Source organism: Pseudopipra pipra, chromosome 4 (assembly GCF_036250125.1).
Source record: "Pseudopipra pipra isolate bDixPip1 chromosome 4, bDixPip1.hap1, whole genome shotgun sequence".
NCBI lineage: Eukaryota > Metazoa > Chordata > Aves > Passeriformes > Pipridae > Pseudopipra > Pseudopipra pipra.
Genome location: NC_087552.1, coordinates 67,399,583 through 67,524,035, shown reverse-complemented (window position 1 = coordinate 67,524,035; position 124,453 = coordinate 67,399,583). Strand labels below are relative to the sequence as shown.

Here is a 124,453-nt window from a genome sequence, read left to right as displayed (position 1 = left end):
CACTGCTCTCCACCACAAGCCCACTGCTCTCCTGGACAGCTCCTTGCTGCAGGCTGGCTTTTGTTTGTCAGGCTGAGCAAAGGGTGCTGTGGCAAGATCTGGGGGACTCTGGCTTTCCCCCACTCTCCCCTGTGTCCCCACAGCTGCAGGGGTTGGGGTTATTTCATATCTAGGCTTCACCAGGAGTCATAAACTGGACCTCCCCTTGCTTATCTGAGCAGCAAGGGCTGACCAGCAGCAAGGAGGATTATGTGACCCTGTGCCTTATGATTGTGTCTTTTAGTTCAGGCTTAGGTGACTCTGAGTTTATCAGGTAGGGTATATTTGGGTAGTGATGCACTTGTAGCAGTGCAAGCGGTGAGTGTGGTCCCCACAGTGGGACACGTGGTCTGGCCCTGTGGCTGGACACCCAGTCCTGCTGCTCCAGGCTGCATTTCTACTCCAGCAATCACTCCCCTTTACAAGCAATCCCACCACCACCTGCCAGTCTGACAGAAAGCTCTCACTTGTCTACTTAGTTACTGCCAGAGTCTCCTTGGAGTGCTCCTGAGGACATGCAGGAGTCACCCAGAAGTTTCCTTCACCTCTCTGGAGTCTTTCTGCTACATTTCTCTCTCTACTCCCTTAAGCATCTCTCTGGTTCACAACACTCCCTCTGCCCCCCCGCCACCTCTGTTACACAAATGTTAGATACCATAATTACCATCTCTTCCATTTTAACAAATAGAAAAAACTCATGAGGGTGAAGGTGTCCTGTCCCAAAGATTATTTTTTATTGCAGCTCTTCACAACACTACTGGCCAAAGAAGCAAAGCAAACCAGCTTCTTTTTACTGCCCCATCATCTCAAGGTATGATTACACTCCCCTGGGAAGCAAACACCTCAAGGAGAGCTTCTTTTTGGAATGGACTCCTCATCAAGGAGGGTGAGGCACCACAGGAGGTTTGCTTATCTCCCCAAAGTCCTGACAACCCCTGGTTTGGCACAGTGCTTCTGTGTAATTGCCAGGATGCATTCAGGCCCTGGCAGTTCTTGCCACCAAAGCTTTCCAGGTTGATATTCCTACAAGATGAAATCTGTAGACTTATCAGCTCTGCCAACAGCAATTGCATATAAAATGTTGGAATATGAACTATCAGTATGGGGAGAAAATGGCCATATTTATGGTCATTTGTGATAATACAATTTCTTATGAAATTTGTCAGGAAATTAACTTATTAATTTCTTTGTGGTAGATTTTCATTATTTTCTGTGCTTGACTGCATTTGCAAAGTCAATAAAGTAAAATTTAGCACCTGATGTCAGTTACAACAGAAGAGGGATGAGCTTTGTAGAGAGAGAAATCTTCTCATCTGGGTGTCAAAGGCAGGGTCAGATGAATCACACTCCAGAAGTGTTCATTTCTCTCCATTAATGACCAGTCCAAGGTGTGTCTAGACTGGCCCAGCAGTAGATGTCTATCCTAGAAATACCTAAGGTGAGATAAATCCTAACATGATGCCTCTGTAGAGAAGCTTAATTGTACCAGAGAACTCAGGGAAGCTGAAGGACAAATTATCGTTTTTTTCAGCAAAAATTCATTGGGGCTTTAAAGGTAAGTGGTTTTATTCAATCCCCAAAGCTTAAAGACTTAACAGGGAACTCTGTTCCTGGTTGTTAAAGAATCAAAGGTTTGATGCTATGGTAAAAACAAATTACTTGCAAAAGCTCAGGTGGTCATTAGTCAGGTCCAGCTGCATTGGTTAGCTGCACTGTGGTTCCATCTACTAGAGAGAAGTGTGAAAATCAATTATTCACCCCCAGTACTTATATTACATTTATATTACTTAGATTTTTTTTTAACCTAAACAGGAAAGAACTGATAGAGTAGGAAAAGAATAAACAGCTGCTCTGTGTTTCTCTGCAGAGAGGTAAGTGGGATGGAAGAAAGGAACACTACAGCAAATTGAATTATCTTTCGTTTCTCTTTATTTGTTTTATGTTGTCATACATATTTTATCTCACAGCAACACTGAATAATAGCCATTAAAAATCAAGATAATTCTTTCAATTCCATTGTTTAGGGACCACTTTGGTTTACATCTGGTGGATTTCTCAGTAAAAACAGAAGCTCCTACAGCCTTCTAAGCTGAAGAGATCTTGTTTCTCAAGAACAGGGAAGAATGGTCTGTATGATGAGACAGGTTTCCATTAATAACTTTTTTGTGGTTTTTTTTTCTTTGTGGAAAGGTAAAGAAAACAAAGAAAAAAGTAGATACTTAAGTCTTACAGGTTGTGACTTCTTTAGGAACATGTTAAGGAACAGAAGAAAATCTAGAAGTCAGTGGACCATTTAAAACCCTATAAGTAATGTGCACTAGGAAGACATTTGGGCAGAGCATCAAGGGGAGGAGGATTCAGTATTGGACCAGGACCCACGAAGTGGAAGGATGGATCCTACCCCCACCTGGGAAAGTATGTTCTCACCAAAGCATCAAAAGAGTGTTTGAAGGAGGGATGAGTAACCAGTTACAAATGCTTGTTCTTGGCCTTTTCCAAGCATGATGTCCCTCAGTGATGATCCTCTCCACCCGCTTTTAAAGCAAGGGGGGTCTCAAAGCTATTAGAGAGTCATTAGAGAGGGAAGGTCAAGCCTTCAAACCCAAAAAGATCACACTAGAAAATGAATTTAGGATTGGATGCCCTCTTCAGATACTGATTTTCTTTTTCTTTTTATTTTATTTTTCATGGATATAGAGGAGCTGAGCAATCCAAGAGGTGTTTGTAGGGTTTAGGCTGCTTTGGTCTGACAAAAGCCCTGTGCCTTGTATAGTGACCTCATGCTGCATGTGAAAACTGCACAAATAGCTAAATTTTTACTCCATCTCCGAAGGTGGGTGAGAGGCTCCAAAACCAGGAGACTTTGTGCCAAGGCTCTGAGAGCTGAACCCATGGTGTGTGTGAGGGGAGCAGGGTCAGGTCTGCCACTGTGGATGCCCTGAGGCAAACAGTCTCCAGCTGACACTGTGGGCATATCCCATGGTGAATATACACAGAGACAACTGCATGATAGAGAAGCAGCTCTTCCTTTCGTTTTAGTGCAGTATAGCCAGCAAAACATCACCTGAAATAACTTTGAGGTTAACACAGGGAAAAAAAAAAACAGACTGTGATTCTACTTCACATTGCAAAGATTAGCTTTCTGTTCAAAATATTCTCTTAATGCAAGAAAAGCATTATTGCCTGCATGTATGTCAGTTCATATCAAAACTCATAAATACATATGTATTTCTCTAATGCAGCTAACTTTTTTTTCTCTTATGAATGTACAGATGTTTATTATACACCTACCTCTTCCACTGAGTCCACTGTAAGAAATAACCCAACTGGAGATACATCTTTTGCACTGCCAAATGTGATGAATGGGGTTCAAATGGCAGGGAAAATTATACTGACCTACCCCTACCTCCATTCCCATTAAGTTTTGTAGATGTTATACACAGAAGAAAAAAAGTAGCTCTGTTCATCAGATTCTGTTTCAGATAATGTTAGGTGGGATGTCAGTGTCCTGGGAAGGGTAGGAGCTGAAAATAGGGTGAGAAAATGAAAAAAAAAAAAAAAGAAAAAAAAAAAAAGGAAAGGAGAAACACACACCCCACCCCCCCACTGACAACTAGTTTCTACAAATACAGTAGTGTGAAAACTTTCCAGTAGCTGTTCTGTAACTTTGGTTCTCAGACAGCAAAAATTTGTATGGCTGGCACTTGGGCACATTAAACTGCAGCAAAAATGTCCTTGATAGCCTATTAAATTTTCACAAGGCTGAGGTGTTTCTCACTGACACTAGGTTTGAACTTTTTATCATTGCAGTTTTAGTCTCCTAAATCTGAATTAACATGCCTATGATTATCACACACCATCTCCTTCAGCCTGGCCCTGGGGAGGAGGACTGCAATTCCCCCTTGTGCTTGAGGTCTGCTGCAGTGTTTAGAACCGTTATTTGAGATTTTGGGCATTCTGGCAAGACTCCCTCCCTGTGACTTGCAGAAATACTGCATTTAGTGAAGGCAGATGCTGGTTTTTCACGCTCTTTTTAACAGAAACACAGTAGATTTTGATATGAATAGTAATGCTCTCTAGAAATACAAAGGACATGATTCAGCTGGCTAAACATGAGGATGTAGTATCATTTGAGACACCTGTGTTTAGATGACTTGAAGTGAGCCCAGCCAGGCTGTGAGCATTACTTTGGGAGACCTGACAAGCTGGAGAGGCAAACAGTATTGTTGTCTTCTCCCTTACTCTCATGATGAGTCATTTAGGTTTATTATATGCTCTGTTTGCGTGGCAAATGTGAACAAGTCACATAGATAACTTGAGCACTTGCAAGTTATGTAGGCTACAAAAATAAATATTTTTTCCCCCTCTGGGACTGTTTGTCTTCCTAGACTCTGAACATCTGAGAAGCACAGCTCAATCACATGACTATCCAGTATTTCTATAGTAGCCTTTTAATTAACATCAGTGTCATGACACCTCTAGTCCTAGGAATGTGCCATGCCTGTGCCTAATTTAAAAAAAAAAAAGAAAAAAAGATAGCTTTCAATAGGACAAATAATAGTGAAATGAGCAGGGTACATGATAAAACAGTTCCTTTGTCATTCACTTAAGCAAAAGTAATCAAAACACTTCACTGTGCTAATAAACTGCAAAATTATTCATTGAGATGGCTTGTTCCTTCATCATGTCATAGCCTCAAAGGATTTGTCACCAGAGCTTCCGCACAGATTTTCAGTACTTTTTGCATATGTAAAGAAGTCTTAAGGGAAAACAGCACAGAAGCTCAGGCCCTACAAAAGGCCATGTCAGATGCATAAGAGCTGTGAACTTAATATACTTCGAGCATGCTAATATAGAATAATGTATCTGTGTGTCTTGTTTTCCTTCCTGTACTAAAAAACTCGTTCTTAGGAAACTATTTTTAAAAGTTGTGTGTTTAAACTAAAGACATATTTTTTCACTGATGTGCAATAGCCGAATACTCCCTGTATGTAAACAGCTACATGTAGAATTGGAGGCTGCAAAGCTCATTCTTTAAGCATTTGGGTGGCAGGCCAGAGGCTGCAGAGCTTTGCTTGCGGTGTTGTATGTTATGGTATAAAATCTATGTTAGGTGAAACATGAGGTTGACATAAGGGACAATGTTCAAGATTGTTTCTTTGTTCCCCTTCCTCTAAATTAAAGAATGTTACATCTGTTTACATTCACTCTGTCACTAATGAGTTCAATAAAGGTTGTGTGATTTCCATGCTGCAGAGCTGATGAAGTCAAGTTCAAGCCACTGACACTGGTGAATCTTGCTCTGAACAAGATGCTCTAAACCACAGTGGTTGTAGCTGCAACGTGGCCTTCAGTGTGCAGGTCTCAAACACAGAGTGGGGTTACCTCTGCCCATTGCATGCATTTTAAGAGATGGATCAGAGTATCTTTGCCCCTCTTCCCCCTTTTCCTTCAGGAATACCCACTGAGTGAGACTTTAAATGAATTCCCCCGGGGTCCATGAATCCGCAGGAGATGTTCCTGCAGAGAAGTAACATGGTGCAGAGCTTCCCACAGGACCTTTACTGGAGTAGTGGCTTCTGCAGCCCACGCTGTGCTCCCTGCTGTTCCAACACCACTGAGCTACCCAAAGTGTACTAAGAGGGAATCCTTGTTATGGACATGGAAGCATTTGCTGAAATTTAATATAGTAACTTTTTGGTCAGTTTATTGGGACATGAAGTTCTTGGAAGTGAAGTACCTATCAGTGTTATTTTCCTGGCAAAATGTTTTAATCAAGGAAAGCCATTTATATCCTACTTAATTATTATTTCTGGGAGTGCTGCTAGAGTTAGACATTTAACTTGTAAATGTCAAGCATTTTGTCTATTCTGCTCAGTTTAATAAAACTTATAATGACTTCTACCCACAAACCATCCCAATTATTACAAGCCCAGGTCTTCAAATGGATTGGTTCAATTTAGTTTATGAACAGATAAAGAACCTGTGTGGCTCTGGCACTAGAGTCCTTTAGGGTGGATCATCAAAGGCCACATTCAGAGCAGGTGACTCAAAACCAGTCTCTACAGATAAGGCATGTCAGAGTCTGAGGAAAACAGGATAGGAAATATTTTCCTATGAAATCTGTTTAATACAGCCTGCCTTGGTAATGGCTTCTTGCTTGTGTCCTCACTGCCATCACTGCCAGATGCTGCTCATACACAGCCCTGTACCACACCCTAATGGAACAAGAGGACCACTGATCATTCCACATGGAATTGATCTGAAAACCTTGGTTCTCTGTAAGCAAAAATTGAGATCTATCCCAGCCCACACTGTGAAGAGGAATGGCCTTTAAGCAATAAGTTTTCTGGAAGGGTAGTGGTATGACCTGATGGCTCAGATGAAATTTTAAACAACCTTAGGCGAGAAATCATGATGGACTTCAGGATACACACTGGGAGGGCTGCTCTGAATTGTGGTTCTTCTCTAAATCTCTTGCAGGTGCTAAAACTACAAAGCAGGCTTGAGACTTTGGATCCCTGCAGTGATGTCTAAGTTCAGTTATCAGTAGCAAAGGGTTCAAAACTTTCCTGCTGCTTAACTGTAGGAAGCAGAAAGACAGAGGCTTCTTCATAGCATCTCCATGCTTTTTGAGTTGAGTCTTTTCCATGCAGGTTTCCTTTAGGCTCTGTTTTATCCATTGAATTCTGTCATATCACTAGTCTTTGGGGAAGGGAACCCACATTTTTCAACTGCATATCAAGAAGGGTTTTCAAAACTGACTTTTAGTCCAATAGTTATATGAACTGGGCAATATGATGGTTTGCTTCCCCATTTCTGCAAGGCAGGAAAAGGAAATATCTGAAGATTAAACACTTGACCTACAATGTGAGGTTCATGTAGGCAGTAAAAGAATTTCAATTCCTCAATTTCCTCCCTATGACTAATGTGTTTAACTGCACCACAAACAGGACAATGCTTTAAGCTGCCAGACTGAGAAATAAAAAAAGCAACACAAGTATAAAAAGAGACTTTGCTGTTCCTGAGAAATGAATGTCCTTGGACTAAGAAGTAAAAAATGTCTTTGGCAACTGTTAGGTACAGAAGTATCAATGAGGAAAAAAAAAAAAAAAGCAGGAGGTAGAGTAATATGGGGAGTGAATAACACCTGCTGCTAAGATAATTTATTGAAATAATTGAAATATAAGTAAACTAGAAAAGAATTTTGAGGCCAAGAGATCCCACAAAAATAGCTTAAGTGCTCATTCTTAAGTCAGATGATGGAGGGGAAGCAGGGACAAGAAAGTACACTCCTGTCTCTGTACCATTAGTGTGGAGCATGAAGAAGGACATGGAGGATCCATAATGCAGGAATGATGAAAAAAGTGAAAAGCCTTCCAGCCCAAGGGCAAAAGGTGGGCATTTCACTGGAATGTACCTATGGGCAATGGCACAACACAGAGCTCGTTCTACTTTGTTCTGGTTTACACACAAAGACATGTTTAGAACCATGAATCATTTCCCAGATTGGAGACTGGCTGCAGAGTCCAGGCTTTTCTGTGGGATGCAGTAACTTGGACAGTTATGCACAGTTGTGTTCTTTTCTGTTTTTTTTTTTTTCTTTTGTCTCTCTATCTCTGGCAGAGCAAATATTGATTAGTTCATACGCAGTGGCCAAGCCCATGAGGGAGCACAGAAAGCTCCTCAGCAGAACATCCTGTAATCAGGTGATTCATGCATTCCTGTGAGTGATGGATGTTGAAAGCCTTTCAGCGAGAAAGGTTTCCTACACTTTGTAGATAAAAGGACAGGAGCAGCAGCAACAACCATTGCTCTGACTGCCTTTTGAAGGAAGAAACTGCCTTGTCAGTGTTAGAAGGAAAAGCCACAGATATCAGTCGCAAGGACGTGAATCCCCAAAGTTGGCACTTAAATCCCAGAGGGGCAGAATCAATCACTTCCCTGTATACAGTTTTTTTTGAGCAGGCTACTTGGATATTCAGAGGGCTGGAAAACAAGGGATAGATCCTGGGCGTTTTATGGAGTGATGAGTGTATATCTGATCCTAAAAACGCTGTGTGACACTAACAGTCTGCCAGTTCCTGCTGCTTCTGTCAGTAATCCTGATACTAACAGCTGATAAAATGAGGGGTCAGTAGTTCATTTGACCCAAGCTGGACTTCTAAATAAGCAAAGATAAATTGCCCAGCTCAGTAGGTCATTTCTCCCTGCGTGGCAAGGATGGACACGCCAAATGCATGAGCAGGAAATGGAGCGCTGGGGCTGGGGTGGGCTGGGATACACAGACACACTGTATGGCCAACCCCAGAGGTGTGAGATGCACTGTATTGCACACAAAAGCTAATGCATTCCAGATTGTGCCTGTCAAGTGCTGATGGCTTTCAAAGGATCCATCCCCATACTCACCTTTGAGTAAGTCACAGATGTGTGGTTTTGCTCTTTCCATGCTCCCAAATGAACTGATAGCAATAGTTAGAATAGAGTCTTCAGACAGGAAAAAAAAAAATAATCAGTGTTTCTGGCTAAAAAAAAAAATAAATCAACATGTAGATGTCTCACAGTGATGAGTTCTGCTAGGTGCACCACAAGAAGTATTTGGTATTATGAGCCTTTTGGCTCATTTTGTGATTTGAGCTTGCAGGTTGCAGAGGCATGTTTTCCTCAAAACTGAAGCAGAGGGAAAAGTAATTGCTCAAGTCAAAACTGTGTACCTTAATCATAGTAGGATACATGGAAATTATATTTTAAGAAATTCAACTGTTGCCCAACATCAAAACCCAGCAATTTCTATTGGAAGGCTGATGACCACAGATTTTACTCCCTGCCCAGTCTTAAGGAGTTGCCTGCAAATCAACCTGGGAATAGTGTTTTCTGTCTTTATGACTTACTGATCTTGTAACTTGTTTCAGGGAAAAGACCCTTATTTGTATGTTACTGTGTTTAAGCAATGGTGGAGTTATGTGTATGTTATATACAATACATTCATGTGTTACATATAAAAAGGGTGACATGGGTAAGAGAATGTGTCAAAACCTCCACCAGTTGAACAGCAAATGATGTGCAAAGATACAGATAAACATTTCCAGAGCCAATGTACCTGGGAGTTTCACCTCACCCAGCTGAAGGTGCCTCCTTGAGACTTGTGGAGGGGACTCTTGTCACCAGTCCTCAGGCAGTGATCACCCACCCTGTCCAAGAGCTTTTTCATCAAGATGTGCCCCATTTCAAAGTTCCTAATAAAGCTTGCTGAGCAACACACTGATGCAGTCATTTCTGTAACACGTTATCCATAAGGAATTGGCAGTGAACAGCCATTGGCACATAAGGAGATGCGTGGGGAGGAAGGAAATCAACAAAGAGAAGTCTGGAGAGATTGAACACTACTACTTTTTGCTTGACCAAACGATCAAGATCCTTTAAAGAGCAAGGGTGGATCAGAAGAAAACTCTTAACTGGTTTTTTTCAGTATGAAGAAAAATCCATCTGCACTAGTTGAGACAGACTCCATCAGAAAACTCCAGTTTCTCCATCCTAGTAAAACTCTAGTGATTAAAAAACGTCATTATGGACTCTTTTCCCTAAGGCAAGTTAGAACGTGGCACTGTCATCCAGGCCAACTGCAGAATTGGACCGGGTGGGATTCTAGCTAGGAATGACTCGGGAGGAAAGCAGGGTGCTTCATGTCTGTTATTGGCAGCTCCTAAGACTCCCAGGATAATTCAGGTTGGTAAGGATCTCTGGCAGTCTTCTATCCCCAGCTGAAAGCAAGGCCTTCAAGGAGATGTATGGCCGGGATCTTTATTTCTTCTCGCACAGAGTCTGTCCAGAACGAGCAGCACACGCTGTACTGGAACCACCGTCATTCTGCATTAGGGATGTAAACTGAGGGCCTGATTTGCTGCCATCGTTGCAGAGACAATGCACCTTTTCTGTTTCTGTATGTACTGTGCTCAAGGCCTTGACTCCAGGACTAGGGCTGGAGTGGATCCCAATGGGCTGCTCAGCCTGTGTCCCTGGCCTGAAGCAGGATCAATGAAGCAAAAGTATATTGTGACACGTGTTTGTCAGTCCTGATCTAGAAATGCGTAGTAGTAAACATCTGAAAGCTCTGTTCAAGTCCATTCAAATGCTTCACTATCACTAGCATCCTTTTGAAAGACTTGCTTAACAACTTCCCTAGTTATACCTTGCTGAAATGTCATCATCATCATGGCTGGGCTTTGCAAACGAAGATTTGGGAAGGGCTCTACCCACGTTTGTTACAAGTGCGCTGGTGGCTAAAAAGGCCAATATGAGACAGGCATCTCCAGTTGCAAAAGGCACAGCAGAAAGACTCTTGCTGAAATGTAAGCCTCTCTTTTCTCTTCTACCTCCAGAGGACCTGTAGAGCAGTTCACTGCCATCTTTATGATAGCCCATCTCATACTGGATGACTGCGTTTAGATCTCCTGTCTTCTCCAGGTCAAATGACTTAAACTCTTGCAGCCTTTCCTCACAGGTGATATTGTCTGTAGCTCTGATCATTCTTGTTGCTCTCCTATGGCTTCCTGTTGCTCCACCTACTTTCTGAAATGCAGTTCTGAAAATTGGGCAGAGCATTCAACCGAGCCCTTGCTGGGGCTGAAGTGAGTGGAGGGATTGGTTATACCCCTCTTGATCACTATACAAACACCTAGAAATCCCCTGGTCTTTCCCTGAAATTGATACCTAACAAGCTGTTCCCTACATTTTGGGAAATATGTTGCCTACATTTGAATAGCTAACTGGTTTTGCTTTTGCATGAAGCCGAATCACTTCTTTTTATTAATCTTATACTATTATTCCACCATGTTAAAATCCTTTTGAATTATAAACCTGTTGGCCAGGAGGATTTAATGCAAGATTTCAATTCTACAAAAGCAGTATAAACAGGAATCAAGAGCTTCTAGGAAAGAAAGATCTGACTAATTATCAGAAAAATATTTGGTTTATTGGGCAATTATAGATGTCTGCCCAGACTGGAGGGGTAGGATGAATTAAAGAGGTGATTACCAACCTGATTACCAGGGAATGGAAGGCATTAAGGGATATGGATAATGCCAGGAGAAGGTTAAAGTTTAGGTCACATATGAGAAGTGAAAGGACTAGAAAAAAATTCAACTCCAAAAGAAAAATCAAATGCATAACAAACCGTAGTATCAGAAGCAGGAAACACAGCCAGAGAATTTGACTAAAGCCCAACATTTACAACACTTTTTTAACCTCATCTGTGACCCACAGAGGCCCCAAGGGAAAATGTTGACTTCTCCCAGCTCATGTGTTACAAAAGCTCATTATATTTAAAGGAAAACCTCCCTGGGAAGCTTATTTAATTTAACATCACGGTTCAAGTGAATGGATGGGAAGATAAACAGAGATGGGGATTGCTGGCAGGCAAGTAGGGTGGCCCAGCTTTCAAACTGCTGCAGAATTTATTCACTGTTAAAAAATTAAGTTCTTATAGGTGTCCTTCACATGCAGTTTGGAGTCAATCATCAGTCTCAGCTGGCTTTGGGACATAACTTGGAGTTAAAAAGAGAAGGAAAAAAAATTCTGGCAGAAGTCCTGAGGACACTTGTCTTCTTCACCTAACCAGATACCAATAAGGCTTTTAGGATAAATCAGCAATTAACTAATTTCTGGACTCAGCTGGATGTGGACTAATGGATCAGTGCAAAGAGGCCAAGGTAACCCAGGGAGATATTTAATTTTGTCTCAGTCAATTCTGTGCAGAAAGGCAGTGTAGCAGGCAGCAGCCACTCGTGGGGAGGATGGAGGTTGATTCTCAGGAGTCTCTAAGTACAGTTCTCTGCTTAACACACAAATTGGGAAATGGGATTGTAATCTGATGCATGACACTTTTGAATAATTAGATGTGAGAAATTCAGCATGCACAACAGATGAAGCTGCCAAAAAATGAAGGGGGGAAAAAAACTCAGAGAATTTCCACAGTCCATTTTTGATAACATGGAAAAATGGATCATGAGATGAACTACAGTAAAAATATAGTTAGCCAGAAAACAGTCTCCAAAATGCCATAAATGCCAGATTTCATGCCACATGGTAGAAGGAAGTGAACAGAGGGCACAAAGGTTAGAGGTAGAAAGACAAGCAGTTCTTTTTCTTTAACTTGTGGACAATTAATAGTGAGAGTTCTACTACCAATAATAACATTATCTATGAAGTGCAGGGGAAAGGTTGAGAGTGGATTAAATTATCAGTGCAGACAGAAAAAGCTGAGGAAGAAAGAAGCTAAAATTTGTCCAACTAATTAGCCTTGAATGGAGAAGGTGACATGGAAAAATGCACCAAAAGTGTGTGAATGCTGGCTGGAAGCTGGATGTCCAAAACACAAGCAGAGAGGATAACAAATTGCCTGGACTTAAGGTAAATAATAAAGACACACTTGGTAACACAAGAGGGTCTTACAAAAACGGGTGGCAGACGTGCACTGGTCTCAAGAGAACCAGCTGACAGTGGCTGTTGTTTCCAGTAGAGATGAGCTGACCAGGCTGGGGACGTTTCCCAGGAAGGCAAAGAACAGGACATGATTGAAATTTATTTTAAACCCCAGAAATGCACTCTCTACTAAAACTACTGCAGAATGGCAGAAAGAACGGATTCCATTCCACTCCCTGAATGTTTCTGACAACCTGCTAATACCAAAAGGAAGTATGCCAGCCAAAAGTGAGCCTGTGAGCCAGGGAACATAGTAAATGCTGGCACGGAATGAGGCAATACAGGTGGGAAGGAGGAATGAAATCCCAAAACATTTCTGGGGCTTCTTCTGGTATAGCACTATATACTTCAATGTGGTGCAGCAGAATATTTGAAGGGAATGTCTGGTTTGTCTTCCATCCAGATGACTGCTGATACGCCTTGTCCAACTGAGGAATGACATAAGACAAAACTTCAGGTTAGATGAGACTTCAGGAGGTCTCTAGTCCAACTTCCTGCTCAAAGTAGAGTGAGTTGTGAGGTCAAAACCAGGTTACTCAGGGATTTGTCCAGACTGGTCTTCTAATGGTGAAGTGAGAGAAGATGTTTTAGGCCATTGAGAAAATATATCAGGAAGCTACAATACAACCTTGAACCCATTCTGTGGCCTCCTTTTCAAATCAGATTAAACAGGAAATGAGAAGAACAGGTTTTGACTCCCAAAACATGAAAAAAGTTTACTTTTAAGGGCCCTTTCTCAATCATTACCATGAAGAGATGATGTCCTGGATGCTCTAGCAGATTCAATCTCTTAATCTAGTCTCAGGTTTGAAAAACAGACATTTTTCCCTCCTCATGTGTAAAATGTCTTGCTCACATAAAATCTGAGACCAGTGCTTGAGGTGTGGTTATTATCAAGTAGGACCAACATTCAAGATCAGTCATGCCATCCCACAGTGGTGTGTGGACACTGGAAGATTTGCAAGCAGGTAAGTATTGGCCATGTCATCCATGCAAACACCAGCAAAGAGCTGTGCTGTTCCATTTCCCCCAGACACTGAGTTAAAGTATGTTCAAATAGCCCTCCTTCTCCACTACTCCACGTGGCAGATGAAGAGATTTACAGATGATCTAAGGGAACATTCAGGCCACAAAAGACACACCTGAAATTAAACCCAAAGACACAAATCAGTTCAAAAGGGGTTATTATTGTGTTCAGAGAATCAATTAATGAAATTTCTGCTCACAAAGGATATCTGAACCTCAGTACAACCAGTTATTTCCCTCTCCCCATCTAGTCTGAGATTTTCCATGTTCATTGATTAGTACTTTTGCAGGGTTTTGCAATTCAAACAGAAGTTTTGTTTCTTGCTCTCCCAGTACTTCCAGGGTTGTGAGAAAAAGGGAATCATTCTAGAGATCAAGAGTTTTAAGGATGGAAAAGGGCTCTTACGGTTGTTCCTGTTCAAGTCTAACCATGTTTTAAAGTCCCTTTCAGGGAGAACCAAAATAACCTGAAAAGGTGGTCTTTTATTATAATAAGGGTCTTGAGTTCTCTGGTGTGAAATTATTGTGCTGCCCAAAGGAATTCCTGGCAGTCATCACATACTGAGCTGTTTCACCTGCATTTATTTGGGAGGAAATCTGTGGTCAAGACTGGCCTTGCTTCCCTACAATAGCTCTTTAGATTCAGACCTTGCCTAAGGTTTGGAAAAACTGCTCTGCCCAGATTTTATAGTTACACATAGATCAGCACACAAGTGTGATAAAAGTGATGCCTTGTGCAGAGGACCTTGCTGGGAAATGACTGCAAACATTACTCTTTTCTCAAGAGGAGAAAGTTTCTCAGTTTCTTTACTGGAGAATCAGGAACACTGGAAAGATAGTTCACAGTATGCATCCCGCAAGTTGTGGTGACACAAACTGCACCAAGTCTTGAGATCTTGGTCAGCAGCCATCCTCCAAAATTATGCCAGTTTGCCTTTTGTTCTCACACCAGTGCACACAGAATGACCCCTTGGACACGTGTGAAAAAGTGGTGCCTTATTTCTTGGTCCTCCTCCTTTTGTTAGCTGACTCTTTGGAAATTTAAAACCATGAAGAAACTGTGACACAAGGAGAATAAAATATTAACTTTGCCTGCTGTATGACAACCTCTACAAAGTGCACACGTCTGGGGAACTGTGACTGACAGTCTTTTGTGAAAGGTTGTGTTTGAAAATTTGTTCTGTATGGTGACCTCTGCATTTCTGTAGCTTCATATTTGAACAGATGTCAATTCACACAAGTGGATCGAGGTTCTTTTTGTTCTTAAGCATGTTTTTGTTATTTGTTAGGCTGAAGAGTGTTCCTAGTGTTGTTCAGGACTTGAAAAAATACAACATCTAGTTTAAAAGTAGGCATCCTAAGAAAAATACACAAGGTGGAAATCAGCTGGGAATGTAGAAAAAAATGATGACTTCCTCCATGTAGTGGGAAGGTCAGCAATGTAGCCTTAGAGGAACTGGGCTTAATTAGTACAGGCCTTCCGAAAACAGTAGGTCTTCAAGAGGAGTGGAACACATGAGACAGCAGAACAATTCACACTTGTTCAATGCCACTGCAAACACAGAAGGCTTGAAAATAGCAAAAAGCATAAGAAAATTAGTGCAGCCTCTTCTCTGTTGGAAAGGTGGAATCAGGCCCTCTGCTCACACAACCTGGCAAAGTGTCACAGCCACCCAGGCTGGACCCCCCAGCCAAGGAGCTGCCTCCCATTAATATGCAGAAGGTTCTGACTTCACTTACATGATCACTGCCAATCTTATAAGAATCCATTTTTAGAAATGACTGATTCACTTCAGCTGACAGGTTATGTATGATTAATAAGCAACATAAGAAAACAATGTTTAATAGTTTAATGGCTTAAAGTACAATGCAAAATTTTTTAATTGTACAAATTAAAAATGCTGCAAAGTCTTTGTAACCATACATTTCTAAAATTTAAATTGTGTTACTTTGATAATTTGATGTCTAATGCTGAAACATACTGAACACCTCTTAAAAGTTTTGTGCTGGACCTCAACTTCTGAATAATTAGCAGTAGACTTTGAGGACAGCTTCATATTCCACAAGCATGTAGACAGAATTTGTAAAACAGTAATGTTATGAAACAAGCTCATTTAAAGAATAAACTCTACTGAAAACCAAATTATCAATAAAAAATCCAAACATTAGAGTAAAAGCCTGAATCCTTAGATGCACAAGGCTAAATCCTAAAATTTATCTAGACAATATTTAGTATTACATAAGTAATAAAAGTAATAAATTAGGCAAAACTGTAATACTTCCTCTAAAGTATGCTGAGATTACAGTGTGCAAATTGAGTTTGAAATTAACTCAATTGACAGCAATCTGGTTATTTTTATTGCATTTAGGCTTCTAGTTTTGTTTACTTGCTTTGCTCCAAAATTCTAGATAAAAATCAAGTTCATTTCCAAAGAACTCTTTTTCTAACTCTGGGGAACAGGACATTTAATATGTGATGAACACCAAGCATCTGCATTCTGCTCACAAAATACAAAATAAGCTGAATACAACAGTTAAGCATTTGCTGATACAGTTCAAATAGTGCCAGTGTAAAAGTATTTTTACACAAGCACCTCACAAAATATTTAACATTAAAGTCTAAACATCCCTCTAACTCAAATATATTTGTGATGTTCCCAAAGGGTTAATATTGTCTTATTTCATTTCTTACATGTAGTAATTTAGCTCTGAACAAAAGCAGCTCCCCGCTGGTTACCTTGGCTAAAGGAAACACAATGAACTGGTAAAAACCAGTTTTATCTCACTGCTGTTGCCTAGGGCTACAGACAAAATGAAGTAAAAAAATTCACATGCAGAGTATTAGGTGCTTATGAAAGATCCAGCAGCGCTGTTGCCTAGTGATTCAGTGAGGAATCAGCACAGGCCAATGAGGTGTTCGGGTACTGAATAACATCCCTGATGGCTGCTTTACATCTCCTGCAATTCTGTCATACACCCCCATGATTTCCCAGTGGTGAGAATCACTTTCAAGGGAACCTGTCAGAATAAAAAAAACAATAAACATTTAAACAAACAAACACATCACAAATAGCAAGATTACTATTTTTGCTTTTCCCTTTGGATGTTGATACTGCTCTAGATTACATACCTATCCATCATGCAATGTTCTTCATTTCTATTAATACTCAATCATTGCAACAATTTTGATTAAAATACCTTAACAATTAAGACTAACCTTTAGTTTTGAAACTGCAAATACATGTTACTGAATTGCAAGGAATATGCTAACGCAAAACTCATCTGATCATGCTTTTTAAAAGAGCTACAAAATCATCATGATGATTTTGATGTTTATCATCAGCAACTTTGTCAGTAATGCATAAAGATACTACGGTGGTTTTTTTTTTACCACCTACTTTTCAAATTCTGGGGTATTTTTATTGTTGCTTTGGTTTAATTTCAGTTTGTTTTGCAGTTCGTGGTGCTCTGGTACACAGTAAATTTGCTGACATGAAAGCTGCCTCATTAGCAAGGACTGTTTTGGAAAAAAAGCTACTTCAAAGATAAAGCATTCTTTACCTCAAAGAAGAAAAAGAGCTCTCTCCCCATTAAGACTGTATGTGTGCTCTACTTTAGTGACATTTTGTCTCCATATTAAAAAATAATATTCATATTAACAGAGCACATAACACATATTAAGTTAAAGTAAGTCTGCTGAAGGAAAGCAGGAGCATTTCACAAAAACCTTTTCATCTTCAGCATCTCTAATCCTTAAAGACATATTCTTACTGTATAGAAGGGTAAACAACATGAATAAAAATACAGACTTCTTTTTAAAAGATCACTCCCAATTTCTTCTCTGAGATCAAGCTGTTGGTATGTTATGTTATCTATCTGGCCTTTGTCATTGATCTCTTTGTATGCTTCAGAGGAAGATGAGGTATCTTCATGATGCATGTAGTCTAGCGTGCTGTAGGAGTAAAAGTATGTCAGGACTCCTACAGTAATTTGCTCAGGAAAAGAAGACCAAACAAGGATAATGAAATGTATCCCCCCGAATACTTCTCCTGTCTACTAAAAAGTCCTGATCTTTGAAACCCCCAGAGAGCTGCCTATTGTCCAAGAATGTTTCCTTTCACCTATTAAAACATAGTTGGGGTTTTAATTTAAACAGAGAATTATTGTTCTGATAGGAATGGCATACTGAATCCATTTGCTAATGCATCAGGATGAATTTGTCAGTGTGTGACAGTAAAACACCTCAGACAGAGGGGAATAAGACTGTTTGTCCCATTTTGTCCACAGGACACCGAAACCTTCTGCCAGCTAATGGTTAGTCTGAAACATGTAACACGAAAATTATAGTCTGCACATGTAATTTTGAACATTCTGAGTAACCATGTAAACATTTGTCTTTCTTAGAAACCTATTAAAGTGTTCATATTTATTTCATGGCCATGATTTCCTCAGGCAAAGTATGCATGTTGTTGCCTGTCAAAAAGCTACCAAAAAGTCTTCTAAGGAAGAACTATAGTGTTGCTATTAAATTTATATGTCACCAATATTACCATATTTATTTTTATGAACTTCATACCAGTGTGAGTGTAAATACATGCTTTTAATTACAATTAAAAATATTTAAATGTAGTATAGCTTGAAATTAAAGGTAATTAAAATATTTATGTGTAGTATACCTTGAAAAACACTCTTGCTTCTCTTTTTCTTTTGAGGAATTTGTAACAAAAGAAGCTAGGCAAACACAGGTGTACAATGTAATCAACCTATAGAAATGCAGTTTGTAAAGCTTGGGAGTGTTTTCTATCAAGCAACAAAAGCTGAGCAGTAGGCAATGGTGAAGGGTACCAGTAGAGAGAGAAATGTAATTATTTTATAAAATAATTACAATTATGTTCAATACACAGAGAGATAAAATAGCTATTTACTCAGCTATTTACTCAGTTTTTACAGATGTTGGTCTGATAGATGATGTCCTCTACTTTGACCAGTGACCAAGGATTTTGTCTGCTTTGTCTGTTAGGCACCCACATGGAAATGTTAATAGACCCCTTTTCTAAGTGAAAATTACTGAAGAAAGATCTTTTGCAATATTTTTTCAACAGTAACAAATGCCTGGCACATCTAGAAAGCCTATCAAAGGGACATATTTTTCACTCTACCACACCCAACAGAAGTTTCACGGCAATGAATGAAATAGATTTTGAAATTACCATACTGCATTGCTAAGACAATCTCACTTTCCAAAAGGGAGGTTGACTTTCTTTCAGTTATTTTCCCTTAGAATTGTTATAGTAATTTTAAAAAGCAATTACCCACAAATATGAAAATGAAACAATTGAAGTGGAAGGCAAAATAGTTTTTGCTAGATTCTTGATATGATGACGATAATATACAAGGCTAAGCATGCCTGAGACAGTAATGGAAATTCAAAATTATCCCTACCTTTAGTGGCACTTCCAAGGCTGTTGTTTGCTGCAGGGACTCCATTGTTCTTTTTACCAGTGCTGTAAGGTTAATTTGAAAACCTACAGCTTTATTTTCCATGTTAGCATTGTTATGTGTATATATATATATATTAAAAAAAATCACATGCTTTATATTTTCCTATTAGTACTTGCATTTCTGTGTAAAAAAAATTACCATTTACAACTTTGTCAGATTATTTTTAAGTTATATTTTATCTCTTATGGAAGCTTCAATTTCTTATTTTAAAATGAATTTTACAGTAAAATTTGCAGAATTATTTAACTTCTATATCCCATATATAAATAAGTACAGCATTAATATATTTCATATAGAGTACATACAGCATGTATGAGTGCTGAATTTCTCAGCTTTTAAGTTCAGTACTCATAACTATATGTTTGGCTACATTTTATACATTTTAATTTTTTTGTGCGGCCATAAAACTCAATTAAAAAGAAAAGAAAAAGCTAGGGAAAAAAACCACTAGAAGTCTGAACTTTTTAAAATATCTTATTCTTCAAAGTAAAAAGATCAGAGCCAAATTTTAAAAAAATCTTCCCTGTGGGATAGTGGAGCTCTCAAGCATCTAAACAATTAAACTTCAGTATAATTCATGTAACTTAACAACTCATCATGCCATAACACTATGCTCACTATTACTGTGCAAATGCATCTATAATTATTCCAAATCAATCACTTGGGATCAGATTTGTCATCACTGGTCCTGCTAATTAGTGTTTTGCTTGACAAAGATTGCTGCTGCAACACATATTGTTCTAATAAAAATCAAAGAGAGATTGAGTGGATAAACAGTTTTTTAAAAAAAAAAGTAATTTGTGGCTAGTGAAAGGAAAATAGGAATACCAGGCGGCCCCAGAACACAAGATATGGAGCAACCTCCACCGCTCTGACAGGATGGATGACTGAATAGTGGATGTGGTCATGTGCCTCACAGAAGTGAGGGATAGCAGGGAATGGGATACGAGGTGCTGGAGCGAAACCCACGTGATTACTGAGAAGCTTCCTTTGAAGTTATCCCCTGATGCACATCATGGCTCTTTGGCAGCTGAGGTTAGAGGCAAAGGAGCAACAAGAACTCTAAGAAGCTGTGTATGGTTGTTGCTCTGGCTGCTGCCAAAACCTCTCCTAATGATGCCAGCAATGAAGAGCAGCATGTAATGTTTGGTGTCACATGGGTGACACTGAGGATGGCTTGCTAATAAGGATGAGGATAACTAGCTTCTGCCTGAACAGAAGTGCAGGGCTCAGGCCGTGTTGGCTCACTCAGACTTGCGTGCTAATGAGCTGTCATGAGCTTTTCCATCAAGTCCAAATTATGCAGTAACTCAAAGGATCAGTGGCTCAAATGCCAAAGCTGAGGAAACCAAGACATTTGTTGACACATCTATGTACAGTTACACCTATATATTTGCTTCATCTTAGATTTGAGGTAGTTCATGGTCCAGTGTAGGACACAGCATCATTTTTGGAGTGCAGAAACAAACATTGCAACCGCAGATTGTGAAGGGAGAAGTGCTGGCCTAAATAATTACCCATTTGAAATCCAGTCCAAGTCAACATGGCTATTAATAGAAGAGTGTTGGACTGAGAAGTCCACTCTGAATTTCAACAAGCTGTCGGCTCCAGGAGGTCAGCAACGCAGCAGATGCTGGGGCACCCCAGCCAGGTGGGATGCCTTCAGAAGGCTAAGTGGGTGGCCAGTAAGTCCTGGATAAACATTTTTTCCATCAGTAAGCTCCCTACCAGGCTGCATGAGAAGTGCAGAACCCAGGTGTTATCCTCTCATAGCCTGCATATGCACTGAGTTAGACCACTTTTCCCCTAGTTCTCTAGACCTCTGAAGCTGACTACTTCTCTCCCATTTAACTGTTATCCCCAAAAGGGGATTCATGATGGCAGCAATGATTGCAACAGCTTTCTCTGTTGGTTGACAGACTTTTCGCTCTAAGGCATCTGGCACAGTCAGAATTCTGCTGCATTCTTAACTGCTCTTAATTTTAAAAAGCACAGATTAAAATGGCCACATCAGTGAACAAACCCAATGGTTCCTCATTCACTTTGACAACCATTAAAAACCTCTCCACGGGTTTGCTCCATTTTCTTCATTCCTTTTTTCTGTGTCAGTTTGGTTCCCTGTTCTCTTTCTCATGTCACACTGACTTCTTCTCAACCCAGAGTTTAGTGGGTGGCATAGTAAAGCCATTCATTTCAAGCAATCTGAGTTGTTGTGCCTGCATTTCAGCCTTCTGAAATCACACCTTTGCAAATATACAAAAGATGTACCTACATCTACTTTACCACAGATTTTGAATGAAATAATAAGTATATAATAACAGAAATATCAAGAAAAGGCAGCTGGATTGCCATTCATGTTCAGTCGTCTGCTACAACAGTAAACAGGGAAGAAGGAAGCATTTAAACTAAATTACAGTCTTTGCACAAAAATAAATAGGTATAGTGGCTGAATACATTTAGACTGGAAATTTAAAGTTCTAGATTTTAGAGAGATGAAATTCTGGAATAGTCCCTAGTGGGAGTAATTTTTCATATGGAGATGAAAATTTATAAAGGAGACCATATGGCATGGGGGTATGTAATCGCAGGATAGGTCCCCTTTAGTCCTATGTACATAAAATCTGAATCTCATGCTACTTTCTCAAATCTCCTTGAAACTCTCCTCTTTCTCAAAGCTCAAAATAAACAACCAGACGTACACAACTCTATCTTCTTTATCTCATATACATTTAAGAGTGTGGTCACTAAAAAAGGAACTGCAGTGTTTAAATAGATGTCTCTACCACTTTTAATTTTTTGTTTCTTTTCTAAGATTTAGATTAGAGGCTTTGGGAATAATAATTATTTCTGTTCAGTCGAGAATCTAGTATATCTGGGGCACATAAATTATTAATTTTAAAATGTTCCTTTACAGTCAGCCATATACTGCAATGGCATCTGTAAAATGCTGCTCTCTCAATCCTTGTAATTTATCTCTCAAAACCTAGAGTCAGCAATTAGGAAAGTTGTTGATTATACTCATCCTGAAATGCTTTGTAAGTGCTAAGTATGCACACTAAAATATTATGTATAAAAAAAACCAGTGACAGCAAAGTTAAAAGATTATAAGGGAACTGAAATTTTAATGTATGTCTTAATGTATATTAGATTTTCTTGATACTGGCCAGGATAAACATGGTTATTGAAAGTGCTGTGAATAGGAACAAAGGAAAGACACGCATGCCTGCTGTGGAACAAAAGCTTATTTGTCCCTATCGAACTGGAGACATTTTTCAAGCGCACTCACCTATGAAATTATGACTCCAGAAACATGTCAAAGCTGGCCAGACATATGATCTATGGAACAGGGATTTTTGCACATTGAAAGCTATCTGGAGGCATCTTTAGTTTATGCACCAGTGTTTTTCAAGTTAGGAAAAGGCAGCTCAGAGGACAGAAAATGTCACTAACTTGTGATGACCAGTTCATTCTTTTGTTCTTCTGTTACTTGAGTCCCCTTTTGAACATGTGCACATTTTTATGCAGCTGCCTCAGTGCACATTAAGTGGGAAATTGTAGCAAAATAAAATGAAATTACATGGAATTTGTGTACAAGCCAAAAATTTGTACTGGCAGATGATTAAAAAAACCTAAGATACTGTTCTTTAGGTAGTAAGATTCTGAATTTATAGAATAGCAAAATAAATAGGCTTAGTTTATCTTTTTTTTTTTCCTTAAACTGGTCCTTTTGGTGTTCTTAGAGTAAGTATTTCAGCTGAAATATTTTATACCTGGCAAAATATTAGAAGAATTGTTTAAAACTATGTTTTACATGCCTGAAATATAAGAACAGATGCAGAAAACCTTTAATTCTATCAATAATGTATAATTATGAGTTCTAAAAAAACCATCTTTAAAAATTACTCTAATGCACTGTGATATTGAACACAAAGTACTGAAATACATATATTTCTACAAAAAGATGTTACTTCAAAGTATCAAGTGTCTTTCATTTAATTATCACTAATGGATGCAATTAAGCAGGCAGAAAGACATGGAAGAATCCACGGTAATCACCACTGGCAAAGTTCACCTTTCAAATCCACCAGGTATTTATAGAACACACATCAGAAGCCAGATTTTACAGCTGTAACTAGAGGTATCTCTTTACTTTAAAAAAAAAATTGTTCTGCATTTCTCCACCCCAAAGTGTATTTCCCCCTTTGACCAGTAATGTATTCAGAACAATCCAAGGGCAAAGAGGCATTTCAAGCACAGCATGGAGTGGCAGTGCCAGAAACAGTCCCCACAAAATGAAAAACTGGGTTCTGCAGTTCCTGAATACTCTTCCAGAGTCCCTAGACAGACTCACTGCCTGATCTGGGGACAGTCTGTCTACCTGATTACACAGACTTCAGAATTAGAGATGCTGAGGCTTCTCAGATCCAAGAGCCCAGTTTTTGGCATTCCCAAAATATCATCTGCCTTTCTGCTTCCTGGGCTGCTGGAGAACTCAGGATGTGAGGAAGCCAGACAGGCAAGCTGGCTAGAAACCAGGCAGATTATTGACAGTAAAGCTGAGAGTCTTCTGCCCAAACCAAAAGAGTTTCTGCCAAATGTTTTGATTTGAACATCCCAAGCACCCTCTAATAGGAAATTAGGATTGTAAAAAGCTCTTTTGCTGTCATGTTCTTGCCCTAACCAGAGAACTGAGGGAAATAATATGCCATATCTTTGCTGAAAATTACACAATTCACAGTAGTAGGTGCTTCATTGTATTTCAAACTGTGTCAAAGCTTGGACACAGTTATAAATAAATAATGTTTTGCCTTGTCCATTCAGAGTGAACCATATGCATAATATAAAACTGTGGGTGACATTCTGTTGGAAAAAGGTATTCTTGCAAAATATAGATAACACCTAACTTATTACATGCAGTGCTTTGTGCAGAAGCAGATATTAGAGAAAAAGAACACCTTATTGCATACCTCTTGTTTATCATATTTAAAAGATTCAAAATCATCTGTGTGTTATTAGATGCACTATAAATTGGATTTCTGTATACTGAAAAGTACTGACAATTCTTACTGGGGCCTATAAAGTCCTAACCACAACTAAAGAAAGCACCAGCATTACAATTCCTTGTGGCAGTTCTCAGCCTCCATTCACGAGAGTCTTAGAAGCAAATAGACATTTTAATCTTGTATAACAATACAAAGGAGACACTTCTATGAGGGAAATGCTGCTGAGAAGGCTTATGTTCTGCACTATGAACTAATGAAATAATACTATTTACCTATATGTTCTCCATTTATAAATCTTAAAAATATTTAAAGATTTCATATCCATTCTGCAAATAAGAAAACAGAGACATATATTTGTAGTTGCTTTCTTGGAAAAGTAGATCAGAAGCATGACTGGAATCAGAATGCAAACACACTGAATAGTAGGCCAGTGCTTCTTGGATTACACTAAATGCAGGAGAATAACACAGCATTGAACTGTAGTCCATTAAAGCCCTCAAACACTGCCCTTTAGCTTTAAGTCCACGTCTTTCCCTTTACTGAGCTTTGTGACTGTACAACTGAGATTTCTCTCTGGATCATTAAACTCCTGGCTGGAAACTGCAAGTCAGCAGATTCTGTAATTTAAAGTTTCTGAATGGACAAAAGCTCATTAGATATGTAAAGACAAAGCTGACAGCTAAAGAATATTGGCAAATAAAAGTAAGAAGAGTAAGGGTGAAAGAACTTTGGGTAAAGAGATGAAAACCATATTTTGACTTTCAAAGCACTAAAGCGAATTAGGAGCGGGCACCCTAGTGACACTTTTTTGCTTTAAAATTCATATACCTAATCTGTTACCTCAGTTAGCAGCTCCTGAAATAATTGGAAAAGATTAGGAGAAAAGAGTGTTCCTATTTAGTTTCATCTGAAAGGAATCTAGGTCAACTGCTCTCTGCTCTGTGATGTGAACCAAAACTGTTCACACCGCAGACTGGGACAACAGGCAGATCTGCTTCAGCATGTACTTCTGACTGGAAGCTGGATGCTAGTGCAGATGCACCCTTTCTCTGCCTATTCAGATCAAGCAAAATCCTCATTAATGACATTGGAGAAGAGCCAGCTTTGGACCCTTTTAAGACAACTGGGATTAGTTCTTTCACCAGTACTAGCACTATACACAAAACACAGTCAGGGAGGTTGGAAGGAACCTTTGGAGGTTACCTGGTCCAGCCCATCTGTTCATAGGGGCTACGTAGGGTTGGTTGGTAGGCCCAGGAGTGTGTCCAGAAGGTCTTTGAACACATCCAAGGATGGAGAGTCCACAGCCTCTCAGGGCAACCTTTGCCAGTGCTCAGTCAACCTCACAGTAAAACACTGTTTCCTAATCTTCAAAGGGGACCTTCTGTGTTTCAGTTTGTGGCCACTGGCTCTGGTCCTGTCACTGGGCACCACTGGAAAGAGCCTGGCTCCCTCCTCTATGCCCCTCCCTTCAGATATGGATATACTTTAATAAGATCCCATGAGCCTTCTCTTTTCCAGGCTGAACTGCCCCAGCTCTCCCAGCCTGTCTTCATATGAGAAATGCTCCAGACCCTTCATCATCTTTGTGACCCTTCGTTGTACTTTCTCCAGTCTGTCCCTGCCTTGTACTGGGGAGCTCAGACCCCAGTGACGAATAAAGAGGAAGGAAATGAACGAATCACGAGATGAAGAAGGAAATTAATGTCTTACGTTGGTCTTTTGTGTTAAGAATAAGACATTCTTCTGTTCTGACATAAGTGAGTATATCTGAAAGTTCCTGTAATGTAGAATTTTCTCTTTTTCTTTGCCTCTTAGGGCAAAGTAGAGACAAATCAAAAAATCAATCTTCAATCAGCAGAATGAAACAAACTCCCACGTTGAACACTCAAGCTTGGCAGCCTATGTTAAGTGCAATGACAATTTCCAAGGTATCTCACACCTCTAGAACTGCCCGGGTCCATTTTCTAAAGGTCATCTTAGCAACTTCAATTACAGGGTGCTAACTCTGAAGCACGACAAGGAATTTACAGATGTGTTTGTTCTGCACGCTGCAGCTGCACCTGGAGAAACATGAACTGGTTGCTGTGTGGTGTGCACTCCAGTCTTGAGTATTTGAACCAGACTTGGTGTTTTCAGAAAAAAGCCCCCCAGTCATCACGTTTCTGTAGTGGGATAACGTATTACTGGTGTCCATACAATAACTAGAGCTTTTTCTGTTATACTTGAAAAGTATTGATTTTTCCTGAATTTGCTACAGATTCATACTAGTAATACAGGTCAGAATTTGACCCAATGAGGGAAGAATCTCAGATTTTCTAGATGTATAAGCAACCATGAATAATTTTCATCTTTTGGGTATAATATTAGCTCTATACTTAATGCAAATTGATGCAAAATAAGATAATAAAAATTGTTCTATGATCTCTTACAGATTTCTTACAATATGCTACACTTTCTAATTCTGAAAGTATGTCCCTTTTAGACATTGCCTTTTCTGAGTAGATACTGCAAACTCAAATAAATTGTATGGTGTTTTTTTAATTTAAATCAGATTTGAACTCCTCTATTTAGAGGTCAAATGTTAATATATTAACCTAATTCATTACAATGCCTCTAATATATTGAATTGAAATATTTCCCAGGTAGTTTGTTTAGATTAGGTGGAGGTTTAATGTTCTCATTTTGAACTAATACTCACAAGAGGGATCGATGATGAAATGAGACTAATATAGCAAATTGCACTGTTCAAATGAACACAGCACAGGAAGGTGAAAATTAATTTTTTATTAGATGCTTAGGTTATAATGAAAGATATTTCTTGTATGGTTCATTGAAAATATTTGTGACATTATGCTAATTGTTTCAGCCAAACATGTTGTTGAGCTTCAAACAAGACCAAAGTTTGTGAATAAACATTTGGTGCCTACATGAATAAATCCACTACTTATTGGAGAAGAGACCAAACAGCCTCGTATGTGGCCTCTCTTGTGAACTAAATTTGTACCAGATGCTGAGATAAACTCTGGCTTAGGAAATAATGTCTGGAAGTAAGCCAGACAAGAGGATAAAAATGTAGGCTGGAACTTTTCCTAACCTTAACCTTGAGAGTGCCATCATAATGATTTCTTAATATTAAAAAAAGCAGTAAACTAACTTAGAAATTACAGTACATTACATAGTTACATTAAGAATTTCATATTTCTTTATGTAACAGGGCCCAATCTAAAGTATTTAGGAAGTTACTTTCCAAACCATACTTTTTTAAGCTGGTCTATTTCCTTCTAAAACCCTTTAAAACCTTGGAGAAAATATTATTCTTTAGTTTTACAGGATTCACACACCAGATGATGGAATATTGATAAGAAAACTAAACACAAATAAGCATGGTGATGAATTCCAGATGATAAGTATATCACGTTTTATCTACATAAGAGCCAAGGGTGGAAAACATTCAGAAAAATCTGCTTGGTATACATTTTCCTAATTGTGAGAATCAATGTGCTGCTTCTTGCTACATTAGCTCTTTGTTCTCTGAGAAATCACAGGATATAGGGAGTAAAAATGAGGTGGGAGGGAAAGAGCAAGATAGATTGTATTTACCTGAAAATTCCTGGATTTGAGAATCTTCTACTTCAAACAACAATTCATCATGGATCTGGGCAATTAACCTGAAAAATTTCAGAGACTTTAGATAACATATGCAAAAAATTCTTTCCATTCGTATCATCAACTACTTGTCACACACACAGTGATAAGTTAAAGTGAAAATAAACACCCAAGAAAATTAAAATATCGTGAATGGATTTAAAAGAATTGCCAGTCCACATATTCTGGAAACATAAAGGCCATGGTTGTAAACCCAGACTGTGCTTGCTAACTTATAAAAGTCATACAGGGATTTGATGACGTGACAAGGTAATACTTAAAACCAATGTAATTTGCAGAAAAATGCAAGAAATTATGGAGACAGGTTATGGTTTGTTAACATACCTTGTTTTTTTCAAGTTGAGCTGGAATAAATGTAGTTGCAAATGGGTGATTTTACTAATGAAAATGTGGTCAAAATTAAAAGTATTTGGTTCACTGATATACCAATATTAACTCCTAGCTGTTCAGTGACTTGAGTCCTTTCCAGGAAATAATGTTTTCACTTATGTGCAAAGTGGGTGTCCTCATGCTGACAAACAAGTGGGTTGAAGAATGAAACTGCAGGCACATACACACAACCTGATCCAGTGCCTGTGCTATCAGGACAGTCGCCTTCCTAAGGACAGAGTGTACAGCTGAAAGCAGTAACCCCGTGAAAGCTCAGCAGCTACAAGTACCTGAGCTCTTCAGCTGGAGCTCTTTTGTAAGGAAATGTAACTACTGCTTTGTTTTTCTCTTTGTCTGCCATATTGATAGGTCTCTTGCATATGCACTGTGACTTATTTGTAGAGTGCTTACAGGAGAAGCATCCTAAATTGTTGGTTTGAACATAAATGAACATTCACAATGGAAATAATAAATGTATTTGATTGAATTAAGTCCACAGCAGAATAGATGCAATATAGCACATATAATCCCTGAGTGTAGTAGTAGTAAAAATACAGTATACCTGATTAGATTTTATTCCTATTAGATCTATTTTATTACTTCTTTAAGTACTGTAGCTGGGAGTGTAAGTCATAAAACTGTAACATCCATTTCCAAATTTCTTTGCAATTAGTATATAACATAAGAAAGACCTGCACCTGCTAGAGCAGCTCCAGAGGAGGCTATGAAGATGCTCAGAGGGCTGGAGCACCTTCCCATGGGGACAGGCTGAGACAGTTGGGGTTGTTCAGCCTGGAGGAGAGAAGGCTCCAAGAAGACCTTACAGAACCTTCCAGTACCTAAAGGGGCTACAAGAGAGATGCAGAGGGATTTTGCCAAGGGCCTGGAGAGACAGGACAAGGGTAACAGCTTCAAAATGACAGAGGGCAGGGTTATAGATTAGATATAAAGAAGAAATTCTTCTTTATGAGTATGGTGAGGCACTGGAGAACAGTTGCCCAGAGAAGTTATGGATGCCTCATCCCTGGAAGTGTTCAAGGCCAGGTTGGATGGGGCTCTGAGCAACTTGGTTGTGTGGAAGGTGCCCCTGCCCATGGCAGGGGGTATGGAACTAAATGGCCTTTAAGGTCCTTTCCAATCCAAACCAAACCATTCTGTGATCCCATGATTTAAATTAAATGCCCATTGTAGACTTTTCTTAATACCTAGCAGTTATTTAAGTAAATACTTCTTTACAAATGGCTGAAACATCAATATGGTTACTAGTAATAACTTTTCACAGTTTCTTAAGATAGTTTCACGCTGCCTTAAATTACAATGTGACATTGACTAACAGTGTGGTGAGCTCTAATAATAGCTCTTAAATTATTAGTCACTTACAACACAGTCAGAAGCAGAGGGAAACAGATTAACATATTTCTAATAGGAAATTGGGACACAGGATACAAAAAAGAAATAGATGAAAAGACCAGGATCATCTGTAGCAAGAGAATACAGTTACATGAAAAGTTATAATTTCTAATGCAAGTAAATTAATTAAAGCAAGAGTGTCCTCATAATCATTGAAATGACATGTAAAAGATATAAATCAGAACAGGGAATATTAAAGATGAATAAACTGTGAATCAATGGAATAAGTGAAAATAATTGCATTGATTAAACCAGTGCAATAAAAACATGATAGACTGGTTATTGTATGTACCAGAGTAGTGTCTCATGCCTTCAGTCAGGATAAGAGCACCATATATTCTGAATACTTAGTAAGGAAAAGTCCTTTCTTAGAAGAATTTACAATATACATAAAAATTTCATCATAAATTTATCAGAACTTAGGAATGGAGGAAAAGGATTTTCAAGACAACTCAGCAAAGTTTCTACTGATCACCTCATCTCTAAAGGAAAAACCGCATTCGGAAGGAGCAAGGTTGGACCAAAATTAAGTGTTACCTTCATGCGTGCCCAAAAACCTGTGGAAGCAACGTAAATTAACTCACAATTTCTGTGTGGACGGCAAAATAAACTTGACACTACTCTACATACTCCAGTTCATGTACTGAAAACAGCACAGGTCTTTTAGCTTGGTACTCCATCTGGGTTGGAGGATCCTGTTTCTTACCCTTATCATCCTGAACAGCACAGCCCACAGCTTGGTGACATTGCCAGTTAACTCAGGAACTGCTTAGAGATGCAGAGTTACATCTACCCCATCTTAAACATCTAGTGATTAAGTCAAAGTTCAGGACGGTATTTTGTCTGCTAAACACAGAACTAGAAATTCACATTTGATGGTTCCCTGTGTAGCTCTGCTACTTCCCTAAGCAATGCAAATTCAGTTAGAAAATGGGGGTAATATTTGAGAGATCTAAGAAATAAGTATTTCTAATACACTTCTATTCAAATGAAAGGTATTACATAAGATTTAATTAACGCTAAATGTGATTTCCTAGATTGATGCAAAGAAGCAAAATAGTATACACTATTTCCTCCTTAGCGTTCATCAATCAAGTTAGATATTTTCTTGATGATCTCTTATCTCTTTTTCTTATCCATTTCACATCAAATTAATGGGTTCTGCTCTTACAATCTTACAGTACAAGGCCACCTGTATTTTTTCAGGCTTGTTAAAGTAATAATACTTGCATGCAATGTGCTGCTCCACAGAAGGAAGCATTCAATTTGACAGCAATACACATGAAAGAAAAAAATCAAAGCAATTTATACATTCAAAATTCACAGCTTTCACCATTCCAGTGCATGCACCCACCCAACCGTTGCACACCTTGAGTGAAAGAAGTTTAAAAAAACCCCTACACTTTTCCTTAATAGCTTAATTGAATCCTCTTCACTTTGAAGGAATATTGAAATAGCAAGCTCCTCTCATTAACTGTTGCTAAGAGGTATGGCCAGCTGGATTACAAACTGCAAACCAGGCAGAGACTAGTATTTTCTTTGTTGTTGTTCTACAGATGATAAGAATGCCTTTGATTTACAAACTAATATTTTATTAACTATTTTCTGGATTGCCTGAAAATTAGGCAAGATTGCCATAGTACCCTTTATCAGAGGCTGGTTTTTAACAGCCACATGTAGTGTTTTGGGACATTACAATGTGCCAAGAGTTCCTCAAACTAATTAAATTCATGCTCCTTTTATAGACAAGGGATTAAGGTTGGTTCTGACTTAGATGTTCTGAACTGACATCTGGAAAAGTCCAACTCTATGCATTGACTCTGTGGGGGTAAAATCAGTCATTTTCTACTCAGACAAGGTTTTTGTCATTTAAAAAAACACCATGTCCCTGATCATTGAAATTGTGAACATTTTCTGAAACAACAGTATTAGATTTTATATCCCAATTATTAATATCCTTGTAATCCCTTGTAATCCTATGCAATCCCTTTTTTTGACATAATCAAATCAATGATCAATAAATAATAATCCAACTAGTAATATCACATTTTTCATTTTGAATCTGAAACCTCTAAATGCCTAATGGGAGACTTCAAAGCTGCAGACACAGGAGTACATGGTTAGAAGTTTTGTATATAAAAATAAGTTCAAAAAAATCCCCAAAAAGCATAAAAGCTTTTAAGTGGCTAGGAAATAAAAAAAAAAAAAGATAAAAACAGTAACGTATTTTGAAATCAGACAAATAGGGATATATGAAAAAAACCCCAAAACCAAACACCAAAAAACCAATGAAAATAAGTTTTATGTTTTGTAACTGAAAAGAAGAATTTAATGACTTGAAAATCTGAGACATTCACACTCAATAAATAAATATTTAATAAAATAAAATATTGGTTTAAAAGGCATATAATGAAAGACATTGTCAGAAAAAGTCAGAATGGCTGCTCATGTAACAAACACTTGCATGGATTTCAAGAACATTTAGAAATGACAACATACAATGAATTTGTGGGAAGACTTTTAAATCTTATGTTTCAGAACTTAGACTCGTCCCCACAAGTAGAGGAAGATGAAACTCTGCAGACAGACAGGCTACCCTACTACAGATCTTACACCTCCCTCCTGAAGCATCTGCTACTGGCCACACTCAGCAATAATGGGCCAGATGGATGTTGGATCTGATCCTTCTTAGAAATATCCATGTTCCCTGCACTAAAACACTATTCTTTTTTTTTCTGATACTACTAATACTACATGTTATTTAGCTTTGCCACAGTTTCCCCACAGATTCCAGTGGACAAAATGTCTATTAAGTTGTCACGTAAGTAAGGAACAAGGTTATGATAATTCTATAATATTTTGTAGAGTTTCCCTGTTTTTTTTTTTTTTTTTTTTGAAGCTGCATCTATCAGGATTTCTAATGTGGTACTATAAAAGTTATAGCTCAAGATACATCATGCCTGCATAAATGTCACTTGCATTAACTTTAAGCTACCTCTTCCAGTGTTTCCATGATAAAGACCAAGATATTTTAACATTTTAACCATAAAAATCCAGCTAATTTATGAAATTGGTTTTCTCAGCAGCTACATCATGAAGAGAAGGAAACTGAACAGATGGTTAATTAAAGATAATAGAATTTTTGCATGTATCCAAAGTGTTTGAAAACATACCAATCTAAAAGGTGACCTACAAAAGGGTTTTATAAATGAAATACATTTATTTGCATCCAACGACTCACATAAAGGAACCCTGAAAAACCTGCTACATCATGAATGTCCTTTTTGGCTGTGATATTTAAGCATATTAAATATATTTCGTTCTTTCTATAAAGAGTAACTGACTTGCTCTGCTTACTGTGCATGAAGTGTTCAGGTAACAGTTCACCATCTTGTGGATGCATGCAAAATACTGCTTTGAATGCTCAAGGCAAGTGATGATTTTCCTAAGTTACAGCCTGCCTAGAAATTCAATGTTACTTGGCCACTTTGGGAGGCGAAGAGCTACATATTGGTCTGGGACAGCAGCTATGGAGAGTTCCCAGTCATTTCTGACATAGCAATACAATCTGGGAACTTCTGCTACTGAAACAAAAGCACTTGTGTATGAAACAACAATCTTATTCTCCTCTCAAGCAGAATCCAAAACTTTTATCTTTTCCTTGTGATTCTATTTCTCCAGTATTAGGCTATAGGTAAAAGTTGACCATCTTGCTAGAGTTAATCCATATCCTGGGTGGGAACTGTGGGCAGAGTACCAGAGCAATAAGCATTTACTTGAAAATCCTGGTTAACTAGTAGAGAAGAAACATGATTAAAAACAATTATTTAATTCCTGAAGAAACAGATAAAGGGAAGTAAGATTTATGCTCAGAGTTAAAGAAAATCAACACACATAGCAGCAGCTCTAAGCATTTTACTGAATGTATTTGGTTGAAACTATGATGTAATCATGAAGTTGGGTTTATTAGTATGCCTTCTTGTATGAATCTGAGAAATGATAAGAAGTTCATAAAGTAATAATGATTGAATCTCTATACACCTTATAAAAATGCCTCTGGATTCTTGTGTCATACTAAAACTGAAGCCACTTCCAACAAATGAATCGTGTGATTTATCACATGACTTATATCTGAAAAAAATCCATGTCACATAACAAAATGCTTGTTCCTGGGATGATAGGGGCTGTTTCTAACTAATTTACCTGTCTGCAGAAGTGAGCTGCATTTACAGCTCACCAGCTCAGAAAATCATTAGGTTGATTAAGGAGTTTGTTCATTGAGGAAGACATACAAACCCTCCAGCATCCACTGCTATTGAAAAGCAGTTGGGACCAAGAAAACATACCTTTTCCTTTTATTTGCTGGTGGCTTTTCCTTTTCAGATCACTCATTTAGATCTGGCCTGTGGCTGAACCTCTCTCTTTAACTAGGCTCCGGACATGCTAAGAAGTAAAGCTGTGTGTTCGTGGCACAGGTCCAGTGCTGAAGGAACAATAAATTGGTGAGAAAGCAGAATTTCTGGATTCACACCAAATTACTCAATAGTTCTGTAGACTTGTTAAAATTAATTTGCATGTTGTTGGGACATTATCATCTTTAATGACTTCCTCAGAAGTTCATGTAGCATTAGGTAGACTTCGGGTAACCATCAGTGCAGCTTCAGCTTGCAAAATGATAATATGTACAATCATTGCTATAGGCAGCAATTCTTCCACAATTTGCCAGCATCCTTCTTTCTCACCAAGCTTCCATGTGTCTGCCACTGCAGTGATGTTTTGAACACTGAAAAGAACTACAACTGTCCATCTGAGTTCATCGAGTACCTTTACCCTCTCATCAGTTCCATAAATCTTTCTTTCAGCTGCTACTGCATGCCTTGATCTCACTTCAGAAGTTTCTTTGCTATCATCTGCCTGCAGGAAACATCATGTGGAGGTTCTGTGGATTGCATCAGACAGGTAAAAGCTGGCACTTGAATAATTTATGTCAGCAGCACATTTTCAGCAAGCAACTTGGCCAGCAGCAGCAGAACAGCATCTTAAGAAAGATCTAGGTAATATGGAAGAAGTCTGAAGAAATTGTGATTACTTGTCAGTGCCACACAAAATGCAGAGATACCAGTAGCCAACTCATACTAATATCAGATCCATATCATATGTGTTGCATTTAATGCTACTTTTCCTGGTTTCTGTAAAATTATTTCCAAGTAACTGATTGACTTTTTACTGTCAAAGCATAACCTGATAGGCTGGCATTTGAATTAAAAGATGAAGGAACACAAAGAGAAAAATGAGACTGCTAGCTGATAAAACAGAATTGATCAGTCACAGTGGAATATCCTGTTTCATCAAGAAGGCCTCACTGATGAAGCCTCATGAAAATGTAACTTGATTACCTTTCCCTGACTTCCAAATGCAGTATCATATGTGCAACAATAAATGAAAATCTACGAGCTGCTAGTCAGACGAAAATAAAGTTTCACACTGTTGGGTCAGAGCTTGCTCACAGCTGAACAGCTTACAGTGCAGAACAATGAAAGCAGTGCTGTGAGTGAAGACTGCAAACTAACATTAAAAACTGTAAGACCTTACCCAGAATTATTTTTTCTTTATTTCCAAGGTAAGGAAGACAAAATGTTGAGCATTAGCCAAAACTTAGCTATGCTTAACAGGATACTGTCTCCCAGTGTAAATGCTCATAAACACTTCTAAAGCCTGTAAAAATTATATTTCCCTTTGATATGCTGTTCAAAGTGAAAATTCTGTTTCCAAAATTAGAAATTCTAAAAGGGAAATAAAGATACTTACAAGGGGCTGAAGATAGAAGAAAAGATAGTAGTGTGCTATCTTTGGAATGAATATGATCTGATGGGATGATAATAGGAGATTGATTATATTCTCATTTTGGAAGAGCTACTCTGCATTCCCACTGTTACAACAAGAGCACCGATTATGTACACACTTCCTTTTAACAATATTTTTCAAAGGGCTTCATAAAGGATGTTAGGATCATTATCCCAACTTGACTGATAAGAAAATCAAGAAACAGACTACTGAAAAAATAACTAACTGAATGTCACCTGGCAGGCAAGTGGAAACACAATATTTCAAGTTTCAGTCCCATACTCTTTTGGCAATACCCCAACTGATGCTTTCAAATGCCACTGTCCAAACTGGTGAGTGTTCACGGAATTTATAAAGGCATTGATTGTGCTTTTCTGACAAGTCTGGCCATAAGTACCTACTAAATATTACAGCAAGGAGCCATTATTGACTATTAAAACACTCTCCTCTAGCAAAGCCATCCAGTTGTTAATGGCTGGCAGGAGTTCAAAATTCTTGTTTAAACTAGTCTATCTCTTTGACATGTCCTTGCAGTTTTGATCTTTCCCAGCTGTGACATTTATGATAAGAATAAGCAGGATAGGCAGTGATACTTTGCTGTTGTCTGGTGTAGCCATTCCCCCTATGCTTTCACAAGGAATTTCAACATGTAAAACTCCAATATTTCCCCATATCTGTTACCTCCTCAGCCATTTGGTGACACTACTTCTTTAAAATAAATAGTTTTGAGAAATAAAAACCCAAGCAAAATTTTCTGCTGAGAGAGAAGAAAACATTCATGAGCTTTATCAGACATGACATTTGGCTTTCTCAGACAACAAACAGCCAGTTACTGAACCTAAAGATCTGTGTGCCAGGTAGGAATTGCAGAAGGGAGTATGTTCTTTGCCCTCTCATCACCTCCACTTGCCTCCCCTACTAAACACTGTTGGCTACTCCTCTATCACTAATCTAACTCGAAGTTTTGCTTGCTACGGATACAGAAATTTTCATCCATGCCACAGCCATCAGATTCTGGTCTCTTCATTCAACTCGGGTATCAAAAAGAATTATAATCAGTGCAGAGAATCTGCCTGAAAATGTAGAATGCAATATGTGATAGTGCATCATCCAACCTTCAACACAGAAATGTACCATTATCTGAATGCAGGCAGGATCTCCACCAAAGAATCATTTCCCATTTCAGATCTGTACTACCAAGAACACTCAACAGTTTTATTTTTGGCATAGGAACGACTCTAACTTTGAATTCAAAAAGTGGAATTTATATTTGTAATTAAAAATTACATTTTCAAACATGGATCAAATAAGACAACACCACTGTGTGTAAATGATACACACACACACACACACACACACACACAGAGTATTTATAGGTTGGATATAACACCTAATTGCCAAGTATATTTGGAAGGTCAAACCCTGTTCCTCTGTAACCTAAATACCCACTGAAGTCCTTAACACATGATTGCTACAGCTAAGTTGTTATTACTCCTTCTAGATGACAGAAACACTGATGTTCTGCACTATCTGCTATCTCTGCTTTTATTTGAACTTCTACTGCACAAATTCATGTGACATTGGATTGTTTACTACAGCATTACACAAGATGAGAAGCCATTTGTTTGGGGGTTTTTTGTGCCTGTTTGACTTCAAAGTATCTTTCTATTTCAGCAAATAATAATGCTCCCTGGCTCTCTGCACCATCCCCTCCATCCTTTTTACAGGAAAAGTAGACTTCATTATTTCTGCTAGTGGTGTAAAACTCTTGAGGATGTTCTGTGATCTCTTGCCCAACTCTCAGCAGTCACAGCAGAAGAGAATCATGATGACCAAGCTTTTCTTTAGCAAAGGAAAGCCATCTATACAAGAATAAAAAATGTTCATTTATTTTGCTTGAGTACTGGTTTCCTGATTCCTGTTTTTTTTCCCAGCCCATTGAATGTTCAATTCCCACTGTACAATACCCTCAAAATACAGGAAGGATATGATCAGTGGGCTTGATTTCAAAGATGCAGAACTACCACTGAACTGGATCTGACTGAGTTTAAATGGCCCTGGGGCATTTTATTGCCTTGGGATGGATTTACAGATCCAACCACTAAAGTACAAAGATGTAACTTTAAATGTATAAAACCATCTCACAAGTCTTTGCTTGTTAAAAGATTCAGAGGCATACATGACATTTCTACAGCTGCTTAAAATGCCAGAAATATATTCATTTCAACCAATTTTGTTTTAAGAACAAACAGTTTTGCAGTCATTCATTACTAACCTGGCTGTTAAAGTGGGAGAAACGACAACAGAGGTAAAAATCTTCACCATAGCCATTTTACAAAGATCAGCTGCAGAGCCTATGAAAGAAAGTGATCTGCTTTTAATTTAAAGCATGCAAAAGGAAAACATTCTTCTTGGAACTATGGCATAGGAATGGAAAACATCTGAAGATTCTGAATAATAAGAATTTTCAAAACTAGCAGATCCAATTAATGTAATATGTGATACAGATTATAAGATTAATAAATAACAAACAAAATAATTACATGTTAATTAAAACTAGAAAATAACAATATGAAATTATGTGTAAATTAAAGGTGAATTTGTCAGTCATAGCTATAGGTTGAAAAATTCCTTTTTATAAAAAAAGTCTGAAATTATCTAAGTTTGAATTAAAATTTATCTAAAAATCAATTAAAATTTATTGTCACAAAAGGTCAGAACATTGTTTCAGTGCTGCATTTCAATTTGGAACCTTAATTTTGTACTTTTCCATATTTCCATGTGTATATTCATATATTCATTACATTACAGTGTTAAGAGCAGTGGTGCATAAAACAGTGTCATGGTACATAATAGACAACACATTTCTGGTGATTCTCCAGGCCTGCAGTTTGGTGAAAGGCTCTGTTCTGAACCATACATTTGACATAAAAGATTTATCAGATAAAATACAGAAACAATCCTTTAGGTAAGGATTGGAAGCCATAATCTTCTTCGTCCCATCAGATATCCTAAATGTCCAAGACCACAGACGTTGCCCTTCTCGCACTCTGTAACTCAACAAATTTTGAATTCTTTCTTCCAAATGGTTCAACTTTCAGAGTAGGGATAAGGAACAACCAGGTAGGCAAATCGTAAGGGTACTGTGCTGGGAGATAATCATAGAATCATAGGATACCCCCAGTCAGAAGGGACCTATAAGGATCATCAAGTCCAACTCCCTGCTCATTGCAGGACACTAAATCTGAACGATATGTCCAAGAGCACCATCCAGACACTTCTTGAACTCTGTCAGGTTTGGTGCCATGACCACTTCCCTGGAGTTGGCCCTTCTGGCTAAGGGAGAATGTCTAAGAGAACGAGGACTCAGACTTAACAGCTCTTCTTCCTCCACAGTTTTCTGTGACAAACTGTCTCCTCTGAATCCCATGCTGAGACTGTTTTGGTCATTGACTGTATCAAGTGCAGACCTACGGCTGAGAGATGGCAATGTCTGACTGCGAGTTCAGCCTCAAATACTTGTCTTGTTTTCCTGTTCAAATGATGTGTCAAATTGATTCAACACATCACAAAAAGGGACACATTGGTATAAAAGGTAGGAAAGGATGTTTCAGCAAAGGTCAGGTAACTTAATGATCACGAGAATAAAACTATGTAATTGAGCGTTTAGTCCATCACAATACATATGTTCTGTATATATTCTTCATGAAAAAAAGTAAAGTAATAAAATATAAAAGAATTCTCAAAATAATTTTTTCTGAGATATGATCTTTAGAGATAAGCTACTTTAAATTTTTAAAAAGAAAATAATTATATATCCTTCTGGTTGATTTTGTCACAACTATAAATAAATAATAAAAGATAAAATGAATGGTTTGCTCTGTGTGGATAGGTAGAGCTGAATTATAACTGAAGAATATATGCTGTACATTGGTGAAAACTACTGAACTGGGAAATATCCAAAAAGAGAAAAAATGAACAAAGTGTGAGAAACCCAGTTGCAGGAAGTAAAAGCTGAAACTCTACATTCCTCTCAATATTGTCATGCATCAGAAGAAGTCTTCTGCTACCAATTGTTGCTACCATAACCAAAATGCAAACTACTTAAATTAATTAGACTATTAGGTATAACTATAGAACACATAAATTAAATGTAGTTTAGTTCACTAACCATGATAAAAGGTTTTAATATAATTTATTAAGTTTTTACATTCCTAAAGTATTATCTCATGGCTGAAATCCTGAAATTAAAAAATCATTGTAGTCTAGAATAAAATTTTTTATAAAATTTGGGAATACCAAGTGTTTTAGAGTTTTTCATCCTTGTTTTATTGCACCTTATAATATCAAATGTTTTGAGTAACAACTACATTATTTTTCATCAGATTTGTCCAACAATAAACTATGATAATATTATTGTAGGTACTTAGGAATGAGTGTTTGGTAGACAGTCCTGTGATAGCTTTGCCTCAGCTCCAGCTCTTGGGACAGATGGACAGAGCAAGTGCTGCTCAGAGGGCCGTGTTTCTTTATTAATGGTGCACTGTAAGCTCAGCAGGACTCGCTGTGTTGGCTCAAGCATCCTGCCTTCACCTGGAGGGGCTCCATCCAGCTGGATGGGAGCCAGCTAAACTGAGCACAAGGCTCTGGAGAAGGCTGGACAGGGATGCCCATAAACCTTTGCTGCAGATCTTACAAGGATATTTTAAAATTCTACAAGTGGGGGCCTCCTACAGAAAGGCACCGTCACTCAAGCACAACTATTACTCAAGCAAAAGGGTATATATTAGAATTCTAGATCTGTAGGTGTCCTTGCAGAGACAGTACTTAAAGTCAGTTACAAATTATAAGGAGTGTCAAACACGACATAAATACTTATGTCATTTTAAAGATGAAACATTAAAATGAATAACATTTGGAGAGAGAAAAAAAAACCCCAGCACACAATCCTTTCAAAAGGAAAATCCAAATCACTTTATAAGGAGCACTCCATCACCATGTCTAGAAAGCACTTTTCACTTGCCTGTAAATTGTACACTTCCAGTATAACTTAAGGAAAACCCCGTCAGCATCATCCAATTAAAAAGTAATTCTTCCAAGGGATAGCTTGTTAGGAAGCATCTCAGTCTGCGACTGGCAGCTCAGGTTGTTTTTTTCCCTTGGGTAGCTAAACTCTGTACACAACTGAACCCCAACTGATTTAAACAGAGTATATTAATGCATCAGATTAACTAGCATGTAAGCACTTACTGCTGATTTCTACATTTTCAATCTATATGGTAAATTGGCAATGTTTTTCTCTGAAAAAATATCTTTTTTCTTGCCCTTCACAGAATTAAGTTTGAATGAGTTGGGTTTCAAAACAAATACTAACAACACACGACCCTTGTAATGTTTTATATTTCTTAAACTAAAGCTATCTGGTAAAATAAAAGCTAGAATCTGTAAGCAGCATAATTACAGAAACCCTTCTGGAATAACAAACTATGAAAACTAGAAAGGAAAATGTTTAAATACAGCAGTGCATCAGAAGAACTGAATTCCAGATATTCTCTCTATACACAGTATGTATTATTTAACCACCACAGAGCACTCCAATGTATCAAAACATTTATACTGTTGTTGTTATTATTATTGTTGTTGTTGTTTACTAGCAATTTCCAAGATAGTCAGATTACATCATTTTAACTTCTCTTTCATAGTAAAACCTCACACTTCCTCCAGTAGACTACTAAATGTTCATTCTTCTGAGATTACCAGAATTGTTGCCCACTAAAGCCAAGCAGAGATAAAGAGACAGGTAGATAAGCAGGAAGGTAGGTGGGCAGCTCTTTACCTTGAACTACAAAATTGACAGCCTGCCTCTCTGCTTGAGTGCGCAGTTTGTAATCCTGGGCATTGATGTTGGCCAGGGGTCTTTTACGTCCCATTATGGAAACCACATAACCTGGTAGGATTTAAATAGAAATTAGTATTCTCAGAGTGATTAAATTTCAAATATTCTCTTTGAAGATAATATAGATATTTGTAATTATGTGCTGTCTGAGTCAATTTAATATTTTGTACTCTGAAAACAGACCTTATTTAAACTTTAAATGCTTATTGTATTTTGGATTTAATAATTATTTCACTCAGATTATTGGTACATGTTATACAAGGAAAACTTCTGTTCATTAAAGCTGTGTTTTCATTAGGAATGTCTACTGATAAACCACCAAACTCTCTCTGTGGGAGATGAAACTATAAATACCTAGCAGAATTAGCTATCTATTAGCAGGCATAATTAGAGCTTTCCATGCAATGAGTAGTTTACTTGGGAATAGTAAAGAAAAATCAATTTGTAAAGTAATTAAATCAGTAATGAATATATTCCAAAAATATAAAATAGTTTTGGGGAAAAAAAAACCAAATTATATCTTTTTTTTTCAATTTTCTTTATGTGGCATTTCTGTGTTTCTTTCACAGCCAAACTGTCTTAACTTTTAGTTTAAAAGAAATATATGAAAACACAGTTAAAGTTTTACGTTAGGACTAATGATGTACTGTGCTAAAAAAACTACTTGGGAGGGCAAGAGAGAAGAGTCGAGAGGGAAAAGAGACGTGAGGATGCTCTTGTCAAAAGGACACATACAAAAACTTAGCTTATCTTCAAAACTAAACTTCTTATTTTAAGAAAAATTAAAAGATCATCCATGTTAAAAATAAATCTTTAAAAAAATATTCTGTTATAGTTCTGATCCCCTTGATTACCCAAGAATTGTCATTATATGGAAGTTCAGTCTGCCACGGCTTCATTTCCTCTGTGGCAACCAAGCCATGCAAGCACAAGTGGTAAGGAGACCTCTTCAAAGAAAAAGTTATAACCTTACCATGAACAACACATACTCAGGCTTATGTGAAGAGGAAGAAGATGGTTCTGTTGAATTAATACTGCTTTCTGTGAATTAGTATATGCTGATACCAAAAGTACCAGTTTTGGAGCAAGAAACTGAATTATCTGGGGGTTAGGATATTCTTTGGCAAATCAGTCCTTCCAGTTTAACTAAGATTTTCCACAAAGAACAGTATTTAAAGAAGGAACTGTTGAAATATTATATTCTCAGGTAAAAATAGATTTGCTGTAATCTCCTTATTCCCATGAGGTGTGACTCCACAACAGAATTGCCCTTGCAATACTCATAACTGATCAGCATCCCCAGAAAAATACCATCATTCATGGAACAGTGGCAGAGGATGTGTCTGGGGCCAATGATTAATCTGCAAATACATATCTGAATGAGGTCTTAAAGTAGTCTTTTTAATATTTCATTAAAAAACAACAGCAATATAGTAATAAATACAATAACAAATATCTTCATCAAAAATAATTATTTATAAGCTTATCATATCTATATGGAATATCAGACATTCATAACACCTAAATAATATTAGTGGGGTGGATGCTGCTCACCTTTGAACTGCAGATAAAGAAAAATTACCTTAATATGACCTCACTAGGTTGGAATGTTTTTGTTGGAAAGCTAGAATCTGAGGTGGATTAACAAGAAAAATATTAAATAATGCTGATCTGCTGCAGATTTTTAGAGGTTGTACAACCTAAATAGATTGCTCTTCTACCATTAATGGTTAAAAAAATGGTTCATAGACAGCAGTGCAAGGAGGAGTAAGAAGTAATTAAACAAGTGTGCCTTGACATTAGAACATTAGTCATGACACTCTTGTCTACTGAACTTACAAATCAGATTTTTTACCACAGAAGTTTGTTTATTGAAATGCATTCATTTTTAAGAAAAGAATGCTGCTATTTTAAATAGATCATAAATATATAATAAACGTGTAATACTGTGTAATATTTTACTAGGTACATTATGTTGGGCTCAATTCTAGTTGAAAACATATTGTTCAGTAGCTTCACTTTTCTTGACTAACACTAATGAATGAAGGAACGCAACTGCATGACACAATGACAGCTCATGCTACCAGCAGATTTTTAGGCCCTACAAAGTACAAAAAAGGAATACTACCCATTTTCATGACTAGAAATCAATTACATGTTTCTATCGTGACATACAATGATGGGTAACATTATATTGTACATTTACTATTTCTTTCTACAAAATGTCTTAGTACTGCGTGCCCTATTAAGAAACAAAAGAACTCAATTTTGACAGTTCTGCTAATTAGCTTTTAAAAGACAATATTTCAAGCAGCTATGTTTTCTCTCCTCAAATTACTGCACTCCTAGGATTCACTAAATATAAATGAATATGTAGACTAACAACAAATTTGATGCAAGAAGAGTTTGCAGCTGCTGGCTCCAAGAAGCACTCTGCACACATCTGTCATCACAGCTACCACCTGAACTTCAAGCACATAAATTCTGACTGATGCAAATAAAAAATAAGTTTTAAAAAATTGGCTGTGTAATTGGCTGAGCTTCCACAGTCCAGCAGCCATGTAGCCTGTTATTAAGTAAAAGATTCCCTGGGCTTCTTTGTGTTGGAGTACATCATATGTCAAAATGACACAGTGTAACTTGACATTAAGTAGGGTTCACTCTGAGAACAGATGTCTTACTCTGTTAGCATCTTTCTGAGAAAAGGCAGACAGGCTTAAGCACCTCCTTTTAGGGTTAAAAAAAGAAACAAAACCCCAAACCTGATTCACCAAGAAATGATCTTCCATCTTTTTTATTGTATTATAACTATCAGAATTTGGGTTGAGCTGAATGTTTGTCTTCACCACTGTCAAACAGTGCTGAACAGTACATTAAATGTGGTCACAGACTTTGGAGTACCTTTATTTCGGCATTGCTCAATGGTTTTCTTTGTAAATTCATGCACTTTCTTGTATTTTTGCATAAAACTTTCTATAAATTGACTGGCTTGAAGAGGAGTAATTCCCAAGCAGTCAGCAAGACGTTCTTTACCTGGTAGTAGAGAAATTATCTTTATTATGCAATAAAGCAGAACAGAAATCCACTATATACAATAGCACTGTTACATGCACAATTACTGGAATTAACTTTACTTAGCTCTCTCTGTGAAAGAGGATGGATCTGATATACTACAATCACATTTCAACAATATAAATGTTTAACTCTCAGCTTGAATGTTTTACTGAAGTTACTGGACTAAGTATATAATTAATAAGAAGTATACCAGAATTATGTAATTAAGAAATTCCTAGTTAAAATTTATACCTATAATGTGGTTGAAATCTTTTGTTCACAGAATAACTCTGTGAAGCTTTAAGTATCATTTTATTAATTCAGAGTAGAAATCTGAAAACTTTGAAGAGCAGATAAAGACATGAAATCAATTTTAAACAAACACAAATATTAATGAAGATCTAAAAAGGGATTGAGATGTGTGAGACTGAGTTTAGCTAGAAGCTTTAGAGTTGATGTCAAAATCACAAAAACTTAACTGCTGAAGCAATCAGGTCAAATAGCCTGAATTTAGAAAGGCCATTAGGAGACTGAGTCCCATGGATTTCAAACAGGCTTCTCAATGTCTGTAAAAATCTGTGTCCAAGTTTGGAGATAAAAGGGTAGAAAAAAGAAAAAAAAATCAGAAAAAAGTGTTTCAACAGAGAGAGAAAGGAATAATAGCTTTTGGACAGAATATAGGTACAGAAGATGTATTACGTTGGACCTAAAAGCACTTATAAAAATGTGGAAAAAACCCGAAGACAGTTTTTCAGAGTGTGAAAATATAAACTAAGAGCTACAGTTGAAACACATTTATAAACCAAATAGTTCCAGCAAAAATAAAACATACATCAACATTAGTCATATGAAGTTTGAAAGACAGATATATTTGTGTCAGCTGCACAGCAACACAGAACTAGCCCTGTGTCTGCAAAGAACATAAGCTGAGAGGAGACATCTCAAGGCATGAAAGGCACAGAATAGTCCTTGTCACGGTAATACTGTCAAGAAAAATTTTCTAGCACTTTTAAAGGAGAGAGGATTTCAGCCACCTAAATGTCATCACTGTCAGTCTGATGTGCATTTCAGAATAATTCTGTAGCATTTTGTTCTCAGTCATGCCAGGATCTGCACTGAGCTGCAGGAACACCAGTCTGGACAAGGGACTAGAGGAAGACATTCACAAGACATCCAGGATGACACTTGCTGAGCTATTATAGGTCTGTACTTTTTTTTTTTTTTTGACATCTAACTAATTTGGGTTTTCTTCCTGGGTCAGCAAATGATAAATTTATCTGCTAAAGCATATATTGTTAACAGCTAGAAGACTTCTGTAGCTTCCTTAGAGAACTGTAACATCTAAGTTTGTCCATGTTATCCATTTAAAGAACTATTAATATAGAGAACAAAGTATTGCATAAAATACTAGGAAAATTAAGGCACAAAATTAGCAAGGACATCTGAAAGGTCCCAGGGAAATACAGTTCCTGGGAAGCAAAAAGAGGTGAAGGCACAGCCACATAATTGTGTCAGATCATGTTCCACAACACAGGAGCATAGACCATGCCAAGTAAAGCCCAGGAGTGGACTAAAGCTTCCCTGAGCACTCTCCTTGAGTTATCTATGCCAGGGGAATTATTAGTAGCAGCCTGTGATTTAGTGTTCTCCATTCTGTAATACTATCTTTCAAAATTGAAAATAGCATTAGTTTTCATTTAAACACTTTGACATCCCTCTGTGTCAATTTAGGGCACTGAATTGAATTAATTCCTTATTTTACAGATGTTTAAGTTCTCCATGTTTTAGTTTTACAAGATGACTGAGGCAGAAGCAGGTGAATTGAACTGCTCCAAATCAAGCAAAAGTATTCATAGAATCATAGAATATCCTAAGTTGGAAGGGACCCACAAGGATCATCAAGACCAATTCCTGGCCCAACACAGGACACTCCAAGAATTGCATCATGTGCCTGAGAGTATAATCCAAACAATTCTTGAACTCTGTCAGGCTTGGTGCTGTGACCACTGTTCTGGGGAGCCTGTTCCCACACCCACCCACCCACCCTCTGGGGGAAGAACCTTTTCCTAATAACAAACTTTCTTTCTTTATTATCCTCCGGAATTATAGAAAAGACCTTGAAAACATAAACCAAGGATAACCTAAAGCTAAGAAAACAAAGAGAAAAAACACACACTATTTACTACATGACAAGTTTTCATTAACTCCTGTAAGCATAATAGAGGCAAGCTCCTCGGGGAATGTTTATGTAGTTTTTAATCCTAAAAGAAGTATTATTCACACTCTTCGGTTGTATCAAAATGTCTTCTTAATGCAAAGTGAGCCATCTTTTGAAGGGAGACAAACTGTGAATGGAATTCAGTCCATCAGTTTCAGGTATCTAACAATTACTTTTTGTCAGCCCAGTTTCCATCTAAGTAGTTTAATGATATCATTTCATGTCTTAATTAGGAACTGATCACACAGCTAATGAACTGGAAACATCTTATCATCTTTGAGGTGCTTCAACTGTCCTCGTTTGAGAGAGAGGGACACAAACCAAGTGAGTAAAGGAGATACTTAAATCAAGTGCTGCTGCACCAAAATGTTCAGTGGCTGTTTCAGAGCAAGTGAGGGAGTGCCAATACTGTGCTTAAATCTAATCGTGGAAGTTCTCTATAGCATGAGTAGAAAGACAAAGGCTTCACTGAAAGAGGCTCTAGCCCCAGGAACTGAGGCATTTCTGACTATATACAGAACTACAGGGCATTCAACTGGTGGTGATTCAGTCTGATTACATCTGGTATCTGCTGTTCCACCCACAGTGAAGGGGATAGGAAATGTGCAGCATGTGCATGGAACAAGGGGCAGGAGTGCTATTGCTTGCATTTTGTAAAATAACCCTGTGATGAAACCATTCAAGCTGGAAATGGGAGTCTGAACTTGCATTGCAGGGAACAAGTGCTGGGCTTTTTTTAATGCAGATTTTAAACACAGATGTTTAAAATTAAATACAGCTTAATGTAAAAATGCAGGTGTGTGCATATATATGTATTTACTCTTATATGTGTGTATATAACCCACACACCCCTCTATACACAAAAGACATATTCTGGAGAGCTGAATTTGAAGTGTTTTTCTTCCCTTCCCAGTTGAATGCCATAAACAATAAATTGAATGCCCTGGCCAATTCTGCCTTTGGTTCAAGGACTATTGGTGACTCAGTGCAAAAGATGGTTTAGAAAGCATCTCAGGAACCCAAGATGCAGCATTAAGTGTTTACAAGTTACATACAGCCTGCAGCCCAGGACTCTCATTTACTAAATGAGTTTTTCAAGCACTCATCTTCTGTAAAGCTTTTGGATTTCTCCAGAAGACCTACATAAAGTTTAGTCAGCTGTTCATTAAATACAATTCACAACAGCTTGTAGGCTCATGATATACAAACATCTGTCTCCCCAGAAAAGGTAATTCTAACCATGTGTGAAGCATTTGGAGAGTTGGGCAAAATTTAAGAAATGGGAGGCAGTTTTGGAAAGTACATCGAACATCTTGACTTAACTGGGACCTGGGCTGGACTTAGGCAGGATGGGGAACAGTGGTTTTGGCAAGTTTTCTGGGTGGTAAAGAAATGGCAGAAAACATTAAGACTCAAAGTAGGGAAACACTTTTACACTGTGAGGATAACCAAGCACTGGCATAGGTTGTCCAGGGAGGCCTTTCTCCAGTGCTGAAGACATTGAAAAGCCATCTGGACACAATCCTGGGCAACCAGCTCAAGGTGTCCCTGCTTGGACATGAGGGCTGGATCTGATGACCTCCAGAGGTCCCTTCCAACTGCTGTCATTCTGTGATTCTATAAATGTGCTTTGAGACAATATTGGAATTCTTTTAATTTCATTGCAGTTATTCTCATCTCTACCTATATACTGAGAGAATGCAAAGTACACTCAAAATTAAACTCATTTTAGATAAAGCAAATGCTTCAATTACATCAGCAGCAAATAAATACAAAATCAGATAATCTTTGTATATGGCAATTTGATAATTTTGCTACTGGGTAGATAATTTAATAATCCTTGATAAAAATAAAAATGTAATACCCTGACAAACTTTTATTTACCTTTAGCAATTCAGTCCACTTATATAAATTATGTATAAAGTATAAACTTACTGCAGCTGGGGTTTTTTTGCTATAAAATGCCTACCTGCTCCATAAACCACTGAGTAAACTATACGCTTTGCTTGCTCTCTATCAGCATGTTTCACTTGTTCACTTGGAATACCTTTCCTAAACAAACAAACAAAAATCACACATTTTCAATTAAAAGTAATTTGTTATCCACGCAGAAAATGTATTTAAAGTCAATAATCATTTAATAACTACAAAATAGTAAGATGTGAACAGAAGCACTTAAAGGCTTTTGTTGTCAGCCAGGAATGCACAACTTCTTTACAAATTTTAGTGGTGATAGTCCATAGTAAATGAAAATATTATTTTAATCTTAATCTTCTCCTTTCCTTTTCAATCAAATTCTTGGCTAGCAAAAATCCTACTACTATATTATTAGTTCTTTAGATTGAGGAGAATTTAATATTGACCCATAAGAAAAATTAGATATTTCCAGCAACAGCATTTCTTTAAGATGTGAGAGTCTAGAGACTCAAAGCATAAGTCTGACCTAAAGCTGGTTTTAAAAAGGCTATTATTAGGGCTTCACTAACAGGAATATCCAACCTCTTATCAAGAAATGACTGATAGAAGCATGCACTGAATCTCTCCATATGCCTTACAGAGCTCCACAATAGCAGGGGCTTCACAGAACAGCAGCACTGACTGTTTCTGAACCAGAGAGTGTAGTTACATCACTCCCAGCAAAGCATCATCCTGCCCAGTTCCCATTCACTGATGTAAACAGTCCTATAAAGGGCTAATGGATTTAGCAATGTGAAAAATAAAAAGCTGTGACTCTGCAATCAAGTGTGTGCCACCTTATCCAAATGCAGCTTCAGAAAGGCTGCTGACATTACTGACAACTGAAAGCACTGAAGAATATTGATCACTTGGTTTAAAGGGAAGTGTATTGAGGGAAATCTCAATCATCTACTCACACTCTGAAAACAAATACCTACACAAATTGTATTTGGAACATGGGAGATGAATTGTTATCAGAGATATTTGATGACATTTGTACCCTTTGGGAATAAGTTTCCTCATGAGTCTGTTCATTACAATTTGGTTGCATTTTTAAAACCAAAGTTTGCTGTGGTTTATTATGAGGGGTTTTTGCCATGACATGCTTTGTTGTGAAACTTTTGGCTAAAGTGCTTTGAGAAAATGTAGGTGTATTCTTGTGTATCTTCTTGAAGGAGAGTCTTTCACCATTATTATGATACTCAAACACCTAGAAAATCAGCAAAGCCACCAATTTTTGCTTACTTGGCCCATATACTGATTTTAGTCTGTGCTTAGTGCTGGTATAATCAGGCATTCTGAATGTTAAACAGGCAGGCTTTGAGTGCACTCAGATTTAAGAAAGTCCTTAGGGCAGTACAGATGTTTTTGAAGAAGAAAACTAAAATTGAACATAGTTTCAAACCTTCATCAGGCAAATAGTCTTCAGTTTTGTAGAAGCTCACGTCGCTCCTTTGAATGCTACTAATTGCTCAAAGGTAAAATGGACTTTTCTCTGCTCAGTTTAGCTGAGAAACACGAGCAATTGGATAATTTAATACAGTGTTTTCCATATGTAATGAAGATTATTCCCACTCAAGTCAATCATTCTGCTAGTTTGAGATTCTTATAATTTATTTTCTTAGTTATGCCAGGTCAAAAGTTCATGGATCTTCTGAACAAAGTAGGTTGAGATTCCCAATTGTACCTGAGTAAGAGGACAAAGTGGCAATTGGAACTAATAAGTGCAGAATTAGGAAACTAGACATCATTAAGGATTTCCTGAAACAATCTCCAGCAGAAAGACTTCAGGAATTAAAGAACCTGGCAGAAAACTATATAGACACTTGAGAAAGCATTTATCCAGAACCAGGAGAGAAAAAAGAATCTGGTAAGAGAGCTAATCTTACCTAAGGACCTTTCTGAGACGCAGAACCAAGACTGAAGAATGCTGAAACCAGGGAAACCATGCAAAATGTAATACTGCTTTCCTAGTACTGCATAATTTGATTTGCCTGGAAAAGGCAAGAAATAGGAAAACAGTAACAGAATTTACTTGCAGATTTACTGAAGTCAGAGGCTAGAGACAACTGAGAGGCACTGAATATGTCAGCTGCTCACTTCTCTGAAAAAGAAGGGCTACAACAGGAAGAACACAGTGGGTAAGAAGTCATGTAGAGAAACAAGTTTCTGTAGAGAAACAAACAAAATTCTCAGATCATGGTACTGAGGAAGACACAAGGTGAGACTTGCTGAGAGGGACTGGTGGTACTAGAGAAATTTTAACAGTGAAAGATGACACTAGAACTCAATTATGTGCACAATGAGAACTGCTGCCAGGATTTTGAGGATGATTATGCATTATCCAAACTTCAGCTTGAAAGGGCTGACTGGGAAAAACAGAAATAGTCTTATTGCTATAATCATGATTGGCAGTGTCAGCAATAACAATAAAACCTTGCCTAACATAATTATCAGTGCAGATGTACATGCATCATGTACTCATGGCAACCCAACAGTCACTTTGCATTTCCTGGTCTGTGGTTAATCATGAAACACTGGGAAGAAATTAAAATTTTAGAGCTTTGTGTCAAATATTTCTTTTAATATAATGTTAAAACCAAAATGGTCAGTCAACACCTCCTAGTGTGTCAGTGGGAAATGTGAGCACTGGGCAGAGAGGCATCACATCTATCAAACTGAGTATTTGCAAATTCATGTACCACATGCAAGAACACATAATAATAAAGTAGGAAATTGCTATATAAATCAAAACTGCTTGAGCAAACAGAAGTCATTAATCAAAACTATTCATTCTTTTTCCTAATAAATGCTTTTTTTCTGCTTGTATTGACAATGATTGGTTTCTACTCAAATGTTTGATTCCTTCTGTAATAGAGAGCAGCATACCTGCAGTTTGAGTTAAAGGATATTTATTCCTTTGAAAAACAAAATTAAAGGAGAGGTGTGTAATTTCTCAGAATTGCAGCAGCCATGTTAGAAATCCCCAGTGGGCTTTCTGCTTCATCCTGTTTCCTCAACAAAATAATTTATGTTTGTTACAATTAATTTGTTTTAAATGGGTACTGTGAGAACCTATTTAAACATAAAACTTTTCTTTTGTCTTTGGATTCATGGAACACCATAATGTTGAAAAGAAGACATTGCTACCTGCTTATTTGTATAAGAAATTTTTAAGCAAGCCATCCAATGCATGAAAATACTCAGTGCTGAATTAAGGTAGGATGTAAAATAGATCTTTAGTGGAGATGTATTTTTTTTTAATAAATTTGAATCTGGAAAAGGAAGGTGAATGGGCATAAAGCAGTCTCAGATGCTGGGCAGTGGCACTGAGGCAGTGACTGTGTGTGGGCACCTGGAGAAAGAGGAAGAATGTTATTGCAGTGTTATAGAAACTGCTGCAGGAAAAAAGCTCAAGCGTAAAAAGAATTTGCTTCAGATTTTGTTGTGGAAATAGCACAATTTCTGAAGCCGTGCAAGAAATAAATATACAGTTACCAGTTCTAGCATGAAGTGTATTTTTCCATTTTATGACATCGTTCTCATTACTCATTCCCACATATGCTGGGAAAAGTTCAAGACCATAATCAATATTTTCACCATCTTCAAATCTCCAAATGTGCAGTACTTCACCTCCTACATTTCTGTCCTTGCCTGCCTACTTGTTTCAGGTTATTTCCACATCTCTGACTTGTTTGTCCTTTACCTTGCTTTGTTTAGCACTGCTCTGCAAGTACTTTGCTTCATAGTACTTTATTTGATAGACATCTACTAGGTAGAAAAAAGAGCAGATTTCAGTGCCAGAAGACACGTTCAGGGTAGCAGATCTCATTATCCTGGGAAGGAATTAGCAGAGCTAAACAATCTGGAAAGGTCTGTGAGGACAGAAAAACAACTTAAAGCCACAAATTGCAGAAAATCTAATAAACATTGAGAGAGTAGAAATGTACCAAGTCTTTTAAAAGGTGGTTCTACTAAGCACTGGGCTGTATGCCTAAAAGGGAATAGCTGTCTTATTTGGAGAGTGAAAAAGATGGAGAAAAATTTTCTAGCAAACAGTATAGAAGGATATAATCAAATTGTTACTAAGAAACTAAGTGCAGATATGAAACAAAAAGAGGCATATATAATTTATTACTTTTTCAAAGAAAATATCTTGAATATTTTCATAATTCCTCCAAAATTCACTGTTTTCATATATTAATGGGGTCTAATGGACATCTCAAAGAGTTTCTACTGCATTAAGTCTTTAAAACACATGAATAACAAGTTTCTTTATGCCCAAGAAAAAAAATTAGCAATCATATTTGTAATTTTAAAAAAGCTTAAGTGGAATAACACATTTAATACAGAGTAGAGATCTCAATGGATTTATTTTTACCTGTACTGAATATTTTAAAAAAATTAAAACAAATGTTAGGTTATGGAAACGAGCTCACACATCATAAAGTATATGAACACATAAAAAAAAAAATAAAAAATCAAAGAAGCCACAGGGCATAAAGTTTGAGCAATGCCAAAATAAAACTTTGAGAACAGGTAGAAATAGGAGGAAATAAGTCTTAAAAGAATGCGATAAGACATTCCAGAATTTCTGAGAAACGCTGTATGGTGACGGAAGTCGACTGTTTATGCACAGGAAAAGGCAGAACAAACTTCTCAAACACAATATCTGGCAGACATGCATTGCCTTGATCTGCATTACATTCCAGCCAAGCTAAGCTCAGTCATAATAGCCACAAACTCTTGGCTGCTCTCTTGCATCTGCCAATTAATCCAAGTCCTAGCTGTGAGTTGTTGATGTGGGAAACGAGATGGAGTGCCATTAAATTCATTTTATATGTGGTCATTAATGTCCAATAAATGAGTGAATGTATGGGTGAATACACATTCGTTCATCTGACTGCTTTTACAGCTTTTTTTATTTTCATCAGTGAACTATATAAATCTCTCATTTTCAATCACCTGTTGCTGTTTAATAGCAGATGGGGGGTTTATATTTTCTAAGTTTGTGCCTGGAACTTTGTGTTGGCATACGAAACAGGTACAGAAAATTTATGTTATTAGTGACAACTACCAGCTTCAGAAGAGCTCTGTTTTACAGCAGCATCACCATTGGGTGGATCATGTAGGAGGTCAATTCTGAAAGCTCACTTGTTTCACAGGCCTTATTATACCTAGGGCAAGCAGAATATCTACCACAATGTATGTGAGTATCCTAAAATTATGGAAAAGACTGGCCACACATAACCTAGTCCACTCACTGCTAATGCAACAGGCAAGAATAAACAATTTTTTTAAAGCTGTTATTCCATGGCTCATGGAAAATGCTGACAAGGCTCAGGCATAGGCTGTCTCAGACAGTTGTAAGGTAATATGCAGAACTGAGCTTGGAATTACTTTTGCATGGCTAATCTCTGTTACAAAATACAGAAAAGGAAGAGGTTGGGAAACAGTTTCCCTGAAGACACTGTCATATCAAAATAGATCACTACTTTTGCCTCATGTGTCGATCAAAGTCAGACTTAAGATACATCTAATGAGCCCATCTGAATGTTTTTATCATACAGAGATGTAACCTGTAGGGTTTGACACAGAATGTCCAGTGAAAACCACACACACAACCCTATGTACGTGCCTTGTATAACTATGAGGCATTTACATGACTATGTTCAAAACAAAAAGTAGGGAGATTGTCTTCCTTATATGAGCATAGAGACAGCAGGATGAAAAATGAAATTTGTCCAGTCTGCCCAGAAGAATGGAAATACAGTTAAGATACTTTTCAGAAATTAGGAAAGAAACTTCTCTGTTGCCCAGAGAAGCTGTGGACTCCTCATTCCTGTAGGTGTTCAAGGCCAGGCTGGATGGAGCTCTGAGAAACTTGGTCTTAGTGAAGGTGTCCCTGCCCATAGTGAGGGGTTGGAACTACATAGTCCCTTCCAACCCAAACTATTCCAGAATTCTCTGATTCAATGATATCTACAAAGACAAAAATGCAGACTAACCTTCTGTCAGAAGCAGAACAGCAGGTCCACAGCTAACAAGAAGAGAAACCTTTCTGATGTAACCCACGTATATATTAGTCTTTTATTTCATTGTTCTATCTATGTCACTTCTAAACACTTATGTCTGATTCAGATGTTATGTCAAATGCTTGCATTTGCATTTTTGTCATGACCTGGTTTGCATAAGTGAGATACAAGGTCACAGAATAACACAAAGAATCTCCTCACCCAAGTATATGCAGCAATAAATGAATCACCACATTATGGCATTAGGATACATTATCTAAAGGGTAATACAAAGGGTCCCCATCCAATATATATTTATTCCCACCCTGGCACTGAAAGAGGCAGAGCTTCCTTCCAGTGTCCACTGCTCATGTTGAAGAACCTCTGGCATGGATCTCTCATGTAAATATAGGGATCATGTACTTATAAACAGAAGGGAGAAGGTAACTCCCATTCAGGAGTTTAACTTTATGTTTTATTTAGTTTAGAGGTTTTTATAAAAGCTTTTAGTTGTGTTCAACTTATCTGAATGAAAGACTACAGCACTCTCTGCTTGATGTCATCCTTCACAGACTACAGCCAGCTCTGACACATTTTTTAATCATTGACACTTTTCCTTTTTTGTATGCCACCCTTCCAAACTGTGGTTTTATTTATTTTACATGTGTTCAGCACCAGAAAAAGCTTTACAACCCCTATAAAACACTTTTGCAAGAATCCAGAAGCTCTTTAAGAGTTTAAAACTTCTTCCAGTAGGTAATCATAAAATAATTTATTTTGGTCTGATAGCCTCTACAGCTCATTGCATGAAGATTTATTTCATTAGTCCTCAACCTCCTCCTAAAGAGCATGATATCTAGTTTTCATGTATTTTACAGAAGATAAAGACATGTCTTTGCAGTTTGCTCTGAGGGTCAGAAGTCTTCTGTTGTTACATTTTAAAGTAGCAGGGAACCAGATAAAGAAATCACAACAAGGTCATGTCATAAATTATATCTATCATGAGTAACAATTTGTGGAAAGATTAATTTGGGAGTAAAGTGATCCATAATCTTTATTAAGATATTTACCTTGCATGTTGCTGTCATAGATATCGGGTATTAAAGAGACAAATTAGATAGCACTTAATTTTCAGTGCTCTTGACAAAAAAGGTCACTTACAGATTTTTCTTGAAACGTGCACAATTCTGGACATCTGTCAGCTGGAACAGAAAGTCCCTGACATTGATAAGGGTGCTTGAAAAAGCACATCCCACCCTGCAACCTTCACCTTTTCTCTCCCTCACTCCTGCAGGAACAAACAACAAAAAGGGTTTTCTTCTCACATCCATACTCTCTCTTACATAGTGAATTACATGGACAAGTGATATTTATTTCTGAGTCATGTGATTGCTGAAGGAATTTATCAACTAGAGGGCAGTCTTACTTTAGGATATTTGGGTCTACAAGTACAGAAGAGAAAAAGTCAGGTAACTAAATCCCATCTTCAGGTGTGAGCATCAACAGTGATCCCATCACTGAATGATCAAATAAATGTAAATGGATTAAGAGGCCCATGCAAACTGGGATGGCATAAAATTTGTCAGAGGTCATTTGTGTAACACAATAATGTCAGGGATTGAATGCAAATCAATGGTCTTAGAGTCCTTTCTTCACTTATCACATACACTTTTCACACTTTTCTTGAAGACGCTTCAAATAGTTAAGAAGGAACAGAAGCCATTTTGGGAGATGATACAGGCAGCTACAGTAGGGTATCAAACAATTACACATCTTGGACCTGTTAGAAGTCTCATTAAGAAACAGACAGGCCTTCAGAGAAGTCTTTAGACAAATATCAGAAAAGTGAAACAGAAAGAACAGAGTTCTCAATATATAATCAAAAGATGAAGTAATGTCATCTCAGACATTAAACAGAACAAAACATGGAGCTATAATATTGTTTGCTCGAGAAAAGGAAGTAGGGGAAAAAGAGAGGAGGTGTCATACTACATCAAACTGCACCCACACAGTTCAGAAAAAAACCAAGAAACAAACACTGAAATATCTTGGAACGGCAATCAAAAAAGGAAGAAATCAGTCATGTTATATATAAGGGTCTTGAACAAAGGGGTTCTATAGAGGGAGATACTTCATATCCCATCTCTTTCAATCTTTACTCTTGCAGCTTAAGTTTGCATTATGTCAATGATCAACATTGAATTAAAGGCAAACATAAACGTGAAGAATGAATTGCCTTGGCATTTTCCATTTCTTCAAGATTTATCTCTACACTAAAGTTGAAGTTGAGTTAAATGAAATAAAAGGAAACATTTTACTGAGCTCTGGAGTGTGCATTTTATCAAAGTCACTCTAGGAGGAGAAGACTATTTGGAGACAAAGTTTCATGCACAAGAAAGCTTCTCTATGAAATTAGCAAAGCCAAACGTTATCAGACACCATGGAAAAACTGAGGACTGTCCAGCCTCCTCAGAGCTTGCTTTCTCACTAGCTTCCACGTTAATTGTGGTGGTGGCAATTCTAAAACTTTATTTTTCATTTATTCTAGAAGGCTAAGAAAGCATTTAATGGCAATGATAATACGCCACCAATGTGACATAAAATTAAGCTGTCTGGTTAAACTTCTAGTTAATTACCTAGTTTATTTAAAGCTACTGTTTAGCTATTCTAAAGACAAAAGCCATTATGCTTCCTGAAGACTTTATTCCCTCTGCCTTATTATCTGCCAGTCTAAACTAATGTCACAGCTGCCCTTCTCCAAGAAACTGTAAACAACAAGGTGAAATTTCCATAAGCTGCCATACAGACAGTCTGTCAGAGTGCAAAGTAAGACAAGTGTTAAATTTCATTAATATCAACCATAGCAAGTGAGCTTCCAAAACAGACAGAAATTGCTTTGCTGCAAAACTAACACTGTTAAAATATTCCACACCAACACCCATGAGTGTTGAACTTGGAGCTTAAAGTGTTTTCAAACTCTGATTCTGAGGAGGCAAACTGAACATCCTACCTTTTTACCAAATTTCAGCATTTTCATAGTTATTTTCACAGTTATTTTCATAGAATCACAGAATGGTTTGGTTTGGAAAGGACCTTAAAGTCCACCTTGTTCCAACCCCTCATCATGAACAGGGACATCTTCCACTTAACCAGGTTGCTCAGAGCCCCATCCAACCTGGCCTTGAACACTTCCAGGGATGGGGCATCCACAACTTCTCTGGGCAACCTGTGCCAGTGCCTCACCACCCCTTGAGTAAAGAACCTCTTCCTAACATTTAATCTTAATCTCCCCTCTTGTAGTTTAAAACCATTCCCTCTTGTTCCATCACTATCTGTCTGTGCAAAAAGTTGCTCTCCCTCTTTTTTATAAGCTCCCATCACATACTGGAAGGACACAATGAGGACTCCTCAAATCCTCTTTTCCAGGCTGAACACCACTAGCAAAAAAGCTCTTTCACAGAGTCTAAAGAATAATAAATATTACTGCTTTCTGTAACCTATTTCATTTGGAAATAAGAATTATTATAGAGTAGAATTTTTGTATAAAATAGGGTATTAAGAATTAGAAACAGAGAAAAGATATAATAATTGATCACAGAACAATTAGGAAACAGTGTGGTTTGACTGCAGAAAAACAAACGCAACTTCAGGAATTGTTTGGTCCAGAGCCACAACCATAACTGGGGCAAATTAACCACCCCAGATTTTGACTGTCAGCAACCAGAGACATCCCTGGCATTCATTTTATTAAAATACAGGTAGTCTGTCTAGTCAATACTTTGCTTTTTATTCATAATTCTGCTAGTTCAGTTTCACGGCTGTTCCACAATTTAGTTGCATTTCTGAATACAAGTATTCCTGAGACTCTGCTCTGGTGCAGAGATCTCAGAGCCATCCAGCAAAGCTGACCTTGGGAACTAAAGCAGTTTAGTGAAAACAGCCACTGAGGCTCGTTTTCCTTGCCAAGAAGAAACAGAGATCAACATACATGGAATTCCATGTATGGAACTCCATGGAATTCCACTAGCTGCTCCTAACACTAGTTTATTAAGGTATTTTGATGACAAATACCCTAACAAAGCCTGTCTTGTCTCCTGAAAGAATGAGGGTTGAGAACACTGTTGACAGCCTTCCTAAAGTAATTCTACAAAGCGCACACTGGGGGGCAAAGAGAGTGAATAAAGCTAATGGGCAACACTGGCAAGAATAATTTGGGTGTATAAACTGTAGGAATAAATATCAGGTAGAAAGTAAAAGGTGTTTTTCTAGACAGAAGAGAAATAGGTTATTCAACATCTCTGCAATAGCATTATGTAGGTTAAAACTTCTTCTGAGACCCTATCAGTCTATGAAAGGAAGTTTATGACACTGTCACCTGCAACAATATTATGACCAAAAAGGTTTTTCTGGTCTTCTACTGCTATGTAAGACCAGGCACACTCTTACCAATCACAAAGCACTAACCAGCAGTGTCAGAGATCCTGCCTTACTTTTTCCTAAAGCTTCTTTTCTGAATGCTTTTCCCTTTCTTAATAACTGCTGTCACCTTGCCAGCACCTTTTCCTACCCCAAGAGAACACATTAATTCTCACAGGAATTCCAGCTTATGCTGGAGTACATCACAGGTTTAAAAAAATTCTCAAAAACAATCCTAAGAAATCTGCAGTGATACACCTGCAGGAGCTGCAAGTGGAACAGCCTCACTCAAACTATTCTACTAAACAAGTTGTTATTAAACACCAGATTCATAATGAGTAGTATCTGCACAATTAGATGTGTGCAGAGCACCTGCCCCTGAATGTCACTTGATTGGAAGGAGCACACCTTCCCATTCAGACTGAAATTGGGTCTCTCTGAACTTCATGTAGGAAAGAAATTATTGACTCTGCACTTTTTATCAGTAACACTCTGAATAAAAGATGCAAGACATAAATGAGAGACATGTTAGATATTGATCAGTATTAAAATGATACACATACTGCAAAACTGCTTTTTCAGAATCTATTTCACAAAATAAAATAAGTAGAAGCCTTGAAACTAACTAAAAATTGTAACAGGATTACAAAACCAGCAAATCCAATGACAATGAAAGAAAAGTTAAATTAATCCTTAGTGAACCTCCTAGCAGGCAGCTCTGAGTTCAGGACCTCCAGATTTACAGTGAATCAATACTGGCTGAGTTACACAGCCAAACCTCAGAGCTGAAAGATCACAACACGGTCATACATTTCTAAACAGAGACCTCAGCAGAGATACTTAGTTACACTTATTTAAGGGGGCTGCCACAGGAAAACTTAACGCTCTTCAAAGGCAGGATTCTAGAAGAAACTATAAATACTGCACAGTGAAGAGCAGCCATGACTCTCTAATTTGTATTAATCCTGCAAAACAGTTTCACCATCTTATACGTGCTCAATGGCATGGAATGTCTCTTCTTCACTGCAAGTCCAAAAAAACCAAAGATATTGCCATTTTGCAACAGACGAAGTGAAATTAATTAATTTGAACTCATTTTAGACTTGACATTAAGCTCATAAAAAGTGGAGAAACAAATCCAAGAGACAATATGTCGAATAGAAACATCTGAATAGAAGTGCATGAAATAGCCTGGACTACCTAAAAAAAAATGTTTAGACAAAGATGGAGCTCTAAGACTCCTAAACTTGTATAGTTCATTATTTAGACAAAGAACAAAACTAAGAGATTTCTAAGTAGGAGAGAAGGAGTTGTGTAACCCTGTGGCTGCATCTTGTAACTGTATGTCTGCTAAAGGGGATGCAGGAGAGCTAAAGCTCTTTCTGTCTCCTCGGTAGAAATCCACCTGGATAAGCATGATTATTTAATTATTCCCTAATCACCTAACAAACATCCAGGTGACATGTCTTGATTAATAATGACTCTTTCAAGAGCTTGTTGATAATATTTTCATAAAATTAATACAGCAGGACAAATATTCATATCTGTTTAAAATGCATTTAGCTACAGATGTGTTTTTTGCTTCTCAAAGGTCTGTTTATCTCGAGCGTGATTAACTGGCCTTTGATCCTGCTATCTAAATAGGCAGCTTAACTGAATTCCAAGCCTGGTATAACATACATTTATGGGAAGCAACCTAAAAGACTATTCTGCCAAGGATGAATCTTTAATCTATTTGAGTAAAAGAATGTATTTGAAACAAAGTTGTTTAAAACAGGTATGGGTAGGTGTATATATATTTAGTCAGCCTACCACCAAACATTTGTGCCAACTTATACTTGACCTTATCTTTTTCAAACAGACAGAGTATCTTTTTGTATAATTCAGTCCATGAGGAATTATTTTGATTAATTTCAGGAATATCCAAAATATCCCTGCTTATTTCCTGTGTTCTTCAGAACTCAGCAGGGTATCAACAGATAGAGCTATTGTCAGGAAGTATCCTGAATTGCCAAGTGGCTGGAAAAACAAGAGTCCCTATTTTGACATAGTTCATACTGGACCCACAGCGTTGCAACAGTTTGTCTCACCTTGCCATTATTAGATACAATCAGTTCCTTGAGTCCCCTGCTTGGCAGGTGGTAAAGAAATAAAATTTCACACTTCCTGGAGGAAGACAGTCTGCAAAGAACAAAACAACCCTTTCTGTACTGTCATCTTTTTATTCAAACCTTGTTGAACTTATCTTAAAAAAAAAAAAGACAACCCAAAATCAACAACAACAACAAAAAAACTGCCCCAAACAAAGAATCCCCCCCATTCTCCTTTCATTATGCTAATTCCTAGTAGTTCTGTGCTTTGTTTCTCTCTAGGCTTTTTCTCAAGTAATTTCTGATATTAGCATGTCAGCCTCTTAAAAAAACAGTTCACAATAGATTTTACCATGATCCCACATAAACACCAGCTGAGGAAAGATGAACTTTCACGTTCACAACATTTTATAACCAGTCTGCAGTTACCAACATTACTGGAAATGAAGTGTTTGAGTTCCCCTGATTCTGGCAAGGGTAATGTAAGCTAAAGATCCTTCCATGTCTTAAAGCATCAGCCAACCAATCCCACACTATAAAAATGGAAAGAAATCGTTTTTCATACTGATTAGTGGTAAAGAGTTTATAAATCCCTTGGAATTCCATCATAGTTACACATTTCCCTATTTTAGATATAAACTGCAATTGCTAAAAAGAAATAATGAGACATGTCCTCTTATCTGCAGCCATTTTTTCTTAACTCTGAAAGCCACACAGGCTCAGGTGAACAGTTATTGTGTCCAGTACTTACTAGAAGGTAAATTCAATACCTGGAAGACGCATGTGTATTCATGCTGTTCTCCATCATCACACAAAAGAAAGCACTAATAGCATGAATATGAGGAAACAGATGACAGATGAGAGGGGAGGGAGTATTTTGTGGTTTGGATTTTACAAAACTCAGATCTCAATGTGAAAAGAGCAACTAGGCCACTATCAAATTCTTCAGCCTTCTTTCAAACGCTGCCATGAGTGTAAGCATTGTACACAACTGTCACAAATCGTCCTTTCATTGGTATAATCGGAGCAAATATCACCCTTAAAGAGTATCCACTAATTACCTTGTTATTTAATTCACCAACAGCAGTTAATGTGCACAGGTTAAATTACAGTTCAGAGGTTGAAACTAATACTTTAAAGAGAATGCCTGTTTTCATACTAGAATGGCAGCAGTTATCAGATTATTCACGTAATTACCTTTTAATACACAAATACATCTGCATATTGAACAGTATTAGAGATATTCCTCTACTACATAGTACAACATAAGTATTTTTAGTAGAGATTATTTAAATTTCTCTATTATTCTTTATATTCTTTTCATATTCTCTGCAGAATATAAGGAAACCTCATTGCACGTGGGCTAACTTTTTGTGTGTTCTCTGATTCATATTCCATGATTTCCAAACTGAAAAAGAATACAGAAGTTAAAACACTAACCCACAACTGTTCAACACTTTTATCTATAAAGGCATTTTTCTGAGGCACAGGCCAACTTGGATATTATTACAATGAACTTACACTGGCCCAGCAGACAACCTAACTAGAATATATGACAGAAAATACCCAGGTAATTTATCACTATGTGGAAAAGTTTGTGCAGAGGGACAATTATCTTTCTGCTCACACAGAAATGAAAATACACAGTTCATAGTAGTAGTAGATTTATGCTTGCAAGTAGATCATATTGTAAGCAATTTACTAAATATCTTTCTTAATTCCTCCCCTTCTGAAATAGCAAATATCATCTAAAGAAAAGGTATATTTACCATGAAAAGATAACATTAAATCAACACAAACAATCTAGAAACATTATTAAATCTCAGAGAACTAATGTGGTCAAGAGAACATTTTTTGTTTCATATGCTAATATTGTTCCTAAAGACTATAAGCCACCCAGGTATTCTCATAATTAAATTGCTGGATATAGAAGTTCTGGACTTTCCCTTCAATCCATTTGTAAAGAGTCTGCTTACAGGGTCTTTGAACCTCGTGGTTTATGAGGATACAGAGTCTACATGTTTTACAGCTTAATTCATAGTTAGAGTTTAGAAAGGGCAAAATGGTTTCATAAATCTGCTAGGAGATTTATGACAAACACATCTAAACAGAAACTAAGAAGATTAGAGATGGCAAACATATCTTGTTGGTACTTGCCAATGGGTGCCTTAGGAATCACTCACTAGGTAAAAGCATAACCCAGGAATAATTTTCTACAGACTAAAACATAAAGCAGACACTTGAAGCTCCATCTACCGACTTAGTTTGACTTGGCTACTGGGACGATGCTTCCTTAGAGCAGTAACCCTACATTTATTTTTTGGTCAGTTCTCTATGATAGTCTCAGTGGAAGTCCATCTCTTACAAACTTATACTGGCACTTCCATAAGGAACTGTGACACCCAGACAAATTTCAAGACATTAATGTGGATGCTTATATCCAAACCAGCAAACCAATCCCTTTCACTCCGTTAAGTGGCCCCATAATTCTGGATGTCCTTGAATTCTCTGGGTACCTCAGGAACATTTCCCTTCTGAGAGTTCAATAGGCTCCCAAAATTCTACATTCTGCACATGCTCATCACAGACTCACTCTGAGCCCACCTGACCTCCTCAGAGATTCCTGTAGGACTCAATTTCGGAAATGTGATCACATTGAGAGCTTCTGGCTACCAGGTTTGAATTTGTTGACTTTTTCTTAGTGTAAGGTGAAGAAGGCGCCACTCTGGAATTGTTGCCTGGCCTCTGAGGGACAGCAACTCACTTGTCTCTTTACCTGATGGGATTCACATCCACAACTCTGCCTCCCAGTCACATGGAATTAAAGCACACTAATTGCAGGACCACAAGGTAGGTTGGCATCCTCCAAGATCACACAGAAATAGGACTACTGTGCAAAAAAACCAAACCAAACCAAACAAAAAACCCCAACACAAAAACAATCAATCCCAAGCCACCCTAAAACAGCAAAAAACCCCCTGAGTTCAGAAGAAGAACAAACATGAAAGTACTCACTATTCTATTTAGAGTACTCAGATGAGAGTCATAAATATTTCATTTTTGTCCTTGTAGCTACTACTAACAAACAGAATTAAACAATCACTAAATAAAAACTAATAATCTCCCCAATGGGACTGAAATAAAGAAATCCCTTTTTCAACTGAATGTTCCAAGAAATCTGCAATAAAATCACAGTTTCATAAAAGACAGTTGTGAGAGAGACTGAGAAATTGCCTCAGCTATCCTTGGAAATATCTGTCTAATTGTCTCATTCCTTCCAGTGATGGAAATTCCACAGCCTTTATAGATAGATAATGCATCTCCATATTTATCATCTTTAGTATTCAAAAGACTTAACTGAAACATCCCTTACAACACTGTGAGCCAACTCTCTACCCAACTGCCTGCAATAACCTCCTATATATTTGAAGATTTTTATCATGTGTTTATCATGTCTAAATTTTATCTTTTCTCAAATAAAAAAATCCAACTATTTCAACTTTACAATATTTGCTGAACAGACTCTCAGCTTCAACATACAAAGTCTGGCCTTGCTTGGTGTTTTCCTGCAAGGAGAGAGTTGAATACTCTAAGATTTCACAGGCTGAACCGAGGTTTCCAAGCACTCAGTTCTTATAAAACAAAAGCTGGGCCACAGCCCCTTGAAAAGAGTGAGTCCTGCTCAATTTTCTTCGAAGAACACTACCTATCTAGCAGGTATAGAGTTTGGACCACTGGTGTCCTTGTCATTCTGTTCCAGCTTTCTAAGAGGAGCTCAAATGCAAATTTCTTTGATTCGAATGTTTCATTAACTTCTAGATGGCTCTGTGGTCAACACAGAGCCTTTTTCACCCTTTCAGATGCACATTTTGTCACTGAATACAGAGCTTGGCAATCCAACATTGGGTTTTGTGTTCTATTTCAGGTTCAATAACCTAAAATATAGGACATAAATATAATTTGCAGATATCAGAGATGTCTGTAGCAAACAATGGAACACAGTGACAACATCTCCAAGATTAAAAAGACTAAGTCAGTTCAGGGCCATAAAATATAGTTGCATTAGTAAGGCCAGGCTGCCCTCAGGACCCTGTGCTCTGCTGAATGCAGCTGAACTTGTCACTATTGGGGATATCCAGTTCTCTGAGACAGATTCTAAAGAAACAGAAGAAAGGCCTTGCCCAAATATTATAAGTATAGCTTAATGCTGGAGTCACAGGAACTCTGAAGCAGTACTAGCCCAGTTCAAAAAAGCACTCAGGAAGGAAAGTAGGTATAAGTCAAATAGGATGAAATCACATATTTATGGGTGCTTAAGTGCTTACCTAAATCAAGATACTTCTCCTGGATTTTGACCCAATATGGTCAATATGAGCATATACTGTGATAGAGGAACAACAACCTACTGAGATGGGTGACAAAGGAACAGTTTGGAAGGGATTGGTAATCATTGAACCTCTAATTAAGAAATAAATCGCAGACTACCTAAAAGACTGCAAACTTCATTTTCAGCATCTATCTTTGAAAGTGATTTTAAAATATGCCCATCAACAGCATTTTAAATACAATTACTTATTTTTCATTTATTGTGTAAAAGCTACATTAAAGAAGTGAGAGCAATTTCATGCTGAGATCTGTTGTCATTTGGATGTCCAGTGGCAGTTAGGTCTCTTGGCTGGTCAGACAGCTGCCAGGACAGCTCTCATCACCATTAGCACTGGGATGATGATTTGGATTTAAAAGGGCTATAACTCTCACAGGGCATCAAGACAATATAACACAAAGTGATCTTGCAGGTAGCTGGAATCCATTATATTATGAATTTTCAAAAGTTTAGGCAAGCTTTGAAACTCTGTCATGTGTTCAGTAGCAAGTATGTCAGTAACATAAAGGATTCTTCGCCTTCTTGTAATAGCAGATGCTGACCTGTCTTTTAAGGATTTCTATTTATAAGCCATAACACAATAATCACTGTAAGATAATTGTGGTAATACCTCATGATCATCATCACAGAGACAGGAGAACAGTAGGAACAGTACTAAGCATACAAGAGAGAACATTAAAATCTATTTATATCATAGTTTTAGCTGGGGTAACTATGTTAGATGACCAGAAAATATATTGGCTGTACAAGGCAGAGATGAGCAACCTGGTCAAGTGCAAGATGTCCCTGTCCATGGCCAGGGGGTGCAGTAGATGATCTTTAAAGGCCCCATCCAACCCAAACCATTCTGTGCTCCTGTGGTAGTCAACTGCAGCTTCTGAGGGTTTTATCTGAACAGCAATTTCAAGACAGTTCTGCCAAAGAGAACACACAATACTTAAAAAGGTGTCTACAGCAAACAGACAAGCACAGCGCAGGGAAGCCCAGAGTGGTGGAGGCTGTGTCACTCCTGAAATGAGCTGTCCCTGTGAGCTCTCCACAGGAGCACAAGATCCCAGCACAGCCTTGTGGAGAAGTTCCATCTCAGCTGGGGTAATAGGTTGGGTGTGGTGTTGCACATGACACTGAATTTCAGCATGAAAGTTAGTACCTCCACTCAGCCTTTTCCTATAAAGTATAGGCATACACTTTATAGACATATCTGGGCTGACACATCCTTATGCACCTCTACCCTGCACTGTTGACCAGTGTAAAGATTCCATATGAATGATGTTTAATAGAAACGTGGATCCAACAGGTTTCCAAGAGGGATGCACCTCTAAGGTCCCAGGGATAGGCTGAATCACAGTACAGCATGCCTAACCAAATTATGAAAGGAAAGCTTTTCTACATAAGAGATCTTTATTCCATCAGAAACTCATAGAGCTCACCTCTTTGCAGAAACTGCCCACCATGTGTATTCGTTGCCAAATGCTATAAAAAGCCTGTAAAGGTTTTTCAAAAGGTTGGATTTCAGATAGAAGGCTTTAACCTGAAGGGCAGCTAAGGAATGGAGTTACATTTTAGTGGAGAAGCCATGATGCTTAGAAGAAAAAGTGAATAAACTGGTATAAAACTTGGCTGGATTCTGTAGTGTGGCTCAGATTTCTGTCCAATAATATATTATTTTCTATTTTATGATTTAATATTCATCAGTCCAAGGATTTTTAGGTATAGAAAATCTGCTAAAAGATACCAACTGACATGCATTCAGAAGCTGAAATGCTATCAGACCCTAACACTATCTCAGTTTTTTCTTCTGAGAGGGAGCTTCAGAAACTAATCCATTCTTTATAGATCTCTCAGAGGAAAAACCTTTTTTGGTCAAAGTTTTCTAATTGTCCAAAATATGTCAGAAAATATCTAGAAATAACAAGAACATCCAGTTCCTTCGAACAGAACAAAACATTTGCTATGTCCCTACTACATCACTTGCTCAGATTTTAAAGGATTAAGACCCAGAGAAAACCAGGAAACCAAGAGGAGATAAAAGGTCTGTTGTTTATTTTGCTTTTCTCACAACTTTTTCTAATACCAACAGAGTGGAATCAACTACAATGAAGTCAACTGTTGGCCATGAAGATTTTATTTATCAATAGCAGACTATGAGAGACGAATAAGTATCTGGAACGGGAAAGCATCTGTGAAGTCTGTAATTTTATGTCTTCTCTTTGGCGCTCAAGAAATTAAGGACAAAACTCAAAACTCCAAAGTGAATTCACTAGGAGCTGATCCAATAGGAGGAATTCAGTTTGTCAGAACAAACACAGATGCCTACATTTGAGGTGGCCACCCCAAATCTATTTTGTTCTCAATGGTGAGAAGTCACTTTTAAGGTGCAATCGATCTAACTACACAGGGGACATCAACAATAGGTCAAATGAATCTCTCCAAGTACATGACAAATGTCCAGATTTAGGTGAGATTAAACACATCCTTCATGTTTCTGTGATTAATAACAGTCATATAATAGATCTGACAAAGAGTTTCTTCCAAGCATTAGCTTTCCTGAAGCTTAAGAGAAGAGTCAGCAGAATCATTATGTAATGATTTTGTAGACACACCATGACAATTCTGTCTGATAAAAATATTTGCCTGTAATATTTCATTAAATTTAAAGCTACCATGTAGCAACTGTAAGAGGTTGACGGCTGCCAAGAGCTGTGAGATTGCTGAATAGAATGGTATTTCTGGAGCCATGCCCAGAGTTGAGACAAAATTTGACTCATCTTCATGCATACATTTCCAATAAACCACCAAACTAAAATAAGGATTTAACCCCATCACGAGGTTCCAGTGATATCATTTAGAGATAAGAATTTATTATAGGATCAATAGAAGCTTCTATAAGCAACTCCAGAATAAAGGTGATCTTTCCATCTTTCTTTGTTGGAACGTTTGTGGTCTTGAGTCGTGTTCTCCCAGAATGCACGTGCCTCAAGCACTGATTCAGTTGTTTGGTAGCAGGATAATTATAATTTGAGCTCCATTTTGTTTCTTTGCATGACTTCAGAGTGTATTAGAAAATATGTCCCATCCCAGGAAGTGTTCAGGGCCAGGTTGGATGGGGTTTTGAGCAACCTGGTCCACTGGAAGGTGTCCCTGCTCATGGTAGGGCCTTGAAACTAGATGGTCTTCAATGTCCCTTCCAACACAAGCCATTCTAGGATTCTAAGATTCTTTGAACTACTTAAGTGGGTAGGAAATACTGTGGTTGGGAAGGCTATGTCTGCTATTTAGAAACTGTAGGATAAGAACTGAGCTGAATCAATCATATCTATTTTTGCTTTCATTTTCAGCTAACAATCTTCCCACAAAAAATGGAGATAAAAAGATAAGAGAGGAAAACAAAGAGAAAATAAGAACATTGAATGACATTTACATGACTTCACTCTGTTCAGACAGCTTTATGTTACAGCATTTTATTCAGTCTTTTTCTGACCTGTTCAAACTGCAAGCTTCTTGACATCTATCCTGTCACTTATTGAATGCTCGGGAGCTTCTGAGCACAAGGGGAGTCCCAGTCTCAAATGAGATTTTTAGGCATCATCATCATATGAACAACAATAAGAAACACCTTCAACAGCTAAGTAACTAATAGTTCATCTTTTTTTTTGATAGTTAGTCTTTCGATCTGAATGCTGAAGAAATCAGTAAAGAATAATCTGGATATGGAGTTAAGAGATTTTTTTTTTTTAAATTACTGGAGTATCACTTTTTCCAAGTCATCCATAGATAATAAAATAGATACTGTAGCAAAATACAGTCTTTTGTTATTACACAGTAATACAATAGTTTAGGTTATACTTACTATTTTGTGTAATTACTATTAAAATATGCAACATTTATTCTTACCACTGAGAAGCCAATGTGGAAAATATATCACTGATTTCAGGTTCTTGGAACAGTTTCAAAAGTTCTGGTTCACATGACAAGTCAGCAAGGATCCTTAACTCAATATGAGAAAAATCTAGAAAACAGAGTGTTAAAATGAATCTACTGCTCTAAAATAAAATCATACCTGCATTTTAACCAAACTATCACAAATTAAAATGTAAGCCTGGAGTGTTCAATCATTCTTCATGCTCAAAAAAGACAAATGCCTGTAAGAAGCTCATCCTGAAGAAGTTACATTCCAGCTATGGATCACAAGGTGCCTGATTCCTTCATTATCTTCATGTGCCAATTAATCTTATTAGCTCTTTGTTTCTACTGACAAGGCTTAAATATCATCCAGGTCTGAAGCATAGTAAGGAGTACACATCGTATAACAATATTAATTGATACTAAGGGATTTGACAACCTTGTAAAATATGTCACCCAAAGGAGAGGGGGAAAAAGAGATGACAGAACTGCGAATATTAATATGCATGAGAACAATAACACAGACTATCTCACCTGCTGCTAAAAATGTACATCCTTTTTTTGAAACAAACAATGTTCTTGGGGAAATAGTTACTATGTCCTCTTCTTTTCCTAGAGAAGAGACAGGCATTTAGGTACCAAACACCAGTCCAAAAATACCATAGAAGGTTGCAAATGACTTACCAAGCACACAACTAACACCACAGAAATGGCAGTGCAAGCAACCTTGCAGAGTAAAAACTGCCAGCATCACACTTATTTCTGTATATCAGTCATGCACAACTCCACCATACTCATCCTCGCAGTACTGCTCACTTCATCAAATCCAAACCCTTCCCGAAACACGAGGTAACAAATATCTGCAATAACTAACGTTATTCACGGATTACTTAATAAAGGAGGCATTCATAAAGAAGGGTCTATAAAAATGAACTAAAAAAATGTATTTTCTTATCTTTGAACACAGGCTGCAGCAACGTGTTAATAATCAAATTCTGAGTTACAGGTGGTAGGGGAATATGATATTGAGAACATACAGCTGTCACAGACATCCAGATTGTAATGACAGAAATCCCCAATAATATCATGAAGCCATAATGGACATTGATAAGGTACTAGAAACTGAGGGCATCCTGGGAATACCACTTGATTTGGTGTAGAGAAGGATGGTAGTTTGAAATGTCACAGAATCAATCTAGTCGACATAAAAGTGGAAAAAATAAGTGTGTCTTGATACAGGAAAAACTCAGAAACCACATCTTTGAGAAGCACATATTATATAGGTTAATTAACAAAATTTCCAGGAAGTTTCATGTGCCACAGTTATTTCTGGCACCTCAGGTTTATACAGCCCCTGCTCATACAGTTTTTATAATAACTTTTAAAAAATGCTTATAAAAATGAACCATGTGGATAAAATAAAGCTAATGTCAAAATTTTACATTATCTTCCCTAGCCTCCTGTTTTATGATCTGTGTTATTTCCAAAGCAGGAACTGAATAGCTGTGAAAAGGCAAAGCTGCCCTTAGCTGAGAACCAAGCACCACAATGAGCAGCATTGCCCAGTTGTGGCTGCAGGTGTTCAAGGAGAGTTTATGTTCCAAAATACCTCTCTTATACTTGAATCTGCTATTGTGGGTTTCTCTCTCTATCACTTTGGTTCACGCTTTTCTAGACTTTACTTTGATTCTCTCTGAATCGTCTGCCTTAAATTTGCTTGTGTTAACAAAAACAACACACCCGACTAACTACTGGTGTTTAGTTGTACTAAATGGCTTAGGTTTAACATCTCCTCAAGCAAAGCCTCATGAGCTGAATGCACTCAAAATCATCCCTAGGATATTTAAGGGATTTAAGATGCATAATTCATCTGGAAAAAGAAACCGTGAGGTAGCCGAAGGAAATAAAAAAAAATCTAAAAGTTTGTAACTATTTAGATCAATGTTGAAAGAGCAAATTTGTTTTCAGAAACAACCAGCAGAAGTAATCAGTTTAAATGATAATGTACAACTAAGCATCAATCATCTATTCTGTTCGTTAATGCTGGAGCTATTTGCCTGCTTTGAAATATAATATAACTCATTAAAAAAACCCCACATTTTACCTTTTATGTACTGTTTCTTTGTAATTCTAACTGGATGTTTAGAGATACCTTGAATGTTCTACAAATAAGAAAAATAAAAATGCTTAGTAAGTGAAAGTTTATGAAAACATGTTTTTGAACAGTTTAAAACCACTATAAGAACATTAGTGATACTAATGCCAACAAGTTTTTCCCATACAATAAATAAGATTAACCACTTCGCCTTTCAAAGGAATCTTCACACTCTGCATCTACAGCCACTTTTGAATATTCGCTCTTCCTTGACAATTGGAAGCTCCTCAGAACAATTTCTCACCGGCAGCCTTTCCAAATCCTAATCTCTGGATGCACCATGGAAGATAATTATTAATCCAATAAAAATAATTTTCTTCTTATTTTAACCTGTGTTGTTTTGGATACAGTGCATTACTTTCAAGAAAGGAACACGTGAATCCTGCCTCAAGGCTAAGGGAACAGAGTATTCTTCAGCCTCTAGAAATTTTTCCAATATCTATTCCCCCTTTTTTTGAAATGCATGATAAAATAAATAAGGAACTCTTTCTTGACTACAGCACATCGGTCCAGATTAAAAGTGAGAGCTATGTTTATCATTCAATATGGAGGAGTAGGAATAGAAGAAAATTTTTCTTTCAAGATCCGGGTTCACACACCCCCAGTAAAGCAGGAAAGAGACACAGTCCAGCTCCCTTCTGTTATTTTGTGTCATTATGCCTCTTCATCTAGAAAGGTTAGAAACAAGAGTTAATGTATATCAAGCTGATTTTGTGATTCCATGCAATTAATTTGCAAATGGCTCAGGAATTAGATGAACATACTAATTGTATGTCATACTGGGAATTCAGAGAGTGGGAATAGTGGTATATAATTCCCAAATCAGAATGATCATTTTCTATGCAACTTTGAACCCAAAACTGTTATTTTAAACTTAAGAGGGATGTAATCAGACAGCAAAAGCTATTGAAATTTAAAGCAGAAGTAAAAGAACAGAATTCCCAAACCAGAACAGTATCATTTCTAGTCTTAGTATCATCCTTAAAGATGTATAATTAAATGTATTAAAGCTGAACACCTGCCACAGCCACATACAGAGAGACACATAGGAAACTACTACAGAATATTCAGAATATTTTCACAGCATGGGAAAAAACTAGGAACACTGCTCTCAGTCCATCCATACGAAATGCACAAAACTAACATTCCTATTGGCAACGATCGATTTCCATTGATAAGCTGGGGAGAATCAGTGCTTGTTCATATGAATAATATGCAATTTTAGTGGCCACAGTAGATCCTCAGAAGTTCAGAAAATTAAGTCCTTTATTACGTATCTGGACATGAATATGGGAGCCTAACTTTACACATATATTAAAAAAAAACCCACAACATTTTAATTCTGACTTATAGAATAATTCTGACAGTAGAGATAACTGCATGAACTTTTCATTGGGGTCTACATTGGTATTGTGACATTCACTTTGTCAGATAACTTCCAGCACAGGTTAGAGTTATTTACAATTACTCTCACTGATTATTGTTCCTTATCTCATTCGCTTCAAAATCGTAAACAAAGTGGAAAAAAAAAGGTATTTCAAAATCTCTCTACAACACAAAAATAAATCGCTATATTTGCTACCTTATTTTCATTGAGAGCATATGCACAAAGTCTGCTTCCAATGCAATTTTAAAAGTGTTACTAATAATTCTGAAAAACACTAGTAATTGCAAGTGCAAGATGTCCTTTCCCTTGTAAATTAGTTAACAACTCATAATTTGAATAAATCTGCAGAAAAGAGGTAGCTCAAGAAACATGAAAGTTGTAACGCTCAACTTTAAGTTACTGGAATAGCTTATCACATTCCTCTCACCTAATTTTGGATGTCTTTAGGCAAGTGGTTGGTCTAAACTATCTGTCTAGAATCCCTCTACAGCCAGCAGACAAGGACAGGAATCTCCAGTGGGCAGCTCAATCTATCTGTATAAGACACGTACTTACAAGTTGTCCTAAGATCCCTTTGGAGGTGATGTATTCTAAGATTTAGATCATCAAATCTGATGAGATAAATTTACTCTAGATATTTAAAAGAACAAAGAAATATGGAGACAATTTCACAAGAGCCTTCCAAATAGGAAGCTTTGCTTTGCTTGAGTCAGGTGACTGTTTTATTGTATCAGACGTGGAAAACTAATGTGGCTTTGATACATTAGCACCTTGGACTACATAATAATACAGCCTTTTTGCTTTTAAGTATTTATTTCAAGTATTTATAGAAAAACCTTCACAGATCCAATTTGAGATCTGACAGTTATCCCCTATTTGTTAGAAAAGGACATTCACATCTTGCTAGAAGTTACAGAGAAACAAAAGTGCTCTCTCTGAAAAATCATGCTCCAACAGACAAATAGGAATATACTTGAAACACTGTGATAGAAAATCTGGTTATGAAAGTTAACTATTAATACTTCTGTTCATTGTTTCTGAGTGAGGGGGAAAAAACCATTAAGCTATTCTAGTAGATGATTAACAAGAAGACTCAAGCATTATTAAAAAAAAAATATTAAAAACATGTAAAAACCAACACCATAATCAAGAATTAAGTTAAAGAGGCCCCAATTGACAGAAGGAGAGATGAAGTCGAGGTCCCAGTTTCAAGTATATTTGAAAGGCTGTGATGATCAGGGGAGATTTCTGAATGCTGGAAGAAAGCAACTATCACTCCTTTCTTCCACAAGGGCAAGAAGGAAGATGCAGAACACTACAGGCCAATCAGCCTCTCCTCAGTTCCCAGGAAGATGATGGAGCAAATAATCCTAGAAAACATCTGCAAACATATTAAAGTCAAGCAGATGACCTGGGGTAGTCAGCACAAATTTAGAAAGGGGAAATCGTGCTTAACCAACGACAGCCTCCTGCAAGGCAGTGACCAGCTCTGTGGACGCGGGGAGAGCAGCAGATGTTGTTTACCTTGACTCCAGCAAGGCTTTCAAAACAATCGCTCATAAAAGCCTCAGAGAAGCTGATGAAGTGCAAGTTAGATAAGTGGACAGTGAGGTGGATTGAAACCTGGTTGAACTGCTGGGTTCAAAGGCCTTTGGTGAGTGGCACAAAGAGCAGCTGGGGGCCAGTCACTACTGGGGCACTCCAGAGGCAAATACTGCCCAACACCTCCATCAGTGACCTGGAGAACAGGACTGAGTGCAACCTCAGTAAGATGGCAGGCAATCCAAAACCCTGAGGAGTGCTTGATACATCAGGTAAGTGATTCAGAGGGACCTCAAGAGGCTGTAAAAATGGGTTAATCAGGATCCCACAGAGTTCACAGTCTGGAAAGCAGTTTTGCAGAAAAGGACCTGTGGATCCTGATGAAGAACAACTTGAACATGAATCAGCAATGAGCCTTTGTACACAGGAAGGCCAACAGCATCCTGGGCTGCATCAGGAAGTGCATCACCAGCAGGTCAAGAGACTACTCAGAATGCCTGGCAGAAGGGTGTAATGAATATGGAGCCAGATTCTTTGCCACTGTTGCCCAACGACAGGACAAAAAGCACCGATCAGAAACAATTACAGAAAATTCCATTTAGACATAAAAAACCCCTTTTTACTGTGCCAGTGGTCAAACACTGGAAGAGGTTGCCCCAGAGAAGCTGTGAAGCCTCCATCCTTGGAGATATTCAAAACCCAACTGGACATGGTCCTGAGAAACCTGCTCTAGTGGGCACTGCTTTGACCAGGGGGGATTGCACTAGACAATCTCCAGCAGTCCTGACAAAATTCAAGAATCTTGTGATTCTATGATTCTGTTTTTATAGCATCACTGTAATTGATTAAGTCATGTATCCCAGTGACAACCTATTGTCTTCTCTCTACTTCACATGACTTCTGAACGAGATAGAATTGAAGTCTTCAATGGTATGAGGCAGTGGAAAGTCATAGGACAACTTGGTTTCATTTCCAAGCAAATGTTAAGGAAATATATATTTTTATATATATAAAGTACACTGGTTGAATCTCAGATCATGACAAGTAGAAAGCTGAAAAAACCTCACCCTACATCTGTACCCTTTACTTTTTCATCCTTTTGTCATCAGTAAAGCCCTTCTCTTTCTCCTCCACAAGTATTAAATGATTAAAGATTAAATTTGGTAATATAGTTGCCAAACTTAGAGGAAAAAAAAGCACTGAATCCGATCTGCACTAAAGTCACTTTGAGTATGATGAACACAGACTGGCTGTCTTCTTCCTGGGTGTCCAGCGCTGACACCTTTCTTTGGCAATGGAACTGCCACACAGGGACCTGGCACTCCATCAATTCATCACCTCTTTTACAATTTCAGTTACTTAACACATTTTCCCAGCATCTAGATGGTTGTTGGATCACTGTTTTTTAGTTAAACCCTTTGGAAGACACCATGCTGGAAAAAAAGCAGGCATGGCAGAAAAAATTAAATCTCACTAGGAACACTAGATTAAAACTGTACATGTTGAAAAACAGACTGCTGATTTCTTTCCTCCTACCTTCATAATCACATTTTTTGCCACTATAATCCATCCTCACTGACAATCCTGGTATATCCCAACTAGTGTTTTAGCACACAACTAGAAACCTGTTTTCTTGGGTTTGAAAATGCTTTTATTAAAAGCTGTTCTACTTTTATCTGTTGTTTCAGGTGAAAAAATGTAGATTCTTGCCTATGCTCTTGCTTGTGTACACAGAGTCATTCAGAAGCAATGACAGACTTCGCTTTGGCAAGGAGACTCAGAAATGATGGACTCTTCATGTCTCTGCTAAAGCCTCACAAACACAGCTTCAAGCCTTGCAAAAACAATGCTCTAATCCATAACATAATTCACTGTACTCAAGGAGAGTAGAATTATCAAGGAAAACAAAACCTAACAAAAGTCAAACAAATATACAGTTTCCCAGTTTGATGAGTTTCATCTCAGTTCAGTTACACCCTCTTTTGAGCTTTCCATTTTTGGTATCCAAAATTCTACATCTACATTTCCCACTGATTTTTTTATTCTTTCCTAGGTTAAAAACCTGGTTACTCTGGTTCTTTCAAAGCACTACAGTATACAGATATATACTGGATACATTACCTTTGAAGTCAGTACAGTTAGACTTCACCTAATCACAGAAGCTGGTGGTGCATTTGAATTATTTTTTACTCTGTGTCAAGTAGGCTTGTGGATCATATTTCCTATATTATAATTCTCCTTACAGTTTTTTACATGGATCCATCTAACCCATACCTCTCTCTTCCTCCTCCTGATATATATTTTCAGTAGCATAAATTGCTATTTCTTTGAGCAATTAACCTCAGCCAGCCCCAGTGACTCTCAGAATAGAGAGCCCATCTGTGTATGCAAAGCCATCAATAGCTATATACATATTCTTCTTTTTTTTACTAGAAAATGTCTCATTAATCTACTAACTGCTCAGAGCCACATTTCTAAATATCTATGGAATGTGTCTGTCTGAAGACCTACAAACTGCAGGGGGGGGAACAAAACAATCTAACAGTTACTGAAACAAATGGGAATGCACAGAGGTGGCTGCAGACTTTTCTATGGATATTTGGTTCTGACTAATTCCCACACTGTTCTAAGGTCTTACTAAAAAATAAGAATGGAGACAAAACTTACTACTAAGATAAGCATATCCATTCACAAATGTATACAGGACAGATGTGTCATGAGGGAAGGCTAAAACCAAGAAGGAGTTAGACCAAACAGATACAAGGAAGGAGTTAGATCAGGTGGAGTCATTCTGTACATGTCTTCTGATGTGGTGACTAACCCACCTGCTGTTAGTGAGGCACAGTGCCAAACATTAGATCAAAATAAAGGAATTAATTATTGTTTTACTGTAGCCACCACTGCCAACAAATAGCAAAAACTAGTTGCATTTCTTACAAGCAAGAATATTTACTGGGACTGTGGTCTTGTTAGATTTAATTACTCTAATAGCTGTTGCTTTAGGAAATCAATTATTTTCTCATACTTGAGAAAAACCCAGATTTTCTCTTCCATTCGAAAAAAGTTCAGAGCTGCAAAATTCTAGTTTATCTCATGAAATGTAGCACTCCACCAAAAAGTGGAGCATTGTAAGTCCAAAACTTTCTGGAGTTTCTCTTAGTATCATCTTCTCCAAAAAGTTTATGAAATTAATTAGGTCACAACTATTCTCTTTGAACAAGAACTTCACTCTACACAAGGAAACACAAAGCAAACTTGTAAATCCATGGCATCTCTTTGATGACTCTCATTGTAATACTTTTGGAGCAGAAGTAAGACTTTGGTCTGTAAGACCAGACTTCATTACAATGACAATAGGTAGATGACAACTCCCTTGAGCTTTAAGTTCCATATTTCTGATTGGCTGGGGTTTTTTCTTGTAGTGGATTTTTTTCCCATTTATTTCATTCTTCAGAATTGTTTCTACTCCTTCTTTTTCAGTTGTCTTTTTTTGCTCTGCATGGGACTGCACCTATTGACAAATTGTGCTCTCATAGCTCATTTAATCTATCTGAGAAGAAATGTAAGCACAGGGTCAGTGAGCTACTTCCTTAAACATCAACACTCTGTTTGCTCCATTGTTGCAGGCCAAAGCTGCTGGAGAACCAGCAAGGAAAATTGCACCCTGCCCAGAGGAGCAGTCTTCCAATGCAGAACAAGAAGACTGTGAATCCTGAGGGCACTTGCAACCTCGAATTCACTCAATTTGTCTGGCATCTCCAAAGTCAGAAGCAACTCACTCATGAGAAATTACACAGCAGAAATAATTAAAAGAAACCTCTTCAGATTTCCCTTTTGGAAAATTGCTGCATTTAATTATTGCCCATAGCAAGCATTTATTTATAATTTTAAAAGAATAAGAAGTTATATCTTTCACTTATATATGAAACACAATTTCAAGACAGTCTGAAGATCTAATTTTTAAAATAGACCATGCATCTCAATAAATAGAGAAAATAGGAAAATGAACAGGGTCACAAAAGCAATGCCAGCCTGGTATGGATGTGTACATGCATTCCTAAGCAAATCTTGACTTGTCTGAAATTGCCACCTAGTGGCTTGTTGAAAATTAAGGACATCTATTTTCCCTGCCAAAAACCACAGAATGATGCAGACTTCTGGTAAAGGATTTCTTCATTTTTGGTACTAGTTACCATTTTTTCAGCAGAGAACAATCATTCAAAAGTAATGCAGTCCCCTCTTGCCTCAGCCAGAGCACAGAATCATCAAGGTTTTTTTAGGGGTTAGAAAACTTGGAAATTTAGAAGCAATTCATCTCCTTCCCACAAGCTTAAGTAGCTTTCAAAGGGAATACAAGAGAAGAAAAAAAGAGCAACCAAAATTATTAATTTCTTTACTTCAGAGAATTGGCCATAAGAACACTGTATTTGATTTCCTATTACTAATCCTCTTTCTGCCCTGTGCTTTGAAATTTAGACCTGACAATGACCTCAGGGAATAAAGATGTAGCAGGACATGTTTGTACAGACACAGCTCTTCACATCTTTTAAGAGACAAAGAGTGCTTTTGTTTCCCTTAAATAAACTGACTAAATTCTATTACTCATTTTGTTGCATTTTCCTGAATGAAAATTAGAATATTAGCTCAGTTAAAATCTTCATTAATACAGGAAGCTCCAACTCTGAGATGAAGTCCAAGAAGATATAAATTGGTTTTGGTGAAAAAGACAGAGCTAAGGCACAGAGATAACAACCCTTTAGGGGCAGTTGGAGCCAGCAAATATTGTATAGTTGAAGATTAGCTGCATATTATGGCTTTAAAGCAAACAGCACCAAGGGAATATTGTCCAAAGGTACAAATACCAGACCTCTAAACACACAGAAAATGACAAGATTTCCAGGCTGGAAGGATTTACTGTCTAAAGAAAAGATGTAACAGCTGTTTTACGAAAAGGGTAAAATTCAGCATCTCAAACAAGATTGTTCCACATACTGAGGAATTTATGGAGCATATGTGAGCAGGGAATTCCTCTTAAAAGGCTGTGAACGGGAGGCTGATGGAAGGAGTTAAAAGAAACCTAAGTACACAAAATCTCTTTCTTTGGTCACAGTGAGGAAAGGACAATTCCTGATTTCACTGAAGGGGTCCTTAACAGTAAGTTCCTGAGAGCCTCAGCCAGCAGATGATTGTGCTGGAGCACTAAGGACAAGGCCAGGCAGGAGCCAGCAAGATGAGCTGTGTCCTATTCTGCTCATCTTCAGAGACACTTACACAAACCACTATGTTTTTTCACTGTTGTTCCCAACTTGAGAGAGTGCATCCATCTCCAAAACTCTGCCTGAAATTTCATGAAGTTTCATGAAAAGCTGCTGAGGAAATAAAGAATTGGCAAATTTTCCACTCACTAACACAGAAAAAAAAAGAGTTGTCAGAAAGGAAAGCTGAACATAATAGGGTTGAAAAGCTGCTGAGATAATTTTCCTGAAATTCTTTGCAATGCCAATGACAGAGCTTTGGAAAATCATTACTGTGTGAAAACTGGACCATCCAAGACAAGAGGTCTCCTTTAATGCACCTAACTTTTGATATTCCCCTATAAACCATTCTCTTTTTATCATTCTTCATTTCTGTCCCCTTCATGTTTTTGTATTGTCAGATCTCTCAGATCTTTTGAAGTAATTTTTGCTGACATACAAATTGAAAGAAGATTGTACAGTAGAAGAACACTGTACAGGAAAATAAACTATTTAAATACTTTTGTTATGCTACAACATAATAAAACTGATGGAAGTGAAATGAAAATGCTGAGATCAGAATTAGACTATATTTTGTCCTTGCAAAAAGGAATTCAGACATTAGAGGAATATAGTAACACTTCTCACTCTTGAGAGTTTGTAAGAAAAGACATAACTTGTGTGCCTGAGATTTTTATTTTAATTGTCCCCTCAGAACATAAGTTTCCAAGCTTTCAGTATTTCCTAAAGTGTGTATCCAAAACTCCTACTAATGGAGTACTTCATACGAAAAACAAAACAAATTTTCAGGCAGAATTTCTAAAATCTCAACTCACAAAAGGTACCACCAGAAAACTTAATAACAAATATGCACACAGATACTTAATATAAAGATTACATATATTTGTGCACATTGCTGAAGATTCAGTCTGATCAACTGCCTTACATATGAGAAAACGAGCTCAGTAGGACCCAGGCTCCGTCACATCCTCAGAGCTCACACAGGTACAATGACTGTGTCCAGTGCAGATATCAGGGGATGCTGCACATGCCAATATCAGGCATAAGAAAAGTGCTCAGCCAGGAATTGAAATGTGAATGGATAAACAGTGAAGAACAAAGATTGTGACAGACTATGAGTGAATGGCACTAATTGTTTCTTGTAACCAAAACACCATGTTAACATTGCTCTTAAACTATTCTAAAACTACACGGAATCAGACTTAATAAAATTCCAAGAGATACAACAAAGTGCATAGATTAACTCCTGTAACAGAATATTTAGTAATAGATACTACTACAATCACTTTAAAACACCTTTGAATTTGTAAGGTAGTGAAAACTACATTAATCAAAACAAGTCGTTTTTTGGCAAAGAGGATGCTAATTTTGTTTCTGGTTAGCTATGTGCTCCAGTCACACTCACATTTTAGAGAAAAATAACCTGTCAGTAACTCTAGCTGTATTCCAGCATGGATTTCTAAAACACAATCAAGGCATAGTTTTGGTTTCTGTCTGCAGCACTCCCAAAACATTGCTCACAAAGGCAACTCAAAGGTAAAAATGAATCAGCATATAATCAACTATCTTAACCAAGCCCACTCAACAGCAGTAGATGCTTAAGTACTGAAACTTAATTTATACATAGTGTATTGAAATGTATTATCTTCTAATTTTAATGCCACAAGTGGAAATATGCAGTGCCATCATCTCTCTAGCACAGGAAAATTCTAGAGGAACATTTTTTTTCCACTCTACATTTATACAAATCTAAGCTTCTCTGAGGATTTTTTTTTCAGAAACTAAAGGAGAGTGAAGGAGGAATTCAGCCTCCATAGTCAATATTTCATAATGTGCTAAAAATACTTTGGCTAATATTACCCCAAGAATCTTTCATTTTTGAGCTGTCAATTTTAACTGCTCTGTTTATTTCTGTGCTTATGTTCAGTTTGTAGAAGAAATCATGACAGACTATCTTATCCTGCATAAATAAAATGCAAGTATTTTGTATGTTATTACTGCACAGAAGCAGATTTATATGGCTATACATTAATAATCCCAAATAGAAGAAAAATTATATATAGGATTGAACTGCTCTTGTTCCTACAGAATTACAGCCCAGATGATGCTACAAGCTTTACTGAGTCAAATCATGCTATAAAGTGTAGTCCTAGTATTGGATATACCACACTCACCATGAGATAAATGAACGTATCCAAATCAGGAGCATCCCAACAGAGAATGCCAAAGACCTGCATATATCACAGAAAAGGCCACTGTTTACTCGAGATGCTAAAAGAACAAAGATCTACAATGAAGAAACCTTATTTCTTGCATTTGGATAATAAATCAACACGATGATGTCCTGGAGCAGCAGCCACGAGTGTTATGAAATGACCAAGAGTGACTTTCCATACTGCAGTTGTCACTCTAATACCTCAGAACACTCTGTTGTAATGTTAAGGTAGGGTAACATTTCAGCCTGAATGCAACTGGACTGAACTCTTGTCAACATGCCCATTCACTCATTTTTAAGTACAATCTCTGTCATGAAACATCAACTGTGATGGGTGGGGAAGAAAGAGGAAACAGAACTTCTGTCTCTAGCACTGTAAATACAGTTTCTTTAAATGCTAAAGCCTTCACTGAGACACTTTGAAAAAAAAAAAGCAACAAAAGAGACTGTAAAAATATCAAAACTTTACTCATAAAATGAGATACTATTTTAGTGCTATCAGTGCAGTCATAATCACCATGTGACTCAAGAGTATTGGAATAAATCTACTGAAAAGAAACATGGCACAAAAATATGTTCTGGATGCAAGAGATGCTGGGAGAACACGAAAACCACAACAAACAGGATGTGCACTCCAGCTTTCTCTAACAGCACATCAGCTCCTCTGAGCGACAGTGGTTTGTACTGGCTAGAAAATACAACACCAAATTGCTTTGACTCAAAGGACCAAGAAAACACAAGACATTCTCATGTCTGTTAAGACAACCTACCACTATTTTAGTGAAGCCCATGCTTAGGTAAAAGCATACTTAGAGCATACTTAGGTAAAAATCATTTTGTTAGACTAGGTGACCTTATAGAAGGCTTTTGACAAGACGTTTTATACGAACCTGTCATGTGTCATATGTGTGTCTATCCCCAGTGCTTTACCATAAATATACTCAAAAAAAAAAAGAAAGAAAGAAAGAAAACACACTCTGATATCGATGCAATTGCAAGACCCATACTGTCCATCCAATTAAACATTCTTTTCAGTTGGATGGTGTATGAAAAGAAGTTTACAAAAATTATGTTCCTAACAGTGCAGCTTCAAAAGCAGACAAGTTATTGGTTCACTTCTGGGGAGAAAAAAAACAAAGATGCAATTACATCCTTGCTCCTAGACTTGTGTCTGGCTCCTCACATTGCATCAGTTCTGCCAAACTTCCTAAAAGCTGTGAAGGAAAGGGACAGTGGTAAAATGCGACACTGCAAATTTCCTCATCACTATTAAGACACCTCGTAGAACATCCTGTTTCTGTTGGAATCCAATTGTGACTACAGACTTCAAACTTCCAGAAAGAGTATTTGTAGTATCACAGGTCAGCCTGTAGCTTTAATGAGGCCTTGGACAAAATGCCTGAAGGTTGAGAGCTGTCACAATAGTTTTGGTAACACAATCCTGTCAATCCACCCTGCCAGGACTGCACACGTGGGTATGCTAAGGATGTAAAACCTACTGTGCCATGAAAGAGAGACAAACAGGTAGCATCTCATCCACACTGCCCAGAAACGATCCCAAAACTATGCCAAAACTACATTTCTGTTTTATCTTAGAGAAAATTAGTCCATTCACTCCAAAAACCAACCCAGGAGGGAAGTAACACAGATATAGTATGGATAACCAGGAATACTGGTTTGCTAAGTTAATTGACAAAAGAGTAATTTTTGATGGCAATTGCTCAGAGGGGTCTCTACTTCAAGACATTGTCTTTCTCGTTAGAATGAAAACCAGATGGGTAATTTATTATTTATGTTCCAAACACTACCTACAACACACATTTTCTAAAAAACCAGAATGCAATTCTCTATCATGAATTCCCTACCAGAAAATCTTATTCATGTCTGTTGAAGAAACTGAGATATAGTCAATATTTCAGGTACTTTATGATCCTTCTTTAAGCTTGTTAACATTCAATATATCCTAATTAGTTTCCCCTTCGAATTACATTCCTGCTTTCCAAATTAAAGGCTAACATGTTTCTTTGACTGACAGGTAAATTATTTTATTTCTTTGCCTTTTTGGACAAGCTGTAAAAGCATTTTTCCTGGGGCGAAATAGGAATGCTTTTTTATTTTTTTCCAGTTGTTCCAAGAAGGTAAAAAATTTTATTTATCTTCAGCATAACTTTTTGTTACTAAAAGGAAGGAAATGCCCCCTGAAGCCCAGCACTTTATGCTTTTTAGTTTAATGATACAAACAGCTTCTGAAGTAGAGACGCATAAACTCATTAGCAGCATTTCAGTTCTCTTTGCTGCAGAAGCCCGGAGGAAAGAAACCTTAATACAGAATATCTGATTCTAGCACTGAAGTTTACATCTTAAACCAAATTATAACATCCAATTTTATGCAATCTTTATATCTCAAATTAGGATTTCTCTCTGTTCATTCGGAAAGAGGCTCGATCTTAATTGGCTTTATGCTCTTCCACTTCTGTCTTGACTTATTTTTGCTTTAAAACATGCGAGGTTGGAAAGAGGTTTTCAACATGGGTCTGGAGAACATAAACAAGCTTTTATGAATATCATCAATATATTTTATAGGAAAGTTATCTATGAGCAATATAACAAAGGAGTAGCCTAATGTAGATAAGACTAGTATATTTATACAAAAAGTAATTTAAAATAACATATTCAAACAATAAACCTAATTAAATTCCCCTAATAGTCATAAGCAATCCATCGTGGAGTGGAAAAAATAACTGGCCTATGGATATGTTACAAAATGATTTGACTGAAGAATTTTAGGGTTTATATTTACTTTTAGATACTCAGGTTCCATGGAGTAGCAAAGAGAGAACTACAACGCTATAGGCAGGAGACTACAGTATCAAATGTGTCCCTACTCAAAAATGTACTACAATAACACTTGGTTATTTGTGAAAAATGTATTATTTATACACTACACATATTGTAGAAGAAGAAACCAAATGAGAAGAAAGGGAGTGCAGAGTTAAACTAAAATAGATGAATACATGGAAAGCCACTGCAGTTAAGTTCTGCTAAGAAACCCCCTCGAAGTCGCTACAACACAAAAGTCATAAAAATTCATGTGAATAAACTTATCTATCGAGAAAAACCCACATAAAGCCAAAAATATACATCATCCATACATCAGATGTGGATCTGCCTGAAAGATCACAGCACAGTATCTGAAAAAGAAATCCTGCTCTGTACCTAATGTCTAGTCATTTCCCCTTCCTGGACTCCATTGAATGCCTTAAAGGAAAGAGGACAGATAGATTCACTACCTTTACAAAAGAAAAGAAAGATAAAGAAATCTTTGTTTGGAACCTCATCTCTCACAGCCACCGCAGCAAATGGGATGTTTTTTCTGTTTGAATTCTCAGTGTATCTGATTCACACTTATCTTTTGCTTTAATCACTTCTTAAAGCATTTTAAAACAGTTAAAAATAAACTACCTCAGCAAATATTCAGCCAAAACTTGACACAATATCATAGTAACTGCAAAAATATCTTCAATATTTATGATTTCTGGCAAGAACCTTCCCAATCCTTTAACACTTAGCAAAGTGACTGGGCACTGCAGTATATCTTCTATATCAATAAATGATTCAGAAACAGATGGTATAAGTTCCATAAACATTTCAAACAAAAAAAAGCCATGCCAATGTTTTTCCTTAAAAGGAAAAGCCAGCCTTAGGCAACCTTGGATGTTAACTTTAGCAGCATTATTTCAGAGAAAAACAACTTTTAAGAAAAATAGCTTTCATGTCATTTTTACCATGATGGGCCAAAGGTCACTCTATATTGTATGTGGTTGTTCAAGACAGCTGTCTGTTCAGCTCTGACTCGGAAATGCCTGTGCATCACATCACAGAATTCAGCAAACTGGGACCTTCATGATCATCTTTTCCGTTCTCTCCCATCCCTGTCTCCCATCTGGGTGCAGGAGATTTGAGAGCAGCAGTAACACTTCTCCACTCTGTTGTTAATTCAGAATCCTAAACACTGTTTTTCACTCAGCAAAAAGCACAAGCACTTCCTAAAAATTGTTTGATGACAAATTGTACGGAAATACGCACCATGAGGGTAGGAAGATATAAATGAAACCTGGACTGTGAATGCAGGTGAAAGAAGAGCTAAGGAAGTCACCAGTATAGTGAGGGTGAGAACCTCCCAGGATTGGTTTCTGCCAGAACTCCAAAGTCACTATTCCAGGCAGGGCTTGCCAGGAGCCTCATGAACCCACCCATGCCAAGTGGTCACAACAAAAGTAACATATCCAACTGCTCCCACACAGAGCTGGGGAAGACCATGGCCTTTCTCTCAAGACTGCAGAAAGCTCCTAAGGCCATTTGTACCCAAGAAGCTTAAGGCTGGGACATGCACAGACAGATACGCAGTACCCAAACCTGCATGGATAAGAGCTGACAATACTTTGGAGCACAAGTTAAAAGGACAATGGCCTCATGGATTCCCCCTGGCCTTCATGAGCCAAGTCCCATCTCTGCATCCATTGCCCTTTCCCCACAGGGCCAGAGGCCAGGTCTTTGCTAAGAAAAGCCATGATTAAACCAAACAGAAAATATCCCCAGACAGGCAGTCACTACTTTTCTTCTTATTCCTGCACCTAAGCCTTGGCTTGAGCCCTTGAAGTTCAGCAGCCCTGTCTCCTCCCACACCAGGTCCTGCGCTCTGATCCATGCAGCCATACCCTGTGACAGAGCGGGCATGCCAAGACCTCAGCAGTCTGTACAGCCAAAGGTCAGCATGCTTCCCAAACTCCCAGAGAAATGGGATCATAGAATACATTCAAATATGCCCTTTGGTGAAAAAAAAAGAAAGAAAAAAAAAGAAAATCCAAGCCTGTAGCACTCCAGAAAGCCAAATAAAACACGTTTCAGGCACAAGCATGTACACGGAGATCATTATAACCAGAGCCAAGAGAGGAAGCACAAAGAGCTCACGTGTCACAGCCATACATACAAGCAAGACCTCCAGAGCACCAGCACTGCCAGCTTAGCCCTGTACTGCTATGAGGCCTGAACCTAAATTCCAGAAGAAAAGAACTTCATTCTTTTCTGTAATACCCACCTTCCAGGCCTCACTGATCCTTTACAAGTGGCTCATGAACACCAGGAATCCATTACAAAGAAGTATTCAATGGAAGTCCAGAGGGTACATGCACGGCCCACAATTGTACCTCTCTACTTCAGGTAATCTTTATTCTGATGCACAGATAACAGAAAGTATTCCTAAGAACAAATGTTCTAGAGTAAAACACCCATTTAAGATGCTTTTCCTGTCCACCATTTAGACACAATACAGCAACTGCTAGACTTGCATGAAAACAAACATTTCTTGTGTTAAAAATATTACATTAATTTTTCATTTCAATTAAAATGTAAATCTTCCAGTAGGGTCACTTACAGGATGTTTGGCTGAAAGTCTGCCAGTCACAGTTCCTGTCTGATTCCACGTAGAGGAAATAAATCCCTGTAATCAAGTAAAGTAAAAAATTAATAAAAAAGGAAAATTATGAAGACACAGAGCTAAATTTTATTTAACATAGGTACCAGTAATAAAAATGCACTGCAATCAGAGCTATAAACCCAAAAGTTCTTTTGAACTTTATAATTTTCCATATATAAAAGTTCTTAAACTGTAAACACTGCAATCCTTTTAGGATTTTACAAGCTACTTTATATATTTCTACCTTTCTCATGCATGTTCGTAATCCATCCACATAAGTTGATTTCATCTTATGAACCTAAAATACATAAATTTCAAAATACATGCTTACTTATAATAATAAGAGAATTTTTAAATTAAAGATCTTACTTTCCAAGTGAATATGAACTGGTTTTGTAGACTTTTTTTTTTTTTAAAGTCAGTTTTATCTTAGTAAATAATGGCTTTATACTCTCTAAATATAAGTGCTCAGTTATAACATAAAGTCAGGACTTTGCAGATACTACCAAATGAACTATTGGAATTGATTATTTTGCATCTTACATCCCCAGGTCGATAAACTACACAAAAAAAGCCACATACAAAACCCCCAAACAAAACCAAAAATCAAAACCATACATAAACCCACATTTGTTTGTTTGTTTGTTTGTTTTAATTCTTGGAATTAAAGAAAACCCAACTGAAAACCCACTCAAAACCCAAATGTTAAGTGTGAGAACAGACTAACCAGACGGTTTGGGATTTTCAGGAGGCTTGTCACCCAAAAATCCCCCATAACTAGTTATCTCCTTCACTTTACGCAAAGTATTTCTTCAGAACTCAAAAAATAAATGCTTTGCCCTAAGATTGTGCTTTATAGCACTGGACAAATTTCACATTGCAGTTTTCCAATTATTTTATGAATATGTTCTCTTTCTTGTTAATTGTGCTTTAATGCAACTACATTATGTGAAAAAGATCAGCTCACCTGACGGTACTCTAAAATTATCTTAGGCAAAGGATGAAGATCTTGCAATTTATTTAGCTGCAAAATCAAGAACATAAATTACTGGTATAGTTCTCTGTTAAGTTACATTATTAAACAAACCTTAACAGAATGCATTTTGGAGCAAGAAATTTTCTTGACAAGCTGAAAGGACAAAATACTGGCTAAAGAATGATGTCCTTCAAGCAAGGCCCAAGGAAGCCTTCATTCCTTCCTGCCTTCATTAGGAAGGCTGGAGATGACTCCTTCCCATTTCATTTTCCTTTTTGTATCAGATAGAGACAAAAAACCATGCAAACATAAAAACTTCTCTACAACAACTTTGAAAACACTGGGGTATGACATGTGTGCATTACTTATGGTTCTTTGTTTATTTTTTGTGCTATGCAGCATCAAAGCAAGAGAGAACATGATAAAAGTATAAAAAATAATACATATATACACACACACACATATTTATACACACACAGTACAGCAGGAGAATTTCTCCTGTTCATCCCCTAATAAAAGTTCCAGGAAAACTTCAAGAGAAATTGAAATTGTCAAATCCCAAAGCAATAAAATAAAGTATATTTCTGATCACTTTTACTGGAAATCGCAAAAAAATCCATTAAGAAAAAGAATAAAATTATTAAAATAGAGATTAGATATTTATAAGTACAACAAAAAATATCTGGAACTACAATAGTCCAGGATGAGAAACAGATGCAACTGTACTAGAATGTACATATAAAAGCATAAGGTTTTTTTTCTTGCTACCAGGGAGAGCCAAGATATTAAGAGTAACCTTGGTATTTATCTACTGGAAGGTTTCAGCCCACCTTTCTCTAACCAAGTCTTGGCAGTTATTGTAAAGAGAATACTGGACTAGCACTCGTATTGCTTTGATTACAACAATAAATCTTATGTTCCAACAAAAAGATGACATGCATTCTATTTCACTGGTCCCTCCCATCTCCCAAGGCTCTCTGTCACTCTATAAAATTACATATTAGATCTATGAAACCTCCTTCTTGTGGAGTAGTGTTGGGGTTTCATGGTTATACTGTTGACATTACCTGAGATCATATATGGTAGTTCAGACACTTGGCTGAAAAGTGGTTCTAAAGGAATTTCTTCCTTTAGAAATAAATGTTACCTTTTTACCTTCCCCAGAAATGTTCTCCAGAACTTTGACTCCCATGTAAACTACAGCAATACAATTGTGGCAGCAAATCAGAAACAGGTGCAGCTGGACAGAGGCTTCTTCTGTTCCAAGAAGGAATTCCACTGCTATTATTATCTTAATAAAATGATCTTTTAATGATATGTACAAGGGGACTGTGTGGACCCTCAGTCAGTGTGCAGATGACACCAAACTGGATGGAAGAGCTGATCTGCTGGAGGGCAGAAAGGCTCTGCAGAGGGATCTCTGGACAGGCTGGTCAAGGGGCCAAGGCCAATGGTCTGAGGTTCAGTAAGGCCAAGTGCCGGGTCCTGCCCTTGGGTCACAACAACCCCCTGCAGTGCTACAGGCTGGGGGCAGAGTGGCTGGAAAACTGCCCAGTGGAAGGGACATGGAGGTGCTGATTGACAGTGGCTGAACATGAGCCAGTGTGTGTGCCCAGGTGGCCAAGAAGGCCAATGGCATCCTGGCCTGCATCAGGAATAGTGCGGCCAGCGGGACCAGGGCAGTGATTGTCCCCCTGTGCTGGGCACTGGTGAGGCCACACCTCAAATCCTGTGTTTAGTTTTTGTCTCCTCATAACAAGAAAGACACTGAGGTGCTGGAGCAAGTCCAGAGAAGGGCAACAAAGCTGAGGAAGGGTCTGGAGCACAAGTCTCATGAGGAGCAACTGAGGGAGCTGGGGGTGTTTTGCCTAGAGAAAAGGAGGCTCAGGGGAGACCTTGTTGGTCTCCACAACTACCTGACAGGAGGTTGTAGCCAGCTGGGAGTCGGCCTCTTCTCCCAAGTAACAAGTGACAGGACAAGAGGAAATGGCCTCAAGTTGCAGCAGGGGAGGGTTAGATTGGATATCAGAAAAAATGTCTTTACCAAAAGGGTTGTCAAACACTGAAACAGGCTGCCCAGTCACCATCCCTGGAGGGATTTAAAAGACATACAGGTGTGGCACTTAGGGACATGGTTTAGCAGTCAGTGGACTTGGCAGTATTTGGTTAACAGTTGGACTCAATGATCTGAAAGGCTGTTTCCAACTAATAATTCTATGAAAAGAAAGTGGCATCCACATTTGCCTAAAGTTACCAAGAAGTCTGCAATTTGGTCTTGATTTCATTTTTAAACAAATGTTTTTGACATATTTCTGCACTTGTGTGGGATCATCCATGAACATCTGCATTGCTGAAAATTATCTGCTCCAACACTAACAAAAGAAAGAACTGAAGGAGCTTCATATGCACAATATTTTTTACACTGAATCTAAAGATATATTTGATCTCTTGTACGGGTGTATCAAGTATCTAAACTGTTTGCTCATTGCTTCTGTTAGGGAACAAGATTATATCAAGATCCTGCAGATCTAACTCCAAATGCAACCATTTTTACTGAAGGCAAGCCTCTCCACAGAGGGAACAAAAAAACATTAGACTGAGGAAAACTGATGCACACAAGTAAAACACTGAACTCATACAAAGAAAGTGGTAACTTTCAATTCAAACCACAGGTAACAAGTAATTTCCTACAGAAATTAATGAATGAGTTAAGGGTCCATAAAAAGATGATAATATGGTTTTAGCCCAAATCTCCTGATGGCAAAGTGGAAGTCTGGGGTGCTATTTCCTTTGACAGCAGATTTTATATTAATGCTCTTTTCTTTGATCCGTGGTCTGTGTCACTCAGCCAGTCAGTCATTCTGAGCTACCAAAATCTGACCAGTAAGAAAGTCTCTCTCCTTTGAAGAAGATGGTCATACAGGCATTTTGGTATTAAAGTTTTTAACCCTGGTTAATTGCTGAAATTTAGCTTCAGTAGCTAGTGTCTTTTTCCCCATCATAGAGTGCATCTTTCTTTTCTGCCATAATTATGCAAAGCATAATTAGAACAATACAAAAAATAAATCAAGATCGTTAGGAAAACTGTAGGCAAATCACAATTTCACTGGAATATAACTTAGAAGTTTTGCTAAATCATGTAGCTGGTTTTAAAACCCCTCCCCATCTCACCACAGCTTCTGAGGTGGACACAAGTTGCTGTATTTCAGTTCTGTGAAGTTTCTCACACAGGGTATGCAGCTTGAACTTATCAAACAGTACCTACAGTTAGAAAAACACGTAACAAATGTTTAAGTGTTTCAAGTGCTGAAATAGAAAGGATGATTATTTGGTGCTTGAACTTTAGTCTAGAATGCATCTTTCATAGTAAATAGAGCATACTGTAGCAAATAGAACTAACGCAGAATTGAAAAGACCAGATTCTTATTTCTGAGCTATTGAAACAGTAATGTAATGTATTTACTAAAAACAAATGCCTAATTCAAACACAGATCATCCAACATTGTCAGATTTATGAAAAACTATGTGTTCCTCACTAAGATCAGAAAATAAGACAACTAATATAGAAGAAAAGAATTCAGAAGTTTTAAGGACATATATGCATTACAGTTCTTTTGTATCAATAACAATTTACAGAATGTGCATCTTACATAAATACAGTAGTGCAAATATTACCTCTCGGAGTTGATAACTGCTGGTCAACAGGAACTGTTCTCCAGCAACTTGATGAGCTTCCTGTTCAAGCTCTTTGAGCCGCAACTATAAATTGGTACATCAGAATTATTCTGTTTACATTATTATTTTCTTCAATATCTGCTAATTCCTAGGTTAATGAGTATATTAGACTTTTATTTAAAAATGGAGAACTTGATATTATGCAATCATTGCTGACTGGCTATCAACATTTACTTTAGTAGACTGCTTATATACTCTTTAATCTATATTTCTCCATGACCTGGGAATGGGATTTACTGTAGTAAAAGCCACTAACATTTATGGGAAAAGAATTTAGATTACTGAAGACTATAGAGATCTGTGAGAAAAAGAGCTATGGAAATTATTCTGATAAATTAATAATCTATGATAATCTAGTAAGATTTTATGCTACAAAATGGGATTCTCTTGTGGTTGTTTTTATCAAAGAACATGTAAGTTGTAAAGAATGTATTGTTTACAAAGAGAGGCACTGAGAGCCACTTCTCAGGAAGGTGGCTACTGAAAACTAGGTTCAGAAAGATTCAGTACCATTTTTAATCTACAACGTATAACCCAAAAGGACCTGTACAATTTGCAAAGCAATTTCAGTTCTGGGGCAAGGCTAATGAAGCAAATATCTCTTTTTTACTCTCCTAAATAAAAAAGGGAAATATCCTAAAATGTAAATGTATCTTAGTTGTATTTATAATAATAAAAATACTAAAACCCCAAACTGTTAGATTAAAAGTGACAAAGGTTCCTTCTCTTTTTAATCAGCTATCCTCAGTAAAAGCACAAAGATGATGCTATACAATTTCAAAAAGAAAAAATAAATACAAAATTTACCCCCAGAATCTCAGATGTTTTTTTCAGTTCTTGTTTGTTCACATATATTTTGTGTGTTTCCATCACTGTAAATACAATTATACATTGAGAACATTTACAATTGACAATTTCAGTCTTACATACTTCTCAGGAATGGAATCTCAAACTCACACAGCTGTCATGAGACTAAGAAAACATTTCATATTCTGATGTATTACATTCCACTTGAGCATAGTCAGCAGCTGTGTGAAAATAGTGAAGATTGTTATTTTGAACTGAACTTTCATACCTGCCAGAATTTTGATAAGTGGAAGCTCCAATGTGCAAAATAAGTTCCACAAACCTTGAGCCTGTAAAGCAAGGTATAAATACATTTGTCAGTACCAGCTAATTTTGATCTTAAAACAGTGTCATTAGGTGCATCTATTTTCCAGTGAGCAGTATTTCACCTTCTGTATATTCACTTTTTATATGACAACACTGCAGCATGAAAATACTACTTATTGTAAATTATAGTATCTAAATGTTGTATCACTTCTTTCTGTGGAGAAAGAAATACATTTTGAAATAGTAACCATTTTGTACAGGAATACTAATAAAGATATTTAAAAAAATAATTTTTCCAAACTGTTTATTTTTAGAGCAAGCCTCATTATAATAGGACACACGGTTATCCCTTTTTATTTATTCACTTGAACAATTAAGCAACCATTCATAATTCATAACTTTGTTTTCATTAGGAAGAAAATAAAGACATGATAGATTATTTACAAATTAGTTACAGAGAACAGGAAGTCTGTTTTCTCTCTAACCACTGAGCAAGACTTGTCTAAAAACTCCTCCTGTAGGCTGGATCTGTGTTTCTGCACCTTTTGTGTTTCCTTGCTGCCTCGCTTCACTGATTGATTGTCACACTTCACTGATTGATTGTCACACTGCTGGGCCGTTAATCTGGATATCCAGATTCCTATGGCTCCATCAACTAGTGGTTTAAGCCCGACACTTGCTACCATCAACTTCAAATAAAACCCCCAGGAAGCTACGATGTACCTTCCACCTGAGCATATCCCTACATATTCTGACACTTTTCCAGGCACAAAAAAAACCCCAAACCACTAAGAGAGTTTTTGAGATGCATCCTGAACTGCAATAAGGGGTAAAACACAACAAAACAGTTCACTTGGGAGGGACCTACAATGACCTCCCACTGCCTGATCAATTGGGGGCTGACTAAAATTTAAAGCATGTTATTAAGGGCACTGTCCAAATGCCTCCTAAACACCAACAGCCCTGGGGCATCGACCACCTTGCCAGGAAGCCTGTTCAGAGTTTGACCAGTGTTTGGTTCACACAACCTAGAGCAAAAGACATGCTGAGAGTTTGTACCCAAGGAATACATAAGAAAGACCAGCTATATAATGCTGTCCCTCTGATAACACTTTTTAGTCTGTAACATACAGATTTAAAATACCAAAAGAAAAGTCACAATATTCTGAACCTTTCCTGTTCTGAGAATCTTCATTTAGATAATTCAGTCAACTGTTGCAGAGGAAAAGGTTCTTCTAAAGATTGAGACTATTTCCTCTTCTAGAAAAAATGGAAAATTCAATGGGTAATTTATTTTAAATGTTGACTGCCAAAGTAAACCAGTATGGACTGAAGCACTCTATTTAACTAGATTCTAACTCGAATGAGAAATACACGACTAACTGTCTTTAATTCCTGATAATACTTCCAGAATTATTTCTGAACAACTTCTTTTTGTATCTTACCTTTAAGTCACGAGCAAGGTCCATCATTACATTATAAAGCTTCTCCAAGTTCACACCTAAGTTTTGATACTGATATAAATAAATAAAAAAATAAAACAATAATTTTACTTCTAAAATGAAAGTATTTAGACTTCTATATTTTTTATCTTTTTTAAAAGGTATCAAATAGTAAAAATAAGTTTTCCTGTTTTTCTATGTCTCCTGTTACATTAACATTTTAGAAATGTTTTCAGACCTCTGACAAACCCAATTCATGAACACAGAACTACATGAACATTCCAGATTTTACCTGTTCCTTCATGTACATTTTATCACAGATCACAGAGAAATAGTATCAAACTGCCTTTGATACTGAAGTCAGAGTTTCATTACTACTTGTAAAATGAGGAAAAATTCCCTGCAGTTTTCTTTCTCACATAAGAACTACCACTCTTCTGTGCCAGAACTGTTCACTTCCTTCCCTTCTGTTCCACACAGAGCCATGCCACCTCCTTCAGGTGGCTGGGATACCATTTTGAAATGCATACAGACACTGAGATTATGACTGTTGGCTCCAAGAACATACATTGCAGCAGTTTGTGAAGAACTGGACTCATGCTGGAGAAGTTCATGAAGGACTGTCTCCCACGGGAGGGACCCCACAGGGAGCAGGGGAAGGACTCCTTGCCCTGAGCAGCAGCAGAAATCAACCTATGAGGAATTCACAGTAAACCCCATTCCCATCTCCCTGCACTGCTGGGGTGGAGGAGATAGAACTTGTGAAGGAAGGAGGGAAGGGTGGGGGAATGTGTTTTTAAGATTTATTTTACTTCTCATTCTCCTGCTCTGATTCTGTTAGTAACAAATTTAATTAATATCCCCACTTTGAGTCTGTTTTGCCTGTGATGGTGTTTAGTGAGTGATCTCTCCCGGTCCTTACCTCAGCTCATGAACCCTTCATCATATTTTCTCTCCTCTGTCCAGTTGCAGAGGAGAGTGAGAGATTGGTTTTAGTGGGTACCTGGTGTCCAGTCAAGGTCAATACACTACACGGTCTAGTCCTACAAGTGAGGACTTCTCTCTACCCCAGACAGACTAATTTAAGCAGGCCCACACTGCAGTGAAAGTCATCAACCTGTCTCCAAGAAACCTCATCCATGCCAACCTGATCCAGAACAAACAAGATGTCTGTGAAATACAGACAGTTTGCCTGATCCCATTCTGGAGGCAGGAAAGTGCCCAGTGACAGGCTTCAACTGACACCAACAATGCTCATCAGTGAATGCAGCAATGACACAAACTCTAAGATGTTTAGCACCTGTTCCAGCAAAGGTTTCAGGGAATATGGACCAGGATCCCTTTGGCACAGCAACAAATACATAGACAAGCAGCACATCTTCTATGCTGAAGGTGTGTGGGTGAGTAGTGAGCTACGGAATAAACCAGCAGTCGTTCCAAGGGCTATGGTGGGTAGACAAGATTAGGACAATACAGAGGGAGCTTCTCTGAATTAGTGGGGGATGAGACATGATGTATCACTTATCACAGATCCCTCTGGGAGTACAGACACCTGTTGGGAACCTGCCAGCAAGGACAGAGCAAGAAGGCTGAAGAGATAAATCTGGCTAAGAGCCAGGATTCACAGGAAGAACTGGGACTCACTGAGCAAACAGAAGAGCCAAAAAGGAAGTGTGAGAGTCCAGGTAACAAATTAAGGAATAAGGAATGGGGGGGGAAATAATCACAGGATGTTACAAGGAGGCATTAACTTGGACTTGAGTGAACAAGTCAAGGGCAAGGGGCAAAGGTTGGGGCAAGGAAACAAACTAGACCTGAAGCAGGACAGGAAGGAAATATTATTTCAGTATTTAACTCAGAGCTGGGAATCAGGATGACAAAGTTGAGAAATGATAACTAAGAACAGATGTGATATCTGAAGAACAAAAGACTGAGTCAAGCTAAGGAAAGAGACAAGACTAAGGATGCTGACTCACAGGAGGGCCATGACATATAGAAATAACCAACAAGTTTATAGTTTCTGCCTGTTTGCCTGTCCATTCCCTACACTAATAGCTTAATGCATGAAGTAGCTTCTGAAGAACTGCAGTTTACAGCCAGTGTTTTAAAGCAAACTGGCTCTGGTTTTCTCAGAAATGTCTATACTAACAGGTACATGCTGATACAATGACCTCTGTCCGTGCTCTGAGGACACTTGGCATTTGTGGACTTGAATCACAGAAGTCCTATAATCATGCTGCAATATCTGGTCTGAACAATCAAGGCCTCAGAAAAGTGAACAGTTTCAAAAAAAAAAAATCATTTAGGTTGCTGCACATCATCTTATCATTCAAACAACTTCTGAAGGCCACAGTAGATCACCATAGCCCAAAACACAGATATCAAAATTTTATAAAATTCAGTAAATATGTTTCAACAGGAATATAGGAAGATATTCAGTAGGATATAGGAAGAAATTTCTATAGTGCTGGGGATAACATCTCAAAAAGTTTATCACACATTCTCTCGTAAGGAGAGAATAAAAATTCAGATATTTTCATTCACATGCTTGGAAGTTCACATTTGACTCCTGCTATTCCTCAGCCTATGGTGTGGTGTCTTTACCAGCTGTGAAATTTAGCAAAATTTTAATAATAATCAACTAAATATAGTCTACAAGTTCACAGGAACTGGAAAAGGCAGCATTAGACATTTTGGAAAGGAGAGCTGGAAATCATTTTGCAGGGAGGTGGAAAGAAAAAAGATAAGATTATACATTAATATTGTTACTGAACATTATGGTTTTGAAAGAAAATTTCACAGCTGTCCCTGCAGAATGAGATCCCATCTTGGTAGAATGCAGTGGAACCTTCCCTTCTTCCCTTTCTTTAGATTTCCAACAAGCAGTATTAATAGAATAATTTTCTCCCATTAGAAAAGCATTATCTATCTTTTCATGCAACATTTTGTAGGCAAAAGCAATTCTTTTATCATTTCCTTCCCCTTTCAACCCAACCACAAACAACTGAAAACGAGCTACTTACAGATGCATTTCTCAAAGTGCCTGTATCTGTATTTTCTGCTCCCTTTGAGAAAGGCTTTTCAAAATACTTCTGTATTAAAGATTCAAAGGAAGGAACTGTGTCGCTGGGGTTTATCAGCCATGCTGCAATCCTTGGATCCAACACAACACTATCGGCAACTACAAGAATAAGTTATTTCTAACAATCAAAATATTTATATTACCCCCACACACAAAAATACCTCTAAAGTTTTGCCCATTTTTCCTGTGCCCACACTTCATAAAAGGACAAGTATTAACTCTACAAAAATGTTAAACATTGAATTCGCAGCCGTAACAAATAGTCAATATCATGACTACACAGGAGTAAGTCCAGTATTAAATATTTTTGAAGAGGGTTATTTTGTGATGTTGGGGTGGGTTTTTTCATTGGTTGATTTTTTCAAGTTTTAAAATATAAGTAAGCCTTTGGTTCTTTAGATTTACTGTTAAAGCCTCTCTTTCTCATCACTGGAAAACTTCAAGTTGAAGTTTTTCTTATGAGTGTCTCCCACTGCTACACTTTGTGGTTGTTAACTTGATCCACCAAATTGCCAACGGGGATCAGGGAGAGATTTTCTTCCTAGTAATCAGATTGAGATTGTTAATGTACATATGAATTCACACATGGGTGCACAACACATTGTTTCCAAAAACCAGAACCTTTTGTCCTATAGGATTATAAGTGCTTACACTGCACTTTCTCTCATGTTCACATAGATGGATAGCACGGAGCAAGCCCAGTGCTGCTTCAGTTCCCTCTGAAATACAGTTTCAATATGTGTACTGTAGTTATACAAAGACCAGGAAAAACTAATAACTACAATGCTTTGTGATATATTCAAAGATAAACCCAAGTACCCTCTTCAGTAACCCCTAAGTTAGTTCAAATGGTGACCCACAGGTACATTTATAGAGAATTCCATGCTACACAACCTTACAGACTCAGTTACCTGAAAGCAAACTTTAACGGGTATAACGCAAGTTACAGCTGCAGGACTACTCTAAAGAGAATTTTTAGGGGTTTTGTTTGTTTTGTAGGAAGGGGTTTTGTTTGGTTTCCTTTCCATAGCAGAAATAACATGTGAGGAACTATCAACTTCTGAAGTTTAAAAACCTAGACAAGAATTCTTCTGGTTATTAGAAACTTCAGATTCAAATTCCATGCACCAGCTAGTATCTAATCTAGACCTAGTACTGCTTGTGTGTACAGGTTATAAAACTATCACTACTGGCAGTACCATCATGACATTTCTTCCCTCCTTTCCCATTCCCAGTGCTGTTTTATGTAATCTTCCCACCAGATTTTAAATCACCTTCAGTTTACTGTGATTTACTGATGAAACTTTTCAGATGCTGAACACAAGCTGACAAGACTCCATAGAGGAAGCCCTTTCTGAAAGGTCACATTTACTTTTGTAACTCACTCAGCAGGAATCTGATACATGGAACCAAACAGGCATTATATCGACATCTTACGCCTTCTGTTTGTAGTTGCTTTTAAATCCAACAAACAAGTCTTATTTGTTCCTATCAAAAAAACACAAGTACTCATTCAAATAATTCCTAAGTCTGACAACTGTGAGCATCTCTGGGATTTATTTTAGCCTTTCCTTTGAGCAGAGGAAGCTTTTTACTAGGGAATATGAAACATGAAGTAGTTTGACCTTTTCAGCTATAGTCAGGATTGCGTCGAGAGCTTTTGTTTGCACTGGAAGCTATCCTTAAATTACTCAATGATTTGATTCCTACTCTAAGAAGAAATACATCATCTTCACATGCCAAGCCTCTGGACACATCCTCCCCAAGAGGGATATTCTTCTCCATGGTACTAAACTGTTTTTCAATATATTACTTAGCTACCAATGTAGTTATTTCTACACCCAGGGATTTTAACAGAGACATCAAAATCACCGAGATTATAGGATGAGATTGCAGATTCAATACTTACCTTGTTTCCAGCTGATTTCACTACCATAAACTTGAAGTAGAGTCCTCAGGAAATCTTTTGCATTGAAGCAAATTATTGGAACTTTGCACTGTAGCATTTGAAACAACACTTGCCTGCACAGAAGTAGTTCATTAACACACACTATATTGCTACTACATTTAGTGAATTTATACACTTTATTCATTTAATTAGCACCTAATACTCAACAGTTAACCCAAGACACTTCCTTATTCCTATAAGAACAGAATATTGCATTTTGAATATTAAATTCTCAATTTAATAATACCTGAAGCTTCATTCTATAAGAAATTAAACATCCTAGCAGATATGCCTTATCATGCATTCATAAAGAAAACAAATCCTCTCAAAGTTAAATGCAACCTTAATCCAAAACAGCGACTGGCATCCCTGTAATACATCAATATATCCAAATAAGATCACAGAGGTCAAGTCACTGTAGCATTGTAAAATATTGATTTAAAAGTTACTAGGCAATTTAAATTACCATAACTGCCTTGTGTTAGTACACTACTTAAATCTAGAATGTTTCATCTCTGTCATTTATTTCCATATCTTTTCAAAATGTCTATAATTCCCTCATTCATGCTATTCTAAATAGATTTTACCAACTATATATATCAGTATGTAGATTTAATAATTACGTGTATCTTTTTTTTATAAGTTCCATTTTGGTCAATATAGAAAAATAGTATTTTTTAATAGAACACTTTTGATGGTATGAAACCACAATACCAAGGGTTTGGACATACTAGAAATCACACAGATCCTAAGCTATTATTGTATGCAGTATGGATCCATTATTAAACAACTGCACCATTCTTACAAGAAATAATTACCTATAAGATTCACCTAATACCCTTATTCAACTTATTATTTCTACTGTTCATATGTACCTGTTTTATTGACCTGTTATTCTCAATTCACAACAACCTATATTCAAGCTGACAACAAGACATTAAATTAGTTGTCATATAACTCTAATATTACAGCTGGAGAAGCACAGGTAAGCAAAGTGACTTGTTTCAAGTCCCAGTGGAACAGTGGCAGAGATTCGACTAACAATCAAGTCCAACAACTTGAAGATGAAAGCTTTGTAATTTAATAACCCCAGTTCAGCAGTTTACAATTAGGCAGTTAATACTGAAAGTCATAAAATAGTCTGATGAATTTTTAACATGCAACTATTACACCTAAGAATCAGATTCAGTTCTCATTTCTCCCTTTATGGGATACAATTTCCAAGTTAATAGGAATAAAAATGGATTTTGGTTATAATAACTGGAAGTTTAAAACATAATCCAACTTTTTATTGAAATGTAGTCCAAGTATTAAACAGATACATTAAGCGTTTATTCTAAAAATTATATTGCATTATTACTGAATATTAGTAAAACTTCATTTGGGATCTCAAAAGCCATTTAAAAAACCTGCCCTAAAAAGACGAAAAAATATTAGCATGGCTCAAAAAGGGTGCTTACTGTAATAATGCCCATCAAAAAAGTACTAGATAAGAAATGCAGTTGAGGAAATGGAAGATAAAAACCAAGAAAGATAAACCTGAAAGAAACACATTCTTTGGTGCCATATAGCTTTAGCTGTTCATAAAGGATTTCCAAGGCAAATGTAAACAGCTCCTAGTTCTGCAGGGCTGCAGCTAAGTGATATGCTGAGGCAGAAGGAATAGTCTACTCTTATTTGGTTTAAATTAGCCCAGGCTTGACATGGAACTAATACAGCCAATATGAAACTCAATGAGCTTGACATGTTAAGGAGATTAAGCTTGTGCTATTTAACCAACATTATGGCTGCTAAAAGCATATGTAAAACAAAACAGTATTTTTTCCTACATACTCTCACCAAGAAAATTTCACGTGAGCCTGTTCTTGTTCCCAGAGAGATGATCGTTCAGTTTTTAAATAAATTAATTTATCATTTTCCTTAGCAGCTTTCCAAGTACAGCCAGTTGAAGAGTGGCTGGGAGGGAAAGGGTGATCGGTCTGATTCTTCACTAGCACAACAACTCCTTTTACTGATGAGGTTGAGACCTGTTAAGTGTAATTACAATAGTGTTTCTTCTGACAGATCTTGTGCAATCCTACAAAGAATAGTTCCCAAATATTTTACAAAATGAAACCTATTATGTACACTGGAGTTACTGCATACACCATTGACACAGTAGAGGAGCAGGCAAGTGTTTCCGTCTTGGAACAAAAATCCACAGTGACAGATAAAGTAGAAAGTAGAAAAAAATATTCTAATTCAGTTTAACTTTAGGGTACACAAATGTCTGGTTAGCCCAAGTGGTTTCATTTCCTTTAAGTTTTACTTGGTAGCTTAAAATAAAATGTAGTCAAAATATTAAGGTTTCCCCCGTTTTACATGTATATTTTGGTATGCTGTACACAAAAGGGGTTCCTACTAAGCTTGGGTTTGTGTTTGTCAGTCACATGCACAGTCAAACAGTTCTATAGAACTGACTCTAAACAAAGCCAGTCCTTCACTAACCTGTTCTGAGCTGAGCTGCGAAGAACCATCTTGAAATATCATAGTAGTTACAAAAGCCACTGCCTGTTCTATAGTTGCAAGCAGTTCTCTTTTTTCTTCACATCCCAAAGTGCTAATATCACAGGGATAATATTCAGAAGTCTCTCTTTGTCCAGAGCTACAGCTGTATCTTCTTTCATGTGAAGAAGTGCAGGTCTCTACATGTAATCTTCTTGTTTTCTCAGAACAACATGTAGACACATTTTGCTTTCTTTTAAGAGGAATAGCTATTTTCTTTTCCCCATCCTTCAGCTTTTTTGCTTCTACTGAAAGATTTCTTTCTTGATATCCCCATGTTGGCAAGTCTGAATCCTGGTAACAGCTCACTATTTTGGTATCTTGACAGCCAAGCATTTCATTGGTATGCACTGTCCTGACTATCTCACCAGCACTACTTTTTTCAGGGCTGGTAGATGTTTTTAAAATGGCAATTCTGGAATCACAAACCTCCTGGGAAAATTGGAATTTTTTTTTAGCAAAGCAATTATTCAACTTATGAAGATAAATAAAAAATGCGATAATTTACATAACCTTTGAAGAAATTAATATTCTACGAAAAAATGTTGATACTAACAAAACAGTCAGTTTAGGGCAACCACATTAGATAAACCAAAATTCAAGTATTTATCAGTAGAGATTATTTTGTGGACATATACTGTTTACATCCACAACCACTGCTGGTTTTTTTTAATCTTAGTCCAACATTAAAAAATGGCAAATCAACAACTGTAAGATGCATTTAGTCCAGTGTCCTGACTTCCATAGTGATGAGGTTATTAGTGTCTGAGAGAGAAGAGACCATTCATCTTCAGCTTCAATATTCAGAGCTTTTTTTCCATGACAGTTTAGTTTGTTAAAGAACTTTTGGCAAGGAACCTTAATGATTGCTTTGGAAATCCAAGTACAGGAGTCAACTGGATCTCTTTAAGCAATTTACAAGAAAAAAATACATATGAAAGCTGCACTGTGGAAGGTGCATGAACAAGCACTATATTCTATTCTGTTTAACCCACTATAGCCAGAGCAGTTTTCCCACTCCAGATAGTCCTTGGATCCCTTTACAGCAGCATGCTACTAAACAGCATTAAGCAAGATGCTGCATGGTAATGTTTTGTTTCTAATCCTTCCTCCTTATTTCCTTCATAAATTTCCTTGTTATGCTACTGGCCTTAATACTTTCTTACTGTTTATTTTGCTACTTCTTTCTACAACCACCTCAGCTGAGACAGATCCTCTGTCTTGATTTCATAAACAAGGACTCTGGAATGGCAACCAGTGACCTTTCAAGATTCCCCAAGGTGAATGTGTTTAACTATTTACAGATTACACAAAGTTGTATCTTCCCTCAATACTCTTTACACCTCGATCACCAATAGACCTTAGAGGAGCCAGCAGGCTTTCTACTTCTGAGGCATTTGGAAAAATGATGTCTAAGTGATGCATTTGCAAGCTGTTCCTCCAAGTTTATTTGGACCATACTATTGTGTACTTCATCTAATTTAGTCAAACAAGGCAAGTATAAAAGAATACAAATTCTGTTAAGTTCATGTTTTTGCATGATGACATTTTTTAGTAGTGTCCTTCATACTCTTGGCCATACTACCTTTTCCTGCAGATTTTAGTATTCATTTTAAATCTTCAGTATTGTTTCAAATAAATCCCTATGTTACCTACACATGTTCTGATTTTGGAGGGCAATTCTATATACTTTCTTTTAAAAAGCTCCTTCAATTTTATGTATTTTCCTTTTTTGAAATTAAGCATCACTGTCTTATCTATCTTTCAATGCCTCAGAAAGATTACAGTCTCTGTCAGGGCACCTTTCAGCGGGAAGATTTTGAACCTAATCTCACACAGATTGAAATAAAAACCCATTTCTCTCCTGAGTTCTTTCTAACTGTTCCACAAAGCAGTTGTCTCCTCATTTTAAGTTGCAGCATCATGCATAAATTTACCATTCACCCACTCCACTGAAAAGTAACTGAAGCCTCTCCAAATTACTCTATTTTCAGCTCTCCCAGCCCAGTCTCCTTCAGTACCTCTGCTGTCATTACCATTCCAAAAACTAAGGCTTCCTCACTTCAAAAGAACCACAAGTTACTGCAGTGCAGGGCTCCCTCCATTTCCCAAGATGACAGTTTTCACTGATCAAAGGATACTGTCCATCTCTATCCAATCTGGATAAATTAAACCAGCCAGAATGACAAAGTCAATAAGTTTGGGGTTTTTTTACAGTTTTGCAATATTCCTCAACCCAGTTCTCATATACCCAAACCTTCAAACTACGGAGTCAAAGGATGAAAAAGGCTTAAGACTGCTTGAGATCATACTTCACAGGATAAACTCTACAGGTTCTAAGTAAACAGAAAAAGGAAGCTAATTAAGCTTTTGCTACTACCAAAATGAATAGTGGTTGTTCTCAATGAAGACAAATTAAATGGACTTAGACAATAATAATCAAAAAGTGGACACTATAAAGTTACCAGAAGTGGAAAAAATAATATGCTTACGAGCCATAGAAAGACAACTAATTCGCTCAAGTGTATTCTCCAGTCAAACTGCAAATAGTTTTATCATTTAACACAGCAGAATTTGAATTATGACACTCCAGTAATTATAAAATCAGGAATAAGCAATTCTCTTTTAAAAGTTAAAAAATAAGAACGAGGCAATTTAATTATCCAGTCAGAATAATACAGGGAGAAACAGCAGCTTCCGCAAAGAACTGATCTCCTCTTAGAAATAATGACGTGGCTGGAAGTAGAGAAAACTCCCAGGATGTAGTTTCATCATTTATGTCAACGTAGGAAGATTTCACTAGATGCAGCTAGTCAAAATTAGCATCTCATCATCACAAAAAGGGGTTCCACTACTACCCATGTGCACCCACAGCTGCATGAGCATCTATAAGCCAATGTAATTTGGAGGAAGCTATCCCATTCCATAAAAGAAATCAGTTTTCTGCATCCTGAGCAGCCTGAATGGACTTGTTGAAGAGTGCAACATGCACCAGAGTCAGAGTAACTAAGGCTGTGAAACTTGCAGCTGGGACAGGAGTACCTTTGCAGCATCTGCAACTCATCGATCGACCCAGTGGATTTTACGCTCAGGGCCTGAGCTGGGGCTGCTGCAGTTTCCCACTCCCACTCTTGCCCTGGCTCTCACTCACATGCACATCAAGCCAAATTGAGAGAGATGATTAAACCCAACATTTAACTTCCTAGTACAGAGTAATTTTTCATCTGAATCAGCTCACTTTATGATTATGTGCTACCGGTTGTCCAGAGACAGAAGTCTGAGAACATTTTTAAACCCTGGAAACTGCCTGAATGTGGCAACCTCATTTCTGATCACTCTGTCATAAAAAATCAACTTCCTGTGGAAAGAGTAACAGAAGTGGGGCCAAGACTTTCATGGGTAAATACATGCCAAGTGCAAAATAAGACAGGAAAAGCTACCTGAACTATGAGTGTATAAAATATATCGTGATAAAGCTTCTTTTGGAAGAACCAGTGTATAACTTCAAACCTGCCATAAAAAGACTGCTTTTAGTGGTTTTCGATCTTACAAAATGCTTGCCTTTTCATTTCTCAGATGTGCATCCTTATCACCTACTTTATTTTCCTTTGTCTTCTCTATACCTTTAAAAAAGAAGAAACAATTTACAATACAAATGAATCTGTAAGCAGTGCACATAACTTAGGTTACATACAGAGTACTATTACTGACATTTTTACCAAACCTAAACCAACTGTATTAAAATTTTCCTCGACAACCATTTTATCAAATTAATATCATTCATGCTTAAAAGGGCCCTGCAGGTTCTGAAATATGCATATGCAAAAGCCTTCTTTGTCACCATTAAGAAAAAATTAATTCAAATTCTCTATAAAGCATACAAACATTTTCCATGGTGCTCAGAAGAGGCATTGCTGTAATTCCACAAATAGGCGTATTTCCTTCTTTCAAGAAAACACAAACCATTTTGGTCAAAATAAAGCTTGTGGTGTGGGCATGAAGAAAAAAAAACCAACCAAACCCTACAAACATTTTAACTGTTTTCTTGGAATTAAGCAGTATTATTCCACAATAACTGTTCTATAAAGCACTATTTGCATATATGACTTTAATATATCGTGCCCTACAGCGAACCCTGCAGGGGAGAACTTTTTCACGTTGTTCATCCTGCACTAGAACAGGTATTGTAAGACCAGACAAGAACAGAGAGCAAGGGGAAATTCAGACCTACAAATTGACAGAAAGGTAAGGTGATAGCAGCTCCAGAAGAAGTGGGATGGCCACCCATGCTGACACACCCAGCCAAAAGTCACCTCATGGGCAAAGTATGTATTTTGTCCCCCCGTACTGAGTACAACAATAAACTGATGTTGTCAGCTACCAATTTGCATTACCAGCAGCAAGACACTTTCTGAATCTCACATACTGATGACCAACATCAAACAAAGCATAAAGTGACCTATTTCTATTTACTAAAACGTTTTTTAAAAATTTTTGTCTAGGCAAATCAAGACCCTGTAGTTAAAATACTAAAAAAAGCCTTTTCCAGAGGAAACTAAGCTTATCATTACATGTTGGTGTAAGTGTATAATCAGCCATTTATCTCCAGCTCAGACTTCTAATCTGAGCTGTTAGAACAGCCAACATGGCATAGCTGTATTTGTAACTTCAAACATTTTAGGTTTGGTTTTCTTGACACTTTCTACAACAATAAGATTATAAATTAAGAACGATAGTATCTGAGTTTACATTCAGTGCTTTTAATTGTTTCACAGCAAGATATTTTTTCTTGACAAATCCACCCTCCAGAGAAGATGACGAGGATTACATTTCTCTCCTCCAGCACTCAGCAATCAGTATGACAGATCGAAGAGAGATGCAACTTCCGATTTCTGATTTCTGAATTACGGCAAAGTACCACCAGATGGCAGCAGAAACCTGTCCTTGCCTCCAACTCCTTAAGGCTTGATGGAAACATTACAGTTCCACTGCCAAGATAACCACAGAATTTCACCAACTAGGTCAAAATTGTGGATCTTTGTTCTATTTGAGCCCAATATTTACCTTCTAAAAGACGAACAGTTTTTCCATTAAGTAGAATATAAAAATCTACCAATAAAACACAGTTCAATACAGTTTGAAACAGACTGAATAACATGGCAGGTTTCTGTTTGGTTTTAAGAGAGGTGAACTTTTTCTTCTTTCCAGATCCACACCAAAGCTATATAGATAAAGATATATAGATAGATATGCAATTTCCTAAGAGCAATTCAAATAGGTCTGTTAGACCTGTACACTTCAAACAATTGTTGAGTAATCACTGCATGGAAAACAAGAGCAAGAAAATCTTTTCATGTGACCTGCTGCTACAAAATGCTTATACTGTTCTTTCACTCCCCAATAAACAGGGATTTAGCAGCACTACAAAGACAACCACAAGCTCATTTGGTCAAAGATACCAGACACCTTCATGGTGTTCCAAAAAAAAAAAGGATCTGCAATTTTACACCTTGAGAGAGAGTGAATGGATCAAGAGCAGACCACAAAACTGTGTTATTGCACAGTACTGAGACTTCCCCAGTCTAAGAGAAAAAATATTACTGAGAAAAATTCAGGCAGGGAAAATTACAAGGTAGCAGGAGAAGTAAAATGGCAATTAAATGAAGGCTGAAAAGAGATCAGATTTTGTCTAAAATCATCTGGGTTTTGATCCCAGATGTACCATGTACAATGTACCATTTTAAAATGAACTTATTTCTTCAAATGTGTATCACTGACTGACAATGAACTCCTACCCTTGTCACTGCTGCACCACCAGGCTCCACTGATCCAATACTTTACTACTGAAAGAGGGGCCTGAACCATAATTTATACAAAACTGAGGCTGCAAAAACCATGATGTACACAAGAACAAATCCCATCATTTAAATAATGTTCCAGGATCTAGTTCTAAGGAGAAAACAGACAACTGAAACTGAGCAAAACTCTAACTTTCTATCTACTTCCTTCCAGAGCTACCAGACTGACAGACTATGACAGCAGAGACCTGAGAAAAAAAATTACATCCTGCAAAACCTCTCTAGCATCCACAATGTTCTGAGTAAGATTTGCCCAACAGAAAGATCTGCTGAGGCACTTGTATCATTACCTAATTTGCTCTTTCACTGGGACTTTCGTTCACTCTTCCTCCTAGAATTTCACAAGGAGTGCATTGCTAATGAACACATGTGTTTAAAGCACAGACATGAGTCTGGAGAGTTCAAGGGCCACCTGGTGAGCTCCTAGTACCTCTAGTGATCTTCAAAGATCTAGTCCAGTCATGTTCATGTATACATCTAATTTATTGCATTTAAGAGTATTAGTTAAGTAACAGTTTGAAATTCTCATCTACTTCTACACCACACAGGAACAGAAAGAAAAAAAAATTAAATTGAGGGTACTGTTCCTTGCACTCACATAACATTATTTAATCAGAAAAGTCCCAGAAAATGTCATAGTTACAGCTTAATTCCTTTTCTAAACCTGTAATCCCAAAACCTCACCTTTTTTTTTCCCCATTTAAAAATAAAGACTAGAGGTTTGATATTGTTTTGTTTGTTTGTGTTTCAATTTTTCAACTGAAAAACACTTAAAAAGGCTAAGACTTACTCACTCTGGTTATTTTCTCTGTTTGTCTGAACTTCTACAGGAATAGACTGCAGAGCTGTCATAATCCTCTGAGCAGTATCAGATAAAGGCACTTTAGAAATCTCACATCCTATGTACATGTACTGCTCCATTTTTAAGATTAAACCTATATGCAGAACACACAAATTATTAATTAATCACAGCCACAAATAATCCTCACCTATATTCTGTTGAAAACGTAGTGAACGTGTTCAGCCGTTCATTCTCAATAGAAAATTACATTTCCTCCCAGACATGTCTGTTAGCAACATATTGTAAATAAAAATGTAATAATTTTTAAAGACTGGTATCTTTGAAACAGTGTTTTAATACATTAATAAAAAAATCAGCACTCTTAAGTACAGCTAATTTGTACCAGAAAAAAAAAATCTAGCAAATAAATCAAGAATTTGATGTATGTCTGAGATGCTTTTCCCCCTCAATATCTTTAAACCAGTCTAGCACATGCATACACTTACTTTATTGGTTCTTGGATTTTATTAGGAAAAAAACAACCAACTGTCAAGTAACTGCCAAAATTGAGCCAACACAAGATGAAAGAAACACACATTACTAGCATGGTATACAACCATTAATTATGTGCTGTTTCAGAAAATACTTATCATAAAAGACCTCTGTTTCCTAAATTTTGTATAATTGAGGCACTCAAGTACTGTTATATACAAGTAACTTTAAAATACTTACTACAGTTTGTCAGTTTAAGAAACTGGTCAGCAACATCTACAGTCTCTACAAGCTTTGACCACCACTGTTGTCCTAAACTTTATCCTTTTCTGAAAAGGAGTAGCTTTTCCAGTTGACCTGGCCATATTCTATATTACATACAAAACACTTGGAAAATTCTTAGATACAACACACATTGGAGAATCACAAATAATGGTGTCCATACTGATGCCTTGTTATTTTACAGTTAGACTAGAAGAATGCATAAAGCTTAACAAAAACACAGAAGAAATATCCAACATCTTAAAAACACTTAAAGGATCCAAGCTGTCCAAGTCAGTCACTCCACCAAAAACTGCTGTTTATTAAATTATTCCTATACAAGGTAGCAAGTGGAGTCCTGCTACTCTGGTCTTCTCACTAAATCCAGATCAGGAGTAGACTGTCAAGTTTAACCATCATGCAAACAATAGTTCCTTTGCTTGCATGGAAATATTTTTCTTAGCTCAAGACCACAGGCAGATTGCAGCTTTGAATACTTACAAGTGCAAACATTTGTATCTCGATTCAAAGAGGAACATCCATCCTGCTGCATTAGAACTGGCTGTATCTATCTAGCTCAAATCAGTAAGTGTGTGAAGGAAAGTGAGAGAGAGGCAGAATGGCTTTCTTTTCTCTGATGTTCCAGGAGTCAGAAATATAATCTTTCCCCACACACAGCTCCTCCTAACTTTCATAATTAAGAGCAACACTTCTTCCCTACACGAGGTTAAAGTGCTCCCTGACTTCTCAGGGTGGGAAGCAGCAATCACAGCCTCAGGGGCACATCAAAATGAGAACCCAGCAGACTAAATATAAACAAGACACTATGCCTGAGAACAGGCCTAAAACCAACACACAGATTCACCATAAATATTGACCACACTGAACTGAATTTATAGAGTTTGGCATTTCATAATAAATACAAAGTACAGAGTTTAGCAGCATGAAATCCAGACATAAAGACACTCAACCAGTAAGCTAAAAAAAATTAAACAACTCAAAATAAGTTATGCTCACATAAAAGTTAAAAGTCTGCCATCAAAACAGTTTAAAGACTACTGTTACTGAAGTTAAAGCTGATATACTAACCTTCATCAATATGTACAATGCTTGAAAGCAAGCACAGCTAATCCCATCAAAATATAAAAGACTCCAAGTTATCATACTATAAAATCCTATTTAGTTCCATTGGTATATAAGGAAGCTATACAAAAATTTGATAAACAGGCTAACAATGCACATGAAAGCAGCAGTATGAAAGTATCAGCACTCTGAATTGAAATGCCTATCATTATAAATTACAGAGCAAACTCAGATGTCCAAAAGACAAATTTAAAATTATTCTTCTTTGACAAGCCCAGTATAAGTATGGACTGGTTTCAATGGAGAAGACAGGCCATAAGTTAAATTAAGAGATGTTGGAATGGTCTTAAAACAGATGGTCTTGGTATTTAAAACAGATTCTGGTACATATTCCAACACATTTTTAAGACAATCGAATCTTCTTAGGAGAACTGTAAGGGAAACAATCATGGAATATCTGCCTTGGAGAACTCTCCTCTTCACTATGAGCACATTACACTCATGTTCCAAAATCTGGAATGCCTCCTCCACATTTATTTTGTGGTTCACAATCAAAGGTTCTCAGCATGCAAGAAAACTTAAGGGTATGAAATGTTCCTTTTGGTGCTACGCTGTGTGCAGCAGAAATGAACCTACAGGCCAGGAGAAGGGCAGCCTGAACATAATTCTTTCAATTAAACAATGCATTACTTTGTATCCAAGAGCTTTGACAAAACTGAGATTGAACTTAGCAGGCAGATGCCAAAGCCTGCAAAGCAGCACCCAATCCAATGGTAACAAACACACTGCAGTGACAGGTGAGTGTCAGCCTGGAGGAGCTAATGTTTATTATTCCACAAACTTGTAGACAGTTTACACTAACTTTTTCCTTTCTTAGGAGTACATTGAAGTTTAGACATTAGGAACTCCACTGGCTGTGAAATTCTCATCTTCCAGATCACTGGCTTTAGACTGAGACTGCTGCTCAAGTTTCTCTACCATCTCTTTCAAGTGATCTTCATCTTTGAAAAAATACACATACAACTCTCTTTCCATCTGTTGCAGCTTATTGGACTCTAGAATGCTTCTCTTCAACTTCACATCAGCACCCAGATCCTCAAGGAGTTGCTTTAGTTTATTTACATTAAATTCCAGTTGATGAAACAGCTCAGTAAGTTCCTAACAAAAAATACAAGACAAAAAATCAGTACTTTTATACTACTAATACATTAGCTGAACTAGAAATAAAAAAGTTTTTTTTTTGCTTTGGGAAGCCACTTTTATTTGTAATTGAAAAGTAATCACGAAAAAATAGAAACAAAGGTGGTAAGGGATTCCATTCAATTTTTGAGCTTCATGTAACAGAACTCACATCAGGTTATGAAGATGCAATTTCATTTACTTGTCGACCAGATGAGTTAAAACCATAAAACCTGACCTAGACAGATGAGTGAATGATGTTTTCAATCAATTAAAAGTCTTCATTGCTAGTCAAATCTTAAAAGGGAAAAAGAGACCACAACAAAAAAGCCAAATCAATTTTAAAATTAAATCATTAATTACCAGCTACAATTTTCCCAACTGGCATTCTTATGATAGTTCAGTATAAGCAGACTAGTCACCTACTTACACTTTATTTCCTTATTAAAAGAATTACTTTCCTTGAGAAACAGTAGCAGTAGAAGGAGATGTCACTATCTTCTAAGAGGTAATTTGAGTCAATAGACAGGCATTTGATTTAATAATGTATAGTCCCTACATATGTACTGTTCCAATTACAGTTTCATTTTTTAATAAAAACTGTTCTATATGTTGTGAATTCACTTGACAGATGAAAGTTAAATTTATTTTTATGTAATTAACCAAGGAAGTATTACATAAGAGGAGATTTCCCTCAGTGCATTTTTGAAGTATCTACAATGATTTAAAAACCATAACAAGTAGCATTTAACAAACCCTATTCCCATTTAAAAGATGTTCTAAACCCAACGCCTGAGAGCTGTGTAGCAGGATTGTCCTACTACAACTGTCCTTCAAAATTCTGTTATTCTTATTTTGTCCAAATGAGTCAGGCTTTTTAAGGGGCCAAACCATACTACTGGGGTGTTACAGGTAACAGGGGAGAAAAAAGCCTATCCGAAATAAAGAGAAATTTAAATGGGTTTTCCAGTGACACCCTATCCAGACAATGTACTTCCCACACCACAAACTGACAGGACTGCACATGCCTTTGAAAGAAATTAAGTTAGATGCAACAATTTGCTCAGACACAAAAAATTATTACCTGCCAGCATTTACAAAAATCCAACATTTGCCAAGAACAAGTAAATAGAGAGTCCATCATCATTATGCTAATAAATTTGTTGCTGACAAGTGGGGACAGTTTGTGTCTACAGCCTTCACACCACATTTCTGTCAGTAAAAGAACATGACACACATTAATGTAATAATTCTAATAACTCAGTAAGGGCTTACCGGACTACGGAGCTGGAGCTCATTTCCTCCACAGTACAGAGAATCACGAAGGGCATCTACATTTCTTTCTAGGTTGGACAAGAGGAGAGACTGCTCTTGAGAAGACGCTGCTATCTGCTCTTGTACCATAGCACAGTCTTGCTTTAACTTCTCAGCCATCCGCTCCAGGTTTTTGTATGTTTTAAATAACTCTTGTTTTTTATTTCCTCCTTCCAGGAGCTCATATAGCCTGTAACAAGTGAAGTAAGACACACAAGCATTTCTAAGTTTCCTAAGCACTCTACCATCATTAGTCAAGAGAAGATGTCCAGGCTTAGAATTCAGAGGACTAGTAAAAGGCAGTATTGCTCAGGGCTCTCTCACTACACTGCTGTATCTCCCACTGATTTCATGATTCTATCTATATAGAGCTAGTGATTAACAGGAATCCAAAATATTGCAATATTAAATTAGCAGCAATGAAATGTCAAAGCAACAGTTAGTAAGTACAAAATGAATGCAAATAGAAGTTGAGTGTGCTTTTGCCAACTATTTCCCGACACTCCAAGAACTGCAAAATAAGATTTTTTTTTTTTGAAGTGCTGAAAAAAAGCTGACTTCAGTGGCTAATAAAAATAAGAGCAATCTTTGTAACATTTTCAAGCTTACTGGAGTATTTCCTGTTTCCTATGAAGAGAAATTCTCCAGCTAGTTACAAGTCTTGCAAAAGACAGTGTTACATGCTATACCAAACTATGCTCTTACACTGCATCAGGAATAGGCCAATATGATCACAGATAACTTTGCTCAAGTGTTACTACCACCTCTGCATAATAAAATCTTCAGGAGCTGAGCCCTAATATAAAATCAGACTGGCTTTAGTAAGAGGAGATATATTTCAAAAGTAAGTGAGTTTCTTTTGAGTGTCTTCTGCTTAAAAACCCTTTAAAGTTTTTAACTCTTTCAACCTCCCTTCCCTTTTCAAAAAAAAAAAAAAAAAAAAAAAGTGGAAAAAGTAGCCAGACAATACTCAGTGACTTGGAGACTTTATAATAAACCCGAACAAAACTGTTACAAGTTGACAATGCAAACGCACAATGGGAGCAAAATTAATGCTGCCTCATTAGTGCAGTTATTCACTATGTCAAACCATACTCTGCTATCACTTAGCAATTATTAAAAAAACCCAACACCTGAAGCTCCATTCTAAAGGAGGGAAAGTCTGACACACCTGTAATTATACAATACACCTCATCAAAAGGTCTAGTCTTGACAGAACAGCAGCCCAGCATACATCTCTGACTGTATCACCTGAGCTACAGGGAGACTTAACTACTTAGACAGTGAAAAACCAGACTCCTGCATGGGTGACAGGACACTCAAACCAGGCGAAAATCAAGCAGTAAAAATGAGCTGAACACATTTCATGGACTGAAGGAGTCATTCCTCTCTCCTACCGCACACGGGTTTTTGCTGACTCAGCTGATGAGGCCACACATCAAACTGAGAAATTACTGTTATTAATGTCTATCCTTCCAGAGTAGCTTTCAGGAGGTCCTAGATCCCCATATAAGACAGGTTTGGCTTTGAACATCCATTATTTTCTGGATATTGCTTAGGAATAATTCAACACTATTAAAAAGACTGATAATTGAAAAGGTTTTCCTCAGGCAAATGTGCAAAGAATTTCAAAGGACAGGGAAGAAGCAGGTTTCATATCTTGAAGACTTCGGTTCTTGAGAATTCAAAATTCTAATTAGCTACAGCAAGTACCTAAGAACTTCACCACAGGAAAGGCTTAGTTTGCCTAAGCCGCCTTCTCCCCGATATTATTTCAAAGCAAGTCCAAGTTCAATAGTGGCCATAACACTCACCTGCAAGAGAAACCATCCTCGGGACTAATAGTGTTTTTTGGCTTTGCAGGTTGAATTCGCTCAGTTATCACCTGTAGTCTCTGCTGCAACTCATCAGTGCTCTTCTTCAGAGATTCTACCAAATTCTCAAGCTGACAGCTGATCTCCTGGTGTTTCTTCATCTCCATTTTACAGCCCAGCTCAATAAGTTCAAACGATGTTTTCTGTCTCATCAAGTGCCTGCATATTTCATCTTGTCTTGCAGCGCAACAATCCTGCTGAGCAATCTGATGATCCAAGTGTGCTTTCAGCACTGGCACAGTCAAAAGTTGTGCTTTCTCTTTCAGAAGGGGAAGCAGCTCTTCGTTATTTATCTGAGCCATATCTCGTTTAATTGTTGAAATTTCATCACTTAAACTAGATATTTTGGCATCAAGGTTTTCTTGTTGTCCAATATCCTGCATAAAACAAAATATACGTCATTTTCTTCACAGTTACCTCCAGCCACTTTCCAAACATTCCTTCAGTTCACACAAGGTTCATGTGCTTATGTTACATCTACCTACAAAATTAAATGAAAATTCCACAAGTAGTTTAAGAGAACTTTACAACATAAGGCAAATACAGATGTACAAAGTAGATATCAAATAAACGTATTTCAGTAAAAAGTAATTTCATTCAATTGCAGGGTCAGGAAACAGTTTATTGTACTAAAAACAGAAGAGCTCCATTTTACCCAGCACCCAGATTTCAAACATGTCTAACTGAAATCTCACATGCAAACATAATTATTTATATTCACTGGATGATCAACACTGCTGGCAGAATCAATCTTTTTCAAATTACTCTAATCAATCAAGTCCTATATACTAGTCACCCATAAATGAAAATATACAAACTGACATGATGTCTCAAGTAATTCCATGAGTGGCACAAAAGAATACCTTTCCTTTCATTATGATTTCTTCACAAACTCCAGTAGCCATATCTGCCTGTCACTCACTTGTTGAGAGATTTCTGAGGCTTCAACTATCAGATTCATTTATTTGGTACAAATACTTGAGTTTCAAAAGAGTCAGTAAACTAAAACTTTCTAAGCTTATGCTACACAATATAAACAGGAACACATTTACCACATTGGCTTCTCAATACCCTAAAATTGTAACCAAAGCTAAGATTTCATTTATTGTAAAAACAACAGAAAGCCAGTTCTAATTCAAAAATTCAAAGCCAAACTAAACTAGAAAGGTAGTACTAAGTTCTAGGGTTTTTAAGGTAGTAACTCTGGAGAGGAGATTTAAAGGTACTGGGCCAAAGTGAAGAATTTCTAATGACAGAAAGTAATTTCACAAGATGAGTTTTGTGAGCAAGACTAAAACTTCATAGAAGCATAATTTCACTAAATAAAAATAGTTGAAATAACAATAGCTCAGCAATTCCCTTCACTAGATCCAGTTGAACATGGCTGTCTGTTTAAAACTCCACTACCTTGTACCACTTTTTGTGGCTTTCTGTGGGAAAACAAGCTGAGTCACTCTGCACCTGCATTTGGTTAATTGGCATCAAAAGAGAGGACCGACCTTGGCTAAGTGTTTTGACAGAGAGAATGTTGTGCTTCTGAGTGGAAAACCACTCCACATGATAGCGTGTTCTTCTCTCATGGCTGAACACAGCCACTATATGCTGCGAGTGTGTGTGATCAAAACACTGGTTTAGGACAATCCTGGGAATTCTGGTTAACTAAAAGACAACGCCAGGTGCTGTTTATGGGAGAACATGAATAAAAGGGGAAAGCTGAAAATGGTCAGCAGAGAAATCCCCAAACCGAATTCTGTGTGGAGTGCAGCCTCATCTTTCCAGCGCCCGTATCTGGTGACCCCCATGTGAGACCCGCGTTACTGGACCCTTTTAAGCGCCCACAACTCAATGGGGTTGGTAAGTGCCAGCATCCATCTTGTTAGAATGGGACAGCAGAGCCTGCGGGACAGGAATCTGTGGAGTTGTGTAGTAATAATGGGGCAGGGAATTCCCCAAGAACACAGACTTTATCTAACAACAGGTCTTGAATGCAGCAGGACATGAGGTTATGGATGAGCAATTGGAACATTTACTTCTATGCGTGCTTTGCAACCGCTGAGAGTAACAGAGCCTGATATAGGGACAAAGGAAACGATGGCAATATTTTAATTTAAATTTGGATATCTTGAAAATACACTCTTTTAGACTTGTTGGACGACTTCTTTGGGGAGAAGGAAGATATACCACCTGCCGTTTCTATCTGTACTGCTGATCAGCCTATTCCCTGCTGACAGGGGGTTTAAGACCTCTGGTGAGGGGTCAGTCTCCTACTTTTACTCATGATAATCTCCTGTCTCCTGCCTTTAATCATGCTAATTTACCTCTGGCAGGGGATTTGACCCCCAAAAATCAGTGCCCGGTCACTCCCCCCCACCTCACTGTGCACCACCACAGCAGCCTCCCCTCTCTCTCGAAGCTCCACAGCTGCCAACATGTCAGAGCTGAACTTCAACCATGAAACCAAAAGAACATAAAAAAAAAATAAAAAGGGAGCTTAAATGCATGAATCATCTGAAGAATGGACACACAGCATTGGAACCATTGAATGTATTTGATAATTTGAGTGCCTGTAACTTTGTTCTCGGTCACTTTAAAAAAGGGAAGTTATTTATACAGTGTGTTTTGTGCTTTAAACCAAAAAACACCTAGGCCTAGGTACATGTGTACAATTAGATGCCCTCGCACATGTTGCAGTCGAGATTTAAAGAAAAAAGTTAAGAATAATACTAAAATTGATGAAAAGAAATGTTAAAACTTCAGATTGATTGACTGATTTATGCCTGTGCCAGGGACCTGAGGTGTGTCTGAGATGCTGCCATAGTTGGTCTGTGGTTGTGCTTGTCAATGTGGCATGGGAAAATACTGTATAGTTTCACTATTGGGAATACTGAACCTTGGAAAGAGAAACAATAGATTAGGTTAACTGGTGGGAACTTGAGTTTGGTACGGAGTTGGTACCATAAGCCATTGTGGTCTCGGGTCGCACTTTGGCCACACATGAGCCAAAGTCACAACTGGAAAATTCCACTCCTGCGAGGGGGATATAAGAGGTGGTTCTGGGTTGGACAGGGGGTGCACCCTGCTTTGATCCCGGGGACACCCTGAAAGGTGCATGGCCTGCCTGCCCCTCCCACCAAGTACCATGTCCATCTTCTCCTCCTGCTCAGCAGCTGCTCAGAAATTCAGGGGTTAGTGTGTATGGAATGCTATCACAAGTAATAGGATAAATTTGCTTTGCTTACACCCTTCGTGTCTCAGTGTTTGTGATTTTGGGAATCCTCAGGAACCTAGAACAGTGCCAGATCATTTGTTGTCTTAAAATATGTACGTGGAGATTGTTTTGATATGTGTTTAAATCTTCCTTGAAAATACAACTGATAGAAAACAACGTAACAAAGAAAAAAAAAGAGAAAAAGAAAAAAGAAAGAAAAAAGAAAAAAAAAGAGAAAAAAGAAAGAAAAAAGAGAAAGTCAAAAAAGAAAGAAAAGAAAGAAAAAAAAAGGAAAGAAAGAAAAAAAGCCCAACCAAAACAAACAAACAACAAAAAAAACCTTAACTATAATCTTATCACCTGTGCCTATCCCAGGTGCAAGAAATGTGTACTCTGTATTAAAAACCATACTTTTAAAACAAAAAAGGGGGAATGTGACACCCCAAGTAGACAAAGCTGTATTTACCCTTAACTTTTTTAATTTAGATCAATAGGTATTGTACAAAAACTCACGAAGATGCCCTGTGGCAAGGTCCTATTGAGTTGCTGGCATGGGGAAGGAGCACGCCTGTGCTTTGTCTCCCTCAGGACCCCGCTGACTTCCAGCACGTTTGATGAAACCTTATCATGAGCAGAACAGACCCGACATGCAATCCAATTCCACAGACACAGACACTGTCCCTCAGAGAATTCTGGAAGGAGACCAGTGAACGCTGAGCGGCACAAGGCCTGCCTGGATGTCACATGGAAGAAAATATTCTAGGGATAATTCATTGCGTCTGCTAACTCTTACTAATTGGCATAATGACTCAGTCATGAGTCTCACTCACATGCCTTCTTGGCCGCACCTGATGTTGTGATTAGTGTGACTAACAATACCTTTAACATTCCCGTAGGTAATCCCTACTATTTTAATTGTATTACAAATCAGAATGTATCTACTCTCAATTTATCAGTAATAATTTCCATGTGCAGAAGAGCCAAACCGTGGTTCCCAGTGAACCTAACCAGAAGCTGGGAGGATGATGCAGGATATAGTAAGTTAATGAAACTGTTAACACAATCAAGAAATCATCATTGGATGGCTAATTGCTTTTGTCATCTCTGCAGTAATCATGGCAGCTACTGCTGCATTGGCCCACTCAGTGCAGGCCACGCCTACAGGGGCCAGTGTATTGGGTAATATGTCAGCATCAATAGCAGGGGTTTTAATAATTTGTCTGTTTTTAATGTTTAAAGTCCTCTGGAAGTGCATCGGACAAACCCGAAGACAAAAAGCCCGGGTCCTGGCCCTCTGTGCAGTGAACCTTGTGGGTCCAAAGAAAACAGGGGGAGATGTGGGAACAAGCTGACTCACTCTACACCTGCATTTGGTTAATTGGCACCAAAAGAGAGGACCGACCTTGGCTAAGTGTTTTGACAGAGAGAATGTTGTGCTTCTGAGTGGAAAACCACTCCACATGATAGCGTGTTTTTCTCTCATGGCTGAACACAGCCACTATATGCTGCGAGTGTGTGCGATCAAAACACTGGTTTAGGACAATCCTGGGAATTCTGGTTAACTAAAAGACAACGCCAGGTGCTGTTTATGGGAGAACATGAATAAAAGGGGAAAGCTGAAAATGGTCAGCAGAGAAATCCCAAAACCGAATTCTGTGTGGAGTGCAGCCTCATCTTTTCAGTGCCCATAGCTTACCTTGTCCAAGGACTGCAGCATGCTCTCTGCACATTTGATAGCTGATTTCATGCCCTCCTCTTCAGCCTGCAGCTGAATTAGCTGATGCTGAGCACAAATATATGCTGTATGGAGCCTGGCTACCTCTTGAGTCTCTTCAGAAGTTTCATCAGTCCCCTCACAAGTGACTGGCTCGCTTAAATCTTCAAGCTGAAAGCTGCCTTCATGTGAATTTTCAACACATTCAGACATACCTTGATTTAAATGGTTTTTTATGTGCGAGATAAGTGCTGCAGTGCTTTGTTCTTCCAGAGAAAAATACTTGTCCAAAGAAAGTTGGGAAAAAAACACTGGATGTTCTGAATCTGAATCAGTGAAGAAAGAGGCAAATTTCTGTGCTGCATCCGCAAGAGACTGCAGTTCACTGTCGAGCTTCTTATTTGCTACAATAAACACTTCCAGAGCTTCTTTCAAATCTTTTTGTGCTTCTTCCTCTTTGCTTTGCAGCGTTTGTAACGAATGGCTGTTTGCAGTGACCATCAGTTGAAGCTTATTATGCCGATGAATTTGAAGTTTTTTTAAGTTTTGAAGAGTTTGAAGCTCATCCTCTAATAACTTCAGTTCCTCCTCTTCCTCCTCCTTCTCTTGGCTACTGTTCTTCAAATCCATCGGCTTCAAAGTTTTAAGGGCTTCATCCAGTGCATGTCCTTCCAAGATGGGCTTACCACACTCGACAAGATTATCAAAATCTTGCAGTTCTTTTTCAGATACATGATGCTCATTTATGTTTCCACAAAACCACTCCAGAAACGATCTCTCTTCCGAAGACTCGAACATCCAGTCAAAATCTTCTCCATCAAGCTCATCGGCTTTTGGATATCCAATTTTCTTAAGAGTTTCCACAAAATCCTTTCCACAGCTCATGATTAAAATATTTTTTGTAAGCAGAAAAGATCCAAATGCATGAAAAAAATCCGGGGAATTATTCCAGCTGTAATTTTTTTGCCATTTAAAATGAATATTCAGTATTTTAATAAAAAAAGAGTCTGCATAGGAAAAAGAAAGTGTCAGATCACACCAAAAAAATCGAATGATGTTTTGGATTAGAGTGGCTATTCAAAGATTAGAAACCAATTTTTATTTCAAGGATATATTTTGTTAATCAAATCAGGACACATTTTTACATCAGTTATATCTCTGATCTTTGCAAGTATTTACATTTTTCCTTAATTCACATAAATTATTAAAATAGAATAGCATCATCAAAAGCAACAGGTGTAAATACTGTGCAATTCATTGGCCTGCAAAAGTGATTTACTTGTAGTTTTCTTCACATTCATTTAAAAAAACACCCACAATCATTTTAATGCTTCCAAAATTAGTGGGGTTTTCAGTTTGTTCTAAAAACAAAACCACAGTGCTATTACACTGCATTTCGAGATCTAGGTTATAAAGGGTTATTTTTTACCTCAGTAGCCAGCAGAATCTTGTCTTCTAAACCTTCATTTAAAAGATTCCTCTGAAAATGGAACAAGAAATACTTTAACATATAAATATCTCAACATAATACTGCAGGCTTTTTGACCAATTATAACAAATTAAAATTAAGATCAGTGTAAATACTCTTGTGAAAATAGTCACAACTTAAAAGTTACAGGGAAAAGAAGTTTGCTGCTTTGCTGTTTCCCAGCAAACAAATCATCAGCTCTGGGATCCTAAAGTGTGTGCAACAGACAGCAATGGATAAATTATCAAAAAAATCAAGAGGCCTTGTCTGCAATAGTCTGGTAATATTAAGACTTTTTTTTAGTTTGATATTATTTAATACTTTGTTTCTAAAACACCACAAAACCCCACTTTGCCAGCCAGCCTGGAGGGCTGAACCAAGTAAAGGCGTCCCTCTAAAATTCCATGCATCTGACTTAACTCAGAGTTACAGATTACATATGAAACAAAATGTTATGTGAGTTTCATGTCACAGGGTAGCCTTCCAACTCTCCTCTGCCCTCAGTGCTAAACAGGGCATAAATAAATATGGGTGCCAAGAGGATGGCGCCAGATTCTTTTCAGTGGCGTCCAGAGGAAGGGCAAGGGTTAATAGCCATAAACTAAAATACAGCAAGCATAACCTCAGCATGAGGTAGAACTTTACGCTGAGGGTGTCAGAGCACTGGAACAGGATGCCAAGGGAGGGTGTGGAGTCTCCCTCTCTGGAGACATTTCAAACCCACTGGGACGCGTTCCGGTGTCACCTGCTCCAGGTGACTCTGTCTTGGAAGGGGACTCGGACTGGAGACCTGAGGCCCCTTCCAACCTTAACTGTTCTGTGGTTCTGTGCGACAAAGGGCCCACACAGCTTTATGCACGGGCACGCCGGGCCACCACGGCCCTGGCGCTGCCATTCAACACCGCAAACAATAACCCCGGAGCCCCGAGGAAGCAGCCGCCAACCCCGTCCCAACACGGGGCCGCCCAAAGGCCGCACGACCGGGGCCCTCAGGGGCCACGTCCCGCCCCCGGGGCCGTCGGTGCCTCCAGCCCCGCGGGTACCCCGGCCAGGAGCCCGCCCGGAGAGGGACGAGGCGCGACGAGGGGACGGAGGAAGGCGGCGGTGGCGGCTGATCCGGCCCCGCTGGGAGCGAGCCCCGATCCCACAGTACCCGCTCCGTACTCACCGCAGCGTCTGCTCGGCCCCAGCGGCGGCTCCAGGGGAGGGGAGCGGGGCGGGAAATGGCGGGAAAACTGAGGGGAGGCGCAGGGAAGGCAGCGGGAAGGCTGAGGGGAGGCCTGAAGGAAAGCGGCGGGAAGGCTGAGGGGAGGCCTGAAGGAACGGTGAGGGATTGCTGAGGGAAGGTTGTGGGAAGGCTCAGGGAAAGCTGAGGGCAGGCTCAGGGCGCGCCCGCAGCTCGAACCGCCCGCCACGCGCCGCCTCCGTCCCCGCGGGGGCGCACGCGCACGCGCTCTAGCGCCAGGCCCGCTGGTGACGTCAGGGGCTGTCCCTCCCCTCAGGGCGGCTGCGGGGCAGCGGTTGTGTCCCCTGAGCCGCCCTGAGTTGTGTCCCCTCAGCATCAGTGCCTCGCTCCCGTCGGCTGTGTCTCCTCAGCCCCGGCCCCTCAGCTCCCCCCGGCTCTTGCCCCCTGTTTTCCCCTTCGCAGCACGCGGGAACTGGAGGACGGGGCAGACCTGAGTGCAACTGATGTCGCTCAGCGCTTTGACCGCTGGGCCCACCAGCTTCCCCGTGCCTGTACCCAAACACGACGCTTCTGCCACCCGTGCCCACTGTTGCTGTGTCGGTGATTTTCACCCCTGATGAAAATCCATGGCCTTTATGTACATGGATTTGTCTGATGTCGTCTTCAACATGCTGGTATCCCCCCAAAACTTCACAAGGCAACATCCCAGAACCTGCTGCTTGGAAAGGCACTTCCTATATTGTTTTTTAGCCCTTTCCAAAACCTGTCAGATGATTCCTGGCACTAGCATTGATTTTGTCAATGCCACCTCTGCATCTACCTTACCCATGATATTCATGGCAACTTAGAAACCATCAGTACATTGCTCTTCAGCTTTGTCCTCTCCAGTTTGGACAATTCCAAAATTTGGCCTCTATTTTAAAGGCAGTGCTCCATTCCTCCCATTATTCCAGATGTCCCCTGAACCTTTTACAGCATCACTGTGCCTTGCTGGAGGTGCAGAGATGAGACTGCACAGAGTCCTCAAGGTGTGGGTGTACCAAGGTTTTCTACAAAATCTTCATTTCCAGTGCCCTTCCTTACAATGCACCCTGTTTTCTTGGCTTTTTGGCTGCTGTGGCCCACGGAGTCACCAGAAAGCTCTTGGCATAGATTGTGGGACCTCTTCTGCATTGCAAGGGCTAGTTCTCAGTAAACCACCATGTAAACTTGTCATTAACAGTTTGAGCATCCCTTATCAGCCACTCCTTGAGTTTAGACGTCTTTGCTTCCTGTTAACATTTTGTGTGCCACGTTTTTCTGGGCTGCCCTATTTGCCCTGCAATAGACTCCTTAAATTTCTCATTGAGTCATGCAAGGGGAGGTTTGTGCCACGTTTCTCTATTTGTGTTAGATATTATACCTGGGCTTCTAGAACTGTATTTTTTAAGCCTTCTGGGCGTTTGTAGGCTTCTTCATTTCAAACTGTGCATTTAGGGGGTTTTGGCATTTTCCCCACTTTTGCATAGGTCATTTTGGTCATTTTCTTAAAACTGAGTATCTGTTTGCTTTATTTGTCTTGATCTCTTCTTAGTGTTAAATTTAATTATATTGTGGTTGCTACTATTTAGCAGCTAATAGGTCTTGAATGAGATCCTCTGCATTGCTGAAGACTAAATTCAGAATGACTTTTCCTTGTGGTTCGTAGGGTCAGTTATTCTAGAAATCTATTGCATCCAGAACTGTTCTCTCTACATTTCACCCTGATAAGCGTTGACCCAGTCCATATGAGGGTAGCTGAGCCCTCCCACTGCTTGTCCTAAATGTTCAGCTTCTCTAATCTCAATGCAATTGTCGCAATGAATCAACGCAGGGCAATGAGCAACCTTGCAGCTCAGCATAGCTAAGACTAA

At 37.8% G+C, this 124,453-nt stretch overlaps 2 protein-coding genes across 5 annotated transcripts; both read right to left on the bottom strand.

Moving 5' to 3' along the window:
* Positions 1-15,380: 15,380 nt before the first annotated feature.
* On the bottom strand, positions 15,381-109,626 carry POLN (DNA polymerase nu). Of its 2 annotated transcripts, XM_064653413.1 has the most exons (25): positions 109,515-109,626; positions 108,796-108,936; positions 105,705-105,766; positions 102,087-102,575; positions 101,439-101,626; positions 99,561-99,673; positions 97,593-97,750; positions 94,573-94,641; positions 93,090-93,150; positions 92,822-92,886; positions 91,955-92,038; positions 91,451-91,540; positions 88,271-88,327; positions 87,548-87,601; positions 87,262-87,327; positions 71,378-71,435; positions 69,808-69,885; positions 69,265-69,379; positions 48,480-48,562; positions 44,140-44,271; positions 41,179-41,289; positions 37,618-37,696; positions 27,654-27,721; positions 18,988-19,049; positions 15,381-16,563 (listed from the first exon to the last, which is right to left on the bottom strand). In XM_064653413.1, exons 2-25 carry the CDS (start codon positions 108,920-108,922, stop codon positions 16,495-16,497), a joined length of 2,538 nt encoding a protein of 845 aa, XP_064509483.1. In that variant the 5' UTR covers positions 108,923-108,936; positions 109,515-109,626; the 3' UTR covers positions 15,381-16,494. The 2 variants fall into 2 exon arrangements, with proteins under 2 accessions (XP_064509483.1, XP_064509484.1); XM_064653414.1 differs by lacking the exon at positions 109,515-109,626 and having other exon boundaries at positions 108,792-108,805.
* HAUS3 (HAUS augmin like complex subunit 3) lies at positions 109,118-122,812 on the bottom strand. 3 transcript variants are annotated; one of them, XM_064653416.1, is made up of 6 exons: positions 122,544-122,812; positions 121,337-121,387; positions 119,890-120,914; positions 114,926-115,362; positions 113,073-113,301; positions 109,118-111,776 (listed from the first exon to the last, which is right to left on the bottom strand). In XM_064653416.1, the coding sequence occupies exons 3-6, from the start codon at positions 120,790-120,792 to the stop codon at positions 111,510-111,512; spliced, it is 1,836 nt and encodes a 611-aa protein (XP_064509486.1). In that variant the 5' UTR covers positions 120,793-120,914; positions 121,337-121,387; positions 122,544-122,812; the 3' UTR covers positions 109,118-111,509. The 3 variants fall into 3 exon arrangements, with proteins under 3 accessions (XP_064509486.1, XP_064509485.1, XP_064509487.1); XM_064653415.1 differs by lacking the exon at positions 121,337-121,387; XM_064653417.1 differs by lacking the exon at positions 121,337-121,387 and having other exon boundaries at positions 119,890-120,859.
* Between the last annotated feature and the right edge of the window lie 1,641 nt (positions 122,813-124,453).

Coding starts and splice junctions, on each gene's coding strand:
- HAUS3 (XM_064653416.1), bottom strand. CDS start 120,792: ATGAGCTGTGGAAAGGATTTTGTGGAAACTCTTAAGAAAATTGGATAT. Junction 115,363..119,889: donor TGCTGCAGTCCTTGGACAAG/GTAAGCTATGGG, acceptor TGTTTTATGCAG/GATATTGGACAACAAGAAAA. Junction 113,302..114,925: donor GAGGATGGTTTCTCTTGCAG/GTGAGTGTTATG, acceptor CACTTGTTACAG/GCTATATGAGCTCCTGGAAG.
- POLN (XM_064653413.1), bottom strand. CDS start 108,922: ATGGAGCAGTACATGTACATAGGATGTGAGATTTCTAAAGTGCCTTTA. Junction 87,328..87,547: donor TACGAACATGCATGAGAAAG/GTAGAAATATAT, acceptor ACTTGATTACAG/GGATTTATTTCCTCTACGTG. Junction 27,722..37,617: donor TCTCCCACTTTAACAGCCAG/GTTAGTAATGAA, acceptor GAAATTTTTCAG/GTTAATTGCCCAGATCCATG.